The following is a 144179-nucleotide window of genomic DNA, read 5'->3' as shown; positions in this document are numbered from 1 at the left end:
TAATGTTATTCTTGTTGCTCCCAACCTTTGCAGCCTGAACATTTTGCAAGCACTCACAGTGCATTCTGTCCTGGAGACACATAATTCTAACCCCGCTTTCCTGCATATTTCTCCTGTCTATTTAATTTGTGTTGAATTTTTTATGATAATATGAAACTAAAAGGAATCATGAATTTTATTTACATATGATGTATTTTATTGATAAATGCAGAACTCAAAGACCAAAATATAGCACAGACCTTTTAAAATGTATGCAATGCCCCTAAAGTTGTATTAATTTACAAAAGTGTCCAACATGCTAAGGGTGATGAATGTAAATAAAATGCGCAGCACACAGGAGAAAAATATAAAACAACAAACAAAATAAACACGCTTGATAGCCAAAATAGCAATTAACTTGTTATAGTTTAATTTTTATATTTTAGTAGTAGCCAGAGAATGCCCGATCAGGACCATGGCCCCATTATATTAGGCATTGTATAAAGACAGATGGAGACAAGATATTTAGAACAGGCAGTCTAAGGCTCCTGTTCAGCAACAGGCACCTCATCCCTACACCCATGCTAAGCCCCATTGATGTCATTGGGACTTCACTGTGTCCAATGGAATTATTCATCTGCATAAAGTTAAGCATGTATATAAATATTTGGAAGATCTGGATGTAAAGACTTGAACAGGGGAGAGCTATATTTATAGTTACATGGGGCCAGATGTGCCTATAAATAGAGATAGGCACTTTTGAAAATCCCACTGTGTGCATATCTGCACCATTAGATGCCTAATACCTTTAAAAAATTGGCCCAGAGACAGGTCTTCCTCAAGGCCCAACCCCTCACATTTTCCTTAGGGTGAGATTCATCATCACACACCCTCCCTTCCACCTAAGTAATCAGGCTTTGTGTGGGCTCCCCGAAGGGGGCTGCAGAATATAGAGGATTTCAGCCATTACCTTTTTTTGCTGAAAATTGTATCTTCCTAATGCTTTCAGAAAACAAAAGCTCCCCTCTTTGTAATACATTCTTGCTCTATAATTTGAACCCATTATTATGCTAATAGAGCTATGCATATTAAAATATTTAAAATGTCGTTGTTGTAATATTAAAAAACTGTGTCTCAGTTAAATTGTTACGTTTTCTTTTTAAAAGATACCGGAAAGTCCGCATCGAGGACTAAAACCCTTTAAAACAGCATTAAAAATGAAGACATTTTGAATTATAACAGCCCAAATGTTTATATACAAAAAAAAAATCAGTAAAAGTCAAATGTATATTTCACTTCCTATGAAATTGGCAGTCTGGATTTAATAAAATAAAATAATAATAATAATAAAAGAATTCTTTAAAAGGAATCACCATCCTCTGTCCTCCTTAACTGAACCAAGTTTAAAATCACAGGAAATCTTCACAATTTAATCATCAGTCCTGGGGGGTCTATAATGGAAATGCTGATGGATGCTTAATGTTCTATTCAACCAAATCCTGCCTCAGAAGCTACGGAGTATGTGGAAACTGTGTGGGCCTCCTGGGCTCTGTAGTCATAGATGCTAATCCCTACTGTAGGGCAATATTACCTTTCTGCCAGTGGATATCTATGTAGCCTGGTCTCTGACTGTCCCCATCCAGTGATGCCCCTCAGTGATCCTCAGCTGGGGAAGAATCTGAGAAGGACTGCACAATCTAAACTCCACTCCCTGGTTGACAGCTCCAAAACAGAGCTCACACAAGCAGAAGCCAGGGGCTCATTCCACACCGGCATTTGAGGAGGTGGAAATATCCACACAATTGTTCATTGCATCTGTGGGTGTATTTTTGAAAGTGCAGTTCCACTATACAAAGTTCCATCTACGAATAACATTGTGATTGTTGTTCTTATTGTTTTTCAGTAACTCTAGCTTAACTGTACTCAGTGTACAAGTAAAAATTCCAGCCCTGCCAAGCTAACCTGAACTTTCAGAGTCAAGTGGGGTTCCTTCCTTCACATGCATCATCATGGTGAATAAAAATGACGTAAGTGGAACTTAATAAGAAATTGTGTCATGATTCGCAAGACAGAATCAAATCCGGCTCACTCTCCCAGGGCTGCGCTGACTCTATTGTATTAATTAATACTGTTTTCAGTATTTCATCTTGTAGCTAAAGTGAATAGATATGACTCTGATCACATGCAGGATAACATTTGCTGAGTCAACTTCTCAAAATGCACCCATACTTTAAAAGAAGAAAAAGAAATCCTGTCAAGATCTGTTCCGCTCCTCACAGCTGGAGTCTCATAAGGAGAGGTTATACCAGGTCTGGAGACTTTTTACATTTACAAATATTTCTCTATGAAGGGACTGGATAACTCAGGGACTTGATAATAGGATGCAGAACCTTTTGCCTCTAGGTCACCAGTCTGTTTGTTAATAACTGAACATTGTTTATTGTTGGCTAGTGGCTTGTATGAAAGGGGTATGTGATCTCAGTTCAGTTTCAAGTGAACAAGTGACCCTTCTACAAAAACCAAACCTCCATCCCTGGCACCTCTGTTACTAATCTCAGCAGAGCATCGAGGGAGCAGACTGAACTGTCCTTTTGGCCCAGAAAGGTGGTTTTGCCAAACAGGACTGAGGCACATTGGCTGCATAGTGTGGGGGACACTTGGTGCTTTTGCTACATGTGCTGGACCTTGAGCAATCTGGCAGTTTCATGAGCAGCAAATTTACTATAAATAAAATAAGTTCTTCTGTGAAAGCTGTTCTGATAATAATATAATAAAGCAAAATTTTTCTGAGGAAGTCTTGTTAGATTTCCTTCATAAAAACTGGAAAGCATTGACTGAACCAAACAGGTATATGTTTAAAGTGCCAAAAACCTTTTGGTGATTTGCTTTCAATTCTCTGATTTTTTTCACATATACACTTATTTCTGTAGATACCTTATCCTGCTTCCACTAATGATTAAAGTCCCAATTCTGCCACCCCTACTCGTGAGTTGCCCCACAGATTAAATGGGACAACTCATGAGTAAAGCACCAGTCACAAAAGGAGATGCATGCAGGTGGATCCCTCTATCACCCAGAGCCTGCTTAGAATCAGTGGGATTCTATGCAGGCTCAGGTGTCTACCTGCCTCTCTCTGTAGCATCAGGGCCTAAGGTACTGAACATGACCAAGGGTGGGAGAATTATGCCCTAAACAAACATGGGGGGAATAGGCAGCTGGAAATAGGTTTGGTCTGAGAATTACTAGGATCACCTGCTTTTGTATTTCAGTATTTTCACTTGAATGTTCCAGGAGTAATGTTAAAATTACTTGTAAATAGCAAGAAAAGGAGGATCCATAATGCACTCATGTCTTCTCTGATGCCTAAGTGATTATAAACATAACAAAACTGCTCTTTTAAAATTCAGAAAGTACATCTTGGAGTGCTTTAAAGACACCGTCTGAGACCTGAAGCAAACCACAAAGACATTAAGAAGGAGCAAAACATGATTTTTTAAATTGCAATTTACAAGAGTACAGCTGAAAGATGGTCTGTAATATTAAATGAACAGTATATACCATTGTTGGCTGTAAACAGAGTGCTTCTTCTAACTCCAACTAAAGCTCCAATTCATTTCTAATTATGGTGTCTCTTGGAAGAGCCTTTCACATTTCTGTATCTCTTAGAGATACACACATTTCTGGTAATTAAACACAAAACAAAAACAGTAGCTTATCTTGTATTTGGACGGTGTGTTTCTACCAGGAAAGTTGAATTCTTATTATATTTCAATCATAATTTATACTGGAGGTAGACGAAGTGACATACATTTTAGTTCCAGGAGAGGATACAGTAAGCATGTTCTAATTACATTACAAACCCTGCATTTAAAGTCCTTCAATAAGAAAAAATGGTTGTATTATTCACCTTCATGATGAACCAGTTACACAATAAAAATCAGCCATAGAAAATGCCAAAACCTCCCCTATGTTTTTTTCCTGCTGAAATACAGTGATTCAGTCTTGTGCAGATTTTATTTCCCCTCAGAAGAAAAGTTGGATTCCCATTCCATTTTAGGGAAAAATCCTAAGCTCCCTACTCACGGCCTGTTTATGCATGTGCCTTATATGCACACACCCCCAAGCACCATGGTGGAGGTAGAGCAGGACAAAGCTAGACATAATAGAAGTCTCTGCATTCAGGAGAGCTGAGGTGGGGAAGGGCAGGGAGAAAGCAGAACACAGCTCGTAGCGTAGGACTGGTGCAGCATCCAAAAGTGGTCTTGCAGCTGTTTCCTCTGGAGCACAGTAGAAGGTGCTCTTTGCATTTATTATTTTCATTCATCATATTTTTAACTTTCTTTTTATTCACATTAAAGTACTTAAAAGTTCTAACAATCAGCCACCACTAAAAAAGGAAAAAGAAAATAGAAGACAATAACTACCTACTACATATCTAATTCTATGGACATGGTGATCAGTCTTTGGAGTTGATTGGCTTAACTTCCCAGTGACTTTATGGTATCAAGCCCTTTGTAACAGTTGGGTTATAATAGCATTATGCCCCCACACAAGTCAGCATACCAGGCTTGCTAGGTCATTCATATCATGCAAGGGTGGATCAATATGGTCAGCCAATGCTCCAGCCAAACTTTGGCATGAAATCCTTGGACTAAAATAGAATGCTATATTGATGTCTAGTATCTCCTGATCACAACTCTTAATTCTTAGGCACCAAGAGATTCAACAAACAGGAAAGAAAAGTAAAATATGCAGTCCAGCTGATGAAATGTGGCTGAATTTTATGGTTCTTAGGGCAATGGTGACTTTCCATCTCCTGACATCTTTGTCTATGTAAAAAGTGTGATGATGTGCTTATGTACTGTAGTCCTTTGAATTTAACTTTCTCATTTTTTTAAATAAATAAGGTACCTGTGATTGACTACACATTCAGATCAACTCATCATCACCTGTACATGCATGTATTTGAACGTGCAATAGGCAAACGATCTCACATTTGAATTTTCTCACATGCAGAGCATATGTGATCTCACAGTCAAATTGTATCACACATGCCAAGTTAGAACATTTCTAATCAAGAAAATTGGAGTTATCTAGGAGAACAGCAGTGTTTGAACAATTTTGCTAATGCATGAAAAAAACTCCCACTTTTATGCTGCATTATGACAAAAAGCCCAAATGGATTTTTTTCCAATTTTCCAAAACAATTATTTTTATATTTGTTTTTTTACCCAAAAGTTACCAGATAAAAGGCTAAATTTCTTGAAAAATTACAGGTGTTTTTGATGAAAATGCTTTCTCAACTGTAACTGCAGCATTGCAATCATGGCTAACACAAAGGGTCAAAATTCTTCCCACTTTACTCACACAAAACTCCCATTTACATCAATGAGAGTTAGGTAAGTTACATAAGAAGGATTTGGTCCTAACACAAGAAGATTGTTTTTATAAAGCATGACACCATGGCTCAGGTGCTCAGATATGCTATGGGATGAGAGACATACATACGTTCAAAGACATTTTTCCTCCAAGTATTCCTCAAACATTTGAGTTATATAGCAGATAGAGTAAATGACAAATATGTGTAGCCTGGAACAAATGAATGTGGAGTGTTCAGAGTGGTCTTTAGAAACATGTTAACTACCTTGAGTTAACTGACAAATAACTCCAGGTAAAACCTTTAGGTGCATTCATGTTAGGATTTTTTTTTTAAACCACCTGTTAACTAACACATGGTAACTAATATGTGATAAACTCCAAGTGTTTAGTTTTCACATATGTGAGCAGGGTGACTATGGGAAATCCAGGGTCTCACCTTCATTACCTAACATGTGAACACTGAAGTGCCTTGTCCACACTAGGATTTTACTACATAACACATACTAAACAAATACCTCTTTTCCTAGTTTTAGAGTAACAGCCGTGTTAGTCTGTATTCGCAAAAAGAAAAGGAGTACTTGTGGCACCTTAGAGACTAACCAATTTATTTGAGCATGAGCTTTCGTGAGCTACAGAAGTGAGCTGTAGCTCACGAAAGCTCATGCTCAAATAAATTGGTTAGTCTCTAAGGTGCCACAAGTACTCCTTTTCTTTTCCTAGTGAGGACAAAGTCTTAGTGTAGATACAGTTATAGGATCTTTCAAGAAAGAAAGAGTAGACAAGAGCTGAATTTCTAATGTAAAACAAACAAAAAAAGTTGATAAAAACAATCATATCAGGTCTTCTTCAAACAGGACAAAAACAATAAAGGGCAGAAACCCCATTTCCCCCTCTTTTGCAGTCTACCTTTAAAATAAATGTTTAGAAGAGTAGAGAAAAACAGAAGGAGGAAGAGAAAGAATTTTGAAAGCTAAATACAGCCTGCATGATGGCTACTTGGATTTCCTTCAATTATACAGACTACAGCTGTGATACAGTGTTTGAGTTGCAATACAACTCATAAGGAAGAAGCAAAAGGTCTAATCCTGTATTCCTTAAGGATTCAGTCAAAACTCCCATTGAAGCCAGGCAGTTTTTCTAGAGTAACAACCACAGGCAAAAAAATTTTTAAAGCGACTGAGTGACTAGGATCCTAACGCCCTATTCACTGATATTTAGGCTCCTAGGTCACTTAAGTACTTTAAAAAATTTACTTAATAGGATCAGTTCTCAAGTTTTTCACAGTGTTATTTTTCTTCCCTTTTAATAACTTCTCAAAAAACAGGTTGCTTAAAAGGGAGTTTTATACACTTTGGGCCCAATCCTACAATGTGGCTAATGTTTCTAGCAAGGTGTTTAGCAATCCCTAGTCCCGCTGATTATAATTGGATGCACTCAGTCCCCTTTGTTGGATTGGGCTCCCTTACACAACAACAACAAATAAACAATTTATGAGGAATTTATTATAAACATTTTGTAAAAATAAAACCTTTTTTTAGGGAAGACTATGTAACTTTCACTTTCAGGAAGCTTATTGGCTGACAGAGAATCCACTGCATATTCTAAGGCACTGAAACACCAACATGTTCATAATAGTTCTGTACTGCACTATATTTTGTATTAAATAATCTGGTTCCATGAAAAGTACGTTTTAATATGGTAGCACTTATTTCCCACTATGCTTCTAGCGCAGAACAATTGTGATCCAACACCATCAATCCCTGCCACCTGTATAGACTACATAATGAATATTTTATAAGAAAAATTTACTTAGGAGTTAAAACCCTGAATAGTAAATATTCATGAGGCACTTAAATTGTTGTTTTAAAATAGCTTTTGTGATGTGGAGGGCATGTTTTTTTTGTCAGCTGCTCAATATTTATTTTAAACGTATTAAACCACCACAGAAATATTCATTGCACGAAAACCTTTTTACGTTTGAGTGGATTAAATTTACAAGCCCAAATTAATGCTATAAATTATATTTACATAATTCATTCTCCACAAAGCAGAATTTGTTTTGCATGTGTAGTTGCTAATATATACGCTGAAGAAGAAAACACAGCACAGTATTGTTGTCCACACTGCTAATTTGGCCTAAGCAGAGTTTATGAACCATTTCCGCACCACTCTGGTTGTAGGATTTTTCTTTCAGTAGCTATATTTCACAATTAAGCATCAGGTACATGTGTTCTCAAACAACAAGGACCTTGCTAAGTAAACTCAAGCAGCTCTCTCTCTGGCTCTTAGGAACATAATAATGCTTAAAAAGCAATTATTAGCATTTTGCTTATTACTGTAAACAAGAAAAGGCAACTGGGGAGAAGTGAAGTAATTGAACAGAAGGTTAGACACTAATGTCTTTCCTTGTTGATCTGAAACATCCACAAGAAAAAACAAGCTGAGCTCAAATTCTTGTGAATATTAAACTTTTTTTTTTAAAGTTGAGATTTTCAAAGCCTACTAGGAGATGTAGCCACACAACTCCACTGAAATTAATGGGAGCTGTGTGGCTAAATCCAAGTCAGCTTTGGAAATATCCACCAAAAGTCCCATAGTAACTCCCAGTGGCTGAAAACCAAGTTGATGTGGTACCTGTGATCAAGTATGTGTGATGTGGTAAAGCTGGTAAATTGTTCTGCAAAAATTCAGTGAAACACTTCTATTCATACATTTTCTGGTCTAGAAAGCATGACCTACGAGGAAAGATTGAAAAAAATTGGATTTGTTTAGTCTGGAGAAGAGAAGACTGAGAGGAGACTTTATAACAATTTTCAAGTACATGAAAGGTGGTTACAAGGAGGAGAGTGAAAAATTGTTCTCATTAACCTCTGAGGATAGGACAAGAAGCAATGGGCTTAAATTGCAGCAAGGGAGGTTTAGGTTAGACATTAGGAAAAACTTCCTAACTGTCAAGGGTAGTGAAGCACTGAAACAAATTGCCTAGGGAGGTTGTGGAATCTCCATCATTGGAGGTTTTTAAGAACAGGTTAGACAAACACCAGCCAGGAGTAGTCTAGTTATTACTTAGTCCTGGCTTGAGTGCAGGGGACTGGGCTAGATGGCCTACTGAGGTCCCTTCCAGTCCTACACGTCTATGACAACAATCTAGGGCCACTAGTTCTCCAATGCTTTCCCACAATCCGCCAGAACACCTCTTCCCTCTGGCCTTTTCTTGCCATCTTCTCTAATCACTATTTCCTGACCAGAAGCCACCCACCACTGCAAACAGACCTGCTCAGCATTCTTCCCACCTGAGGCACACGCAGCTTCTGGTAGCAGGAATTGCACACACTGCTGGCACAGACCATTGTATTTTGAAAATAGCCTCCAACCAGACATCATCTCAGTGTGCTGTCAACTAGACAGAGGCTGGTACCCAGGCAGGTACTGGTGGATTTCTGGTGAGAGGATAGCAAGACCCACAATATTGAAAGCAAGAACCAAAATGCAAAGTTTTACTATTAAATTTCTAAGAAGTTATGGGATAACAGTTTAGGGAGGAAATCAAAGGCATTAAGATGCAGTACAGAATAGCAAAGGACCATAATTCCCAGGCGAGGAATTCCATGATGATGTGCCCGTATTATGAGATGGATTATGTCATTAGCAACACCCCAGCCATGGACCCCCATTTTAGACTGGGCTGTTTAAAGGCACCAGGCAGATCAGTGGGTTAGGTGGACAGGGGGAGCATACAGAGCCAGAGGATGGTGAACTGGAGCAGTTGGAGTAGGCCCAGAGTTCAAAGACCTATTCACAGAGGAGTCCAAAGTGGCGAGAAGACTTGAGATGGATGTGACAGAAGATCTGGCGACATAGCCTGTTAAGATGTGTGCTGCCATTCTGGGGGGAGAGGGTTCACCTGCTAAAGGCCAATCTCTATTACTGTTAGGAGAGATATTACAAAATGGAGTGTGGGTTTTTGCTATAACCAATCCAGTGACATCTGCAAAGAACCTGGAATCACAGCTCTGAGAGGTCTGAACTGTTCTGTTAATCTCAGTCAGGCATTAACTCAGACACCCCATAATGATAATATAGATATCAACTGTGTGACTATGTCACTACTGAGCAATCATGTAAAAAGAGAGAGAGGCCCACTGATCTGTCCAATCTACTTACTGTTCCTGACATTTCATTTTAGGATCATAAGAGGATGGTGCTTGGGCAAGTCTTGCTACTTTTTTTTCTTTTTTTCTCTCTTCTCAATATGACCTATGGAATCAAAAGGCCAAAGGGGAGCAGAGACAAGATGGGTACCTGAGACCCACTAAAGAAGCCAACACTGCAGAGCTCATTGGGGCATCCAAGCCCTCTTCCAATAGCCTCCCCGCCCAGTAGTGTGCTCTGGTAATGATGTGGATACCAGCTGCTCCTCTCTCTCCTGGAAGCTGCCTGCAGCCTCAGGAAGACAGCACTGCATTGGTTACACTCAGTTCCCATTTTCGAACTTCCCGTTGCAAAGATGAGAGCTAGAAACATTTATAGTAAATGAAAGTTTAGATTTTCACATCACATGGGCGGAACCCTATGCCTTTATCTGGGCCTGCCCAAGGTTGTAGCCACACCTCACAAATGGAAAGCCAAGCCTAGAGGAGCCCAGCTGAGCCTATGTGATCATATTTTGAATATCTGCACAATCTACTGTGAGCGACATCTCAGTTGGTATCTCAGGTGGGCGTAGCTTGGCTTGTGGGACAAGCATTACTACCATTTTGCCCTCTCAATTTGAGACCCTCTGCTTTGTTAGTTTGTTTCATCAACCTGTTGTGTCATGTCTTTTAGAGTATAAGTTCTTTGTCCATGGACTGTCGGTGACCATATGTTGGGACAGTTTTTGCCACAGTTGTAATTTTTCATTGTCCCTGGTACCATATTTAATCATTCTTTGTTCTCAATGCTTCATGGATATTTAACCAGATCTACTTATTTCCTATGGATAGTGGTTCCTAGATCATGGTCTCCCTCGTCGGGGATGCCGTCACTGGAGACTTAACTTGGGCTTCTACTCAGGTGTTGCTCCTAACTTCCCTCTCATTTACACACAACCCCGCCCTCATCAGAGTATGGTGGTGCTTTAAACCCAAGCTAGCTGGCTCATCTGGGGGCATGGGCTAAAAGCTGGTAGCCTGTCCACTTTCCAAGGAAGATGCAGGCTAAACTACTTGAATGCTGATAGTCCTCCCATGCCTTCTGATAATTAATTCCTACTGGGTGCTCAGAAGGACAGACAAACTCTCCCACAATTTACTGGGAAAGAATCCTGGAGTGGTTCAGCTTACTGCAGCACAAAGAGCTGTGGGATGTGCCCTGAGTCGTCCTGGAGAGAGAGACAGGAGAGAACACAATAACTCAGATGTGATCTTTTCAGTGTGGCTGCTCAAACCCAGGCTAGGCTAATCCAGCTGCTTAGACCCCAGTGCCAATCACTAACATTAACTGCAGTGAAAACATACAATTTGAAATGAATATCTGGAGTTCCTAAGGTAAAATCCTCTGAAGGCTTAGGAACTTCCACAAACACTTTTGGTATGTTCAGAAGCAGTGAGTTATCTGTTCCATTTATACAATTCCTAACTCTGTACACTTAGAACTTTAACAGAATAATTATTTCGGAAAAAGTGTCTCCATATGGAGGCTAACATCAAAATAATTATTCTAGTATAGCTATTTTGCTACATTTCCAAGTGTAGACAAGTTCTTAGTGAGACCATTAGGGAGTAGCTTGAAACCACTGTTGTAGCCAGAGATGACTTTTTAACTAGTGTAATCAGAATAATTAAAATCTCTGAATACAACATGATACTCAAATACGCTTATGTTGCCACGACACTTTGGGTCAAGTTAGCAGTTGCATGCATACATTTAAGAACTTAATTTGGCCATTCCTGTATAATTCACAGGAAAAAAAGGAATATTTAAGCAAAGTTACTCAAAGTGACCAAAGACAGATAATTCACAATTAAGCTCCCCCATAACTTGTGTTGTTAGCAGTACACTTAACTCAGCAATAACACATTTCACAGCTCTTTAATAGTGTGTGTTAGCAGTGGTGGATTAGTCACTGGGCCAACTGGGCCTGTGCTCAGGGGCCCTGGCCGAGTGGGGGGCCCTCAGAAAAATGGACGCCCCTGTGCCCTGACCTACTCTGTCCCCCGGCACTCCTGCAGGCAGAAGGGGTGGGGAGGGGCCCCCACCTGTTCTGACCCAGGGTCTCACAAATGCCTAATCCACCTTTGTGTTTCTTACCTTAGTATAATTAACACTTTTGTGTGTGATTAATAGTAGGGTGTTTCATGGATGGTAGCACTGTACTTATTTTGAAACACTGTTTATCACTCATTTCTAGATAAACAAGAATGGATTTCAATATAACAGCCTGCTCTTGCTCCCATGGAAGTCAATGTCAAAACTCAAATTGACTTTAATAGGAATAAGATCGAGTCCTTAAACTGTAAGGTTTATATCATGAAGAGTTCATGGCAAATTCTGGGTGGGAGGAGGATAGGAGTACTTAAAGATAAACAAAATGTATTTTTTGAACTAACCCAGAGCAAACATTTTGAAACACTGCATTTCTTATGAGTCAAAATCTGATAAGCTCAGAACATGTATTGCTTTCCCATTGTACAAAGTACTTCTCCTTAGAATGTTCCTCAACAAAAAGTTCCCTGAGATTCCCTTATTTCCCACCCTTTTCTGTGCAGGACAATTCGACTCAAGTCGGTCCTTATTAAAATGAGTGCTTGACAACCTCTGGGCAATAACTATATCCATTCCCTGCTTATTCTCCCCTCTTGATGCCTATTGGGAAGCACTCAACACCTTGGATTCCTCTTACAATAGTTTTATCCAGACAATTTGGGCAAAAGCTGTTTATCAAACAAAACATGCTTTGTATGAGTTGTGTTATCCCTAAGCATACAGAAAATCATTTAATCTAGCTGGTTTCATGATACCATTCAGCTTCTCTGATCTCCTGCTTCAACTTTGCTCCTGTTGATGATGTCTCTCTCTTCTCTCACTGAAATATATCTGATGGCTCCCCCTCCCAGTAAGACTCCCGGCAGCTGGCCACTAGGAATAGACAGTAGGCATGACAAACAACTGGAGTTTTCCCCAGCTTGTCTGATGAATGGTTTACACTCTACAAGAGGTGGTGAGAAGCTGGAATTTTCCTGGAGGAGTTGATAGTTGAAAGGTTATGCCTTTCCCCTTGCCTCTTCAGTACAGCTTAATTTTCTTTATCCCAACTCACTTTGCCACATTTTGTTAAACAGAGTTGCCTTGTGTACCTTGATTGCTTCCGAACATTTTAGTGTCACTTGAACCAAACTGTTCTTGCTGTTTTATGTATGAACACATAATGAACGAACCATGAGCCTTGCATTTCTCATGCTACAGAATCCACCAAGGCTATTATCTCTGTCACCTTTGGCACCTGCGGCTGCTTAGAGCGGTATATGGAGGAGCAGGAAACTGTGTGGGCCTGCATACGGGGGAGCCCTCAGAAAACAGTTGGATCTTTGTTTCTTAAACCCTTTGGAGGCACAGCGTAGCCTTTCTGCAGAAGCACATCAATATAAAATGCAGGTAGATTTAAGAGAAATTCACCAGGAAAATCCAAGTTCAACATACAAACTTCTGAAAATTCTCTCCTAAAAAGTTTCAACTACATGAGTTCTGAAAAAGGTTTATTTTGGTGCTGGGGAAACTGTTCAGGTGCAAACAGGAGGCTGCCCTCTTCCAGCCAAGATTGGCATGTTTTAGTCTGCTGAAACATGATCCAGAAAGTGCAACTTGCATTCAGCAGATGCTTGTGTGACATTTATATTGTGAATTTGTGTGGTGACATAAAAGGAAGCTTTTCCAATGGCTGTCCTAGAAGAGCTCTGCATTCTGGGAGTCCAGCCCAAAAGCAAAGGGAGGAAGAGAGTTTGGATTCCCATTCCATTTTGCTGAAATTGTAGTCAACAGATAACCCACAAATGTGCACTTCTCCTGATTTCTTGCTCACACCTCAGATGTCTTGACATGTGAGGATGGCAAACTCATGAGAGTTATGGTGGAGACCAGCTTTCTATTACAAGTCCAATTTTTTTGAGTGCTTTTCACTTCAGGCTTTGCATGTGTGGTCTGTGGCCAGAAAAGATTTTTTCCCTTGATTCTCAGGTGATTTGGAGAGCATTGTGAAATCTGGGACTCGGAAAAAAAAATGCATGGAACATTCTTCTAATGCTTTTTTGCTACATCTCATTCCCAAAACAACTTGTCTTAGAAACTTGACATGAACTTCATTTGAAAGATCCTGATGAGATCCCTTGCCATGATGAGGAAAGGCATAAGAAACTTAGAAAGTTAGAATAATCTTGTAGGTTCTAGAGAACCAGATGAACCACACCAAATGACTGCTGGAGATCTAAGCTTTCTTTACAAAATAACAAAAAAGCAAGTTGGTCTCTTTTTCTTGCAGAGTTAACTTTAAAACCATCATACATATGATTTCAAAATGGAAAGAGATTGTCAGGGAAGTTTATCATAGAGATTTATCTGGGAAAAAATAAAATCAAAACATCACAGACTGACTCCCCCACCATCTTTGCTAACTCTCCTCTTGTTTGATAACCCTCGCGCAGCAGAGCTCCTATCTTCTCATTCCCCCTATGGTCCACCAAAGGGAGTTTTCATTCCCCTTTGTACTCCTCCTAGATTTTTTGCATGTGTTTCCATTGCCACCAGGAGAAACTGTTCTAAATTGTGTTATGCAGTATTTAATAGTGGTTGTGTTGCACCCAAGAACTGGCTATATTATGTGGTGGGAAAAGCAATACCCTACACATAATTATTACAAACGTTGTAGGGTACTGTGAGGCTTAATTTCTGTGGCAAAGTGCTTTTAGCTCCTTGGATGAAAGATGTTACAGAAATACAAGTATTAGTGATCCACCAAAAATTGTGACTCGTGAAAATTAAAATTTAGAAAACATTAATTGTTCTAAAGGAATGAATCCTCTACTTCACAGCACTTACAGAGTAAAAATGATCTCCAGCCCCAGTGTTTATTATATGTTGCATTGCCACTTCAAGGAATGATGCTGGAAAATGGAGAGCAAGCAGGGAAATGTCTGGCATGTAGTTGCCAACCCTCCAGGATTATCCTGGAGTCTCCAGGAATTAAAGGTTACTCTTTAATTAAAGATTATGTCATATGGTAAAACCTCCAGGAATATGTCCAACCAAAACTGGCCACCCTAGTGGCATATTCACTTAAAAACTGCCATTAATATCCAACATAATGGGGAAGTAACATCAAGTAAGTAAGTAGATAAAGTCTGTAGGCTAGTCTCAGCAGATACATACTTTGAAAATGATTATCCTGATGTACATACAAATATTAATGGATTCCTTAACAATCTACAAATTCCCCACATATACACACACACAAAAGGATAACTTAGAAAATGCATTAGATGAGAAGACCATGTTCAGTACTCCATGTGGCCTTTGAATGTGATAAATTGCCCAAGACATTCTGGAGCATTCTTATGTAAAGCTAGAGACATGTTGCCTTTATCTAGCTTATCAGCAAAGTACTTGTAAAAGTATTGCCAAAAACCTGAAATCTATTATTCAGTAAAATGTCAGAATCAGGTTAGCTTGTTAATTTTTTTTTTTTTACAATAAAAATTATCTTTGATAAATGTTAATCAGAATAAATACAACAGGGGGCATTGACTACAGAGAGTTATTTTTTAAGCACTGATAATGTCCTTGCTCTGCTATAGGAGTTGTCCCTATACCAAAGAGTTTACAATCTAAACAGACAGAGAGAAGACGGTATATGCTGGGAGAGACCCAGAGGAGGATTTTTTTTTAAAATCTAAAATGTATTTTTGGGGATTATTTTTCTAAGAAAATGCCAGTTTCTCAGGAACAAGAGAGGGAAAACATAACAGAAGTTAATACTTACCAGCTAGAAGAGAAAGAGATACAGCTAGTTACAAAGCAGCCAAAAAATGAACAAAAATGTGCCATTGCATTTCTGCACTGCAGATCCAGAAGCATCATCACCCTCAGGTCTTATAGCGCTTTTCATCAGTAGATCTCGAAGTGCTTCACAATCTTTAATGTATTTACCCTCACAATACCCCTATGAGGTAAGGAAGTGCTAGTATCCTCATTTTACAATATGGGAACCGGGGCACAGAGAGAATAAGTGATTGGTCCAAGGTCAGGCAGAAAGTCTGTGGTGGAGCAGGGAGCTGAATGCAGGCCTTCCTCATGTCAGGGAATAGATGATTCCCTCTTCACTCTACTGTTGAGCCTGTAGTTAGAGTTATGGGCTCCTCAACCAGAGGAAGACTGCAGCAACAAAATGCTTCATCTCCTTAGAAAACAAGATTAAATGGACTGTTGTAAATATATTAAACTTGATGAAAGGATGGAAGAAAGTGGTAGAAAACAATCAGTGGAAAGGTGGAAACACTTAGGAGGGAGGGGAATGATTTAGTATGGTCCAGGGTGTAGGACTGGTTATAAATCCCCAAAGGACAAGTCTATTAGGCTGAGGAATAGCTTGCTAAGTAACATGGTTGAAGCCCCATTGCTTGAATCATTTACAATAGACTACAGAAAGCACATGCACAACACTTCATCTGGATGCGGGGGAAGTGTTGGTTTGTTCCCCCCCATGGGCCACGAGTCTGAAGACTCACAATGTTGAGCAGGCCCAACCTGCGGGCTGTGTGTCTTACACAGAGCCACAGGTTCTTCCTACCACATACATCTTTAAGTCAGAGCATTGTCCTTAACTCCCTGTTGTCCTCCCTCACTGAAGGACAAGCAGGACATGGAGAATGAATCCTCTCACTATTCTCCTCAGTCTCCTGGCTGGAAAGTTATACTTGGCTTCCTGGGCCAGGTAGGTGGATCGCCAGAGGCCACAGGACCTCATCAGCTGGCTAAGGGTATGGAGCTTCCCACAGCCTGGGTGTGGGTCACAGGCAGGAGATGGCATTGGTATGTAGAGTGAGTGAGAAGGAATGCAGTGTTGTAGGAGGTGAGGGAGCTAGGGTATCCCTACAGGTGTTATTTCTCATTGCGGCCACCAAGCTTAAGGCCAGCTCTGTGCCTGAGCCATAATGAAATAGAAGATTTTCCCTCCACCCTGTCTAGGACAAGGTTGGCCCAAAGATTCACCCTGGGCTTAATCTGGACTGTCTGCCTCTCCCTTCACCTGCACCTTTCTCATGGGAAAATACAACAACAGCAAGAGGATTTATATATAGACAAATTTTAAGTACAGCTGTGCATCTTGTTTTTCCTTTCCTGGTTTCTCTACACCTCTGTTTATCTTGTTACTATATTTTCTCCTCCCACTTTCATGTGCATTTCATCTTCCTTTTTCTTTGCTTCTTTCTTTCTCTTCTGTCTCTCCTTCTATCACTTTCTGTCACCCTTTCTTAGGTCCACTCATCTCCCACTCTCATCTTTTCCAGGTTATCCCTTTACACTCTTGCCTGCCACCTTTTCTAGTAACCCCCTTCTGTCTCCTCCTCCCCAATTTTCTCTTCTTCTGGTTCCCTGATTTCTCTTTTCTACCCTCATTCTTCTCCCTCTCTTCTGGTTCTCCAAATATTTCTTTCCTTCTCCTCTAGCTCCCATATTTTCTCTTACTTCCATACTCTCCCTTCCCTGCTATTTCTGGCTTCCTGTAAGTTATAAAGCTGCAAAGAAGTTGCTGTTTGTCTCTGGGTAGTTAGTGCATTACAACGAGAGCAGACTTAACTGTTCAGGTGACTGTAACTGTGCATTTCATATTTTGTGAATTATTAAATATTAAAGTTAATATTAAAAGAAACCCATTTCCTAGCTTCCTAAATGTTTGTTATTTGATTACCACAACCAGACTCTCACATGTTCCATGAAGCTACATAGGATGTGGCACCTTTATACAGCCCTGGCTGCAGATTAGTGCCCCAGAATCCAAACTTCTATTCAATTTTTTTCTAGCCCTTATGGTAATGAAAAAAAAACATTTAAAACATCAACCATGTATGACCAGTGCAGTAAGTCTGTAGATGGCATGAAACAGCTCAGAAAAGTGAGTTATTCATCTATCTCGGATGACTAATGATGACAGTTTACAATATTAACTACGGTATTTTGCTACTGATCATTTCAGCAGAAACATCCAGATAGTGTACAATCCCCAAATGCCATGCAAATCATACATGAAAGTTTTCTGAAGAGGATCTTACCTAGAGGAGAATGACTTTGTAGCTCACCGACAGTCCCTTGAGCTGTCCAGTCATATATTTTCATCATCCCCTCCCCCTCCCTCTCCCTCCAAAAAGAATAGCAAAACCAAAAACAACAAAACAAAATATAGTAACAAGACTAAATTCTGACTTGGGTTGTGTGCATACAATGTCCTTTGAAGAGATGTGGGACACATTTTTCTTCTTAAAAACATTGGGATAACCTCTTTATATAAACCACAATGCAGATAAACTGTGCTGAAAGCTAGTTACATGCACATACCCCCCTCAAGGTCCTGATAATATTTCAAGCCACTTGAGAGTCGTTCTTCTGGTTACCATGTCATCAGACCCTTGATATGTTTTCACAGAATTATAGCTCACAGCAGTGATTTTTCTCTCCCCACAAAACATACTCAGTTAATGAAAATTTAAATTTGAGAATTTAATCCCTAAATAGTCAGGAAATTCAGAGTCAAGCTTCCCACATTAACTTCAATTCTTCCTTTGCAGCATGGCCCGGTTTTTGGTGGCATGTTGAGCTAGTAGAATAAATCTAGGTGGCAATACATTGATTCACATAGGGCTTGATCCAAAGCATGCTGAAAAGAGGCAACACAGTCTAATGGGTAGAGCACTGTGCAGCTACTCAGGTGAGAGGGGTTTTAGTCCCAGTTTTGATCTTGGGAAAGCCACTTTTCTGTTTTCCTTCTCACCTTTACTCTATTATGGGCCAGACTGAAATCACATTTGTTTGTGAATAGTCTCACCTACTTCACCTGGATTAAGGTATGAATCAATGTGAGTAAAGGTATTAGAATCTGACCTTTAGATTGTAAGCTCATCAGGGCAGGGCCCATTTCTCACTTTGTTTGAAGAGCCTCTGCAGCTCTGATCTCAGTAGGGGTTACTAGTCACTATTGTAGTGCAAATAATAAACAACAACAAATGAAATCAACTGGAATCTTTGGTCTTCAGTGGAGACATCACATACTTTTCTGCTACACTCGCCTCAGTTTAATGTCTCCCAGCAACTCAGAGTCATATACAAGGCTGAATAAAATAGTAATGTATACCCTTTGGGAAACAGCAAAAACAAATAATAAAGCCAACCCATCCAACAGAAACAGTCACTTACCTAAGCCCCTATTGCTTGGCTCTGCAGTCTTTGGTATCATATTCTGAGCCATCACACAGCAGCTGCATGGTACCATTTCAGTAGAACCCTAAACAGAGAAGAAATAGAAGTTTTTAATTGTTTGCATACTGAATGGCCCATTGGCCTGGTTAGTTCAGTACATATTTCTGTAATAAAGTACATGTACCAATTGTATTTTAAGATCCCCTTCCAGAATTCCTATATCAGGCATAACATATATACAGCACATGCAATTTACTAAACCCATTCCTGCATTATATTTCCCTGAAAGCAACATTGGCAGAGTCTATGTGTATTTCTTTTATTGTTCATACTGTATATTTGTATGTGTTACAGAATGCAAGGATAGCTTATGCATACCCTTAACCAATATTTCATGCCCATAAATCTATCTTCTTTATGCCATGTGTACACTGTACACTCTGAGTCTGATTCAAAAACCAACTGAAATCAGTGGGAGCCTGTAATGGAGTTAACAAACTCCATAGTGGGCACATGCAGAAGTGAGGGGAGAGTCTTCCATGTTTACAGGCAATCAGGCTGATCACACCCCTGCACGGCTGCCAGAAGTGCCAATCATGGAGACATGCAACCACAGCTGTGACCAATAAAGAAAACAAGCCCAGCTATAGGGGATGGGGAACAGAGAGGGAAAAGGCGGCAGAAAGGCACCAACCCCATATCATGCTGCCCCTGAGAAACCAGCAAGGAGACAAAATGAGACTATAGCCCTGGAGTTTAAAGGCTGAAAGACTCAATTAAGTTAAGAGTTTATGGACTGATCTAATTGAAAATGAATTAAAGGGGACCAGTTAGGAAACAGCTGGGACCGCTATAGATATTGCACAAAGAACAGAGGACAAAGCCTTTCCATTAACTTCAGTAAGCTTTGGATCAGGCCCTACACTACTTAGACAGTAATGCTGTGTTCCTTTAAAAATACATTGGATTGGAATGCTTTTGAGTACTCTGTATACTCATATTTTAGTCTTTACAGGTTATATAATGCAATAGATACCTAAAACACCTTGTAGAAAATGTAAAGAATTCCCTCCCCAGAAGAACTTATAAATGAAGATTAGAGCAACAGGAAGAGACACCACACAGAGGAGTTGGGAGGGGTCGGATAAGGAAGAGGACAACGTGATAATGCAGTCTCTTGGAAGTTTAGTACATGGCTAAAATATTCTTAGTTATATATACGGATTAAGTTTCAAGTGAAGAAATGGATTTGGAGACGGGATTTAAAAGAGGAGAGGAATGCAGTGTAACTGATGGGATCAAAAAAGCCATTCCAAGATCAGGGCGCTATGTGAAATAAAGTAAAGAAGTGAGGCCTGGTCTAAACTACAAAGTTAGGTTAAAGTAAGTCACCTTGCATCAACCTATTTGTGAGTATCTACTCTAAAACTTGTCTGTGACTGATGTAAGTGCCCTGTTACAGTAGAACAGTCTCACTGAATGGTGTGGCGCTATGGTTGACCTGCTGAGGGAGTGTGACCTGTGTGAACCCTAACTGTTTTCCAGAAGCTGTCCCACAATGCCCCATTCCTTGGAACAGTGACTGCTGTAGTCATAACCGTAAATGCCGCTGCCTGGAGATCATGGAGACTGGAAACCTCCATCCTCTTTAAAGCCCCCTATGTATTTTTGAAATGCCTTTTCTTGATTACCCACGTTGGGAAGCACATCTGGCAGCTCTCCCATATTGTGTGCAACTGCCCATCCAACCATGCAGGCTCCATGCACTAGATGCTCTCCAATGCCAGGAGGCATTGGATCTCCAGGACTTGTGGGAGGAAGAGGCTGTACAAGCAGAGCTGTGGACCAGGTGTAGAAACGTGGACATATATGAAGATTGCATGGGGGATGCAGGCAAAGGAGTTAGGTCAAGGATCATCATCAGTGTCACATGACAGTGAAGGAACTTTGTCAGGAATACAACAAGTTCAGGAAGGGTTATTTTACAAAGAGCTGCATGTCATACTGGGCAGAGAACCCACCAGCTCCCCACAGACCACCATGGGTAGCTTAGAGGAACCCAGGACACAGACCCCTGCCATGAACAGTGAGAAGAAGGAGGAGCAGAAGCGCTGTGGGGGCTCCAGCAATGCCATAAGCCAGGCCCTGAGGCTCCACTGAAGTCTAGCCAGTCCTGGTAGCCAAATACAGATGAGCCCAATGAACAGGAAGGACCTTGGGTAATTGTGTGCATGCATTTTTCCTTACAAAGTTTAAATATAAAGATGTTGCCCAGCCCACCCCAAAGTTGACAAGACCTGGGTATCAACTTTTCATTGTTTTACTTTTATGAGAAGAGGTAGAGGTACAGCAAACAAAGGTAGAGTTGGCATTTGCTTTTCATTCTTCTGTTGGATTAGGTGGGGGCAGGGGGCACACAGAGCAGTTTGTTTATGTACACAGGGATGGCTGCTGTATCCTCCTGAGAGGGCTTGAAACTTTCATGGAGATACTCTGCAATTCTCTCCTGAAGCTTTTTAGGGGTAGCAGCTGTATTTCTCTCTGTGCGATCGGTCACTTTCTCACTCTGCTCCATGATGAGTTCAGCTGGCACCATTGAAGTAAACAGGCTAACAGCATATGGGCCTGGGCAGCTTTGGGACATCAGTAGCAGCTCTCTGTGATTTTATTAACCCCAGAAACGAGTTACCAGATTAAACCATCACTGCCTCTGGAAAATAATTCCAGTATTCAAAACCATTGCCCATGGAATAGGGACCAATTTTTTTTTGTTTCATGCAACTGAAATTCTTTCCCCAACTCACCGTTGGTGGGCCACACTCACAATGGCTGGGGCTGGAGAGTGGTGCTGTGAAGGGGCGTTCCAAAGCTGAAGTGTCAATAAGTATGTCTTATTAAAAGTTATGAGAGTAAGGGAAGGAAGTTTTGAAACTCTTTCCCTTTCCATTGTAACTGTAAATCCAATGACACATCTGTCTGTTTTTATCAGCAGCTGCTGCCATTGTGGCCTTGAGGGGTCCTTCTCCAAACCTGCAGATTGCATGACCCTGATGAGAAGTAGAAAGAAAAGGACTAGGAGGACTTGTTCAGTGAGAGATCCTGCAAGCTAGTGCTGTATTGGATTGTAAGAAAAGGGCCAACATGGCAGATGGCATGGAGAAAGAATGAACAGACAGGAGAAAGGGCCAGGAATTCAAGCAGGAAAAGAGGGAGAGGTATCAGGACATAATGGGTCTTCTCAAGAAGCAAACCCAAATGCTGCAGACCCTAGTTGACCTACAGGTCCAAAAATCCCAAATTCCTCATCCTTTGCAGTCCTTGAAGAACTCCATGATTGCAGCCCCTACACCCAACATACCACATGACATTCCAGGCTGGATCCTTACCCCTATCACTCCACATCAGAGGACAGCAAGGAAAATCACTGTTTCACACACACTGAACTGTGAGAACTATTATTGGTGTATGTATAGCCACAACAGACTACATTTGTGCACTGAAGTTGACAAAAATGTTTGCTGCCTTTTCAATTTCAAAATCCCATTTTGTTAGTTTGTTTAAAGTTTGCATTGTGTTGTCTGTTGGTTTTTGCACATTGTTTTTCTGAACTATTTTTGCCAGTCAATAAAGTTCAAGACACATATTGCAGAATGAATAGCAGTACTTAAAGCACTTGGTACTTGTAAATGTATAGCAAGCATCATGTAACTCATAACTTCAGGGAAACATGGTTATATTTATAAATGTAGAGCACGTACTACACCATTGCTAGCAGCACACAATGCACCAACCCAGAGAACAGTCCAGGACAGAACATTACTGTGGCTGACCATTGAAGTGCTCTTTCAAACCTCCCTTAACCACATAGCTCCATGCTGAGCTCTGGTAATGGCCCCTGTGTCTGGCTGTTTAAAATCATATGCTTCACCTCTGCCAGCCACCCTGGTGGCAGTCTTTCTCCCTTTACCTCACAGATATTATGCAGCTGGCAGCTATAACAACTGGGATATTTTTATCACTGAGATCAAATCTAGTGAGTAAACACCACCAGCATCCCTTCAACCTATTAGAAGCACATTCAACTGTCATTCTGCACCTGCTGAACCAATATTTGAATCTTTCCTTGGTGCTCTCGAGGTGGCTGGTGTACAGTGTTATGAGCTAGGGGAGCAAGGGATAGGCTGGGTCCTGCAGAATCCCGACTGACATTTCAGTATCTCCAATGGTAATCCTCTGGTTGGGAAAGAATGTCTTTAGTTCCAGCTTTCTGAACAGTCCTATGTTCTTAGAGAGACAAGCATCATGCATCTTCCTTCCCTGAGCTGCCCATACTTATATCAGTGAAACATCCCTGGTGATCCACCAACGCTTGTATAACCATAGAAAAACAGCCCTTTCTGTTAATAGGTGGGAATAGAGGAAAGTGGGTTGGTGACAAAATAAGGATATACATGGTGTCTATTGCCCCACTGCAGTTCAGGAATCCCATTGCTGTAAATCTATCCACGACATCAGTGATTTTTCAAACCTTTTTTTCTGGTGACCCAATTGAAAAAAAACTGTTGATGCCAATGACCTAATGGAGCTGGGGATGAGGGGTTTGGGGTGCAGCAGAGGGCTCCAGGTTTGAGGGGGGCTCAGGGTTGGGGCAGAGGGTTGGGGTATGGGAGGGGGTCAGGGCTCTGGACTACGGGTGCAGGCTCTGGGGTGGGGACAGGGATGAGGGGTTTGGGGTGCAGAAAGGGGCTCTGGGTTTGGGGGGGGCTCAGGGCAGGGGATTGGGGTGCAGGGTTGGGGCACGGTCTTAACTTGGACAGCTCCCAGTCAGTGGTGCAGCTGGGGTGCTAAGGCAGGCTTCCTGCCTCTCCTGGCACCATGGACTGCGCTGCACCCAGAAGCAGCCAGCAGCAGGTCTGGCTCTTAGGCAGAGGCATGCAAGCAGCTCTCACCCACAGGCACTGCGCCCCCTGCTCCCATTGGCCAGGAACTGGCCAGTGGGCGTGCAGAGCAAGTGCTTGGGGCAGGGGCAGCGCGCGGTGCCCTGTGGCCCTTCCTGCCTAGGAGCTGGACCCGCTGCTGGCCGCTTCCGGGGCGCAGTGCAGTGTCAGAACAGATAGGGACTAGCCTGCCTTAGCCAGGTCTTTTAACGACCCGGTCGGCAGTGCTGACCAGAGCTGCTGCGACCCAGTGCCTGACATGCTGCGACCCACTACTGGGTTGCAACCTGCAGGTTGAAAACCACTGCACTACATCTTGCACACTGCAGACAGTCACAGTGCTGGAGGGTGGCACATGGCACACTGGGATATCTATCCATGATGCACCACACTTTGCATCTACACAAGCACTCCTAGTGACTATGCCCCCCTGCACCAATGCAAGCAACAAAATGTGCATGCATGAGTGATATACAAACTTCAGCAGTTGTATGCTACTAAACTTTTGTTGACCTCATTTGTCATGTAGACATGGCCTGAGTCAGAGAAGAACATGAATAGGGTAACATTGAAATGTGGCGGAGGGGCAACAAGAGCAGAGAAGTGGGAGGGAGCTAAATTGTGGAAGGAATTTTAGGAAAGGCTGAATATGGCAGCAGCAACTGGCAAGGTAGGTGATTTTTAGCAACAGATTTTTGCATGGACTGGAGAGGGCTAGGGTGATCAGATAGCAAGTGTGAAAAAGCAGGACAGGGAATAGGGGGTAATAAGAGCCTTTATAAGAAAAGGCCCCAAATATCGGGACTGTCCCTATAAAATTGGGACATCTGGTCACCCTAGAGAAGGCTGAGCTGAGTTTCATGAGGCTAGGGAGAAGGTAGCAACAGTTGGGGCATGAGACAATCAAAGCCCGGATAAAGGTCATGATGATGCATGTTTTCTAGTATGTTTGCACAATAGTAGCTCACCTTGGATTCAAGTATTATTAGTCCAGCAAACACATGAGATGGAAAACTAGGGTCTTTGAGTACTCTTAATGTTCTGTCATTTCAGTCCTGAGAATCCTCTTATGCCTAGACTGGATAAAGCCAGATGAGACTATTAACAGTGGAATGCCAGGAAGCTCAAAGTGAGGTCACCATCTCATAGAGTGCCTGGTCTGGGGGATACGTGCAACTCAATCTAAACTATTTCTAGAGCACTCATCACCATAGTATCTAAGCACTAGGTAACTGAAGAGATGTTGTGGCAGCCGAAAAAATGAAACTAAAAGCTTCTCCAAAGTTGAAAAACTTTAAAGAGGGAACATTAATTCCAGTCTTGAAAAATTTCCACAGAAGGCACTGTTAAGTTTTTACTGTAGCAATGACATTTTTGAAACCGGATAAATCTAAGAGCCAGGAGGAAATGTTGCCAGACAACATAATGAATGAACGATAAATGTATGTGTACTTATGAGAGTTTCATGGTGGAGGGTCAGGCTGTAACACTTGTCTGACCCCATATACATTTCATGGGCATAAATCTTGTTAAAATATTTTCAGCAAACTAGGTTTTAAATGCAAACACTATGTGCTTATTATCTCATGAACAAACATAGGTTTAAGCAAGTTGATTTTATCAGTTAGTGTAATTCCCCTAGAGAACCCATTGTATTTCAGACTTACGACATATGTGTATTTCTTAATATTAGATATTCCAAACACAGAACATCGATTAAAGTCAGAATTATAATATTAATTAATGCAAAGCTTCAGTCAATCCAGGTCAGCAAAGCACTCTCCTGTTTCAGAAAATAGCTATAATATGGAAATTCTGCCAACAATTCTAAAATATTTTATACTTTGACTGTTTCCTAATAGTTGATATTTTTAAACTCCACTCATTTTTTTTTAAATAATTCATCCTTTATTTTGGTGTTTATGGGGCCAGTAGTAGGGAGTGTGTGTTTGTGGCAGATTAAACATTTTAACAGACTTGTTTGGAGAAGGACAGTCCTGAGTTTTTGGCCTGTGTTCCAGGTCCTCTTATCTGTCTTGAGAAGTCAGTTCAAAAAGCGACCCAAACATTGTGGTGCAGTGTTGTGTCATACCCTTGACACAATAGTAAATGAGAGGGATTATTCGGCTCAGTGTAGTAGTTCATTAAAATCCAGGGAATATGACATAAAGCTAGTTTAAAGCAATGCTGGATGTTCATTCTCTTGACTGGAAAGAGGCTAGGGGTATATTTGCACTGTACTTCAATATTGTACCATCAGTGGCTGCTTCATTTGTACTATTTTTAATTTAATCAAGAAGGCACCACTATGATTACTAATTTACACAAACACACCTGTCTCTTGTTATCGTGTCCACCACACCTTCTTTAGCTTTTTCTATTCTAACAACTGGATTGAAAGCTCTCTGGGGCCCGGACTGTCTTTGTGTTATTTGTTTGTGCAGTGGGGCCTAGTCCCTATTTGGGGTCCTTAGGAATAAATAATAATAGTGTATTATTTTCATAATGTGTTTTGGGATAAGGTTTGCCTCCAACACTGCTGCTGAACAGAACGGTGTCAAGACCAACACAGACTTATTTTGGCCTGTTCAGGAAGAAAGGTCTCCGTGCAGCATTTTGAGCTGGATACATAACTACATGGGGCTCTTTACCAGATGTAGCTGAATCCCACAGAACCAACAACTGAAATCATAACAATGGTACTGAGTGGATTATTTCTAGTGGGAAAATGTAATAATTTACAATGCCACCAAGATAACCCCAGGGCAGGATTTACACCTTACGTGCCCACAGGCACAGCATCTTCAGTGCCGCGCCCCTGCCTCGTGCCTACAGCTGACCTTTGTGTTGCACACAGTTTTAGAGAGGTAAGGCAGCCCTAGAATGCCAGTGCCCCTAGGCACATGTCTACTGCTCCTAATTGGAAATCTGGTCCTGTATAACCCTCATTTCATTTGTATTCAGGGCTACGGGTTTGCATATATTTGAAATGCTCTAGCAGCACAGCTGTGGAGCTCCCGTTTAGATACTCACTACAGTGATGGGAGTGTTCTCCCATTGGCATAGTTAATCCACCTCCCTGAGAGACGGGAGCTGAGTTGATGGAAGAATTATTCTATCTGTGTAGCACTGTCTACACTGTGGGTTAGGCTGGCTTAACTGCATTGCTCAGGGGTGTGGATTTTTCACACTCCTGAGTGAGATAGCTGGATTGACTTAACTTTTGAGTATAGACCTGGCCTAAGTACTGTCTCCTTTATTCCTCTGAAGTGGGAAAGGTGACCTGCAAAAAAGGGGGAGCTGTGCCTTTCAATAAAATGTAAGTCTCAACATTTCCCCCTCAAAATAAATGAAAATAAAATATTCATTTTATCATTTTTTCCTCTGGTTATTTTTTACATTAGGAATATCAGATCAGGTCTTACTGGTGCACTATTTGGTGATCTTAGATGTTTACATGTAGAAAAAAAGATTTTTCTTCTAACTGCTAGTGCTGCAAACTCAAACAAGGTTTTGAGAATCAAGTTACGTCCTTCCACTCTTGTACATCACCAGTGCCATCCATGTAACTATTATTACCTTAATGGTGTGCACAGAGATGCCTGGAACATTTCTTTTTAATGATGCACAAGGAGGAACAGAATCCAGCTCACTGACTCTTCACTGTGTTGAATCTGTAGTGCTAGCGGGAGTCAAAAAGAGTAAACTATTATTTTTGCCACCTAAATAAGCAGGTGTGACTGAATACACCCAAGAAACAGTTCTGCTGAGTGAGAAGAGACCATTTTTGCCTAGTCCTTTTGTGGACCAGCTAATATTGTTAGGTAGGGATGTAGTGTGCAGCTGCAGAGACCAAAGATCATTGTGATGAGATGCCTGCCCCACACTGGGCTCTAAGGGGTTAATAGAGCCCTAGGGAGGTTGTGCAGGAGGCAGACAATCAGAGGAGGGCTGAAGGAAGCAGCCAATCAGGACCATGCAGGCCCATATAAAAAGGGAGCTGGGTGGCAGAGGAAGGCAGTTTTCTGCTGGGACCTCAAGGAGAAAGGACTATGTTTCTGGAGGACTGAGAGAACCACCAGCACCCTGGACAGAGCAGTGCTGCTAGCGGGGACTGGGGGAGTGAGAGATAGCTCCTGGCTGGCTGCTGGGGTTTTCAGGCTGAGGCAACGGCAAAGTGGATGCTGGGGCCATGAGGATGTGGCCAGACAATTTGCTGCAGTAGCCACTAAGTGAAGTGACTGAACAGTGGACTGTGGGTCCCCTGGAAGGGGTGAGCACAGTGTATGGCATGGCTGGAGGGCTGTGTTGCTGAAGAGGATGCTGTGGTCCTTGGAGAGATGTGGGTTCTAGAGGAGGAATGATGATGGCAAGGCACCACCCGAATAGGGTGCACTAACATACAGTGCTAAGCCCCAAGACAGCCAGCAGAAGGTGCCAGAATGGTGAGTGAACCCTGTTATAGTCATCCTCTATTTTTGAAGAGGGATTCTGGACTGCTGCGTGCTTATAGCTGGCTCTCATTGCTGTACTATGGAAAGTTTAAATAACAATTTAATTCTTAAATGAAAGCTCTCTGTGCCTTAATAAGAACAATACAATCTATTTTCAGAGAACAACACATTTTGTTTATCTTTCAGTACAGCTGTTCTTTGGATACAAATATTGGACTTTAGGTATCAGTAATTTAAAGTAAAGTAGAATGAAGTTCACTACTAGGTAGAAGGCCAGAACAAGGCATATGCAGTTCTGAAGTCCTGCTTACACCCTCAGAACAGGCCTTTTGCACAGTGATTAATTTCACCTATACTGATGAAAATAGCAATGATTAGCTGAAGATTTTTTTTAATTTGCTATTGAGATAGACCTGACCTGGAGGGGGTAGTCTATCTCATTAGCACCAATGTGCAACATACTCTAGAAAGAATTTCTAGCATTATGCTTCTTGGAAGGGAAAGATAGTAATATATTTGATACTGTCTGAAAACAAAAGGAATAGGAAAAAATACTGCAATGACTTAGCATGGTACTCACTCCATTTTATTTTTACTTGATTTTTTTCTTTTAATCTTTATTTGGCAGCTTCTGCACTGAAAGTCTGCAAGCCTGCAGCTCAGAACTGCACCACTTGGAACCAACTGAAAACATCTCTAGAACATATGTTGTCCTGATTAAATAGCTATCTATAGGCAAGCCATAACATTTCTAATCTTATAGGATAGAGAAGCCATTACCAAACGGTGTTTATTGAGTGGATTAGGTACCAGTGTCTCAACTACACCAAGAAGTGGTGGGCACAGCTAAAAAAGGGATTGTATGCAAAAGAGCCCTTTTGAGGCTAAATTGTTTCAATGGGAGATGGTCCAGTAAAGTAGCCATCTTGAGTCACTGCATCTGAAGTAAGTGGAGTGAATTATGTTACATAAACTAGATGCTCAGTTACCATGGTTACTAAAAAATAAAAACAGCTCACTTAAGCAGATCTAATGTGTGTATATATAAGCTTTCTCCAGCAGCTCGAGAAGCTTGTAGGCTTTGTATCTCCGCCATACCACCTCCAGTTTCTAAGCCTTTCCAAGTTTTTAGAGTGCGTTAGGAATGGTTTCAGGTCCACTTTCCATGAAGTAAGAATTAGTTCTCAGAATACTCCTGCCTCCAAGCATGCTTTTTCTTGAAGCTGTAAATAATGCAGCCACAGCTACGAGAGACAAGAACAGCCAAATAAGCAACACTGTGGTTTGTTGTCACACGTTAGAAGGTGGTGTGACAGGTTGGGTCACAGAAACCCGCTGGGAGCTACCACCTGATGTGCCAAGACTACTTCTGCGCCTGCTTTCCCTGCCAGCTTAGGACTCCAGCACCCTGTCTGGCTGAGCCAGACACGCCAGTCTGCTCCAACCCAGACCCAGGGTCTGAACCATGTACCCCAAAGCTGCAAACTTAACTGAAAGCAAGTTAAGAAATGTTCCTGCCTTTAACACTCAGATGCCCCACTCCCAATAGGGTCCAAACCTTAAATAAATCCATTTTACCCTGTATAAAGCTTATACAGGGTAAACTCATAAATTGTTTGCCCTCTATAACATTGACAGAGATATGCACAGCTGTTTGGCCCCTCCTGCAGGTATTAATACATACTCTGGGTTAATTAATAAGTAAAAAGTGATTTTATTAAATACAGAAAGTAGGATTTAAGCAGTTCCAGGTAGTAACAGACAGAACAAAGTGAATTACAAAGCAAAATAAAACAAAACATGCAAGTCTAAGTCTAGTACAGTAATAAAGCTGAATACAGATAAAATCTCACCCTCAGATGTTTCAATAAGTTTCTTTCACAGACTGGATGCCTTCCTAGTCTGGGCACAATCCTTTCCCCTGGTACAGCCCTTGTTCCAGCTCAGGTGGTAGCTAGGGGATTTCTCATGATGGCTGCCTCTCTTTGTTCTATTCCACCCAGTTATATATCTTTTGCATAAGGTGGGAATCCTTTGTCCCTCTGGGCTCCCTCCCCTCCTTCTCAGTGGAAAAGCACCAGATTAAAGATGGATTCCAGTTCAGGTGACATGATCACATAGAATATCAGGGTTGTAAGGGACCTCAGGAGGTCATCTAGTCCAACCCCCTGCTCAAAGCAGGACCAATCCCCAACTAAATCATCCCAGCCAGCGCTTTATCAAGCCTGACCTTAAAAACTTCTAAGGAAGGAGATTCCACCACCTCCCTAGGTAACGCAACTCCTAGTGAAAAAGTTTTTCCTAATATCCAACCTAAACCTCCCCCACTGCAACTTGAGACCATTAGTCTTCGTTCTGTCATCTGCTACCACTGAGAACAGTCTAGATCCATCCTCTTTGGAACCCCCTTTCAGGTAGTTGAAAGCAGCTATCAAATCCCCCCTCATTCTTCTCTTCCGCAGACTAAAAATCCTAGTTCCCTTAGACTCTCCTCATAAGTCATGTGTTCCAGCCCCCTAATCATTTTTGTTGCCTGCCGCTGGACGTTTTCCAATTTTTCCACATCCTCCTTGTAGTGTGGGGCCCAAAACTGGACACAGTACTCCAGATGGGGTCTCACCAATGCAGAATAGAGGGGAACTATCACGTCCCTCAGTCTGCTGGCAATGCCCCTACTTATACATCCCAAAATGCCATTTGCCTTCTTGGCAACAACGGCACACTGACTTATATCCAGCTTCTCGTCCACTGTAACCCCTAGGTCCTTTTCTGCAGAACTGCTGCCTAGCCATTCGGTCCCTAGTCTGTAGCGGTACATGGGATTCTTCTGTCCTAAGTGCAGGACTCTGCACTTGTCCTTGTTGAACCTCATCAGATTTCTTTTGGCCCAATCCTCTAATTTGTCTAGGTCCCTCTGTATCCTATCCCTACCCTCCAGCGTATCTACCTCTCCTCCCAGTTTAGTGTCATCTGTAAACTTGCTGAGGGTGTAATCCACACCATCCTCCAGATCATAATGAAGATATTGAACAAAACCGGCCCCAGGACCGACCCTTGGGGCACTCCACTTGATACTGGCTGCCAACTAGACATGGAGCCATTGATCACTACCCATTGAGCCCGACAATCTAGCCAGCTTTCTATTCACCTTATATTCCATTCATCCAGCCCATACTTCTTTAACTTGCTGGCAAGAATACTGTGGGAGACCGTGTCAAAAGCTTTGCTAAAGTCAAGGAACAACACGTCCACCACTTTCCCCTCATCCACAGAGCCAGTTATCTCGTCATAGAAGGCAATTAGATTAGTCAGGCATGACTTTCCCTTGGTGAATCCATGCTGACTGTTCCTGATCACTTTCCTCTCGTCTAAGTGCTTCAGAACTGATTCCTTGAGGACCTGCTCCATGATTTTTCTAGGGACTGAGGTGAGGCTGACTGGTCTGTAGTTCCCAAGATCCTCCTCCTTCCCTTTTTTAAAGATGGGCACTACATTAGCCTTTTTCCAGTCGTCTGGGACTTCCCCAGATCGCCATGAGTTTTCAAAGATAATGACCAATGGCTCTGCAATCACATCTGCCAACTCCTTTAGCACTCTCAGATGCAGCGCATCCGGCCCCATGGACTTGTGCTCGTCCAGCTTTTCTCAATAGTCCCAAACCACTTCTTTCTCCACAGAGGGCTGGTCACCTCCTCCCATGTCACTGTAAGACTTCATTACTCACTTGCCAGCACACAGGTATTCAAGAAGACTTACAAGTAAAACAGAGCTATCTACAGTTAATTGTCATGGTTAATGGAAGCCATTAAGATTCCAAACCGCCATTAATGGCCCACATTTTGCATAACTACAATAGTTATATTGTACCTCAGAGTTATATTTCATATTTCTAGTTTCAGATACAAGAGTGATACATTTATATAACTAGGATGACCACACTCAGTAGATTAAGCTTTGTAATGATGCCTTACAAGAGACCTTTTGCATGAAGCATATTCCAGTTACATTATATTCACACTCAGCATATTTTTATAAAATCATATAGAGTGCAACGTCACAGGTGGAACATCTCAGTTCTCTCCAAGAGAGAAAAATGAAGGACACCATCTTACTTCTATTCTGAAAAGATTTGATAAGAATTAAAGAGCCTTCTTTGTACTGTACAAGCTCTTGCATCTTACTGCAAACAGGTTACTGTCCCATGAAGTGGATTACTTTTCCATATTTAGCAGTGATAAGTATTTAAGCCCATGAGTAGGGTTTCTAGCATCTTTGGAGGGCAAGGCTATTTGTGTTTCTTTCAGCCTTCTACATAAAAGTTTAGCAGCATTGACAACTAATTCTTTTCAAGAAACATGATCTTTTCCATCTGGACTAAGGTTGAGGTCAATGATCATCCGATTTTCTAAAGTTGCCTTTCGTTACCCCTCCGCAATACTTCCACCTGCCTCTCTTTGCCCAGAGTACTATTTTCTAGCACCACTAGCTTTGCTACCTTTAACATCCTTATTCCAATTCTTAGACGGCTTGACAACATCAGCTTCCCCTTACAATTAGAATCCAGCTGGGGAGAATTTTAACATCACTGGCCAAGATTTTTGAAAAGTGATTAGTGATTGTGGGTGATGAATGAAAGTCATTGTGGAGGGGCATGATTTTCAGAGTGTGGATGCACTTCACTTTAAAAATCAGGCCTTTTAGAAGAGTCGCAAGTTGGGCATCCTAAAAGTGAGGCACCCAGAGTGACTAGTGCCTCTTTAAAATCGTGGTCCAAAATTGATGGTAGTTTTGTATTAAACTGGTATTGGGCTGAGTTAATAAAAATATTTATGCTTTCATTGTAGGCAACAGACATAAACAATTTGCCTGAGTCATACAGCCAACTGGTTTGTTACAGTATACAGGTTTTCTTGTGAAGAACTTTCACTGATGATATTCTGCCATCTAGTGATGTTTATCTGAGAAAGGAAACATTCAAACATTCTACCATGTGGGGATGGTGGGAATCAAAGCAAAAATAACCCAGAACCATGTACTGGCTGCACCGCAGTACATGAAAGTAATACATGTTTCACGAAAAAGGAAAAGATGTTTAGGAGAAAAGAAGCCACAGCCGTAGTAGCAGGAAAGTCACATGGACATAGAGGAAAAGTGCAACCGCAGGTCTCATTCTGGGCTCCACTGTTGACTAATTATGGCAGCTCAGCCATCCTAAAGAGGGCGTAAAGAGCTGCTTGACCATTCTGAGGGGATCCCTCTGGTGCAGGTCAGCATAATTGAGATCAAAATCTAGCACCAGTTATACTGGGGTAAATCCAGAGTAATTCGGTTTTCATAGTAGCATTGCTCTGGACTTCCATTAGAATAACTGCATGGCTATAGAGCTGAATTCTGCTCTCAGACAGTTTGAGCAAAATCCATGGGGAGTTTTTTCAGAATCTATGGGGCTATGTTTCATTCATACAATACTGTACACCTACCACGCTGTCACTGAATCTTTCCAGTGGTCTCCTGGGGTAGTGCATGCAACACAAATATAAATGATTCAAGATACATGGAAGAGATATTGTGGAGTTTATCAACTGTGTAATCAGTGGTAGATTAGGGCAACATTGAATGAGTTGCATGCAAGTGTATATGCAAATGATGGGACCCAGTTTTGAACACTTGGCCCACAGAGCTAATAAACTAGGTAGAATAGGCAGCTGTGGATCACATGCTGGTAAACAGGGACTGCTTGCTACTGCATGAATTTAAATGCATCTCCTGTTATCGTTTCCTGCCTCATTTTCAATCAGATGCTATAGTAATTGGCTGGTGTTTGCATTAGGTAGAAAAATAATACTATTGGTGATATATTAAGGGACTATTTACTTCCTCCTTTTATGGACTAGAGTAATCCTATTCGAAATTGAAGACCCAAGACAACAGTTACCTCTGCTTATACCAAGCCTGAATTTGAGCCTATGACTGGGGGAGGGGCCGAGGTATGTGCTCTGTGGTTTCTAACTCTTAGGTGCAACATCAGACCTGAGGATGTGCCTTTGTATGCTCACATGCCTACAATGATCCTGCTCTCACAATCCATCCATCTAACAATGGCATGGTCCCCATCACTGTACTAGCTGACCACTTCACAACCACGGATGACTGTGCTTTCACAACACTTCTGAGGGACAGGGAATTATTCCCATTTTACAGATGGGAAACTGAAGCACAGAGAGATTAAATAACTTGCCCATGGTTCCACAGGAAGTCTAGAGCAGAGCCAGAAATTGAACCCAACTGTCCTGGAGTCTAAGTCCAGTACTTTTACCACAAGACCATTCTTCCTAAATGGGGAACTCACTTTCCTAATGTTACTAAGTCATTTTGAAGCTGAGTGACAGTCTCCTAGACCTAGAAAAATCCTCAGAAAGAAAAACCTAAGAAAATGTGAAATTTCTTAAAGATTAAATAATTTTATTACATTTTTTTTCTGCACTGTTAGTAAAATTCAGCCTATTTTCTGGTTTTCTCTTGACAAACCCAGGTCTGAGCGCCAGCCCACACTCACAACAACTGAACTCAAACCTACATGCTAACAATTCGATGAAAGGCTATTGTCGCTGCCTTACATTTCTAGCTACCTGCCACCAACGTCATCAGTCAATAAGGAGAAAAAAAAATCCCTGGGTCTGTTTTCACCATGGCAACCCATGCATAGTAATCAATGTCTCTCTGGTTTGTACGCTGGTTGCTATAGTGAGTCCCTATGCTGCAGTATACTATAGCAACAAGAAAATGCCATAATTCTTGTTTGTTTACAAGGCAACAAAGAGCCTGTTTAATCCTGAGCCAAAACTTGGTGCTACTCCCCATTCTGTTGTGTTACATTTACTTAGCTACACAAGGCAAGACAACAGTAGTGTGTATAAATACACAGGACCTGATTCAGACCCCATTTACACTAGCACTGTAATAGCAGGAATAACTCCCCTGGCTTCAATGGAGTGACATGAGTTTTTAACCAGTATGAGATCAGAATCAAGCCCAGGGAGTCAAAGTCTACCCTTCTTTACACTGCTGTAAATGCAGAGTAACTCCAACTACAGTAGAATTTACTCCAAATTTTTACTGGTGTCAATGAGAATAGATTTTAATTAAGGGTCCCTGACCTGAAGAATTTACATTTTGGGCCTGAGTCCATTGTTCACATTCATGCTGCAAGGAGTTCCATTCATCCCATGGGGCTACTTGCAGAGTATGACGTTGTTCCATGTGAATAAAGGTCTGGGTTTCAACCTTATTCACATCAACAGTCCCAACGAATTGAATATGGCATTGTTCATTTAACTACTTTTTTAGCATCAGTAAGATATGCAGAATCAGGCACAGTTAACCTTCCCAACCATGACCTGAAGAAGAGCTCTGTGTAAGCTCAAAAAGCTTGTCTCTCTGACCAACAGAAGCTGGGCCAATAAAAGATATGAGCTCACCCATCTTGTCTCTCTAATATCCTGGGACCAACAGTGCTACAACTCCACTGCATATTTCTCATCCATGGCAGTTCAGATCTCCCTTCCACTTCTTATGAAGAAAAAGTGGCTCATTTTAATTAAAACCCGTGTTCGTTTTTGTTACTTTATATACTACATGCCATTCCCTCTAGTTTCATTATTCCGCTTTCTGCCAGCGTCTTCTGGCAGTCATTTCAACAGCTCCAGTCTTAGATCATAAGAAAACTGTTTGCTTAATAAATGCCCTTGAATCTTATCATTGTTGAAACGTACCTGTTACAGGAGTAGCAACTTCTCTATATTGAACTTTAATATATGCTGTTAAATATACACAAATACAGCTCTTGTACCCTCTAGTGGGTAAGAATGAATTTCTCATACAAGATACTCACTCCCTTTAAAGGGACATCATCAACTTGAAAGCTAGCCAATTTTTTTTTAATTTTAAAAGTAATTTCAGGTACTGCACTTGCCCCTGAGTTCCACCTAAGTGTTCCAACTCCAGCTAAGTGTTGTGGTTTTACAATCATGTTTTTCTACTTTTAAAAATAGAGGGTGGGATAGTCTGGGGGAAAGACAATTAAAAAGTTAGGAAAATGGGATTAGAAAAACCACAAAAATTCACAGGAGGACACAGTGGCAGGTATAGTACCTGAAGCTATCTTTACTTTATTTTTAAATTGACTAGATTTAAAATTGATAGGGGCTATTTAGAATTGCAGGAGTAGGCTGACTTTTTTTAACTCAGGCCAAACTGCCATGCTAATGGCAATAGGAGTCCTTTTAATTTCAATGGAAGTTCTGCCAGAGAACTTACTCCTGGGGGAATTCTGCACCACTAGGTGCATGCATAATTAATACATAGCGTCTACTGGAAAGTTGCTGCAGTTCCACCTTTTTCCCACCAAAGGGTGCCATGGTGCTAGAACAGAACAGCTGCTCCCCGCCAGCTAGGGAAGAGAGAGAGCCTGCAGTCCCTTCTTCACAACATCTCTCAGGCCAGGACAGGGGATATGGAGAGACAGACAGCATGAGGTTGCTGGGGGGTCTGACAGGGGTTCATAAGGGCTAATGGGGGAGGACAGACTGGGGCAGAGGCTGAATGGGAGAGGGAGGTGCAGGGCCACATGGTGGAAGAGGGATGGCAGAGTGGGGGCACAGAGACACATGAGGGGAGGGGATGCAGGGACACATGGGGATGGGGGAGTGGGTGTCTGAGTGGGAGTGAAGGAACACATGTGGACAGAAGGTGCAAGGATACATGGGGGTGCAGGGGCAGATGTGCCTGACTGAATGGGAGAGGCTGGGGGTCAGCCAGGGTCTGCATGGGGGAAGCTCCCGAACAATTTCTCCCCACCCCCCAAAAAACCCCCTGTTCCATACTTTCCCCACCCATACCCAACAGCCCTCCAAGTTCACACCCAGGCTCCTTCCCAACAATTTACTTCCCTCTCCCTCAGCTCCTCCATTACCCCTGACTCCCCCAAGCTTCAGAGGGGTACAGGAAATACAGTTCTGTATTGTAGTTTAAATGAATTATTACTCAGAGTTCTGTATTAATATGCCTAGTAAGGAATCTATTTGTCAAGAAACATTTCCTGAATCTTTTGTTGTTGTCTGTATTGTTACAGACATACTTGCTGACAGGTATATTGAAATAAATTGCCAAAATAATTGAAACTGGTATGATTATATTGTGTTATTTTGACAAATCAAATATGCAGAATTTTAAAATATTGTGTGCAGAATTTTTTATTTTTTGGCACACAATTCCCCCAGGAGCAGGGCTGGCCTTACCATGAGGCAAACTGAGGCGGCCGCCTCAGGTGCCAGACTGTAGGGGTGCGCCACTAGGACCCAGAGTGTAGGAAATTGTGTCTGCTGCTGGTGCATATGTATTCTCTCTGCTCTAGATGCACAGAGATGGTGGAGTGCTGTGTGGAGGAAGGAGGGCACAAGAGACATAACAGGCAGGCAGGAGAAAAGGTAAGAGGGAATAACAGAAAGCAGAAGGAGCTGCAGGGAGAGAGAGGAGGAGAAGCCTCTTAGGTACCTCTCTCTAGTACCCCCAGGAGCCTGGACTGATTAACACCAGCTTCTCAGGGAGCTTCCTGTTTCCTGCTGCTTCCCTGAACACACTTGAGGAGAACAGGCAGTCAACTGAAGTAGTAGGAGCCAGTTAGGTCCTTAAGACGCTGATATCTTCCCTCACTCAGGCCCTGCTACCTAGCAGCCTGCTTATTTGTCCCCTTCAATTGGGTGTTGAGAGCCACTATTGCTTGCTCAGAACAGCAGTCATGAGTGAAAGAAGAAAATGCCCCTCTGGGGCAGCATTCAGAAAAAGAAAGAAAGCAAGGAAGCTTTTCTATCTAAGCAGGAAGGAGCTTAGACACACATGTTCACAGTAAGCCTTCCGGACCCAGTGAGGATGTAAATGGCGAGGAGATGCCTGATCTTCCAGTTAGAGTGTAGGTGACCTGGCAGCTACTGCGGCATCCATATCTCCATCTCAAATGGATGTAACCATGCACATTCCTGAAGAAAAGCGTAGATCAGAGAAGAGTGCGGTGGAGGTGCAAGAAACAGCAGCTGCTGAGTTTAGTTCCTTAAGTCTAGATGACCCAGGACTGTGGACTCACTTGAGCAGTAGCCAAAGAGACTTCTTTGTACTGCATGGGCCACAGCAAGTGAAAAGCTTCATGTTCCCCAAAGACAATGAAAACAGAAGTTTCCATCCAACACATTACTGGCGTGAAACCCCAATGGTGACAAAGTGGAGAGGCCATGGCCTATGTACTCAAAAACCCAGAATGCTGCATGCTGTTTTTGTTGCAAACGCTTCCAGTCTAATGTTCCAGTCCAATTGGGTTCTACAGGAACAAAGGACTGGAAAAATCTGGCTAGAAATCTCGCATGCCATGAGAAGGCAGCAAATCACCAGAGAGCATTCCACAGGTGGAAAGAGCTTGAGATGAGACTCAAGTTAAAGGCCACCATAGATGATCAGCATCAAGAGAAGATTGCATCAGAGTCTCTTTACTGGCAAAATGTTCTGAAAAGGCTCATTGCCATTGTGAGAATGCTTGCTACCCAAAACCTAGCACTGCGTGGCACTTCAGATCAGCTGAACTCAAACAATGGAAACTTCCTTAAAATTGTGGAGCTGATGGCTGAGTTTGATGTTGTACTCCAGGAGCATCTAAGAAGTGAGCTGTAGCTCAAGAAAGCTTATGCTCAAATAAATTTGTTAGTCTCCAAGGTGCCACAAGTACTCCTTTTCTTTTTGCGGATACAGACTAACATGGCTGCTACTCTGACACCCAAGAAATGTACACACACCACTACCTTGGAAAAAACAATTCAAAATGAGATCATACAGTTACTGGCAACAAAAGTCAAACAGACGATTGTGGCAGATCTGAAGTCAGGAAGATATTACTTTGTTATTCTGGACAGCACACCTGACATCAGCCATACGGAACAAATTACTTTAATTGTGCATTTTGTAACAACAACAGAACCTAGTGAAAATTTCCCTGAAATGGTGACTGTCAGAGAGCATTTTCTAGAATTTATTGACATTGATACTACAGGAGCTGGTATGACAAATATGATTCTTAAAAAGCTGGAAGATACGGAATTGCGTTAGCTGACATCAGCGGTCAGGGCTATGATGATGGTGCCAACATGAGAAGAAAGAACAGAGGAGTGCAGACACGGATCTGAGAGTTAAACCCTCGAGCTTTTTTTGTCCCATGCAGTTCTCATTCATTGAACTCGGTGGTCAGTGATGCAGCATCAGCTTCTAATGTGGCTGCTGAATTTTTTAATGTAATTCAAAGCATCTATGTAGTTTTCTCTGCATCAACTCATCGATGGCAAATTTTGAAGCAACATCTGGGAACATCCTTTCTGACACTGAAACCACTGAGTGCCACACGACAGGAAAGTCGAGTGGAGGCGATAAAGCCTATCAAACACCAAATTGGGAAAATAGATGATGCTATGACAGGAATTGTTCATGGGAGAACAATGGCAGATGGAAATGGAATCACCAGAAACATACATAACTTCAAATTTCTGTGTGGCTTAATGTTGTGGCATGACGTACTGTTTGAAATAAATGTTGTGAGCAAGAGACTCCAAGGTGTTGACCTTGATATATCTGAAGCAAAGTCACACCTACAGTCTTACCGGTCAGACGAGGGATTTCAAAACATTCTGAAGAGTGCACAGAAGTTGAGAGAGGAACTTCACACTGAAAATATTTTCACACCCATCCAAGAATACAAGAGTCACCGAAGAAGAAGACATTTTGATTACGAGGCACAGGATAATCCCATAAGAGACCCCAAACAACAATTCAAAGCTGAACCCTTTAACCAGGTGCTAGACTGTGCAATACAGTCAGTTGAAGCACATTTCATGCAGCTCAAGGAACACAGCAGTATATTTGGGATGTTGTTTGAAATTCCAAAACTCCTCACTATACCTGAAGAAGACCTACACCAGCAATGCAGGGCACTAGAGACAGTGTTGACACATGATGACATGCGTGATATTGATGCGAGTGATTTAGGTGATGAACTGAAAGCCCTTTCAAGATACATTTCAGCAGGATCAACTCCAAAGGCTGTTCTAGAATATATGTGCACAAAGAAGATGACCACCCTTTTTCCAAATGCTTTTGTTGCTCTGCACATACTTCTAACACTTTCTGTAACAGTTGCCAGTGGAGAACGCAGCTTCTCCAAGCTGAAGTTAATAAAAACACATTTACGCTCCACAATGACACAGGAGAGGCTGATTGGTCTTGCAACCATCTCAATAGAGCTTGAGCTGGCCCAGACTGTGGACCTTCAGGAGGCAGTTCAAATCTTTGCAACCAAGGCGGCACGGAAAGCATCACTTTGATTATTCAAACAGATAAAAATGCCAGTGTTTACTATGCAGACAAGAAAAGTTACATTTGCTGTTCAGGCATTTGAAAGTTAAGTGTTACTTGAAATTTTTGAATTGGCCCAAGCAAGGTGGCATGGGGGAGACATTTGAGCTCCCCGCCTCAGGTGCCAAAATGTTGTGGGCTGGCCCTGCTCAGGCATAAGAACCGAAGGAGCTGGCCCAAAGTTTTCACAACAAGGATATTTTAAGAGCGTCTGTAGCACACAATACTTATATGATGATACAATATGTTGTTATGGGTTGGATGAAACTTCAATGAATTTAGTGGGTGTAACAGCTGCCTTTCGTTCAGGTTAAATGTAAAAAGCAACTGAGGTTTTGGTTTTTTTTATTGAATCAGAAAACTGAAATACAAAAGAAGCAGCAGAAAGCCAAAGACACAGCCCTATTAGTGTGATCCTGAGGATGGTGGGGGAAGTTAGAGAGAGTGCTTTTGGCTGAAAGATGTTTGGAAATGTAAATGAAGAAACTATTGTGTTGAAGGAAACAGGACTTTATGTACACTCTTTGTAAACAAAAAGGGTTACCTCAGAGAAATACCTGACTCCACCTTGAATCTCTCCTACTAACCAAAACAACCCACCATTTCCCCCCAGATTGACTAACTGCTGAGGTCAAAAAGGGCTAACAATATTCTAACACAAAAAATAAATGTTAGCATTTGTTTTTTTACTCAGATTATTTTCTGTGTAACAATTATCCTGCTAATATGAATTATTTCCTGGTTTTTGATATTCACAGAGGCCTTGATCTAGCAAAATGCTTGAACACATCCATAATTTTAAGGATGTGAATAGTCCTCTTGATTTAAAATGGGATTATTCATGTGCTTAAAGCTACACAGACGCTTAAGTGCGTTGTTAGATTGTGCCCAGAGAGAACTTGTGTTAAAATGAAAGGAATTTCCTTTGATTATATATTCCTTTTGCATTATAAAAAGTATTAATACGTTTGCTGGAATTATAGTCACTCAACTGACTAGCTGAGCTAATTTCGTAACCATACTACATAACAGAACTCCTCAGGGCCTTGGAATACATCCTTGCATCTGGTAGTTAGCAAACATGATATAACTGAGCCTATTTTAACAAAGCACTTGAATTAGATCCAACACTTTATATTCTGGTCTGTCAGTAACACAGAAGGATAAAGTTGCAACCTTCCCTTGTGTGTGGGAACTAAACTGGGGATACTACTACTTAGGTCTCTTTGCATCCTCTGAGATACTTAATTAGATGTCATTTGAAGAGTGCTTTGAGATACTTAATGAACAGTACTATACAAAGTATTATTGGCAATTTGATTTTTTTAAAAAAAATTTATTTATTACCTCTCTGTGCCTCACTTTCTTCATCTGTAAAATGCTTTGAGATCCACTGACGAAAAGTGCTATGTAAGAGTGAGGTATTATTATTTAGCTTTGTGCCTACCAATGCCATAGTTAGTGTGAATTATTCCACAATAATTCATACACTGCCATGGTTTAATAATTAACAACAATCACTGATTTTCACACCAACCATTTAAAAAAGCAGGAACAGTATGGCAATAATCCGGAAATATATACTCTGTGTGTGTGTGTATATATATATTTCCCCCCCCCCCTCTTTCTGTTTTAGAAGATAACCGGCAGACTGATGTTTGCTATGTGACAATGTGCATGCTGAATGACTCAAGAAATGCTATGACCAAAGGAGCCTGAGCTTCTAAACATCCTGGGACTGTGGTTAGGAGACCAGCACCACCTGTTTATGAAATTCCGGACCCTCTGAGGAAAGCAGGACTGTTGGCAGCTATACTGTTAGAAATTTGGCCTGCTCTGGGCTTTTCCAGTTTATTGGGTTAGCCCTAGAATATGTGAGATTTAGAGCTTCCTTAGCACGTTGTGTCACACCACTACCACAGAAAGTTCTGACAGTGGAGATTGTCATTGACAGAAAGTGGTATTTTCAAAGCATGAGGGTCCTTGATAACAAGTTCCTTCTGTTCTCTCTGCATCCCTTGTTCTGTCTTAAAAGCTCTAGAACAGGGGTGGGCTGAATACCTCTCTGTCACTAGATTCCTTTAATTCAATGTACAGGCCAGGTAACTGATCTGTTTGCCTAGAAGCAAGCAGAACAGTAGAAAACTCCTGTAGGAAGGGAACATGCTAAATCAACCAGGTGGTAAAAAGATTACTCCCTCAAGTCATACAGGAGTCATTTTTGACAGTGGGAAGGGACTTACCACTTGTGTACTTTTACTGGAGAGAGTGGTCTTACAAGCCAGGCTTGGAAATGCAGCCACAAGAATGTCAGCCATTTTAGAAGGCTGAAGTGGGGAGGAGCATGCTAGAAAATAACCAGAGGTAGAGAGAGTCCGTGGGTCCTATTAAACAGGATTCCTCTCTCATTGATAGGAAAAGAGGTTCTATATCAGGGAAGTTTGGAGGAATGTTACTTCTGGTCCCAAGTCCCATTGCTACCTAGGAAAGATTTCAGAAGTAGCTCTGATTTTGCTTTTCTGTATAGCTAATGTTTTTGATTTACTGTTTATTAACAGTATATGTTTCTACATTTCAGTAACCCTAAACTTTCAAAAATCACAAGTCAGGCTCCACTAAAAATCATGAGATTGACTAAATCTGGCTAAAATCATTTTTTCCCCTTCCTTTTGGTTTTCGAGCCTTTAGGGTGAGCTTATTTGATGTTTTCAATCTTTCATCTGCAACCTTACTTTAGGCTATAAACCCACCTTAAAAAAGAAAAAGCTGAGATTCTCTTGCAATCTCCTGATTCTAGCAGTTGGGGCTTTAAAAAAAAACAAACAGCAAGTATATGAGCCTTGCAATAAAATGAGAGATGCCAACACTGGCATTTGTTGTTTGTGTTGGGGCTGAGATAATAAACATCCTTCCTTTTATACACACTCTTCCTCCTCAGTTTTACAGAATGTGGACACTTTTCTTAAGGAACCTAGAATCAGAAGTGACTATCATAAATTCAATGAAAATAGCACTAGCAGCAGTGGCCTAAGGTCTTGACATAGCCATGTAAGGATAAAAATTTAATGACCCAATCAGGATTGCCAAAAACAGGTTCTCAGGTGTTTAGATGGAAAAGTGAAGGGTTTGGTAGTTCTTATTTTGGTAGAACTGGTTGACTTATCCCATACCTATATGAGTTAAGGTTGGTGTAGGAATCTCAACCAACAATTTCCTTATTAATTAATATTTAAATTCTTCATTTTAGCTTTGTAGTAACATCTTTGGCATTAATATGGTCTTGTGCTGTGGAAATATATACTACACGCTTTAAAAAAGTAAACTCCATGAAAATGTTTTCAGGCTCAAAAGACCTTGGTGTAACTTATGTAGAAAGAGGACTAAATTATGACACACATACTCTTCATTTTTTTTTTTAAAGAAAACTCTTGACATAGGCTAATCATCATCATTTTCTCTAAATAAGTAAAAAAAACAAACAAACCCAGATCTCTAAAATATAGAATAGCTTTATTATGAAAAGGCACAAAATATTTTAGTCTGCTCTGTCAATTTAATCTCAACACATTTTAATAAAATATATACAGCCAGATGACTAATAAAATGAGCTAGTTCTTCCAAAAGAAGGATTTTTATAATGATGACAGATTATTCTTTTTTCGTGGTTAATTCTGGTGTTCATGACTCACAGATGTTCTCCCCATGTCAGTGCCCTGCAGAGCAGAGGCCAGATTCTGGTGTCATTCACACAGGATTTACATGAACTTAACATTGATTTCAATGGAGTTACTTCTGATTTAGTTTGGTGTGATACCAGAATCAGTTCTCAGAATTGCAGTAACAAAGGAACCAGTAGTGATAATACAATGAATTTCGCCTGGAATCTCATCTGATTTGGAAATTAAGTCACAAGTGGACCTTTCCAATTATATAGTTACCATCTTTCTGCAAGAGCACGAAGAATCCCGCTACAGAGATTTCAAACGGCAAACAAGGTCATTTGTCTTAGCATAGTAAAAAACTTGAGACTCAATATTATAAAAAGAAGAAATACCAATGGCAGTAGATGACAATTTTGAATATAAAGGAAAATTATGACTCAAACCTGAACAGCTACCAATGCACTGGGCCCGATTCTCCCCTCACAGCAGTTTTAGACTAGAGAGGCTCCATCAGATTCAGTGGAGTTTCCTGATTTATACTGGTGCAAGAAAGAGGGGAATCAGATCCAGCAGCTACGCCCATGATGGTAGTTCTCATGTTCTCTTCAGGCTGATTTCATGACTGGAGAACTGATGCGGTTGTCTGGGCCTGGTTGTCAGAGTAATTTAGGAGTCATTCCATTCAAATCAAAGGAGTTGTACTGGTGTGAAAGAAAACTAAGGCTCAAACTTTTGCACGTTCCTTAAGTAGAAAAAGATTTCTCCACTCTTCATTTCTTTCCCCCTGTCCAACAAAGAGATGTGACCTTATTCCAGCCACTTGGTTATAACTAGTCCCAGTTCAAAATAATGGAGTGGTCCAACTGCAATTAAAAGTGGGAGAGTCCAGTATTTGGCAACATCCTCTCAAGGAGCGTAGGCTGTAGTTTCCTCCTAAGAAGATCTCTTGAGAATTGTTTGCACTGGTGCTGGTGAAGGAGGGGAAAAAAAGGAAGTCAGGTCTATTTTCACAATGTACATATTTTGGCTAGGGGGTTTAGAATGTTAAATTATCATACTTGAAATAGGACTTAAAATAGACAGTTCTAAACCCCTGCAATGCTAAAGTGACCATACGTCCTGGTTTTATTGGGGCAGTCCTAAGTTTCCATATGAAATTCCTGTGCCCCAGGAAATTCTTCCAGGACACATGAAACATTCCACTGTTTAATTTTTTTCAATCAGATTTTTTTTTTAATCTTCAGACTGTCTGCTCAATATCATTATACTGAGTAGAACTTGCTCTGTGTTTACCAGGAACAAAGAATCAAGTGGAATGAACATTCAGTGTAATGAACATTGCTTGGAGTATGCCAATGAGGGAGGACCCCAGCAGAGCTGGATTTTTTGCTCTAAGTAAATGTTAGCCACATATGTTTTATAATAAACTCATTCAGAACACTAAGTTACAGGAAAAAGTCATCCTCTCTAAGTAATATGCATTTAGACAGAAGAAGCTGGTGGTAATGGGACCAACATACTAGTTTAAAAAAACGAAACTGTGTACTTTTGCCTATGAGTTTTTGTAACCATAAAAATGTCATCATAAAAGCATACAGGGTTTTGATTTTGAAAATATGGTCATCTTTCCCATTGCATATGCAATATTGAAAGCTACTTCTCATATAAAGTCATCCAAGCTAGAAACATATTTAGAAATCTTAAAATAACAAAAATAGAAAATTAATGTTAGGACTGTGACCTAGGTCTGTATTAGAAAGAGAGAAATTTCAGCTGGAAGTTTAAAATTGCCACAAATCCTGCAGGGCGCTCTGCAAGATCACATTTCCAGATTCTTGCATGGAGGGACAGGAATGAATAGCAGAGGCTGACACGGGGAGGGGGGTGCAGACCCTTTGATGATGTAAATTGTCATAGCTCCATTGAAGTCAGTGGAGTTAGTACAATTTACACCAGCTAAGGATCTGTGCCAGAGAATACAGCCAGGCTACATTACAGCAGCATCTGTACTGTATTTACTTTATAAATTATTTTGGTTTTTTTTGTATATTTGTATAACTTTCCATAAAAGATTTAGAGGGACAAAGTAAATAAAGCTATGAAATAAATAAGGACTATATTAAACCAAGTTTATGGAAGTGTTTCTATGATTTATCCTAAAGTCTGTCTCAGTCATCACTGCAATTATACAAGGGCTACATCCTCCTCCCTCAGAGAAACCTAAAGTGGATGATGAATGGGGGCAGAAAACTCTATAAGGTTCCTTTGATTTACATTTGTGTAAGAGCAAGAAGAATCAGTCCCTTGATCCTTAACAGATAACAGATTTATTGTGGAAGTGAAAGAAAGGCATATTAGAGTGAATAAAATATGTGCCTGCCATAACTCAGAAAACATAGACCTTTGTTGCCTCATGTCACCATCTAAACTTGGTTTAATATACTCCTTATTTATTTAATATCTTTATTTACTTTGTCCCCCTAAATATTTTATAGAAAGTTATAAAATATACAATTTACCTCTAGACCTGATTTGGTTCAAATGTATACAATATTTTCGAAAGAAAAGATGTTCTTTTTTTAACCAGACTCACAGGCTGTTGGAGGAAAAGACCCTGGCCTATCTCAGATATGTGGTTATGGTCATGTACTGTGGTAGATCAAATACTTAAGGTTCTAGTAGTTTTAGAGATGAACCCTAATCATAACACAGGATCCAACAATACTCAGACTTTGGGGATGTGTGCTTCTGGGTCAAAAATATGACTACCAAAACAGTGATTCAAATGAGAGTTCCAGATCTAAAATTCACTTGAAGTTCACATTTTGTTCTGAATTTCTCAGCTGTCCCATCTCAAGCTGATATCTGACAGAGAGGACATACACAGTTACAAGAAAAACAAACTGGGTTAAAATAATTTCTTTGAGGCGTGCAAAAATCACCTGCAGTCAGTGGATGGAAACAGACCCAGATATTCAAAGTAAAATCAGGCTGTTGGATATCCAAATGCACAACTAAAGAGCACAAGTGAGTGAAAAAGTTCCATATGCTCTGGATGGTAACTTTTATATTCCATACTTGTGAAGCACCATGTGCATTGTTCTGGTTATTTACAATGGAAAATGTTATTTTGGCTCCAAAGCAATGTCTGTGGACATGGGTTTTTTTCCTTATATTTCTATTACTTGTGCCTTTATTTACCACAGTTTCCTAAAAGATTGCTGTGAAAATACAGCAGCCTTGGGGAATAACTGACTTCACAGAATGACTGTGAGAGAGAATGACACTCTCCTAAGTACCTGCTAAAGAGATCTTGGCAGCATCCAACTACTTTTGTGGTGTTGCTTGGCAAATTTGTTGCATTGAAGGCATCCCCTAATAATATGTGGCATGGAACCTCCACAACCGGTACAGATAATATTCCTGGAAATTGAATACAGTGGTGTCAGTTTCCTTAAATAATAACAGAAATCTCTAGGTGTGTGTCTTCACTAGGAAAAGAGATGTGTTCTTACCTCATGTTAGCTAACGGGGTAACTAACACGAGGTAAAACCATAGTGACAACAAGGCAAGTTGTAGGTTAAATAGGAAACAGCAGGTCAAGGTAAAGGTTAACTCGTGAAACTACAAACTGCCGTGTCTTCATTAGGATTTTTTACCTCGTGTTAGTTACCACGTGTTACCTAATGCAAGATAAGAATATTCCTTTTTTCCTGAATACAGGGCCTAAGATACCATACTAAATTCAGAGAAGAGTGATGGACAGTTTCTCCCATTTGTATCACATGACACAAAACACCGCTGAAACATGAGAGGACAGATTCTGGGTGAAGCTCATTCATTTCAGACACATCAAATCCTTTGTTCCAGTTCTGAAATAACCTCTCTTTAGTGGACAGCTATCTGCCTTCCTCATGCTTCTTGCTAGACACTGACTGATGTCATTTTCCAAATAAGTTCTTACATATTGGTTGACATTTCAAGAGTTTATCTCCTGCCAACCAGTAAGGGAAAACCTTTTTAGTGATGGTGGTATCAGGTCTGTATGGGTGTGTCTGCACTTGGAGCTAGGGGTGTGATTCCCAGCCTGCATAGACATGCTCACGCTAGTTCTCATTCATCTAATGCACTGCAAATAGTAGTGCAGCTGGGGCAGCGGTGAGTAGCAGCCAGGGCTAGCCATGCAGGGTATAGCCCTTCTTGACCCCCATGGATACATACTCAGCACGGCTAGCCCATGCCATTGCTGCCTGTGCGACCCCTGCTACGCTACTATTTTTAGTGCACTAGCTCAATGAGCGCTAGCTCAAATATGTCTACATGAGCTGGGAGGTATGAGCCCATTTCCAAGTGTAGACATAGCCTCTGAGAGACCAACAGTGACTGGAGTTTGAGCATGGCAGTCAGTGGCCCATGAATTTATAAGGAGCTTGAGCCTAAAGGTAAAATATTTGAAAGTGTCTAAGTGACTTAGGAATCTAATGGGACTTAGGTTCCTAAGGGTCAAATTTTCAAAAGTATTTAGGTGCCTAATTTCAATGGGAGTTAAGTGTTAACCTGCTTAGGCACTTTTGAAAATTCAAAATTCACTACGTGACTATCTGCATCTTTAGGCACCTAAATACCTCTGAAAATTCTAAGTCACTTAATCACTTCTGAAATTTTACCCTAAAATCTCCTCACATATTGGTTTCATGTCAGTGTGACTTTGTTGACTAATATGGAGTCACTCCTGATTTACATCAGCATAAGTAAGCAGAGAATCAGGCCCATTGTTTTGGTAGCTTTGGGCATAAATTTTAAGTTTTGCTAAGCATTTTCCAAATTATAAAATACATTTTCCAAAGTATAAAATGGTCTGAGGAGAACCGCGTTAATTTATGTCTATGGAGTTTCAGGACTTGGTCCCATGTCTATAGATTCTCAGAAAGTGGGTTACCAGAAATTACTGGGGTATCAGAATTTGTTCTCGGCATAAGAAAAGCATTAACTATAGCAGAAGTGTGTAGAATACAATTTTCTTTCCACAGTAGATTTTGGTATATACAGGAGATTTGCCTATGGATGTTCTGAGTTCTTAGTCAACCCAGGACCTTCAAATGACACTATTTGCTAAGATTTTCTAATGCCTCAGTTTTTCCATGTAAGATAAAGTTGTCATTTGTCAAAAACTCAGAGCTGTGGAACTCATGTAATGTCAAGGGTACTAATTTCATAGCTTTCAAAAAATGGAAAGAGCTACATAGGGCCATAGTGAAAAAAACCTGATATACTTAAAAGTGGTCTTTTCTGATCTGGGACATGATCTGGCTGTGCTATTTATGCACCAAGATCCAGTCTAAAAACTAAAAAAGCATCAATTTTCTGATTTTGATAATGACAGTTCTGGATATTACATGCTCAGAAAGGAAACTGCAAGAGGGATAGTTAGGGGAAAAAACTGTTGCACAATTTAATCACAGCTGATTTTTTTTTTTTTTTTGGAAATCTCACTAACTGGCTAATGAATTAACCCCTTCAGTAGTATGATTCCTGATATTACATCCTCTTTTCATTTCCTCTCTGAGATAGTAATTTCTTTGTAAGTCATGACTCAACTTGAGACTTTTACTCACATTTTGATGGGGTTTTGAAAATAAAGGCCTAGTTTCCGATCTCACTTATACTGGAGTAACTTCATTGACTTCCCTGCTGTGACTCCTGATTTACCCCACTCTGAGAATGGAATCAGGCCCATTAAAAAGAAAAGTACTCTATTTCCCCAACCCCTCCCAATCTTGTATTTCTTCTTTGCCTTCTAGTTCTAAATTAAACCAGGATAAAGATGTGGGTAAGGTCCTATAACTCACCTGTAACTGGTAATTATAATTTCTTCTAGATGTATCAGTAATTATACATTGCCTAACAAATTTTAAAATTGATAAATTAGATGTAAAAGACAGACTAGGCAAAGTCTTTTTATATGCCAAATTCCAGGAGCTCTTCCTCACTAACAACTTTTAACCCTCTCAAAGCGAGGAGTACTTACAGGTAGGTCGATAACATGAATGATCTAGTTAGAAAATTAGTGTACTGACACACTGACACCTCGTGGTCAGCCAGAGATATTACAAATTTATACACAGTACCTGCAATACAAGCTGTCATGAAGCAGGCGACAGTACCAGCAATCATCGCCCTAAAGGCAGTATCAGCAATGTCTCTTTTTTTGGAAGGAGCAATAGATGCTGGAAAGAAAATTAGAAAAAAATCAAATAAAGAGGGGATGAAATTCCTAGGAAGCATATCCTCTAGAAAAGCAAATTGCAAGTCACGGTACTGACAAATAGGGGAAAGTAAAATAAATCTGATGTTCTCAGTGACGTATGCAAACACAAAGTATATACACATTTTTCTTCCTATTAAAAGGTGGGCTGCAAATAAAAAATGTAATTTCCATTTACCTCAACAATATGTGCTGAATACCCGACTGAAGCAGGCTAATAGGTACCAACTACAGTCAAACCACTTTTTTCCCTTGTATCAGATTGTCACACCCATTGATTCCTGCTCATCTGTGCTGCCCCAGAACACACCATTCTCTGACAGCAGAGCTGTCACAGAATCCAGTGCAGACAGGAGAGAGCCTATATGGGATCAGGTAAGACTATTTTAAAAAATACATTCTGGTTTTCAAAGTTCATTTTTAATTTTTTGATACTCCTGAAAAACAGGGAAGTTGGAAGTTGTTTATAAACGGATTCACTTATGTGGCGTTCTTACAGAAAGCAAACCAATATTTTCCAAAATACCAGCAAGAACACAACGAACCTAATGAAATGGTTTATTTTGTGCAAAGCGTGAGGGTTTGCTCTGTAGCACTGGCTGTCAATGGCCAAGAAGGGAGGGTACAACAGTAGAGGACGGCCAGGGCGTAGGAATGCCCTGACCACATCCCCAGCCACAGGAGTGGAGCATAGGGACTGCCACAGCAGCTTTACATCACCCAAGGATCCCACTAAAGAAGGCGAGCTCTTCAGTGGCTGATTCATTCAGGTTTAGGGCAGCTTTACACTGGGGAGAGGCAAAAGCTGCCCTAATGCAGCTGAGAATCAGGGCCTTGCTGATGTGTTGCAGTTCATCAAAAATGTATCCCACAGAGTGGTTTTTTTTTAATTATACACACAAAAAATTGTCAAAATGAGAAATAGATATTGTTCTTACTGAGTCCTCCTATCACCAGTCCCAGAGAACCAAAATTTGCAAATCCACAGAGGGCATAGGTGGCAATGGTTTCAGAACGGATCTAAAAACAAACACACACACCCCTCAGACAGAAAATAAATTATTCAGTTGTTTGAAAGTTTGCAGATGATATAAAATTACTCAAGATAGGTTAGGTCCAAAGTGAAGAATTACAAAGGGAACTCACAAAACTGGGTGACTGGGCAACTAAATGGCAGATGAAATCCAGTGTTGATAAATGCAAAGTAATGCAGATTGGAAAACATAATCCCAACTATACATACAAAATGATGGGGTCAAATTAGCTGTTACCACTCAAGAAAGAGATCTTGAAGTCATTGTGGATAGTTCTCTGAAAATACCATTGCAATGTGGAGCTGCTGTTAATGTTAGGAAGCATTAGGAAAGGGATAGATAAAAAACAAAGTATCACAATGACACTATATAAAGCCATGGTACACCCATACCTTGAATACTGAATGCAGTTCTGGTTGCCCCATATCAAATATATATATATATAGAATTGCAAAAGGTACAGAGAAGGGCAACAAAATGATTAGGGAGATGGAACAGCTTCCATATGAGAGACTAAAATAACTGGGACTGTTCAGCTTGGAAAAGAGATGACTAAGGGGGGGATACGATAGAGATCTATAAAATCATGACTGGTGTGGAGAAAGTGAATAAAGAGGTGTTATTTATGCCTTCATACACCACAAGGACCAGGGGTCACCCAATGAAATGAACAGGTAACAGGTTCAAAACAAACAAAAGAAAGCACTTCACACAATGCACAGTCAATCTGTGGAACTCATTTCCAGGGCATGTTGTGAAGGCCAGAGTATAACTGGGTTCAAAAGAATTAGATAAGATCATGGAGGATAGGTCCATCAATGGGTATTAGTCAAGATGGTCAGGGATGCAACCCCATGGCTCTGGGTTTCCCTAAGTGTCTGTTGGCAGCAGCTGGGATTGGACAACAGGGGATGGATCATGCAAAGATTGTCCTGTTCTGTTTATTCCCTCTGAAGCATCTGGCATTGGCACTGTCAGAAGACAGGATATTGGGCTAGATGGACCATTGGTCTGACCCAGTATGGCTGTTCTTATGTTCTTAAAATAATAGAGCCGTGGTTTATGGGCTTTACTTGTCCACTGCTGACTCACATAACAAGTATGTGATGAAAAATGCACCTTGGTCTAGAGGACTAAACACAAGACTTAGAGCTAAGAGCTCCTGCATCCTCTCAGTCCTGCTCTGCCACTAACTCATTCTATGGGCAAAACACTTAATCTCTTTCTCTCTCGGTTAGCTTATCTAGAAATTTGGATACTCACATACCTCAAGAGGTTCTGTGAGGATTCATCAGCTGATGTTTGTTACGCTTGTCGAAGCATTATATCAAATTCTAAGTATCGTTATTGTTTATTAGCAGGTCTCGTTGAACTGAATTCTAGTAATTCATAGATTCTAGGGCCAGAAGGGACCACTCTGATCATCTAGTCTGACCTGTACAGCACAGGACATAGAACTTTCCCAAAATAATTCTTGTTTGAGCTAGATCAGATCTTATAGAAAAACATCCTATCTTGGTTTCAAAGTTATCAGTGATGGAGAATCTACCACAACCCTTGATAAATTGTTCCAATGGCTAATTACCCTGACAGTTAAAAATTTATGTCTCACTTCCAGTCCGAATTTGTCTAGCTTCAAATTCTAGCCATGGGATTGTGCCATACCTCTCCCACCTAGACTGAAGAGGCTATTAATAAATATATGTTCTCCATGTAGGTACTTATAGACCCATGGTTCTCAACCTATTTACCACTGTCGGCTGCATATGCAGCTCTCTGTGTGTTGTGTGGGCCACATCAACACAACATATATACTATCTGTACAACTACCAAAAAAAAAAAAAGTTTAGTATTTGTTATATGACAGCCATACAATTAAAATTGATATAGTACCTTTCATTTCAACACTCGCAAACGTCTATGAAGAGCATTTTAAATTAGCAAAACAAGTCAAAAAATAAACTGTTACATTAATTTACTACAAGGGTTATACCTCTGTATAGTTATAGACTATAATCAAGTCACCCTTTAATCTTATTTTTATTAAGCTAACTAGATGGAGCTCCTTGTGTCTATCACTGTAAGGATTTTCTAATCTTTTAGTCATTTTTGTGGCTTTTCTTTGAACCCTCTCCAATTCATCTTTGAATTGTGGGCACTAGAACTGGACACTGTATCAAGCAGTGGTCACACCAGTGCCAAATACTGAGGTAAAATAACCTCTCTATTTCTCTTGAGATTTCCCTCTTTATGCATCCCAGCTCAAGTTCAGATGATTAAAAGGGGTTGTCTGGATTAGGACTGAAAATCCCAGAGGGTTTGATTATCCAAGCTGGGTTAGGGCCCCTGCACTAGCTGGAAATGCTGCACCTTAGGAGGCATTCACTCTGAGGTAGGACAGGTGGTGGTACTTGCTGAATGCTTCCTTCAGGGGAAAGGAGCACATTTAAATTGTTATTGGGGCTCCTCAGGAACCCAAGGGGCAGAGTTGGGATCAGTGCATTCCCTGGCTGCCTTTGTCCATACCTGCTCCCTGACCAGTGCCATCTTCTTTTGGGGGCAATTCTTGCTCACTGTGGGCCTGAGAGCACAGAGAAGTTTGTATTGCTTTCCATTTCCAGATGCTCACCTCTTTCCTCAATGGACTTTCCACTGACAAGAGCCACTTGCAGGGTATATGATAGCTTCCCGAGGGTGAAACTAGGCTACAGTCCTTAAGAAGCCAACCTAGTTGAAAGCTTTGCTCCCTGCATCCCTTTCCCCACTAACTACATTTTAAGCCCACACTGAAGTCTGATGAGTGCTCTCATAGGTTTCCTGTTGATTAGAAGCTCCTTTGTTCCTGCTCTGGTTTTCCGATAACCAATTTCTAGATATTTGCAGTCATGCGGCACATATGCAGGAGAACGCTCGTCAAGTACTCACTGTATCTGCTTTCCCTAGAAACGGCTTTGTTTCCTATGATTTTTCTGCCTTCACTTGTACTCTCCTAGCTTTGAAAAACAGGAAGCCTTGTTGTTATAGGCTGTGGGGGTGGATCCATCAGAGTGCTCGCTCTCTCTGTGAGCACGTAGATATATTAGAGGGGTCTGAGGTTGAATATAAATTAAATCTGAAATCTGAAAACCCAAAAACTCTCATGTCCAAGTCATCAGGTCACACTTAAAATTGCTACTGGCAATGTCCAACTCCTGCAATAATAAAAGGAGTACTTATAGCACCTTGGAGACTAACAAATTTATTTGAGCATAAGCTTTCGTGAGCTACAGCTCACTTCATCAGATGCATGCAGTGGAAAATACAGTGGGGAGATTTATATACACAGAGAACATGAAACAATGGGTGTTACCATACACACTGTAAGGAGAGTGATCAGGTAAGGTGAGCTATTACCAGCAGGAGAGCGGGAGGGGGCGGGGGACGGGACAAAACAGTCGGAGAACACTTCAATCTCTTTGGTCACTCAATTACAGACCTAAAAGTGGCAATTCTTCAACAAAAAAACTTCAAAAACAGACTCCAACGAGAGACTGCTGAATTTGAATTAATTTGCAAACTGGATACAATTAACTTAGGCTTGAATAAAGATTGGGAGTGGATGGGTCATTACACAAAGTAAAACTATTTCCCCATGTTTATTACCCCCCAGTTCCTCAGATGTTCTTGTCAATTGCTGGAAATGGCCCACCTTGATTATCACTACAAAAGGTTCCCCCCACCCCTGCTGGTAATAGCTCACTTTACCTGATCACTCTTGTTACAGTGTGTATGGTAACACCCATTGTTTCATGTTCTCTGTGTATATAAATCTCCCCACTGTATTTTCCACTGCATGCATCCGATGAAGTGAGCTGTAGCTCACAAAAGCTTATGCTCAAATAAATTTGTTAGTCTCTAGGGTGCCACAAGTCCTCCTTTTCTTTTTGCGGATACAGACTAACACGGCTGCTACTCTGAAACCTGTCATCCTGCAATAATAATAATCCTTTGCACCACAGCATAGGTGCAGCAGGATGAAAGGGATATGTCCCTCTCAATGCAGATGCAAGACTAATGCAGTCCCATTCCTGATTCCCCCCTTCCCTCCAACCTTTGTATGTGGTTGCATCACTAATTCCTGGCTCTGCCACTCCCTCCCTCTGTGATCTTGGGAAAATCTCTTAACCTCTGAGCCTTCCATGTTTCTACATCTGTAAAATGAGTGTGATATTTATTTTACTCAAATCTACCTTCAGTGAGGGGGAAAATGATACTTTGCAAAGTGCTTTGAAACCTATGGATACAAATTCTTATATGAGTGCTTTGCATGATTATTATTTTCTCATGTGAGGATCTCAAGATCTTTACCAAGGAGAGTTAGTTTGACTCCCTCTATGAACCAATAATAGTGAAAGTAGCTCTTCTGTGTCACAGATGATAACAACAAAGTGAGATGTGACCAGATAGCCAACAGCATCCATCTTTCAAAGTTCAGGTTCACCCAGAGATTTAGAGCCACATACTGCTCTTTGCTAGGGTACAATGGGTTAATAACTCTGCTGTTGGAAAATAATCCATGGGATCTTTAATGACCATAAGTGGTTAGGATATCAATTTTAAATTTTATTTGAAGAGAGGGCACCGGCAGTATCACACAACACTGTGTCACAGATTCAATACTGGCTCATAAGGATGGATGGCCAGAAAACAAGGATTCTGTTTTGTTGAAAACATTTTGCGGTTTTGACATATGGTTTTGTTCCCATGAAGGACAAAAATGAGACACTTGAAATTTTTCACATAAAACACATGAGAGAGTCCTCCCTGATTCAGAGCAGGTTCTTGAACCTGGGTGTCCCACATCCCCAGTGAATGCCCTAATCAGCATTGAGGTGCCTGGGGCTCTCTTTCTCTCTCTCATTTTGACCAGAAATTCTATTTGGAAAATTTTTACGGGAAAAAGTTTTCTCTAAATTTATTTGACCAGCGCCACTCAGAAAGAAAACTGCCACCTAACTAGGTCTTGTCTATCTTGGCGATTTGCCCTGATTCCACCAATCAGAACCAAGCCAGGCCCTATTGGTGCAAACCATGAACTTGGGCTTCCAACTAGTGTAGCTACATTTGTGCCTGGCCATTCAGTACTGGAGTCAGGACAAATTCCCAATAGGGACAAGACCTTAGTCTTTAATACCACTTCCTGCAGCACACTGGGCTTTCCTTAGAGTTCTTTAATCCTAGAACTGACCAGGCCTGACCTTGTCTGGCTTGTGGGATCTGACATGCTCTCAGCCCAGGATGGCATGGCTGCAAGAACACAGCAGGGTCTGGAGAAAGCTGAACTTCAGTACTTGAGGTCCATTGGGGAAAGATAAAAAGAGGTTTAACACAAGCAAAAATGTCAAAGTAGTGGGCCATATTCATCCCTGTTGTGATTCCACTAAAATCAGTGGAGTGCCATCAGGTAAGAATTGGGCCCAGTAAATCAGTAGACTAGAAAATGTTACTCACAGTCATATATTGCTTCACGCCATCAATGTACACTGGCCCACCTTTCTCCCGCAAGTGGATCAATGTTGAAAGACGCTCATAAGCCACAAATTCATTGAAGAAAGTCTTGTAACCGAGGAGTCCACCGACAATAAAACTGTCTTCCCAGTCTACCCCCATCATAAAAGAAAATGGCATGAAGACATAAGCGCAAATGATCTGCAAAATATACAAGACAGAGAGGAGGGCCGGGTGCACAAGCCCAAATATTTGCTAATCACAAAAGAAAACGTCAATCAAAGAATGAAGGTATCTGCTAAATTCTTTAAAATAAACTTCTACATATTTTTTTAAAAAGTATATAAAAATAGTTTTTGGCATCTTGCTGCTCTCTCTCTAATAGTCTGGGGATTTTTAATGGTAAGGTCTACCTGAATTATCACAAAAGTAGCAATTTAAGACTCAGATCCAACCAAAGTACTTAAGCATATAGTTTAATTTTATGCCTCAAGTTAAACACATGCTTAAAAGCTTTGTTGGCTTGTGGCCTAAAATGGGGGCTGTGGTTCAGGGAATTGGTAAGAGAGATGGAGGGTTAATTTCTCATCTGACATAATCTGGTAAAGCTACACTGAGAAAATGAGTGTTAAAAAATGTTAACTAACATGTTTTAACTACTATGTTGACCACCACCTAGGGTAGACACAGTGTTTGTCTATATATAAAAGATGTACAGCTTTAGCTATATTGGTATAGTTAAGCCATATACTCCCTCCTTGTATTCTTCTTATTCTTGTATGGGAAGAGGAATAAGCTAGACTAGTACAAGGCAACTTTATACCAGTATAATTGTGCACTTTTAGGCTGATAATATTTTGGTAAAAAATATCACCCCCACGACCAAAATAGCTATACCTGTTCAAAAACTGCACGTAGACCAGGCCAGAGACAATCTGGTTTAAAAAGACTCTTAGCCCAGCAAAAAAGATATAGGTATGTCTTACAATAAAAATCTACAAACTCAGCTAACACAAGTTTGTCTAAACTAGGAACTAAGTGCAGTTTCCGATACACCTGATTTTCCCCGTGGAAGGGCTGGTCTAAACTGGAAAGTTAGGTCACCTTAACTACACCACTATGGGCTGTGAAAAATTTCACCCCCTGTCCGATGTAATTAAGTTGACCTAAGCCCTGATGTAGACACTGCTAGGTCGACAGAAGAATTCTTCCATTGACCTAGCTCTCAAAGAGGTGGATTTATTACAGTGACGGAAGAACCCCTTCCATCACTGTAGTAAATGTCTACACTACAATGCTATCACTGTGCTGCTGTGCCAGTTCTTGTGTAACATAGCCCTCACAAGCTTTGCCTAGGTAAGGATAAAAGATTCAGTGCAGTGGTCTGAAGCGAAAGCATTGTGGGTGTTTAGTGAAGTGTTAATTGTGTGGCTGGTGCATGCAAATAGCTCTTCTGGTTTTTCTATTCATTGAAGGTAGCTCTGGCACAGACTAGAGCTAAAGCAAACTCACTCTGCACAAAATGGCAGTCTCTTTGGGGTGAAGTCATAGACATTTATGGCTACAGAATGTTTACATTGCAACAGGTATTTTTCACAGATTATCTTGTTATACAGGGATTTAAAGGAGTTCTTTTAAAAAGAAATATATATTTAAATATACAATGTTTGATTAAAAAAATCACTGGCATTTTTCTTTAAGAAAGACAAATCATGAAAAAAAAGTTATGAGGACAATACCTCAAAGTTCAGCTGTGGATAGTTAAACATATTCCCCAACCAAGACAGTGCTGAATCAACGAAAGAGAGCAAAGCAAGGAAGGCGATCAGGTTCACAGCAATGTTTGCCACCAATGGGATGGAGGCAGAGGCACCCTGACTAGCAGCTTCCAGTAGGTTTTTTGAGTCTCTTTATCAAAGAAAACAAAAAGAGACATTTTCCAGTTCACGGACAAGTTGAGAAACAGTAAAGGTTACACTGCAGTTGATTATAAACTAGCTATTTACATCATTGGACACCCACCTGGCGCTCTCAGGTGTACTGGAGGGGTTGCAGAGGGGCCACCATGTGAATGAAGCCTCTAAGAGAAATTCTGGCAGACTCAGAATTCCTCCCAAGAGATCCTAGAAAGTGACCTTGAGGATGGCCTCAAGCTTTGCCATCCTTGGAAAGAGTGGAACATGCTCCTCATTCTTCCCTGGCTCTTTGGGGCTTTGATCCAAGGCCTTCTACAGTCAGTTGCGGCACTCTTTCTATTGACTTCAGTGAACTTTGGATCAGGCCTGGGCACTGCTCATGCCTGCAGGAATGAAGGTGTAGGCACTATGCTCACCACAGGGTTAAGGTCAGGCCTTACACAAAGGTGCAAGCTGATGAAGAGAGGCTCCTTGCATTTTCTGCCTCTTTGCACTCCTCCACAGAGATTTTCTTGATCAAAAATTACATGCACTGAATGCTCTGATTTTTGTATGCAAAATAATCCACCCACCTTCGCTTTTGCTTACAGACATTTAGTAAGTGCTTCTGAGTAAAGCAAAGGCAACAATAAACAAATAGAAAAACATCCTGTAGAATTGTATTGGACTTTTGCAGTTCTGTCTCTGTGAAAATGCCAGTGGGACAGCTAAACCTCTGTACAGCTCAGGGTGTAATTAGTGTAATGTGTGCAAAAGCAGTGTACAGCTCTCATCAATATAATATTTGAGCACCTATGTATATTGCTGTTTCTAGGCATAGATCTACTTACCCTTTCTCCATTTTTATACCACTCTTCAGAGTTATTTGGGGTATTTTAGTCTCAGGCCAGAATAGTTTGGAGATAGCCAGTGATGCTGGTGCTGACATCACAGAAGCAGTTAGTAAATGGGACGCTGAAACCTGGAATTCCAGATGCCAGAAAATAAGCTTTGGTCAATTCTTCTCAACAGCACATAGAAACAACAACAAAAATTCCAGAGAAAGGCAATGAAAATCATTAGACGCCTGGACGATTTTTCATACAAAAAGAGCTTGAAAGAACCAGCATTGTTTATCCGGGAGAAGAGTAAGCAGCCGTATGATACAGGGATACAAAATAGTGAATAGTATGGAGAAGGCCACCTGTTTACCTCTGGTGATAACACCCATCCCAATCTGGTGGCACCAAGTCCCAAATACCGAGGTGGGCTAGGGAGAGGAAGAGTAGCACTCCTGAGGGTGAAGCCAGCTTTCAGGAGCAGTGACTCCCACTGGCAGAAGCTGTGGCAAAATCAGCAATGGGGGAGTGAGAATCAGACCACGTAGCCTCAAAGCCCCTGGACAGCAGTGATGTCAGCAGACTGCATTCCTCAGCTGGAACTCTGGACATTCTTTCCTTCTTGATTGTTTGGCCTGACCTCCTCCTGCCTATATTCTTTCCACCTTCTCCCACAAAGCCCCACCTGCATCTTTTCATCCCTCACCTCCTGCAGTGTCTTGAATCCCCTCCTTCCTTTTCCTATTCCCTTAGTCCTATTGAACAATTCCCCTCACACTGCCCTTATAATGTATATTTTTAATGGGTTGACAAACATCAAGTTAGTTCCATAGTCAGCCTGATCATTCTGCGTGTATGTTGTATCCCTTTCCCTCATCTGTCTGTCTTGTCAGTTTAGACTGTAAGCAATCTGGGGTGGGAAGTGTCTTTTTATATGATTGCCTAGCACAAAGGGGCCCCAATCCTGAATGGGACCTTTAGGTGCTACCATCATGTAACTAAATAATAATAAATCTCCGAAATATCTGATTGAGGTCACTGCCAGGATCCTGGAGCAGTTGAACCGTGGGTATATTCCACTATGCCAGTTCCTACTGCATGTAAACTATAAATATAAATACATCCATTATTCCCTCTGCACTGGAGCTGGATGAATCTCTATATTACCGAGGTAAACATTTCTGCTACTGAATGCTGCACTAAACGTCAAATCAATGGGTTTAGTCTTCCATACACATATGAAAATAGAGAATTCCTTGTTGTCATAATGGGAATTACACATATAAACCTTGGACACATTGATGGAAGCATTAAACCCACGATTGGTCAGGAATCTCAGCTACAGACACCTTTCTGATTCAAAATGCTGTTTGAATTTGAATCCATAATACCCTGAAGGGAATTAGGAGTGCTACAGGTGCAACATGTATAGGGGATTTGAACACGCACTATATTTTCATGATTTATTTTCCCCTCCTTACCCCAAAAGAAATGTATGCTCCTAAGACACTGCCAGCGATGGTTGCGAACCCTGAAGTCATGATCGAGTGGAGTTCAGACTTGGTGACATACGGTAAATAGGGCCTTACTAGAAGAGGAGATTCTGTCTGAAAATGAGAAGCAACTGTCAAATGAATAATTTTGGTATAAACTCTCATAGAGTGACAAGTTATTTTATGAATTAATGCAATACACAGTTCTATCAGAGTGTCTTTGGTGTTATCAGACAGTTAATGTTTGTGCTGATGAATACTCTGAATATGCATGGGGCTTTCTCAAAGCTAAGTGCTGTTTTTCAGGTAGTGCAATTGTGCTGGACATCCACCTCGCCTGGCTGAAAGTCATTTCTTGGTTGCTGTAATGTAGTGGTTCCTAATCTGTTTTTTTTTTTTCTTTTTTTACTGGAATCTCCATTGTCCTGTATGCCTTTGGGCCATGTCCTCACAGTTAACCCCTTATCTTATTTTTCTGCCATTCTCTCTCCTGCCCTTTTCTGTTTCTGTTCACTTCCCCCCCCTTCTTATCCTATTTTCATTTTCTACCAGTTTTTTATTTTTTTGCTTTCTTCCTATTTTTAGACTAGTCTACTGCCCTCTTGAAGGGGGTCTGTCTCCCAGCTTCATGCCAGAGCTTCATCTGTGAACATGGTATAACCTTCAGCACTTACCTGATTGTGTGTCATTGCTGATTTATAAACTGATGGAATTCTGGCTTCCAAAAAACCAAGCACCTGGTGCATTAGAGTCCTAACTTCACAGAGAAGGGATGTTTGTTGGAAACAGAAGCTCATTAAATGGTGGTATTTCACTTTCCACTGTCCAGGATTTCTGTCTTTTAATAGGTGGGTGATTACGGATACTAGGCTATTTTTCTATTTCATAACTCACCTGTCCCACAAATATATTGCCAGCTGCTACTAGGGACTCAACAGGAGATGTCCCCAAGGTAACTTGCATTATCCAACCAACCTAAAAATGATAAATATTACATTAAAAAAATGCCACAATTTGACTCTATGGTTGCAACAGCTGTGTAATACTTGAATATCTCAAATAAAAAGCATTAACAAAATTCCACGCCATGGTACCTTTTTAATGAGCCATTGCATGAATCCAACATGGTAAAGCATAGACATGACTGTGCTGAAGAAAATCACTATTGGCAGGACCTAATTTGGAAACACAAAATAAAGTAACTTACAATTTTAAAGAGTTTTTATTTTCTCTCTGTCTGAAAGAAAAGGCCAATGTCTTTGAGATACATTCTGGTTTTGAAATCTTTTAAAGATCTTGCAAGCTCAATCATTTAACCTCAACTATTCAGTTCAGAAATTGTTTTACTCTGGAACTCCTAGTATTGTTTTCTATGTAGAGGTGTTGAGTTTGGATGAATTGCTTTTCATAGATTTGGATACTTTCCAGCTCAAACTGTGATAGTTTTGTAATGGTTTCATAACAATATATTGCAGGTTGGATGTAGCCATGTTTAAAGCAGCTCAGTAGTCAGCCACTCAGATACCTACTGGACGTTAGCATCTGCAAATATCTAGATCAAAATTCTGTAAACTTTGTGCATGTTTCAGATGTGAGGTTTGGTGGACCTGCATTGCAAAGTTCAGATCTGGAACTACTTACCTACTGTGTGACAGGATGCTAAGCAGAAAACTGCTTAGCCAACCCTGTGTTACTCCAGCTCCAATTACGGGAGGTAAATTGGAGCTGGGTAGATCACCTGGCTCTGATTGGGGAAGCTGGAACAGCTGCTGCCTCATCAGGCTGGGGCTGGATAAGAGCCCCAGGGGAAGGAAGCAGAAAGAGGGAAGCTGCAGTAGAGGAAAGGCAATGAGGGGAGGGGGAGAGAGAGAGAGAGAGCGAGCGAGAGCGAGCATGCGCGGTGCCCCCCCCCCACAGTGGACTGTAAGAAGGGGACTATGTGTACGGTGGGAGCATAGCTTGTAAATAAAAGCACCAGGTGTAAATCACTGCACCAAGGTCTTTGTGTGACTTTTGCAGTCCAGCGGCGGTAGGAACCAGGAAGGCCCTGCAGGGACCCCGTTACGCATTTTTATATGAGAACATAAGAATGGCCGTACTGGATCAGACCAATAGTCCATCAAGCCCAGTATTCTGTCTCAGACAGTAGCTAGTGCTAGATGCTTCTGGCACTTAAAGGTTTAGGGGCACCCAGAGCATGGGTTTGTGTCCCTGACCATCTTGGCTAATAGCCACTGATAGAACTATCTTCCACAGTTACCTAATTCTTTTTTGAACCCATTTATACTTTTTAGCCTTCACAAAATCCCCTGGCAATGAGTTACATGGGTTGACTGTGCGTTGTGAGAAGCAGTCCTTTGTTATTTTTGTTATAAATCTGCTGCTCATTAATTTAAGTGGGTGACCCCTCATTCTTGTGTTAGGTGAAGGGGTAATTAACACACCCTTATGCACTTTTTCCACACCATTCATGATTTTATAGAGCTCTATCATATCCCCCCTTAGTCATCTCTTTTCTAAACTGAACAGTCCCAGCCATTTTAATCCCTCCTCCTATGGAAGCTATTCCATTCCCCTAATAATTTTCAATGCCCTTCTCTGCATCTTTTTGAATTCTAATATCTTTTTTTGAGATGGGGTGACCAGAACTGTGTGTAGTATTCAAGGTGTGGGTGTAACATGGGTTTATATCGTGGCATTATGATATTTTCTGTTTTATTTTCTATCCCTTTCTTAATGGTTCCTAACATTCTGTTCGCTTTGTTGACTGCTGCTGCACATTGAGTGGATGATTTCAGAGAACTATCCACAATGACTCCAAGATCTCTTTCTTGAGCGGTAACTGCTAATTTAGACCCCACAACTTTGTATGTATAGTTGTGATTATTTTTTCCAATGTGCATTACTTTGCTCTTATCAACACTGAATTTCATCTGCCATTTTGTTGCCCAGTCACCCAGTTTTGTGAGATCCCTTTGTAACTCTTCGCAGTCAGCTCTGGACTTAACTATCTTGAGTAATTTTGTATTTTTGGCAAATTTTGCCACCTCACTGTTCACTCCCTTTTCCAGAACATTTATGAATATGTTAGAACAGCACAGATCCCAGTACAGACCCTTGGGGGACCCTGCTATTTATCTCTCTTTTGTGAAAACTGACCATTTATTTTTACCCTTTGTTTCCTATCTTTTAAGCAGTTACTGATCCATGAGAGGACCTTCCCTCTTATTCCATGACTGCTTAGTATGCTCTAGAGCCTTTGGTGATGGACCTTGTCAAAGGCTTTCTGAAAGTCCAAGTATACTGTATCAACTGGATCACTTTGTCCACATGCTTGTTGACCTCCTCCAAGAATTCTAATAGATTGGTGAGGCATGATTTCCCTTTACAAAAGCCATGTTGCCTCTCTTGTTCTGTATGTATGAATGAAAGGGAAGTTTTAATCTGGATCTTTATAGATTTATGGAACAGACAAAAGGTTCAGGTCCAGATCTGGATCCAAGTTTCCCAGAAGTTTGAGAGGGTTTGGATCAAAGGTTTTGGTTTGGACCCACGTTGACCGGACATTCACAAGGTCAAGGGCAACTTGCTTATCACGCTCCAGTCTAGTTTAGCTGTAGAATAACAACATATACAGTATTAACAAACTCCTCTTCTTGTCATAAGGGGAGCAGAGCTCACCACAATAATAACACCAATTATGTCCGTCTTGGATGTTTGAGCTTTGCAGTAGTGAGCAAAGTCACTAAGTTCCTTAAAAGTAACTCCACGGGGATCTATTCATTGTATGGCAGTGAAACTGAAGGAAAATAACTTTCTTTAAACATACGGTTTAAAAGAATCACAAATGGAGTAACACATGCATGGCCCACAGTCTGGCAGGTAATTAGCTGCTTTTTGTTTTTCATCCTGAATTAAAATTGGATCATTTGGTATGTATATATCTTAAACATACAGGAACTCAACATTTCTATGCTAATATGTAATAGGGAAAAAATCTTTCAGTAGAGGTTCATGATAAGCCAGAGAGATTAGTAATGTTTAAACTACTACCTCTAAAGCCAGAAAGCATTTTAATTGTGCAACTGAAGGAGTCACATGTCATAAATAATGAACATGAACAGATTTAAAAAAAAGTATAAAAAATCAAATGCATCAGTACTAAAGTATTTGTCAATAAATTCAATTCTTAATTCTCCAGAGGAAAGTTACTACCATAACTTACACTGATGAAGTTTGGAAAAAAAACCCCTCTCAAAATATATTAATGTGGCTCATAGCCATAACTGCCTCTGTCCTTCAAAAGAGTTAATATTGGGATACTTCTAGCTTGACTCTGTTCCTCTAATGCATTTAATCTTTTAAATTGATACTAGCTGACAGACAGGGGAACCTTTAGCATTATCTTGTGATAATGGAATTAGATCAGGAATTAGAAGTATCACAAAAGTGAGATTAAATAAACCATCAAATAGCCACCACTCTCTTTTTCTAGGCATAATCCTTACAATAGGTCCCATCCTTCTTCTTATCCCATATCCTATACTTCAACTTGTATCCCTACAAGAGATGCAGCTAAATGGAAATTCCTCAGATTCTTGGAACATGGTTATCCAGCAGGAAAGTACTGCAGGGAGAGGAAGAAGACTGGTGGCCACCAACCTCAAGTAGCAAATGATCAAAATTACAAGCAAATATCCTTTCCTTTCTCACAGCCCAACTGGAGGCAGAAGGTTTCAGTGTAGCTGGGGGAGTGTGTGACAAGTTGGAGAGGGAAAGAAAGAATGTGCCATTTAAGATCCGTCACTTGCTACCCCTCTGTCATTTGCACTACACATGTCAGTGGCCAATGCTGTTACAGGCTTGTCCCTGATAAAATCACTTTACAAACTGTCTTTAAGAAACTGAATTTTTAAAAGTGGTTTCCTGTTGTGCACCTGAAGACAATTACAGGTGCAGTTTTTGTTCCTACAAGTCAGGATGTTCCAATTGTGATCATCTGCACCCTTGCCTGGGTATGGAACATAGGGTGTTTGTTTTTTAAAAGTCAGTCCCTGATTATTTAATATGATAGCAACTTGTGTCAATGGCTTCAACAGAAAGTGGCACACAACCAATTACCATGTATCTAATTACTGAGATGACCTGTCATACCTAGGCTAGCTTTTATCTAGAGCATGGAGGAGTCAATTTGGAAATGTCAGACTTTCCTTCCCTAGTGTGACCCAGAAGAACTGAACTACATGCAGCATGCGATTAAACTATTTTTACACGTTGCGCCCACCCTGATTTCTCAGTTGTGCTGTGCTCACTGGCCCATATTAGACAAACACAAAGAAAAAGCCCTTAAGGTAACATTAGGGGGGCTGCAAAAGCAGAGCTGTTTTGAATGAAGGAACAACAGCCTTAATTCTCACAATATGCCTAGGTCTTGCAGGGTTCTCTAAATAGGGGGCAGTCACACACATTGTAGATATAGAAAAATCTATGCACAGCAGGCCAAATTAAGGGTACAGCATCAGCCTTTCCTTTTCTTTGTTGGGTTAGTTTTATTGTCAAGTACATTTCACAGTCTAAGGTTAAACGCTCCCCTCTGTTCTTCACCAGGGAGCAAACATGCACTGATTGCTTGAAACTGGGCTAGAAAAAGCCGGAGTAGGGTGGACACGAAATGTTGTGCTTCTCAGGCCCCCAGGTAGTTCTTCTTCCCGTGCACCACTCATTTGTAATTCTTCAGGTGTATGGCTACCTGAATCAGAAATAAAAGGGAGATTTTTCCTGTATGCCGCCGCCTCCTCCCCCACCTTACTTTCAAGGCTGTGACCATGCGTGAAAAATGTCAGCCCAAAGAGAATACGTAAAAGACAATTAAGAGTAAGGCTATGATTTAGTCACGGTATTTTTAGTAAGTCATGGACAGGTTGTGGGCAATAACCAAAAAGTCACGGCCCATGACCTGCCCAGGACTTTTACTAAAAATACCCCTAACTAAATCTTAGGTGCTGGGTACGGGGATGCTCCAACAGATGCTGCTGCTCTGGAGGGGGGAGGTTCAGGGGGATGCTGCTGCTCCTGGAGGGGAGGTACTCTGGGGCCCCGCTGCTGCTGGGGGGCGGGGTGGCCCTGTTGCCGCTGCTGCTTTGGGTGGGGGGCGGCCCTGGGCTCTGCCCCCACTGCTGCTCCAGGTGGGGGCAGCCTGGGGCCCCGCCGCTGTTGCTCCTGGACTGCTGTGCTGGGGCAGTGCCCGGCACCAGCTGCCTGGGGCCCACCCGAGCAGCATCCAATGTGGCTGGACATGGGGCTGCTCGGGCAGCCATGGGGTCGGCCGCACTGGCCGCTGCAGGAGTCCTGGAGGTCCCAGAAAACCACTGAATACCTTATTCCGGGACCTCCATGAAAGACACTCAGCCTTGCTTATGAGCAAATGTAAGAAGGTCAGAACAGAAGCTGGAACTCAGCCACAACTACGCCCTGTTCTACCTGTGCCCAATATGCTATGCTAATGCCCATGAAGGTGAGTAAGGGCTTGTTTCTGTGGGAAAGTTTCATCAGTTATACCAGTATAATTATACTGGTGTCGTTAAACCATTATAATTATACCAATATAACTCACTGCGTGGACATTCATCTACCAGAATACAAGAGTCCTCATAGGGAGTTATGTTGGTATAAATATAGCACTTTAAATTCACATTCTACCATATACCAGAATTATTTCCTTGTGCAGACAAGTCCTAAACCAGGAATAAATTAAATAAAAGTGAACATCTAAATGGAAAAAGTAAGTATCAAAAAGCTTTTTATGATTTCATGTCTGTCAGCTACAAATGTTACATTAATTGCTATTAGTGTAATAACCCCCCAAAGAAAATAGAACTCTCTCGTTGTTGTGGCCTTTATAATGTGTTTTTGATTAGCCACACTGTTACATCCACTACTAATTCTGATAAATATGGGAAATCACCTTTGGACCTATAAAAGTGTCATTTGACTTCTCAGCCATGTCACCTAATGTGTATGCAGCGCATGGCTCTGAGATGCTGAGTACTCAGAACTCCCATGGAAGCCTAGCATTGTGGGTGCTCAGCAGCTTGCACAATAAGACCCCAAATAAGAAGCAGGCGGCAGATGATGCATAGGTGCATTCTAGGTTTGAAATCTTTGGCAGATTCTCCAACCTCAACCATTCAAACTAGACCCTTATATTTAATGAACCAGAAACCTCTGGCATAAATAAAGAACAAGCAGTCAAAATAACAAAAATCCAATAACATTTCATCTCTAAAGAAGTATAAAAGATTTAATTCTGACAGGTAAGTTTTAGCTGATCTATTTTTACTTATGTCAAGGCAATTTGGTGTGATCTTACTTTATGGATCTGGGAAAAGGGTAGCATCACCTGCCTACAGAAATAATATTTATAATATCTCTGTTAGTGAGAATAAATATTTAAAATAATGGGTTTAATCTTGACTATCTGGGCTATATTTTCAAAAATAGGTCTACATTGGGCCTGAAAAATATGCATGTGCACACACAAACATGCAACAGTATGTGTTTAAAATTGACCATTTTCTGCATGTATATACATATTTTGCATGGGTAATTACTGCTTTTGCCTGTGCCTGTCTATTTTATGGGCACAGCTTGGGTACCTGCTTTTGAAAATGTTGCTCTGTGTGTATTTAGTGAATATGATTGCAGAGGATAAATCCTAGTCCACGTTTTCAAAGACACTTGCTCATGTATATCGGGATGTGCTCTTCTGTGTGCACGGGAGGATGGCTATGTACAAAATTTTATGCATGCACTTACTCTAAGTATCATTCTGATTAGAACTGTGTGCAGCCAAAGTTGGGATGTGGACATTAAGTCTCATTGCAGGCACTGGATTATTGCAAAGGGGCAATCCAATTATCCTGCCCATTCCCCCGTCTCCTGGGCCAACAAAGTTTTGGGTGGTACCTCATTATTTCTTTGAAGCTACTGCAAAATCCACTTGCAAAGAATGGAAGATAGTAATATCACTTTTGACCAGCTTGATACCCACGCACTGGAAAAAGTATTGCAAGAGTTGGAATATGCAGGAGGTAAATGGACTGGCTGCGTCTGTCTCCTTAAATGTATCTTTTACTCAAATTGGAGGAAGTCAAAATCCAAGATAAACCATATTGATGATCAGCCAGAGGGAGGATAAGAAGCTATTTATGCACCAATGTGTCCCAACTGCTGCTTTTTTTTGGCCTACAGTAGGTGGCCCATAGGTCAATGGAGACTGATGAGAGAGACAATCACCTTCAGGCTGGCACCAGCTTGACACATGATTAGCATGCATATTCCTAAACTGAGCCATGCGCAATTCTGAAAATAAGCAGCATATGCACAGTTTTGAGGCCCACATCAACCATGCAGCCCATTCTGACTTGCCTGTCCTTCAGTGTGAACATATTCTGCTAGTATCCAATCCCACTTTAAAATTTCCATGTGTGTCTTTCTCCAGTTTATCTCATAGAAAAAGGCACATATGGATGTTTGAACACATGCAAACTTCTGAAAATGTAGCCCTAGCTAACATATCAGTGCACAACATGTCTTTGTCACTGCTGGAGCATTTTTTAAAAAACAGGCTATAGGTCCATTGGAATCAAGCTCTTATTCGTGCAATGCACTCACCATGCTTTCACAAAACATAGTGACTGAGCATAGAAATGGTCACTTAGGTGCCTGACTGTGTAAAAGTGAGAGATGGTTGGAAAACAGAAAAATTTACCACCAAAAAAAAAAAAAAACCAAAACCAAAAAAAAAAAAAAAATCAGCAAAAGAACCCCAAAATTTCAACAAAAATCAGAAGGGAAAATATGGTTTTTTTTCTTTCAAATATTTCTTTTCTAACTATCCTTAGTAACAGCCCACTATAAATGCACAATCATGGGAATTGTGCATGGAAGCAGAGGCATAGAATTTCTCATGAATTGTGTACTACGTGGATCTTGGGCCTTCAGGGTGGCAGAGTGATTCAGCAGGTGAAGTATGAAAACACAGTGTTCCCCTGACTGGATTTTATCACTCAGTGTTGTGTTCAAAGTGCACTATTTTCTACAAAAGAAACAAACCAGGTTGGTCTTATATAGCTAGAAAGCTAAATGAGAATAATTCCAGTCTGGGCTATCACCTCAGTCTATGGGAGAGAGAAGGTATAAGAGCTTGGATAGAGAGACATTTCAGCTTCTTATCTCCTGGAACAATGGGATCAGTGACAGCCCATTTCCCAACCTATCTTCAGGAAGGGAGAGGAAAGATAACTTGCCTGTCGGCTCTTTCAAAGAAAGGAAGTACTGTTGATCTGTGCAGAGAAAGCCTTGGGTAAATAAATGCTTAATTCAAAACATCTCCTCATTTTGTCCCCTAAACAGCTATTTTTATGGAGTTTCTTGCCTTCCTACTAGTGAACCTTATTGGCCTGCAGCCTCCAGCCCTGCCTCTTCTTAATTCTTTCCACCTATCCATGGTATTTATGAGACAGCTATTTCCATGATATCTCAGTACTGTCATCTTTCCCTGAGTACTTGTGGGAAGGAGGATAAGATAAGAAGATAAGATAAGATAAGAAGTTAACCCTCTGGTTACCACTGACCAGTTAAGACCCCTGTATCTTGTCATGCCTCCATTTTGAAAATGTCTGCTAATAATGTCATCGTGTCAAAAATGTAAATTAGTGCAGCTCTGTTAAATGCATTTAAAGCAAACAAATACATAACATTAAATGGCAAGTTTAATCCCCAGTTCCCCAACTTTTTCATAGTGTAGGTCACGTCTTAATGCGGAGATTGTCCCCTGGACATTTCCTCTCCCATTGGTAATTGCATACATGTTGTAAATCGTACATGGAACATGTTTTCCAATGAGACTCTTTTTGTGGTCAACTATATGTAAAATACAACATATATAATAGCTGTTTACCTTAAAGGCAAAGAAATGATCTGTATATTTTTCACCAAACACAAATTTAGCACCATTATCAGAGTATTCCAGGAAAATCTAAAGAGAAAAAACAAACAAACAAAGCATCTGTTTTAAGCAGAGGGTCACTGCTAAATAATAAGCAAACATTGCACAGATTTAAAAAAATTAGAAAGGGTGAGACTGGCTGTTGGCCCTATTGCAGGTGCTCGTGGGGAGGTGAGGCGACTTCCTTCTGCTCTGCATCTTGTCCAATGAACAAGTACAATTGTAGTTCAGGATCTGCTCTCTAGGACCAGTGGTGAACAGTGCTTCAAAGGGAGCAGATGAGAGACATAGCCATAAGTCACACTTGCCCATCTGTGCCAGACTACTGAGCTGACCAGCTGTAGAAAGGGGAGTAGTGTGCACCATCCTAAACCTTCCTTTGGGGTGGGGCAGAACCACCCAGCCACCTGCTCATTATTAATTAATATTATTTAGTATTTGTGTTACAGAAGTGGCTAGTGGTCCCAGCTGAGATTGGGGACCCATTAAGTACAGTTCAACGTGTAGTAAGAGACAGTTCCTGCCCCAGGACAGTGGCGAAATGCTAGTCCAAAGGAAGTGTTTACTTTTCACTCTGCACAGATGCCATTGAGGTGCATTTGCAAATTCTACATAAACCTCTTCCTGTTGGCAGAATTTCACAGAGCAATTATGAGCAATAAGTTAACCATTTTCAAATTGAAGCCTGAGGGTAAAAAGAAGATATTGTCAAAAGAATGGCCATGTGCCAGGTAGGATCAATGTTTGAGCGGCCCAGCCCCCTCTGAGTCAGAATGGCAAGGAAAGGATGATATTTGAGGTTGAAAACACCAGGGACACTTGTTTCCTGGAGATTAGTGGACATACTTCAGGGTTAATTTCTGAATGGGGGTAATTATATTTTAATAAAATTTTTATGTGGGAATAGTGCCCCATTATTTGTCTACATTGGATTATTCAACTGTACCTTTTAAGAGCTATCAGAGAGGGACGCAGTATGTTTTTGTGCCAAAAGTTTGAATTCCCCTCACTGTATAACACTTTGTCCACCTTTTCCACTGTTACTCTCCAGCAATGGATGATTATTTTACATCAGTTGTCTTGCAGGTTGGCCACATGTAGGAGCTCAGACTGGATGCAGCATCCACTCCAGCAATGCTACAAAGTCACGCTAGTCTCAATGAGCAGCTCTTTATGCAGAATTCTATCTCCATCTCCACTTGTGTTTCTGCCACCAATGCTTGAATTTGATTCCTTCTGTTTCTTCTATCGCAGGTGGTCTGAGAACCATGGGGTCGGTGGGGACAAGGAGTGCAGGCTTTGGTGCTAGAGTGACAGTGGCTGTGGTGACAGTGTCTCATTAGCTCTTCTATTCCATGGCATTTCAGTGGACAGAGTTTCTTGCAAGGATGTTTCAGAATTGGACCATGAGCTTCTGTGAGTGGACCAGTATGATACTCTTGCCTGGTGCTTGGGTGGGTTCTGATTTCAGCCCAAATGAGGTGATGGTCAATCAAGAATGGGGCGTGTTCTAATTGTTGTTTATTAGGCCTGGTCTACATTACAGGGCTAGTTGACGTAAGCAGCCTTGTGTCAACGTCTTCACTTAAATTTGGCTCCCAGCAATGTAAGTGCCTCTCTACACCGATTTAGTAACACCACCTCCCTGCGTGGCGTAGCCTTATGGTTGCTGTAATAAGGTTGACCCAGTGTCAGTGTAGACACTGTGTAGCTTATGTTGACTGTTACTGGCTTTCAGGAGCCATCCCACAATGCCCCACACTGACAATACAAATAATACAAGTGCTTTTGGTAAGGACGTGCACAACCAACACAAGAAGCCAAGTGTGCACATACACAAGTGATTTGATAATGGTGGTGGCTGTATGACAAGGTAAGTTAGGTAGACATAATTTTGTAGTGTAGGCATAGCCTTAGGCCTGACAATTAGGCATAAGAATAACATGCTCATTTGAAGACAGTATGCAGAGAGAAATGAGGTGACTGGATCTGATCACTGGGCAGGTTACCGCACAGAGGACCCTATTTCTCCCAGGAAGTCAAAACAGTAAGGATCTGATTCTGCTCCCTTTGACTTCTATGGCAAAACTCCAATCGACTTTATGGAACACCAGGTGCATTAGTCTGGGAACAAAGCCACATATCATCCCAAGAGGAAAAGAGGGTAACAGTTGTGTTCAAGAAACAAACGTTTGACTCTGATAATCTGGCTAATTGACTGTTTCTAGTGCTGTATTCATGTGTAACAGAATGCAGCTCTTCTGAATAATAGGTGACTGCAGACTTATACTGCGCAGAACATATAAAACTTTCTCTTATTAGTGTCTTATTTACTTTTGCAGTCAACATGCCCCGATTCAAATATAAATACCCTAATAATGAAAATGTTAAAAAGAAAAGAACTCTTTTTTTTGGCTAATGCCTTACCTGTATCTGCCTACCCAGCCAATTAAATACATCAAATCCTGCTTTAGTCCTCAGAGTAACAAGTCCAAGAATAAACTGCAGTCCAATTCCCCAAAATACTGGTCTCCAGGCAACCTAGCCATACAGAAAATGAAAATATAGAAATCACTTGATATGAAAAGAAATATATTAGTTTAACATACATCTAATTAATGATACATTTAGCTACACTGTAGTGTTTTGGGGCTGCCAAAAAGGAGCATACAGAGATTTCATCTCTTTGGGTTACCACAGCTGCCCTCCTCTTTACTATGGAGTGATGGACTAATGCCAAATCCCTCAATGTGATGCTCCCTTTTGATCCAAGTTAGAATTGCTCAGATAAAGATGGAGCAGTGCATGCTGAGCCCTGAAGAGCACAAACCATGAACAATAATAAGAAAAGAACAAGAGACACATTCCTCCCTGTGTATAGTACAGAGGTGAAATAATTGTTATGTGACTGCAACAGACAATGAAAATGTTAGCACATGATTCTTCTATCATCATAGCAGTGAACATATCACTAGATGCTAATATAACATCATGATGTTGCTCATATAACTGGATAAAGCATTGGGCTGAGAAATAGGAGACTACTATTGTCTCACTATGTGATCTGGGTAAGTCATTGCACTTGACTATGCCAGTTTCCCCATTTGTAAAATAGGGAGAATGATGCTTCCCCAACTTTGTAAAGTGCTTGAACATCTATGAATAAAAAGGGCTTATAAGAACCTGTGGGCTCTAGGGTGCTGATGCTTCTGCATAGGAAGTTTAGGCTGGGTTTTTGTTAGAGGAGCCCCTGAAGCTAGATACTGCAGGAAGTACCACCCAGCAGGGCCTGAGTGGCTGCCCTGCAGCCCACTGATAAACTAGGAAGCCAACACAGGGAGCTGTCTGAGCAACAATGCTTGCTTGCTCATGCTCTAGGCCTTGCCTTGCTGTGGACCCTAGACTCTGACTTCTGACTCTGGTTCATCCCTGACTGCTACTTGCCTGCTGCCTCTAACTAGGTGCCTAACTCTGACTTCCTGGTATCCTGACCCAGCTTGATGCTGACTTTGCTACTTCCTTCCTGCCTGCAAGTTGTTCCTGAGCCTAACTTTGTGGTATCTGGCTTGCCCCTGACCCTACTACTTGTCTTCTGACTGCAACTAGCTAACTGACTGGTGTATACAGGCTGCCCACGGCCTGCCCCTGACAGGGCTACATGTGTGTTAAATGTTATGATTATAATAATATACATGCATTCATTATTGGGTTATTCCATCTGGAAATGTGAATTGGTGACTATAACCCTATACTTCAGGCTTTCTGCTCTGCTATCACAGTTTGTATATTGTAAATCTGATCAATTTACAAGGACTGAAGTAAGGTTCAGCCTTGCTGATTTGCTCCCACTTTAATAAAATAGGCCAATTAGATGTAATGAAGACCCATGGGAGAACACCAGATTTGGCACTTATTAATTCTCACTTCAGTTGCTGGTAGTAATGCTTTGCAAAGGATTATGGGCAGTGATGGGCTGCCAAAATCTTAACAACCAGTTCCCTATAAAAAGTTCTGATTTAAGGGATGTGCCACAGTATGTATTTTTTGCACCTTTCTCCATAAGTGGCAGCAATGCATTGAGACATTGGGAGTCATACTTAACAATAAAAAAAACCAAACATTTTTACATGTTTATTACAATAGAAACAAAGTATTGCTTTATTAAACACATATCAACATAACGAACGAGGCAAGTGCGACCCCTGTTAATAAAATAATAAACTAGACCGGGGTGGGCAAACTTTTTGGCCAAAGGGCCACATCGGGGTTGCAAAATTGTATTGGGGGCCGGGTAAGGAAGGCTGTGCCTCCCAAAATAGCCTGTCCCTGCCCCCTATCTGACGCCCACCCATTTCCTGCCCCCGACTACCCCCCTCAGAACCCGCAACCCATCAACCCCCACCCCCGCTCCTTGTCTCCTGACAACCCCCTCCCAAGACCCACCACCCTAACTGCCCCCCCAGGACTCCACCCCTTACCCAACTTGCCCCGTTCCCTGTCCCCTGACTGCCCTGACCTCATCCACCACCACCCTGACAGACCCCCGGAACTCCCATGCCTACCCAACCCCTGCCGTTCCCCATCTCCTGACCACCCGCCCAGAACCTCCGCCCCCTCCAAGCGCTCCCTGCCCCTTATCCAACCCCTCCTCCCAGCCCCGGCCCAGCCCCCTTACCATGCTGCTCAGGGCAGCATATATGGATGCCACGCAGCCCGCTGGAGCTCGCAGCCCCACCCCCTTACCATGCCACTCAAAGCGGCAAGAGCTGCAGAGCTGCCCAGGAGCAGTCCAGAGCACTGGCGCCAGCGGTGAGGCACACTGTGGCTCTGTGAGGGGGGGAAGGTTGGGGAGGGGCCGGGGGAGCTCCCCGGCCAGGAGCTCAGGGAGCCCTAACAATTTTTAACAACCAGTTCTAAAACTGCTTCAAAATTTAACAACCGGTTCCAGCTCACCACTGATTATGGGGTAAAAGCCAAACAGTCATTATTCAGGAATAGAAGGGGCTATCAGGAGGACAGACTGAAAAAATAAGCATCCTCATAGAGTCCTGTGTGTTGCTCTTTCCCTTGGCTATGGAAAGCTTCAGCATAGATACAGAAGTGTTACAGGAGGCTTTGTGAAATCTAATGAACCAGACAGTGGATTAATGTATGACTCAGATGAAAAACACTAATGTTATGCATAAAAACAGCAAGTAAAAATTGAACAGGGATTTGTGGCAATCAAAGCACAACCTTTACAAAAATCTCTCCAGTGCAGAGTACTGAAGCGGCTATCACATTTCCTTGGAAAACAAAGATAAATAAACCAACAGGCATATTTAGAAAATATAGTGAAGGGGTAAATAGAGTGAATTAGAGCAGAAGCCTTGCACGTCTGAGGGCTTTGAATGAATACTTTGCATCCTACATGCTTCCTATCTCTTTCCATGTAGTTATACCCTACCTAATGCTCTAATAGGCCTGGCCATTGCTACTAGAGAAAACAACATCTCTAAAGTACAGATTCATTTTGTACTCAGTCCTTAAAAATAGGCAAAACTCCCATTGTGGCAAATCCTGAAATTAACAGGAGTTTCATCTGATTAAGGACACAACGTAAAATGAATAAGGACTGTAAGATCTGGCCCATTGTTTTTTAAAGTTTTAGGAGATACTGAAGTGTACTTCATTCCATTTTTCCATTGATGCTACCCTTCTCTCTTTTACTGGATACTACTAAAACAGATTCATGCTGATATCCTTCTAGCAAATGTGTCTTCATTGTCAATAGGATTATTTGAACATACGTAGAAAGGGACTTAGACCATTGAAGCCTGAGTGCCAGCCAAACAACAAAGATAATTTTCACCAATTGACCCTGAATTATTTAATGTAACATGTACTGTGGTTTTTACATGAAGTCAGAGTGAAATGGTTTCTTTTCTTACTATAGAGAAATGGTGAAAATGTACTGTATAGACTTGTATTTTAATTTTACAGAACATAGAAAATGTTATAGTCAGAGTCTAAATCTAGAGAATCCTGGATTTTCTATTGCTCTTATTGGGCACAATTTTGCAACTCCCACTTGCATTTTCTTATTCAAATTGAGTAGTGTTGTATGTAAACAGTTCCACTGACTTCACAAAAATACATCGTGACTTCAGTGGAACTCTTAACATGAAGTACCACTCAGCGTTAGTAAGGATTTCAGAGTCAGGCCCACTGTGACTGCTGGATATCAGAACAATGATTAAGATTTTTGTAAGTGTACAAGTATTTGACCAAATGCATCCATGCATATGACCATATAGGTACCTCTCAATACTACATTAAAAAATAAAGTTGCAAAGTCCAGCACTCAAGTTAGGAAATGCCGGAATTCAGGTTGCCTGTGCAGTACAGTAAATATCGTAACTACAGTTAGGTTTGTAGATAATTTATATAGTTACGTGTAAATTGCAGTTGGCGGGGTGGAACTGGTCAGTCCTAGTGAGTACATTCTTAAGACCTAGTCAAAATGAAGGAAAAGATCAAGAGTTAGCCAAATACTTACTTTGGTTGGGTATTTGGAAAAAATCAACGTCAAGAGAAGATACATCACAAGCCCACCAAAGGAGATGAGCTGATTGGTTCCCTGTCTGGCAGTGTCAAAGATGAGCCAGCAAATGATAGCTGCAATTAGAGCTATCCACACCACCCTATCAAAAGGGAAACAAATATAATATCATAAACAATATCTTAATAAAAAGAAGAGATATCAATTACTCCAATTTCTATTTTATTTTTAGTTTTTTCAGACCAGTACTGCTACATCAAATACCACCCATCCCAGCCTCTGAGCACCCATGGCAAATTCTTAAAAATACATCTCTACATAAATAGGCAATTACCCAGAGATAATATTACCCCAGCAGCAATATGAATATCATAAAAATCTGTCACTCACATAGGGTGACTGGATAGTAAGTGTGAAAAGTGAGGATGTGGGGGGTGCCTGTATAGGACAAAGCCTGCCTGCAGAGGGGGGAGGGACTGAGGAATCTGTTTGTTAGCCCATTTTAAACAACAACATCTTCTCATACCTATAACCAAAGAAGGAAGCAACAAACAAGCTGCACTTGGTTGTCATGAAAAAATGTGCAGGGACGGAGCCTCAGCTACTGTAAATCAACAATCTATTTTATATGGCCCTCACTATTGTATTATCTGAACACCTCACAAACATTCATGTATTTACCCTAGTAAAACCTGTCTGTGGGAGGGCTTTACTGTTATCCCCATTGTATCAATGGGGAACTGAAGCACGCAGACCAAATAACTTGTCAGTGGTCAAGCTGAAAGTCCCACACCAGCACAGAATTGAACCTAGGTTTGTCAGGTGCCAAGCTAGTACCCTAACCACTAGACTAGCCTTCTTTTGTACTATTAATCAGCATGTTTATTATGCTAGGACGTAATATGGTCCCTGCCCTTAAGCACTTACAATCTAAACAGATGAGACACAGGGTGGGGGAAGCGGTAGAATGCACAAGCAGAGTGATCAATGTGATGGCAGAAAATGGCCTATTACTTTTGGGGTAGGTTTACTTAGGAGGGGATCAGGAAGGGAAGTGGGTTAGGAGGATAGGGAAGGGGAGAAGATGGTAAGAGGGGCAGGTGTGGTGTGAACCTGAGGTAAAGAAATAGGGTGAGGGGTGGGTTGTAGCAAGTGCCAGTTAGCACAGAGCAGAGAAAGTCTAGTTAAAACTGTAGAACATTCTCTGAATGTCCAGAGGTCCTGGCTTTGGCTGCTTCTGTCTCTTCTGGCTAGAGTGTCTGACTGGCTCCTCTCTGCAGTTTTCTACCACATGCACCATCTGCATCCTACTGCCCCCAGAATGTGTGTGGGGCAGTAGGAATGTGTTCTGGGTCCAGGAATGTGTGTGGGGCAGTAGGAATGTGTTCTGGGTCCAGGACAGCGCTGGGCAGAGGGGGTGTTCCCAGCTTGTTCCCATTTTGCCCTCTCTCTCCCAGTGAACATGCCCCCACTATGACTACTTCTGTTCTTACTGCCTGGAGACAATATAATGTTCAACTTTTATAATTAGATTGAGTGGTGTGTGTGAAGACCACAGGATGGATACACTGGTGTCAATCAGGATTAACTCCAGTGAAGCACTGGATTTACATCAGTATATGTGAGAGAAGAATCAGGCCCTTTATGAGCACACAGTCATTTTCCACAGAAAAACACGTGAAAATCCCTGCTATTAAGTGCAAACAGATCCCTCCCAAAGACAAAAAAAAAAAAAAATTGCTCTTCAGAAATATTTTTGAGCCCTAGAATAACTGAGAAAGGGGTGTGAACTGCATCAGAGGCAGACATTTTGGCCAATTTCCTTTCCCTTTTGTGTCGGGATTTTAACAGGATGGGAACCTTTAAGATTCCCCTCCGGCACATCACTCTAATGTAATATTCCTTTTGCTGCCAGGTATTAGTTGATTCTAATTGCTCCAAATAACCAACCACTTTGTTAATAACATGTTATTTTGCATAGTAGACATGTTTGTCTCCTGAGGGGTAAATTATGCTCAGATACCACAGTGATGGGGCCATATAAGTACCTAGACAGATTAGATATAGATATAATACATTTCAGACTTCAGCAATTTGTTCATCTTAGATATGTATAAAGCCCTGAGAATTATGCTTTATAATGGGGAACCTGACACAACTTGAGTGCTAAGTAATGGTTTGAATAGCAGTGATCTAATATTGGAGAAGGAATCATTCAAGGTGCTTGCATTCACATTCACTTTCCAATGAAAACAGTAAATGGTTTTTAAAAAATGGTCCAGTGAAATCCTAAATTTATAAACAGTTAAAAGGCTAAATTAACTTAATGGCATTATGTCCCTCTGCATAAAGTAAGAAGCCAGTTTCATTTACCATTTTAGCCAAAACCATTGTTGTTTCAGAAATCTTTCACAAGGGGAAAAGAACTCAGCAATTTTGTCTTCATGTCTGGCCATTAAAGAATCCCAGCAGATGAAGAAGATGGCTAGAAGAGTGAGTACAAAAAGAGCCAGGGCTCTCTGAAAATTCAGGACACATGCTGCAATGACTATCACCAGGTAAACTGTCAAGGAAACAAGCATACGTATGTCAATTACATCTGTCCTGTAAAAAAAGCAACCAAGCCAAACACACAACAGATGTCTATTTACTTACTTGAGCTTTAATTAGGAAATAGGAAAGTAAAGCCCTAATTCAGGAAAGCACTTGAACATGTACTTAAGTTCCACTTGATTTCAATGAGATTTAATGATGAGCTTGAAGCTAAGCATGTGCTTCAGTGTTGTCCTGAAGGATAGCTTCGTGATTCCTGGCTTAAATATGGACAGTGCTATTACATACAACATATTCAATCACTATCAAATCCCATCACTGGGAAGTAGGGAAAGAAAGGGGTTCTGATGTATGTCCAAAGCAAAGTCCATTTTTAAGGTAGCAGCAAGGTAATAATAATAAACCAAACTCATAAATAGCACTATTCATCCTTAAATCTCAAAGAACTTTACAAAGGAAGTAAGCACCACTAGCAATGTTACATATGGTAGTAATGTCCACAGTTTCATTAAAAACAAAACCAGTGAATGTTCATTCAGATTACAGGCCTGGTGCCAGAAGTATGGGGTGATGTGATGCAAATAGTTGTAAAAAGTAGACACGGAATTTGGATAATGCCCTGTGGTTGGATTAAGGGAGTTTTGAAGGCCGAGAACCAGTAAGCGGGCAGGAAGTATTTCTAGGAGAGAGAGAGAGAACTAGGCTTTGCGGCAACAGTAGATAACAAAGCTACTACATTGATGTGCGCGCTATAAACACTTCAGGGATAAACAGTTATGAGGAAGGGGAAAGCAAAGCAGTTAAATAAGAATGGTTGGAACCTATAGCTAGCAGATGGGATAGGCGGAGAGATGAGATGAGACCTGGCTCATGGACATGGGGCAGGGATGAGGAATAGATAAGTAAAAAAACCAGCAGAGAAGAACTAATAACAACTGATTTAAGGTGTACATTAAACAATAATCCCCAGATTAAACAAGAAATAATTCTGTTTCTGTGTTAAAGTAATCTAAATAAAAATTCGCTTTTAGGGGCTTCAATGTTGTACTTTTGGCTGAATAAAGCCTACCATATATTAGAAGAAGGCAGTTTCTTTGATCACTGGGGCAAAGTGAAACATACTATGGAGCAGCATGTGTTCTGTGAACAAACCTCAGCTGTACACTCAACGCCATCCACAGCCTCACAAACAACTCTGACATTATAATCAAAGGGGCTGATAAAGAAGGTACTGTAGTCATAATGAACACGTCGGATTATGAACAGGAGGCTGCCAGGCAACTCTCCAATACCACATTCTACAGGCCACTATCCTCTGACCCCACTGAGGAGTACCAAAAGAAACTACACCATCTGCTCAAGAAACTCCCTGCTACAGCATGGGAACAAATCTACATGGACAAACCCCCAGAGCCCCGACCAGGGGTATTCTATCTGCTACCCAAGATCCATAAACCTGGAAACCCTGGTCGCCCCATCATCTCAGGCATCGGCACTCTTACAGCAGGATTATCTGGCTATTTGGATTCTCTCCTCAGGCCATACACTACCAGCATTCCTAGCTCTCTTCGAGACATCACCGACTTTTTGAGGAAACTACAATGCATTGGTGATCTTCCTGAAAACACCATCCTGGCCACCATGGATGTAGAAGCTCTTTATACTAATATTCCACATGAGGATGGGCTACAAGCTGTCAAGAACAGTATCCCTGATGAGGCCACGGCACACCTGGTGGCTGAGCTTTGTGACTTTGTCCTCACCCACAACCATTTCAGATTTGGGGACAACTTCTACCTTCAAGTCAGTGGCACTGCTGTGAGTACCCTTATGGCCCTACAGTATGCCAACATTTTTATGGCTGATTTAGAACAATGCTTCCTCAGCTCTCATCCCCTAGCGTCCCTCCTCTACTTGCGCTACATTAATAACATCATCATCATACGGACCCACGGGAGGGAGGCCCTTGAAGAATTCCACCTGGATTTCAACAATTTCCACCCCACCATCTACCTCAGCCTGGACCAGTCCACACAAGAGATCCACTTCCTGCACACTACAGTGCAAATAAGTGATGGTCATATAAACACCACCCTATACCGGAAACCTACTGACCGCTACATTTACCTACATGCCTCCAGGTTCCATCCAGGACACATCACACGATCCATTGTCTAAGCCAAGCCCTAAAATACAACCAAATTTGCTCCAATCCCTCAGACAGAGACAAACACCTACAAGATCTTTATCAAGCATTCTTAAAACTACAATACCCACCTGGGGATGTGAGGAAACAGATTGACATAGCGAGACGCGTACCCAGAAATCACCTACTACAGGACAAGCCCAACAAGGAAAATAACAACACCACTGGCCATCACGTACAGCCCCAGCTAAAACCTCTCCAGCACATTATCAACGATCTACAACCAATCCTGGAAAACAATCCCTCACTCTCCCAGACCTTGGGAGGCAGGCCAGTCCTTGCTTACAGACAGCCCCCCCAACCTGAAACAAATACTCACCAGCAACTACACACCACACCACAGAAACACTAACCTAGGAACCAATCCCTGTAGCAAACCTCATTGCCTACTCTGTCCCCATATCTACTCTAGTGACACCATCAGAGGACCCAACCACATCAGCCACACCATCAGGGGCTCATTCAGCTGCATGTCTACTAATGTTATATATGCCATCATGTGCCACCAATGCCTCTCTGCCATGTACATTGGCCAAACCGGACAGTCCCTACGTAAAAGAATAAATGGACACAAATCGGACATCAGGAATGATAACATATAAAAGCCAGTAGGAGAACACTTCTATCTTCCTGGACATTCTATAACAGATTTGAAAGTAGCTATCCTTGAACAAAAGAACTTAAGAAACAGACTTCAAAGAGAAACAGCAGAACTAAAATTCATCTGCAAATTTAACAGCATTAATTTGGGCTTAAATAGGGACTGGGAGTGGCTGGCTCATTACAAAAGCAGCTTTGCCTCTCCTGGAATTGACACCTCCTCATCTATTATTGGGAGTGGACTACATCCACCCTGATCAAATTGGCCTTGTCAGCACTGGTTCTTCACTTGTGAGGTAACTCCCTTTTCTTCATGTGCCAGTATATTTATGTCTGCATCTGTAATTTTCACTCCATGTATCTGAAGAAGTGAGTTTTTTACCCATGAAAGCTTATGCTCAAATAAATCTGTTAGTCTTTAAGGTGCCACCTTGTTGTTTTTGTGGATACAGACTAACACAACTACCCCCTGATACTTGTGAACAAACTGAGTGATTTAAAAATAATGGTGCCTATTCCATCTTCCACGATATGCATGAAAGTGGAGAATATTAGTGGAAATAAGGAGAAGCATTCAGAGATTTGCCTTTGTAAACTGGACTATGCAACAAGGGCCTGACTCACAGCCTGCTGAAATCAATGGGAGTCTTTCCAATGACTTAAATGGGCTTTGGATTAGGCCCCAAATTTGTTGCCTGCAGTAACTAGCTACAAATGGATTTGACACATGACAGCTTCCTGGATAAAATGTGGGGCAACAGAATACTTAATATACATAAATAATTACCTGCTTTTGCTTGCTTATAACAATGAAACAGTATTTTGTAAGGCAAGTTGTTACTTGTAGAATTGATACATTAAACATTGACTTGTTCTTGGGAAGCCTCTCTCTTGAGTTATTCTGCTAGTTATTCTAAGAGTTTAGGTAGGAGGACCTCAAAAGGAAGCTCATAAAAGGACAGAATGGAACAACCCAATTTACTGCACAATCAGGAGAGGGACAAACAGGACCATTTGAATGAGTTCTCTACGTATGCTGGAATGCCGAGGCTTTGTGGCATGACCTTTCCATAATGAAACACTCTGGCGTGGGCACTAAATGGCTCAGAGAACGTTAATAGGACAAGGAGCCTTTCACTTCTAGAACACTGATTTGAATCCAGTCTAAGTTGGTACTAACTAAAAGTCATTAGTATCTGATTGCTGTTTAGTGGTGTATAGTACATGAATTTGTAGTCTCCAGCAAACTCCTAGAAGATATAATTTAAGATAACTGACCCCACTGTCTTAGTCGAGAAGCTGATCACTGAATGGACATGGTAACTGAACTACCCTTTCCATCCCTAAATGTACTCTGTCCAGGTCAGAGATGAAGCATATTGGCACAGCATAGGGAAGCTTCCACTATTATTGCTCTTGCTGTACTTGTCTGGTGAATAAATGGAGAATTTCAGTCTGGAACTATTATCCAGGAGTAGAATTCACTTTTATCTCCTATATCTTCTCAAATACATTCAGAAAGATTTGATGGACTCTTATCTGTAGAAATGTCTGATAGTTTTCGAGAATGTTATGTCAATTAAATTCCACTTCACACTATTTAATTCAAACATTGAATGCAAAATATGCACAGCCTGAAATCAAAGTAAAACTGAAATAGGGTACAGTTATTTCCTATGGTTTTAAAAAATAAAGTACCTGCTATTAAAATTCCATATATCACAGATCGAATTCTGGTTTTGTATTTCTTGCAAAAGTCACAGACTTCATCGTATTTCCTTTCCAGATACCTAGAAGTAAACACAAGCAACCAAAGCAAACAGAACAAAGAAATAAATTCCACCAAAGCAGAAAGAAGAGTAATTCATACAGGAACATTGCATTAGATCTATCAAAGCTCCTGGACTGCCAGAGAGTTAATTTTGCATTCCAAAGTGTAAAATAAAACTCCTTTGAAAATCTTGGATATCTTTTTGGAACTATTTTAGTATTAGTTATTTGACTTTGGACTAGTAGAGTGAAAATGGATTTGGGAGACCCTTAAAGGGCCACAATTTTGAAAGACTAAGATGTGGGTCTGTCCACACAAAATTCACATGTAAATGTACAACTGCAATGTGTCTGCAATTACTGTAATTGTGTGGAAATTAGATTATAGAATTAACATAAACTAGTTAGGCTCTTAACTAGTCATTAGTGTACTCATTACCAGATTTGTGTGCACATCTGCAATAATCATGATCTTTATTGCAAAGGTGTAGTTTTTTGTGCATGCCAAGGTCCATGCACAAAATCATTGTAGTAATTCTGGATCTCTTGAAAATATAGCCCATCATTACAGGCACTCAACATTTATCAAACTTTAGATTATATGGAAGCTAAAATTATCTAGTGTATCCAAATACTATAAGTGTATCTTAGCATCTGCCCTCCCCAGGTGTTAAGTGAACCATTTTTGGTTCTTTTTTTGTGTCTGTAGTGAATGTCATGGGATTTTACCATGGTGCACTAAGATGTAAGGGAAGAACAGTGTAAGGGAATTAATTCACCCCAGATTTTCATTAATATGATATATGGTGGTACAAAGTGTGTGTCTAGGCCAGTGGTGCAGCTCTCTCTGTGTTATGTGGGCCACCAAAGAACATATATACTACCTGTATGGCCCTGAGGATGTCATAGGGCCACAGATGTGTGCTGATTGGTCTGCAAGCAGCCTGTGGGCCGCGGGTTGAGAATCACTGAGCTAGACAATCACCTAAGCTTTGTGTAAGCTTGAAAAGAATTCACAGCTACAGATATGACCCTCTAAGTCAGTTCCTGACAACCTTTAGACTAGAAAAGCAAAGATATATTTAAGGATAATAATTATCCAAACTGACAGGTTTCAGAATAGCAGCCGTGTTAGTCTGTATTCGCAAAAAGAAAAGGAGTACTTGTGGTACCTTAGAGACTAACATCCGATGCATCCGAGAAGTGAGCTGTAGCTCACGAAAGCTTATGCTCAAATAAATTTGTTAGTCTCTAAGGTGCCACAAGTACTCCTTTTCTTTTTGCGGAATGCATCCGATGAAGTGAGCTGTAACTCACGAAAGCTTATGCTCAAATAAATTTGTTAGTCTCTAAGGTGCCACAAGTACTCCTTTTCTTTTTGCAAATTATCCAAACTATATTCATGTGGTAAACAGATGCAGCTGGAGATAAATACGCAGTGAAATTTAGCATGAGCTTCCTCCTTATGCTGTGGTAAATAATGATTAATTTTAAAGAAACAGGCAATGTCACATGCCACTGTAATGTGATTCATTTTTATTTAGTTCAGATTAGCACTCAAACAACAGACTAGGAATAAGTTTGATTACCAGGTCAAACAGTAACAGATCTTTGATAAATGTTGTTTGCTTCTGACATGTCAATTTTTGTTACTGGAATTTCTATTGCCATACAAATTATAGCTCTTATTTGATAGGACATTAAGTTACCCACTAAGCCTCTGCAAAGAGATTAGGTACAAGGAAAAGGAAAGAAAGCTGAAGGAAAAGATATATAAATAAGACAGAACAGCCTTATCAATTTTCATTGTTGGTGAATGAATTAAAGATTATTAGCGATTACTTGCTGTGGTGTACTCTTACAGTGATATAGTAATGGACAGATTTTTTTACAACTTAGTAATAGATAGCTAAGATAGGGTATGGGCATGAAAGGATACAGTCAACCTGTGGAACACTTTGCCAGATGATGTTGTGAAGGCCAAGACTACAAGCGGGTTCAAAAAAGAACTAGATAAATTCATGGAGGATAGTAGCCAGGTTGGGCAGGGATAGTCTCCCTAGTTTCTGTTTGCCAGAAGCTGAGAATGGGCGACAGGGGATGGATATTTACCTGATGATTACCTGTTCTGTTCATTCCCTCTGGGGCACCTGGCATTGGCCACTGTTGGAAGACAGGATACTGGGCTAGATGGACCATTGGTCTGACCCAGTATGGCTGCTCTTATGCTTCTTCATTTATTGAATAGTGGAACACAAGCTGCTTGGTTACAGTATATTCTAAAGGTATTTTGTATAATTCTACAAATCATCCTTATTGTTGATTCTAACTCTGAGATCTTAAAATTGAATTGTATTTTCTTACAATCTCTTTTGCCCTTACATCATTTGCATAATGGGTTGGGTTTGATTATTTATTTATTTAAGTGCCTGTCATGTTAGCTCCTTAAAACCAGGCTCCTTAAAACCATTCAATATTAAACAAATACACACATAATAAATGGATAATTTTACTCTGAGATGTGCCATTGGAAGAATAGCACCTTGAGGTTCTAGTTCGTTATCTCTCAAAGAACTGAAAGCCCATCTGGTTGTATGGGTGTAATGTGTAAAGTGTAAAAAAGCCAAAATGACTGAGAAATTAAAAATGTAATAGTAATAGACTATCATGAATCCCACTGGTGCCTGAACCTGGTGATATTCTGAACAAAAAGAGCTCCCAATCATACTAGTAGCTGTTTCCATTGCTTCACATTGACACTCGGAGTGATAATCTTAGAATCACATTATATAAATGATTCCTTATCAAGTCTGCTCACTTTATAAGTACAAAAGTCATTTTCTGAATACTATTCCTGTAAACTTTATCTTAAAAGTTAAGCATGTAAGAACATAAGAACGGCCATAATGGGTCAGACCAAAGGTTCATCAAGCCCAGTATCCTGTCCTCTGACAGTGGCCAATGGCAGGTGCGCCAAGGGAATGAACAGACAAGTTATCATCAAGTGATCCTGCCTGGTCACCCAATCCCAGCTTCTGGCAAACAGAGGCTAGGGACACCATTCCTGCATATCCTGGCTAATAGCCATTGATGGACCTATCTTCCATGAATCTAACTAGCTCCCTTTTGATCCCCATTATAGTATTGGCTTTCACAACACCCTCTGGTAAGGAGTTCCAGAGGTTGACAGTGCGTTGCGTGAAAAAATACTTTCTTGTGTTTGTTTTAAACCTGCTACCCATTATTTTCATTTGGTCCCCCCTTGTGCTTGTATTATGAGAAGGAGTAGATAACACAGCCAGGGCACAAGGAGAGCATAAAGGTGATTTGATTGTGTTACTTCCTTATTTACTTTCTCTATACCACTCGTAATTTTATAAACCTTTACCATATCTCCCCTTAGTTGGCTCTTTTCCAAGCTGAAAAGTCCCAGTCTTATTACTCTCTCCTCATACGGAAGCCGTTCTATATCCCTAATCCATTTATTGCCCTTTTCTGAACCTTTTCCAATTCCAATATAACTTTTTTGAGATTGGGAGACCACGCAGTATTCAAGGTGTGGGTGTGCCATGGATTTATATAGAGGCAATATGATATTTTCTGTCTTATTATCTATCCCTTTCTTGATGATTCACAACATTCTGTTCGCTTTTTTGACTGCCGCTGCACATTGAGGGGATGATTTCAGAGAACTATCCACAATGACTCCAAGATCTCTTTCTTGAGTTGTAACAGCTAATTTAGACCACATCATTGTATACGTATAGTTAGGATTATGTTTTCTAATGTGCATTACTTTGCATTTATCAACATGTGCTTAAATACTTTACTTATTTCAAGCAGGGAGCAGATCTATTGAATAAGAATTGTCATTTTTAAAAAGGCACTTTTAGAACATAGAGTTAGTTAAAATTAAGGTTATCAGTAGCTATACAAATCACTATTCTTACTAGCATTAATCTCCTAGAAGATGCACCTCAATACTGTCCTGCTGGTACATAATTCATAAAATGCCTAACTGATGGAATATACCTTATACAGTCTATGAAATCATAGAATCATATAACTGGAAGGGACCTCGAGAGGTCATTTAGTCCAGTCTCCTGCGCTCGTGGCAGGACTAATTATCTAGACCATTCCTGACAGGTATTTGTCTAACCTTCTCTTAAAAATCTCCAATGATGGAGATTCCACAACCTCCCTCGGCAATTTATTCCTGTGCTTAACCAACCTGAGAGTTAGGAAGTTTTTCCTAATGTCCAACCTAAACCTCCCTTGCTGCAATTTACGCCCATTGTTTCTTGTCCTATCCTCAGAGGTTAAGAAAAGTAATTTTTCTTCCTCCTCCTTGTATATGTTGTTATTAATGGATTGATCTGTTTCAAGGCTTGTGACACAGGAATGCTAGGCTACTGGGAGTGATTTTTATTTTTAAATATATCAATGAGGCATTTGTCTTCAAAATAAAGGACACATAATGAATGGACTTTACAAGAACACAGGAAAAAATAGTTAGGTTAAATGTTAGGTCCATCTTGAAGATTCAATTCATGAATAAAAATTTTATAGACATACCACTGCCCCCACCATATGCCTGATATTCTACTCCCACTCCATTTTCAGTGACATCAAAAGCTGGCCTTAGAGTAATTCAAGTGAAGCAAAGTGCTCTTTGGATTACTGTGTAAATAGAGATTTCGTTACTGTGAGTAATTATATTGAGCTGCTGATGGAAGAACAAAATGACCTGGGGAACAATAATAAAGCACTGTGAATAAACCTTAATTATTTTGGAACTCTCAATGGTATTATAAATAAATCAGAATTAATAACTTCCTATCACGTGCCCTTCATCTTCTTTGCCCTAACCCATCTTTCCAGTCCTATCTATTATAATTTCATTACTATTCTTTGTTTTGGTTTTCACCAAGAAGGTTGGTGGTGATTGGACGTCTAACGTAGTGAATGCCAGTGAAAAAGAGGTAGGATCAGAAGAGGCTAAAATAGGGAAAGAACAAGTTAAAAATTACTTGGACAAATTAGATGTCTTCAAGTCACCAGGGCCTGATGAAATGCATCCTAGAATACTCAAGGAGCTGACTGAGGAGATATATTAGCTATTAGCGATTATCTTTGAGCAGTAATGGAAGACAGGAGAGATTCCAGAAGACTGGAAAAGGGCAAATATAGTGCCCATATATGAAAAGGGAAAAAAGGACAACCCAGGGAATTACAGACCAGTCAGCTTAACTTCTGCACCCGGAAAGATAATGGAGCCAATAATTAAGCAATCAATTTCCAAACATCTAGAAGACAATAAGGTGATAAGTAACAGTCAGCATGGATTTGTCAAAAACAAATCATGTCAAACTAGCCTGATAGAAAAGGAGGACTTGTGGCACCTTAGAGACTAACAAATTTATTTGAGCATAAGCTTCTGTGAGCTACAGCTCACTTCATTGGATGCATTCAGTGGAAAATACAGTGGGGAGATTTATATACACAGAGAACATGAAACAATGGGTGTTACCATACACACTGTAACGAAAGTGATCAGGTAAGGTGAGCTATTACCAGCAGGAGAGCGGGGCGAATGGGGGGGAACCTTTTGTAGTGATAATCAAGGTGGGCCATTTCCAGCAGTTGACAAGAACATCTGAGGAACAGTGTGTGTGTGTGTGTGGGGGAATAAACATGGGGAAATAGTTTTACTTTGTGTAATGACCCATCTACTCCCAGTCTTTATTCAAGCCTAAGTTAATTGTATCCAGTTTGCAAATTAATTCCAATTCAGCACTCTCTCGTTGGAGTCTATTTTTGAAGTTTTTTTGTTGAAGTATTGCCACTTTTAGGTCTGTAATCGAGTAACCAAAGAGATTGAAGTGTTCTCCGACTGGTTTTTGAATGTTATAATTCTTGACGTCTGATTTGTGTCCATTTATTCTTTTACACAGAGACTGTCCAGTTTGGCAAATGGCAGAGGGGCAGTACATGGCAGAGGGGCATTGCTGGCACATGATGGCATATATCACATTGGTAGATGTGGAGGTGAACAAGCCACTGATAGTGTGGCTGATGTGATTAGGCCCTTTGATGGTGTCCCCTGAATAGATATATGGACAGAGTTGGCAACGGGCTTTGTTGCAAGGATAGGTTCCTGGGTTAGTGGTTCTGTTGTGTGGTGTGTGGTTGCTGGTGAGTATTTGCTTCAGGTTCGGGGACTGTCTGTAAGCAAGGCCTGTCTCCCAAGATCTGTGAGAGTGATGGGTTGTCCTTCAGGATAGGTTGTAGATCTTTGATGATGCGTTGGAGAGGTTTTAATTGGGGGTTGAAGGTGATGGCTAGTGGCGTCCACCCTATCCTGAAGGACGACCATCACTCTCACAGATCTTGGGAGACAGGCCAGTCCTTGCTTACAGACAGCCCCCGAACCTGAAGCAAATACTCACCAGCAACCACACACCACACAACAGAACCACTAACCCAGGAACCTATCCTTACAACAAAGCCTGTTGCCAACTCTGTCCACATATCTATTCAGGGATACCTTCATAGGGCCTAATCACATCAGCCACACTATCAGAGGCTCATTCATCTGCACATCTACCAATGTGATATATGCCATCATGTGCCAGCAATACCCCTCTGCCGTGTACATTGGCCAAACTGGACAGTCTCTACGTAAAAGAATAAATGGACACAAATCAGACGTCAAGAATTATAACGTTCAAAAAACAGTCGGAGAACACTTAGATTCATAGGTATTTAGGTCAGAAGGGACCATTATGATCATCTAGTCTGACCTCCTGCACAACACAGGCCACAGAATTTCACCCACCACTCCTGCAAAAAACCTCACACCTACATCTGTGCTACTGAAGTCCTCAAATCGTGGTTCAAAGACTTCAAGGAGCAGAGAATCCTCCAGCAAGTGACCCGTGCCCACTTCAATCTCTTTGGTCACTCGATTACAGAACTAAAAGTGGCAATACTTCAACAAAAAAACTTCAGAAACAGACTCCAACGAGAGACTGCTGAATTGGAATTAATTTGCAAACTGGATACAATTAACTTAGGCTTGAATAAAGATTGGGAGTGGATAGGTCATTACACAATGTAAAACTATTTCCCCATGTTTATTCTCCCTCCTCCCCCCCCCCCCCCCGTCTCCCCGCTGTTCCTCAGATGTTCTTGTCAACTGCTGGAAATGGCCCACCTTGATTATCACTACAAAAGGTTCCCCCCCATTTCCCCCGCTCTCCTGCTGGTAATAGCTCACCTTACCTGATCACTTTCGTTACAGTGCGTATGATAACATCCATTGTTTCATGTTCTCTGTGTATATAAATCTCCACACTGTATTTTCCACTGAATGCATCCGATGAAGTGAGCTGTAGCTCACGAAAGCTTATGCTCAAATAAATTTGTTAGTCTCTAAGGTGCCACAAGTCCTCCTGTTCTTTTTGTGGATACAGACTAACGCGGCTGCTACTCTGTAACCTGATAGCTTTCTTTGACAGGGTAACAAGCCTTATGGATAGCGGGGAAGCGGTAGACATGGTATAGCTTGACTTTAGTCAAGTTTTCGATACTGTCTCACATGACCTTCTCATAAACAAACTAGGGAAATGCAACCTAGATGGAGCTACTATAAAGTGGGTGCAAAACTAGTCGGAAAACTGTTCCCACAGAGTAATCAGTGGTTCACAGTCATGCTGGAAGGGCACAACGAGTGGGGACCCACAGGGATCAGTTCTGAGTCCGGTTCTGTTTAATATCTTCATCAGTGATTTCGATAATAGCATAGAGAGTGCACTTATAAAGTTTGTGTACGATACCAAGCTGGGAGGGGTTGCAAGTGCTTTGGATGATAGGATTAAAATTCAAAATGATCTGGATGAGAAATGGTCTGAAATAAATACTGTAGGATTAAATTCAATAAGGACAAATGCAAAGTACTCCATTTAGGAAGGAATAATCAGTTGCACACATAAAAAAAGGGAAGTGATTGCCTAGGAAGGAGTACTGCAGAAAGGGATCTGGAGATCATAGTGGATCAGAGGCTAAATATGAATCAACAGTGTAATGCTGTTGCAAAAAAAGCGAACATCATTCTGGGATGTATTAGCAGGAGTGTTGTGAGCAAGACACGAGAAATAATTCTTCCGCTCTACTCTGCTCTGATTAGGCCTCAACTGGAATATTGTGGCCAGTTCTGGACGCCACATTTCAGGAAGGATGTGGAGCAAACTGGAGAGAGTTCAGAGAAGAGCAAGAAAAATTATTAAAGGTCTATAAAACATGACTTATGAGGGAAGATTGAAAAAATTGGGTTTGTTTAGTCTGGAGAAGAGAAGACTGAGAGGGGACATAATAACAGTTTTCAAGTACATAAAAGGTTGTTACAAGGAGGAGGGGGGGAAATTGTTCTCATTAACTTCTGAAAATAGGACAAGAAGCAATGGGCTTAAATTGCAGCAAGGGAGGTTTAGGTTGTACATTAGGAAAAACTTCCTAACTGTCAGGGTGGTTAAGTACTGGAATAAATTGCCGAGGGAGGTTGTGGAATCTCCATCATTGGAGATTTTTAAGAACAGGTTAGACAAACACCCGTCAGGGATGGTCAGATAATTAGTCTTGCCATGAATGCAGGGGACTGGATTAGATGACCTCTTGAGGTCCCTTCCAGTTCTATGATACTAACACTCTAAACTTTAAGGGCCCCATTCTGAGAATGGGAGTCTCTGCTCAAAAATGTGCACACAACTGCGTGTTTGCAGATGCTTAGTTTGTGCACACAACTATGGTAATTGCAAATGGTTATTTAGACACTCAAATGCTTAATTTGCACTCACAATTACAGCAATTTCCGCCCTATTTTTTTAACATGGCCCTAAAAGTTTAAAATGGGAAATTGTTTCATAAATGCTAGTAAAACCACAAATTTCCAAAGAGCAGGGAGGAGTGACTAGAGAAGAATAGCTCATTTGGTTATGTAAAAATAGTTAATTACTTTACAAGTTGTGTGGCATAAAAACTAATGCTAACTATTTAAGATAAATATTTTAATTTTATGACTGCTTGTGAAACTGACCAAATTATGGGCTTGGTTTTCCAAGTTAAGTGTTCAGAGTAACAGCCGTGTTAGTCTGTATTCGCAAAAAGAAAAGGAGTACTTGTGGCACCTTAGAGACTAACCAATTTATTTGAGCATAAGCTTTTCTTTTTCCACAGTATGCATCCGATGAAGTGAGCTGTAGCTCACGAAAGCTTATGCTCAAATAGATTGGTTAGTCTCTAAGGTGCCACAAGTACTCCTTTTCTTTTTGCAAGTTGAGTGTAATGCATATTTTATGCATATACTTAATTTATGGCTCCAAATTCCCAACTTGTGTATATAAATTGGGTAATTTTACATGCACATGGCCAGGTCAAGTAACCCAGTTTGAATGAGATAAATTCAAAGTACCTGGCTACCCAGCAGCTGAGTTGCTAGAGTTTGCTGAACTATAAAACAGGAAGACTGTGCTTATATGAAATCTTCTCCCATCCCAATATGACAGAAACATGTTAATTCAGAAGTCAGTATTTTATCTCAAACTCAGGAACCTCTTTTATGGAGATTGGATACACACACACACAGGGACTATCAGCTCAGTTCATTGTGTAATCACTGACACCTGTGCAAAGTAGTGTAAAACACTACCAAATCAGGATGGTGGTGGTTTATATCTACTTTGCACTGGTGTGAATTACTATACAGTATGCATGGCAATGATGAATCTTGAATTTCCAGCAGGAATCCATTAACAGGCTCAACTATTATTTAAGCTACTATGCAAAAGTGGTGCTGTTGGATCAAATGGGCAAATCTAGTCTATGTAAAAATATTAGCTTCTCTAATTTGCAAAGATTCCTGATCATAATCACATGCTCAGTTCCATGATCATATACGTCAGTTGCAAGGCATAATAATTTTAAATATAATGTAGTTTTTTCAATACACAAATTACTAGGAGATACAAAGGACTGCCTGGCTTAGTAATATGGCAGCTGAATTTTGGCCTGTCATTCAGGAGGCTGAGACATTGGCAAATTTTTGCTTGGAGTGGGGGCGAAATGGGTGGAAAAGTTGCTCATTCAAAAAAAAAATTACCCTTGTAAGAATGTTTTCTCAGCTACTGAGTCATGTTTGTTTTTATGCTGATCACTCTCGATATTGATGTGTGTATCCTCCTGGAAAACAGATACACAAAAATATAGTGAATATGACATATTTCTCTTAAGGACAGCTGAGGTGGTTTCACAGGGCAAAATTTGGTTTCATTCTGTAGCTGAATCACAATCAGCATGCAGTCTCAACAGGAACTCTCAAGAGTAACATCTCATTCCACTTATTCTATTCATGACACACATTCTCTCTCATTTTGCATACAGCTCTGATTCAGCTTTGCGGTACCAACACTGTTATTAACTCAAGCACACTCAGTAGTTATATAGCGTAGCTGTCAAGTGATGAGCTTTTTGAATTTTGAACCTTCTCAAAGCCCACAAAATTTGAAAGGGGGAGGTAAAGAAAGAGACTAGCCTGGCCCCTCTATGTCACTAGATGAGGAAAAGAGTCAAGAACAGAACAGCTTTGTATAGCTGATCAAAAGTGAATTTTATATTCTAGGTGGATCTTGTAGCACTGCCTGTTAAGGTTACCTGACTTTTCATTATAAGACTCTGTTTTCAGTTAATTATAACTTTTGCCAAACTTTAACCACTTAGGCTGAAATTTTCCATGCCAGGTGTCTGCTCAGCACTCAGTGTTTTTTGGCTAGTGTCAGTCAAAGTAGTCCAGTTGCTTCCAAGAAGGTGGCTAGGGAAGAATATGTTGTTTTGCCCATGTTTAAAAAATTCTGGAAACATTTTATTTGAAAATCTCTAGCACCCCCTTGCTTTAGAACAGGGACTTGAAGTTTGGCAGGGAGGTAGCCTTTTTGTCAGGGATATCCTTTTAGGCAGATTTTCATAGAAACAATTAATCTGGCCAAGTTATAAGCCTTTGAAATTTTGTAGTTTACATGTGACAGCTTTTAATTTTAACAGCTAAAATCTCTAAAGATTTTATCCACCCTGACCATGCTTGAGCCTCTCACGGCTCCTAGTGCTGACCAGACTGCATGTACAATTCACACTGAGCAACTGAGCATGCTCCATCCCGTCACAACTTCTACAGGTAAACAAACTGGACATGCCCAGTCCCCAAAGAGTGACTGAGCATGCTCCAGACTGGTGATATGGTGGCTCAGAAGGACTTTCCCTGTAAGAGCAGTTCCCAGTAACTCAAGGCTGGGGTGGGGCCAGGTACTGGAACTGAGAGCAAGGAGCCTGTCTCTCCTGTGTTCTCTGTGACCCTACCCCCTGCTGGCACCCTGACAGTGGGAAGGAGGAAACCATCTGATTTGATTGCAGAGGGACAAAAGGCAGAGTGGGGGGAGGGAAAGAAATAGACTGAGACAGTTACTTGTAGGAGGAGAAACTGACTAGAAGTTGGGGGGTGGGGGGACATGTTCCTTCATAAACCATATTTCTCTGAGGTATAAAGTATGCATCAAACATAACCAGAACACTTTCACACTTTCTTTGTGTTGGACTTCAGTAGAGTTAAAGGATTTGATCTGCTTGCTCCTTCAGAGCATAAATTAAAGAAGATACCTATGTATCTCTAGTTTCTTTGTGGTGCTTGGTAGCAATGTAAAATCTTTCAAAATATTGTTTCTAGTTTGTCCATTCTGAAGGTTTGTCACAGCCAAAATTCTCTGGGGACACTGAAGAGTGGCATGTTGATGAGATCCTGCAAGCTTTGTTATAGCTTTCCTTTTGTTTGTGTTCTTAGTTTACTCCTGACACCATGTCATGTACTTCTGTCCCAGATAAGGACTGGTCACAGAGCTTGCTTATACACAGCAGATATGTCCATTATAAGATCCTTTAATGCTCGGCCAGGTATGACTAAGGTTTGCTTTAAATAAGGTATTTTACACACAGTGCCAATTAGTAGCTGAATAGTATAATACAGTTTAGTTTCCATTACAATGGGATTTCCTCCAAAACACCACTTATATCCGGGACTGGTTCCTCTCTACCAATTTCAACTCGTTACCTTCCAGTCATTTTTGTGCTTTTTGCCCCTTCTACTCAAATTCCTAATGTCATCTGCTTTCATATTTTATATATATATATATATATATATATAAAACAGATTCTTTGCAGTACATCACAACATAAAGCATTCTTCTTTGTCCCTTATAAATTAAAATGTTAAAAATAAAAATTAACCAAAATAAATATGTACAAACAATATCACAATTTTGTCTTAATATATCAATGCTAAATTTATTTGTGAAGTTCAGCTACAATTCTTGAGCCTGATTTGCATTTATACTACTGCCCTTTAAACCATTCTGGCAGAGTATTACACTTACATTTCCTGTAAGATCCTTTTACACTGTCAGAATAGTGAAAAGAGGCCTTAGTGTAAATTCTGTTCTTTCTTTGTCAGCTGAAAACTGTAAAGTAACTGAAGGTTTTCACCTAATTAACTGAATTTTCTGTAATACAAGGAAAGCAGTCCCCATATGTTGTTTTTGTTCTTATCTCCTTTCAATGTGTTATTTTAGCATGTGACGAAAGAGACTGTAATAATCAATTGTACACTACTTGGTATGGGGCTGGAAATATTACAGTGTGCAATTATATTGTGAAGCAGGACAATGTTGTCTTAAAAATATGTACTGATGCAACCATACTATGGACTATACACTAGCCTCCAAAGAGGAAGTTTTATTCAGTTTGGCTGGTAGTTTGGAGCAATTGTGTGTTGAGTAATTTTAGACTTTGTATGCCATAAATATTTATGCTACTTAACGTTCACAAAACTAGTTTATAAATCAAGACCTGTCACTATTTTTCTCCTGTTCAGTCTATTTTTTTCTGCTGCATATTATACACTCTGTTGAAAGCTCTGAAATGCCCTAAGTTCATTTCCAGGGAGACCATTTGAAGCAAACTAGCTCAATGGGAAAACTAACAAAATAACTAAAGTGGCACGTAGGGAAAAAAAAATTTGCTCAGAAGCTACCACTCATTTTCCTATGTGATAGTCCAAAGCTACATGGATAGAGGTCTGTTTGTAGCCTTCGTGATTCAAATTTCCATGAGAGGGCCCTGAAAGCCTTTCAGCTCTGTGGAGCTAGACTATTGTATATTATCTGCTCTATTCTACTTAACTTTGATTACTTTCTTTTTGATATTCACTGGGAAATAAAATGAAGATCAAACGTGAATCAAGCCACTCGTACTGTAGGTAGTATTTGCCAGCCAAGGGGTTCTTTCCGCTATACATCTGTAGCAGGGTTCTATCCTGATGGATCTAAAGTGATGAGGCTATCAGAGTGCCATTTTCTCTATAGTTAAATTAGGGTTATACTGCATCTGTTCATTTTGGATAGGTGGAATCAAGAGACTCAAACCTAAATTACAGCTGATCACATAGAATGAAAAATGGGCTCATTTACTTGGCTCTATCTTCCCAAGTCAGACCTCCTAACTCTCAATTTTGCCATGATACAGTCATGCTTAAAATGCTTGAGCCATACTACCCAAAACAGTGGGGGCTAAAATATGATTCTGAGTGTCCTGGAAAGGGAGCACTCTTGGGAGTCATAAGTAAGGCTATGGTTTTGTCATGGAGGTCGCAGAAGTCACAGAATCCGTGACTTCCGAAGACCTCCATGACTTCAGCCTCAGTGGCTGGGACCTGCAGGGTTCCGCCACCTCCCTCAGTAGCAGGGAGCTGTAAGGTACTCCCTGCCACTGAGGTAGCAGTCTCCCAAGCTCTCAGCTGCCATGGGCAGCAGAGGTACCCCGCAGCTCCCAGCCACCACAGGCAGGGCGGGGTACCCTGCAGCTCCCTGGCCACCACCGTGGGGCAGAGGAACCCCCACAGCTCCCCAGCTGCCACCGCAGGGCAGGGACACCCTGGCAGCTCCCCGCCATCGCCTCAGGGCAGGGGGAGCCTGCAGCTCCTGGCCACCGCCACAGGGCTGGGAACAGCGAACCATGGCCACGGGGAGCTGCGGGGGGCTGTGCCTGTGGACAGTCAACGTCAGCAAAATGTCTCGCAGCCTGCAATCAGATTACCCTGATGGGATGCATGCGGCCGGAGGGCCACAGGTTGCCCACCACTGTACTAGAAACTTACAGGATGTTCATTCTCATGCTACTCTGCTAGCATTTGCTGGTGCTATATAATGGTCAGGTGTCTTGTGAGGTCAGAGATCCACCAAGGGCCTGGTCCTACAAAAGCTTATGGCTGTGAGTAACTTTACTCACACAAGCAGTGCCCTAGAAATCAACAGGGCCCTAAATGCAGTGAAACCTGGGTTTTCAGCCATTTGTTTGTGGTAGATCATAAAAGGCAGATCTCTTGCCAATAGTTCTTCTACCAGAAGTGATTGCAATTCACTTCACAGAGATTAAGGGTTTGTCTTCACAGCACCGCAATCCAGAGTACGGAGTCTGATTTGTAAAGCGCTTTGAAGCATTGTGCTCTATTTGCCTCATGTAGACCCTGCTGGCAGAAACTAAAAGGTACCTAGTTTGCATTAAAGTAGTTTGTCCCAGCAGAATCTCCATGGGACAGGTAGAGCACAACACTTAGTGTGCTCTACAAATCACACTCCCATACTCCAGACTGTGGTGCAATTTAGACAAGCACTAAGTACAATAGATGTACTTAGCTCTTCCTAGAGTCTGAAGCCCCTGTTGTGAAAGACACATAAAAAGTTGAGAGGTATTTCCAGAACACATGTACAATTCTAAACACATCTAAAAACATAATGTGGTGACTGCATAAATGGTGCAATAAATAGGATAATACTCTACACAGAACACCCAAGGCTACGATGTTCCAGGCATAACTTCCCTGCCCTTTGAACTGTATAATACATAGGTAGGCTAATATACTCAGGAACTGAGGGGAAAAAAATAATTTGAAATGGTTATATATCAGGGATTTAGCCAAACTTCTTTCTTTTGGGTTTTCAGAATAACAAAGAGAACCTATTTGCACCATTGAAAATGTTTAAAATACAATATTATGATACTAATTTACGATACCTTTGTCAATCTGCCTTCCTAGAACAGCATGAAAAATAGAGATACACGAAACAAAAGTTAAAGGCTACGTTGTGTCTGGCCCTGTGCAGGTCTAGAAGCATCTGAGGGAAGTGGGGGTAAGAAACTTACTTCCTTTCTTTCCTGTGAGAAGGCCAGGCACAATCCCAGAGCTGGGACTGAGAGATTGTCTACATGGAAAGTTACTGTGCACCAAGCCAGGGTGTGAATTTACAGTGCACTACCTAATCTGCATTAACTTCCTGTGCGGACACTTACTGTCCACGATAGTGCTTTTGTGCAGTTTAGCTTAGTATAGGGCACTGCCTGATGGCTCCTTTAATGTGTAGTAAGAGTATCCACGTGGGGAGTTAGTGCTGAGAAACTAGCGTGCTGTAAATTCACACTCTATCTCGCTGCTGCACACGACTTCTCCATTTAGACAAGTTCTCAGGGGGCATTAGAACTTCTGGAGATTAGGCCTGATGGACATGTGACCTCACAGGCCAGTATGGGGAGAGCACATACTGAATTCTGTGAAAGGGCCTACATTCTTCTGAAGTCCCCAGAATAATGGTTCCTGCCTCAGGCACACACCACTTCCGAGAATCTGCAATGTGTCTATCTGCATTGCTATCTTATATGTACATGTAAGAAGGGCTAGCTGAAAATTTTCAGTGAAAACTTTTTTTTTTTTTTAACAGATAATTGGGTTTTGACTAAACAAAAAAATGTTATGGAATGTGCCTCATTTCCTCAGTTTTTTCATTTTCAACAAAAATACAAAACTGACAAATGTTGGTTTTCGGCTGAAAATCTGTTGTTTTTGTTGAAATTTTCTGTGGAAAATCCCTCATTTTCTGACCACCTTTTCTAAAATACTCCTCATCTTCCTTGAATCTTAGTGCCTCACAATCATTAATGGATTTTATCCTCATAGCACTCTTGTGAGGTAGGGCAGCACTATCCCCATTTCCTTAGAGAGGGAACTAAGGAAAAGGGTAGATTAAGTGACTTGCATCAAATCATGCAGGAACTCTGTGGGTGAGCCACGAATCAAACCCAGCTCTCCGAAGCCCAGTGCCCATCTTTCTTCCCTCTAGCCTGGGCCATGGGCTGGGTCTTAAGGGCACAATCTTACATTACCAGTACTCTTTCTAACTGAAGAATTTCATTGATGGCGCTTTAGATTAATTTGTCGTTCCACTTTAAAAAACAGATTTTTATTTATCTCTAATACATAACACCCTTATAAAGAAAGAAGGGCTGTTTGTAAAGTGGGTTTCTTTTGTCCCACTCTCGTATTTAAAGTAGACTATAACAAATATACTGAATCGTTAAGATTTTCAAAATAATTATAATTTGCCTCAGAAGCAGTTGGAATTGTCTCATGTGACACCAGCCCTCTTGGCTGACACACCAGAGACTGAATGTGTCGGGTGACCTCCAGAATTAAAAGCATGAACTACTGCAGTTTGAGCTATACCTCTGTAGCTGGGGTCTGTAACAACTCATATCTTCAAGGGATCAGCACAGAGGGGGAATGGTAACACCCTCCCGCACCCCCACTGGGTTATACAATGTTAGCAATTTCTTTAAATATCCCTGAATCTACATCTATTGTGTTCAAATGTTTAAAAAACATGAACTTGGAATAGAATTTGATTTTTTTGGCTTTCAGACTCATTGTGTCTGAAAGCATTTGTTAGGGGTCCCATACTGCTGTGCCCTTTTAAGTCTACAATATTTTAACCTGAGTTGTCCCCCCGAGCACTGCTGGAAATTAGTGTAGCACATGAGCTGCTGAAGTGTGGTACAGACTGTTGGAGTTCTGCTAGTGAGCATTTACCCCATATTTCTCCAAGTGTTTGGATTTACTTCCAAAAAACAGTACTGTAGGGCCCACCACAAACACAGTGGGCCAGATTCTGATCTCATCTTGACCCATGTATCTCAGGAGTAACTAGAAGGATTCCAGATTTGCAGTGGTGCAACAAAGATCAGAACCTGGTGTAACATGTCACCAGTGGAAGGTTTTAGTATAGGAATAGGTTTTAGTGCCATTATAGGCAATCGGAGTAGCTAGTGGTGAATTAACTCTTTTTGTTGCCCTGGATGAAGTCTAAAAATGTTGGCCTTGCACACTCACTCCTTTCTCCTTGCATTTAAGGGCAGCAAATGAAAAACTTGTTACCACTGCTTTTAGGCCTCTTGCCACCAAACTCAGTCACTGGACAAGACTTCAAATCAGGCAAATGTATTAACTAAAGCATCTAATGGAGCTGCTTGAAATATGGAGATTTTTTTGTGAAAATATTGATGAAATCTTTGCTGTGCACTAACTTCACCATGCAGACAAGCCCTAAGTTCAAGTTCTAGAATTGTGTCTGACCTTTTGAAGGTAAAGGAAGGAAAGAAAAGTTTTGATTTTCAAAATTTTTTGACTATCTCTAGTAAATCTAAGTGATTAGTGACTCACCACATGGGCCAAGTCATACAGCCAAAGGAAATGAAATAGAAACATTTGATGTAAAACCATCTGTATAGCATTTCTGTCACCCTTTGACCATTGGATGTTACCTCTTATTTACTGTTGCCCTGGGATTTGGGCCATCTAGTGGATGTGTAATTACAGCACAAAACCAAGTATGTGCTCAATTCGGGGAGATAGGGTATAATTTTTTGTCCTGTCTGAAAAATAGCCTCACTAAAAGTGTTGGAGAGCCAGACCAACATTTTCAACTGTGAACCCTCCAAAAACCAGCAAAATCTAAGAGGAAGAAAATACTTCTTTCAGTGTCAGTGGATTCTGGAAAGTGGAATTCCATTTTGCTTATGGTCAAAAATGTTTACAGTGTAGAATCTGCCCATGAGGTTTTAGATTAATAAGTTAAATAAAACCCATAAAAACTCTTTTGATAAAGACAGAGGGAAAAAAATCAGGGGCTTCATGGAAGCACAGAATTTACTATAAAGGACCACGTTCTACTCTCAGTTACATAGATTTGACTCTGGAAGAGCTCCATTGAATTAAAAGCTTTAGACTATTTATAATACTTTCTATAGAAAACTGTCACCACACCCTCTACAGGTACAGTTGTACACTGAGCTGGAGGTGTAATTTCCAGATTGAAAATGTATGCCCCCTGCTAGGTCTGATTGAGCTAGGAAGCTAAAAAACAGCAGTGTAGACAGAGAGGTGCAAGAGCAGCAGGAGGGCTACCTGAGTATGTACCCATCCAAACCACCTGAGTATGTACCCATCCAAGAAGCTAGACATATACTCAACATGGCTAGCCTGTCCCACTGCTATGGTTACACTGCTGTTTTTAGCTTCCTAGCTCATTCAGAGCTAGCAATGTCTCCTCAAGCTGGAAATTACATTTACAACTCAAAGTGCAGACATACCATATTTCAGCTCTCTGCCTTTAGTACTCATCATGACCAGCATTGCTATGCCTCATGTACGTTTTGGACAGAGTTGTTATGAAACTATGAAACATTTTCAGGAATCCTGGTAGTGATATCAATGTATCCATGTCTTTTTGATGGATTTCTGAGAACAGGACTGGCTCACCTCTCAGTTTACTGATTTCAGTTCTAATTCAGTTATTCATTTTATTCCTGGATGTACTATCACAAGTGCATATTCATTTTCTGTCTTGACAGTATTACTAACCCTACTGTGTTTCTGGTTCGTTCTGACTATAAACATGGTTACTCTAGTGACTGGATATTATTTTCATCTGAAGAAAAACAAAAAACCTTACCGGGTCACTCTGCACAGCATCACTATTTTGTAAATTCCTGCTTCTTAATGAATTGTTTCTTAGCCCCTCCTCATTTATAACTTCATCTTCAGAGTTGTTCTGAGAAATATCAAAATTGTAAACAAGATGTGAGTTCAAAACCAGAATCAAACATCTTTCTTTAATGTAGGAATAGTTGACTCTAGTTGCGACAATCATGCTTCTGTGCTTTACTTTAGCAAGACAGCAAAAGTACAGAGTTGCTCTGTGCTCCAATACTGATCTGCATGCAACGCTCAAAGGAAGAATGGAGGAGAAAGGGGTGCTTTAAGATGCTGAGTGCCGAGTCATTTTATCCCTCAAATTACTAAAATAGTCATACCCTAGAGAAACAAGAAATGGTAGATGCAAAATCTTAATAATTGTCCTAATAATAATGCCAATTCAGGGATGTGACTTCCACTGTTTTAGTCATACGAGGTTCTTACCAAGCCTTATGAGTATTTTATTAATAAAGAAAGGCAAAGAAAGAAAAAGTAAAGCTAAAACAAAACAAACAAGAGGAAAATAATGGTTACTTCAGTATGTCTCTTTACGGAGAGCTTTGAACAAAGATTACACCTCAGAGAGCAGCTCCATCCTGATGGGGATGCCGTTCGCTCAATAGGTTAAGACCAAAGTATATTATTCCCCCTATCAGTAGTGAGTCCAATCTAAGTGTATGAGAGATAATAAAAACAGTTTGTAGATGGGTAAGGGAATTTCATTTAAGGGTTTGTGAATCATGGATGGACAGAGGTAAGTTGTCTTAACTAAGGCCTTGTCTTCACTACAGGGAAAAGTCGATCTAAACTATGAAATTTGAGTTACGTGAATAGCGTAACTCAAGTCGATGTAGCTTAGAACTACAGTAACTCCTTGCTTAATGTTGTAGTTATGTTCCTGAAAAATTCTATTTTAAGCGAAATGATACTAAGCGAATCCAATTTCCCCAAAAGAATAATGTAAATGGGGTGGTTAGGTTCCAAGGAAATATATATATATATATATACACAGTATAAGTTTTAAACAAACAATTTAATACTGTACACAGCAATGATGATTGTGAAGCTTGGTTGAGGTGGTGGAGTCAGAGGATGGAAGAGGGTAGGATATTTCCCAGGGAATGCCTTGCTGCTAATGATGAACTAGCAGTCGGCCAAGTCCTCAAGAGTTAACACATTGTTGTTAATATAGCCTCACACTCTACAAGGCAACACAAACGGAGGGAGGAGACACAATAGACCAGTGATTCTCAAACTTTTGTACTCGTGCCCCCTTTCACATAGCAAGCCCCCCCCTTATAAATTAAAAACAAACACTTTTTTATATATTTAATACCATTATAAATGCTGGAGGCAAAGCGGGGTTTGGGGCGGAGGCTGACAGCTCGCGACGCCCCACATAATAACCTCACGACCCCCTGAGGGGTCCCGACCCCCAGTTTGAGAACCCCAGCAATAGACGCATGGCAGTGGCTGCAAACATTCCCTGTGGAAACTGAATGTGATGATGAACCCACGCTATCCCACTGGATTGTACTACTCCCTCCATTTTCCAAAGTGCCGGGAGGTGCACGTGTGCACGAGACAGACTCACACACCATGTGTGTGTGTGAGAGAGAGAGACACAGACACACACCGTGTGTGTGTGTGTGTATGTGTGTGTGTGTGAGAGAGAGAGAGAGAGAGAGACGCGCATTGCCCCTTTAAGTATGCTGACCCCACTCTAAGTACATTGCCTTTTTAAGTAGATCAGCAAGCTGAGACACCAGCTGCTGCCAGCAAGCTCCATCCATCCTGAGCCCTGTAGTGTCCCCTCCCTGCTTTGTGGAGATGGGGTACAGAAGCGGGGGCCACGAGCAGGGGGAGGAGGACACCCTGACATCAGCACCCCTCCCCCACCCCCGCACAGCAAGCAGGAGGCTCCGGGAAGCAGCTCCAAGGCAGAGGGCAGGAACAGCACATGCAGTTGGGGGAGGGACACCTGAACAGCCTGGCAACTGATAGCCTGCTGGGCGGCTGCCGCACAGGGAACTTGGGGAGCTGATGGGGGGCTGCTGGCCCACCCTGGTTCCAAACTCCCACCAGCTAGCTCCAACGGGCTGCTCTTCCTGCAAGCAGTGGACAAAGCATGTGGCTGCCAAACAACGTTATAAGGGAGCGTTACGCAACTTTAAAAGGGGAATGTTCTCTAATAGATCAGCGATGTAAACAATGAAACGTTTACCAGGATGATGTTAAGTGAGGAGTTACTATACTTACCGGGGGGTCCATGCTACGTGATGTCGACGGGAGACGCTGTCCTGTCAATTCCCCTTACTCTTCTCAATTCGGTGGAGTACAGGAGTCGACGGGAGAGCGATCTGCAGTCGATTTAGCAGGTCTGCACTAGACCTGCTAAATTGACTGCCGATGCATTGATCACCATGTGTTAATCACCCAGTAAGTGTAGACAAGCCCCAAGTCCCATAACCTGAAGTAAATATTTCACTCAGTTACTTAAAAGAAGCCATTTAAGAGTTACTCAACTGAACTAGCAATATTTCTTATGAACTCATCCAATTGCTTTAAAGATCTTGACACAGGCAAATAAATGAATGCTAAGAATCTTAAATTTAAATAAGTCCCAATATTTCTCTCTTTTCCCTGAGGTTACTTTATATCTCTTCTTCAGGAGTACATAGTCTAAACAATCTGATGTTTAACAGAAGTTGTTGGTACTTTAAATTACAATAGCATTTCAATATCTCATTAAATCATTACAGGAACTATTTAAGTCTAGTCTATTGGCAGTGCTTTTGGAAACATTAAGTCATCAGTGATGTTGATGTTGATGTCATTGCAGAAGCAGTGCTGGACTGGAAGGTTGCTTCTTAACAATGCTGTGTTGTGGCTTGTTTGTTCTTTGTCATCTTGATTCTGTTTATTTGCATGGCTGAGAAGAGATGAACAGGCTGAACTGAGAGTGCTGAGTGGTATCTCAGTTCAGATAGATTTATATCCTTCTCTTTCCATAGTCTCACTAAAGGTGGCAGCCACACTGTGCTACAGAGTAAGTCTTCCAGAAAACATAGAGATGCCACACCGTGTGTACTCTAGATGCAGTCTTGGGTTTCCTGAGATGCACTTCCTGCTGGGGCAGAAACAAAAGCAGCCCAGTTGCAGGCTGCAGCTACACAAAGCAGTAGGAAGTTTGTTTCTTCACTGTTGTTCATGGTTCTGCCAAAAAAAAGATTTATCTTGAGGCGTCAGTAAGATACTATACACACATTTTTCAGAGGCTTGGCTGGATCCAAATACCTGTTGCTATCACCTCTTCACAGGCTCAACACCTTTATGGGATGGTCAGCTCCTGAATATGTAATCTGCTAAAGCATATGCAGCAAAGTTGTACATTTTCTTCAACTCATATTACTTTTGTCTTTGTGGTATGACATTTTCGGAACATACTTACAATAGAGTTTAACTTTCTTTTATTCAACTCATTTTTGGAGATGCCCCTTTAGTTCCATCAGGGTTTAATACACGTTGAAATTCCCTTTCAAATGAGTCCAAAAGCTTCTATTTACTACACAGAAGTATTTGAACTTTCAAAATATGTCTTTTTAAATTTAAATGATTCTTAGAGAGAGTCTTTAAACTTATGTGGTCATCAAAGAAGGTATTACCTCTTCTTTACAATCTTTGGAAAGGTGGTTCGCATCTGAGCATCAAGGTCCACGGGTCTCAACTGCCAGCCCAGGACTCTCTAGGAGTCAGTATGTTCTGACCTACCTCCCAGTGATCTGTTAACAGTCACCAGAACTCAAAGCTCAGCTCAGCAGAGGATGCCAGTCCTGGGGTCTGACTGGAAAGGCTCTAAGGATCGCTCTGCTTCTATTTAAACCAAGCAGAGGAACAGGAAGTCATTTGTGGAACTGGATTGTTCCCTGCTTAGGATTTCCTCCGCTGCACTACCTGATCCTGCTGCCTGACTTTGACTTCCTGGTATCCTGACCCAGCCTGCCACTTGGCCCTGACTTCCAGTCTGCCCTCTGTCTTGTCTCAGACTCTGATCACCTGGTAACCTGACTCTGCCTGGCTGCTGACACCCAGGGGTGAAAGTAAAGCCGAAGACTTACCGGTACGGGGGCTGGCTCCACGGTCTGGCCCTTCCACGCTGGCTGGCCCATGCCGCCTGGGGTTCCAGTGGCAATTTAAAGGGCCCAGAGCTCCGGCTGCTGCCGTGGCAGCAGTGGCGATGGCCAGAGCCCCAGGCCCTTTTAAATCACCATCCCCGGGACAGCTGCTTCGTTTGCCCCCACATCCCTCCATTAGCGGCTGGGGGGTGGGGAAGGGGCAACGACATTAAAGCACTGCCACAGCAGCGCTTTAAGCAGTGTCCTTTGCCGCGGCAGCACTTAAAAGTCAGCTGGATACGGGCTGGTACTGGCGGCCATTTTTTATCAGTACGCTGTACTGGCCAGTACCAGCTTACTTTCACCCCTGCTGACACCCGACTTCAGGTATGGCCTTTGGCCTTTCTCAGATTCTTGTCTATTGGTATCCAGACCCAACCTGTCTCCTGGCTCCTGACTTCTCTGACCACTAAGTCAGATCACTCACGTCCCAGCAGCGAAACTGAGTTTGGTCAGGAAGTTGCTTAACCATTGCCTGAAAACTAATTAATTCCCCAAATAATATAAATATTTGATAATCAAGTGGCTTCTTATATTAGTAACCATTTATAAGATTACTTTATTCCATATCAGTAAATAAAAGATATTACTACTCACATAGCAGTGGTATCAATGTCTTATATGGTTGAATTTAGATACAAACCATTTGCAAGTGAACATCACAAAAAAGGAGGTTATACCATCTTAAGCATTTAAGGAACAATCAATCAAAGGTTTCCACCTTTTAAGTGGAACTGGGAGCTTAGATATAACCAAAATATTTCTCAACTATACATATTTTCCTTAAAGTTAAACAAAGGAATATTTTAGGCTGTATAAAAATCCGTGTCCCAAAGAATATTTCCAGAATTCTTTGTATGGGTTTCAAACTGAGGTTTTTCTCCTTGAAGAGAGGAGGTGGGAAAGAAGTAATGACAAGAGACTCCTGGTTCAGCTTTTATGGCCTTGATATATCCAGAGTGAAACATCATTTTTCTTTCAGATACTAGGAAAAGTCTATCTTCAGATCCCAGTCGAAGGGGGAAAAAAACCAGTGTTGTGTGTTCAAACTGACAGCTGCCTGTGCAATAGCGTGTTCACATTTGCGGCACTTGCAGCGCTATTCAGAGCGGTGCACTCTGGGCGGCTATCCCACAGAGCACCTCTTTCTCTTTTGCCGCTAAGACTTGTGGTAAGGTGAAGGGGGTTGCGGGGCATCCTGGGTCCAGTCCCAATGCCCCGTGATGCATTGTTTCGCATCCCAGCAATCCCTGTGCTTCCATTCGCATTTGGCGTCATCTTTCAACGGTTTGTGTACTGCGCACCCTGCCTCATTCAGGCTGCAGGAATGGATCTCGAACTGCTGAGATACTGCTCACTCTGACCAACACATCACGAGTGGCACTGAAGTTATTCCTTAATTTACAAAGTCAAGAGGAGTGCAACATTGATCTCACCATGCGTAGGAGCTACAACCCGAGATTGCTTGTGTGTTTCACGGAGGGGCTAACCAGAGTGGAACACCGCTTTTGGGCTCGGGAAACAAGCACTCAATGGTGGGATCACATTGTGATGCACATCTGGGATGACGAGCTGCGGCTGCAGAACTTTCGCATGAGGAAAGCCACATTCATGGGACTGTGTGATGAGCTTGCCCCAGCCCTGCAGCGCAAGGACATGAGAATGAGAGCTGCCCTGTCGTTGGAGTAGCACATGCCATTGGAGCAGCTGGCTTCTCCAGACTGCTACCAATTGGTCGCTAACCAGTTCGGAGTGGGAAAGTTGACTGTTGGACTCATGTTGACAGAAGTCTGCAGGGCCATTAATCGCATCCTACTTTGAAAGACCGTGACTCTGGGCAATGTGCATGACTTTGTGGATGGCTTTGCACAAATGGGCTTCCCTAACTGTGGAGGGGCGATAGATGGCATGCACATTCCAATTCTGGCACCAGACCACCTAGCCACTGAGTACATTAATCACAAGGGGTATTTCTCAATGTTTCTCCAGGTGCTTGTGGATCACCGTCGATATTTCCCAGACATTAATGCAGGCTGGTCTGGAAAGGTTCATGACGCATGCATCTTTCGGAACACTGGCCTGTTCAAGAAGCTGCAATCAGGGGCTTTCTTACCAGACAAGAAGATCACCGTAAGGGAAGTCGAAATGCCCATTGTGATCCTGGGAGACGCCACCTACCCCTTAATGCCATGGCTTATGAAGCCATACACAGGGCAACTAGACAGCAGCAAGGAGTAGTTCAACAACAGGCTGAGCAAGTGCAGAATGACTGTTGAGTATGCATTTGGCCGTTTAAAACCCATTGGCAATGCCTGTATGGGAAGCTGGACATGGCTGATGATAATATTCCTACGCTTATAGCCATGTGCTGTATGCTCCATAATATTTGTGAAGGCAAGGGTGAAAGCTTCACTCAGGGCTGGAGCGCAGAGGCTCTGCGCCTAGAGGCTGAGTTTGAACAGCCAGAGACCAGGGCTATTAGAGGGGCACAGTGAGGGGCCATAAGGATCAGGGATGCCTTGAGGCAGCAAGTTGAGGCTGAAAGCCGCTAATATTTGTTGCTATGCTTGGGATTGCAGTGCTTGTAATGCTAGGAGGTGACTGATGCACATGATGCCAGAAGGGGGCTTAACATAATTGTATGTTGCTTTGCAGTGCTCCTTTTGCTTTTACTTAATAGAATAAAGATTGCTTTCAAACCAACACAATTCTTTTATTAAAAGACAACAACCAGAGGAGAGAGTCAAACAACAAAAATACATCAGCAGGGAGGGGGATGGGTAAGGGAAGGTCTCCAGAGGAGGAAGGGTCCCAGGATGGCTACAGATTTGTGTATGTCCATGGATCATACCCAGCCTTCTCCTTTGGAGTACAATGTAGCTGGTGCTCTACTTCAGCAGGGCCAAACTGCAGAGGGATGGGTGCTGAGTGCAGTGCGTAGAGGGAGTCCACAGTGCTGGACTGTGAGGAGGGAGGAGTGGAATGCTGCGGGTAGAGCCAGGAGGTTGATAAGAGTGTGTTGGCGGGGGTGGGGGCACATGGGAAAGAGTTTTGTGATAGTGGCTGCAGGGGAGGGCCTGCGCAGAGCTGCTCATTTTGAAGAGCTAGTATTGCTTGGAGCCTGTCCACTTGGCGCTCCACAAAGTTTAAGAGACGCTCCATGGCTTCATTCTGGTGTGCCGCATTCTCCTTTCGGTCCCTCTTCTCACTGTCCCGCCACTCTTTCAATTCCTGTTTCTCAGCAGTGGAGTGCATTATAACCTCATGGAGAAAGTCCCCCTTAGTTCTTCTTGATGGCTTTCTCATTCTGCGCAACCGTTCTGCTGCAGATAAGGGAGGCTGGCCTCCCAAGGTCATCTCTGTGAAGTTTAACGCAACATTTTACAGAAGCAGTATTGTTTGCAACACAGACAACACTGATTCAGTGCTTTAAAACACAGCCGGTACTCACACACGTGTCACTAACTGGCTGCCCCCAGACAAGCACACATGAGCCACAAGACCCCCAAAATGGCGCGTAACTGCAGGGGCAGGGTGAATCACTCTTCTCGGACCCTACTGTATACTGGGCATGTGGCTCTTGGGGAGAGCCAGCACTATATGTGGGGCTTGATAATCATTCCTGTCCCCACACTTTCCACAGGATGTGATCATTATGGAGGATATCTCACTGCTGAGGGAATCAAGGAATCAAGGGAGGGTCTTCTTCAAATCTGCGGCTTCTGCCCTTGCCCCTATGTGGCTCCCCTGTGTGCAGCAATGGTCCCCCTCCCCCGCCATGATGGCAGAGTGGAACAGGAAAGTTACCATTAATGGGGCAAGAAACAAAGCAGCTCCACCGAGGAACCTGTGGCAGCAGATTGCCCAGTATCTCCACAAGAGCTTCCTGGAGATCTCTTTGGGAGATTCCTGTGAAGTGAGGGAGTGTAGCAGGTGGTCACCCACTCTGGCCCTGAGGGGGTTAAAACAGACCTGGGAAAGGGCTGCCCCCGGAAGCCAATAGGCTAGGCTGATTGGGGAAGCAGCCACAGTGGGGGCCACGCCCCAAGCAGGCCACAGCTGGCCCTATAAAAGGGCTGTGAGCCAGGAGCTCAAAAGGACACTCTCTCTAGCTATAGAGAGAGAAGGACCTGGCTGCCTGGGAGCTGAGCCGGGCACCTGACTGGAGCAGGGCTGGGAAAGGCCAGAGGAGCTGAGGAGCTCCAGCCTGGAGAACCCGCAGGCTGCAGGCCCGAAGCAGGTACCGGGATTGCAGAGGTGGGGCCCAGGGTTCGGCAAAGGGTCCACTCTTGACTGGCATGTGAGTCAACGAAGTATCCAGAGGGGCTTCACAGGGGTCTTCACAGTGGAGGTGGGGTCGCCACTGAGTATTGCATCCAGCTCTTTGTAGAACCAGCAGCTTGTGGGCGCAGCACTGGAGCGGCGGTTTGCCTCCCACGCCATGTGGTAGGCAGTCTGCAGCTCCTTCACTTTTACCCTACACTGCAATGTGTCCCAGTCATGGCCCCTTTCAGTCATGCATCATGAAATCTGTCCATAGGTATCATAATTCCTACGGCTGGAGCGCAGCTGGGACTGCACAGCTTCCTCTCCCCAAATGCCAATGAGGTCCAGCAGTTCAGCAGTGCTCCAAGCAGAGGATCATCTGGTGTCTGGAGCAGGCATGGCCACCTGAAAAGATGCACTGAGACTACTGCACGCATCACCGGGGACACAAGAAGGGGACTTTCAAATTTGCAAAGGAATGTAAGGGGTGGGGATGACAGTTGGTCACCTGAGGGCAGGAAAGTAGAGTTCAAACCGATGACCAGAGAGGTGAGAACAGGCAGTGTGGGACACCTCCTGGAGGCCAATCGCAGCGCTGCAGTCGCCACGGTGTCCACATTGGCACCGCAGCGCTGTAGCCCTGGTGCAAAAAGCTGTACGCCTGTCAGTTTCTGCACACTAAGTGGCTTGGCAGTGTGTATACCTCAGGAGTTACAGTGCAGAAAGCTGATTTACTGCGCAGAAACTTGCCAGTGTAGACGGGGCCTAGATGACATCCTCTTAGTCTCAGAAGACGGGTCTATTTGCCATAGCCTTTCTACATAACCATGTCCTTTGAATTTGGAACCATTTGGTTCACTTCTTTTGTACTTCCTCCACTTCTATCATACCAGTTTTGAATAAGAATATTCTAGATGTGACTCCACAGCAATCTGTTAAACAAAGTCAGCATAGTTTCCATTATCAGTGTTTAGTATTCTGTCTAGACATAGTGCACACCCAAGAATTTTTCCAGATGATGATGAAAGATGGGCTGACATCACAGCACTGCAGTAACTGCTTAGAGGTTACAGATTGTTTTGGAAGGAACTGTTATATTGTTAGAGATTAGTCAGGATGACTTTGAACCCCAATGCATATCCGGTGTCTACTGATGCAAATGACACTTAGTTGCTTTTAGTGTGTGGAAATATTTGATTTGCTTGCACAATCAGAATAGCTGCATGTTCAAATATAAGTACATAATTGCTCATGCTTTTTTCTGTCTGGACATCCAGAGCTTTCTGTTTTTAATTGACCTGTAAAGTCCATCTCTTCAAAGTTTCGGACATTCATTCATTCAGCCAGTTGCAAATGAAGATGTCTTCTATGTGATTCACCAAATCTCATTTTCCCCCCTAGCACATTGTTCATCCTGGCTTCGTTCTTCATCCTGCCTCCTCTGTTAACTAGCATGTCACTATCATTTATAAAGGTATCAATATGCAGGTTCTATCGTGAGACAGAATTTTCCAGATCAGTAATGCTGAGGTCCAGGAATAGTGACTTTGGGACTTTTAAATCAATTGTTGCCAGCATATGCTGAAAGATATCAAAGCTACTGAACAAGAGAGAGAAACATGGATTATTTATATATTGAATTCTAGCAAATGGCTCTTCCATGTACAGCACAGAGAGATGGAAGATGAGCTAGCAGATTTAAATTCAGTGGGTCCAAAGTGAAGGTGCACAAATAGTGTAAATTAAGCCCACTTGTGTACATTTTATATTTTTAAAGGTTTAAATCAGCTGTGGAGAACTAGGCAGCTGTAAATCTATGACACAGTGGGTGGACAAGTAAGAATGATGTGACACACAGGCTAAGCATGTTGCACAACTGGCTTATAGAAACCAATAGAAAGCTGCTCACTATCACAGCAGACAACACTTTTGGCAGGCAGAGAAATAAAACCAGAGGAACTGAAGCGGAAAGAGGAGAAGTGACTTTTGAAGCTGCTCATAAAAAAAATAGTCAGAGTCATAAATATGGTCCTGACTCCCTGGTCTGCCCTCTGGCTTGTCTCAGGCTCTTATCTCCTAGCAGTCTGACTCTGCCTACCTCCTGACATCCCCATTGCTGTGGCATTCACAACCTATTTGTGTTTAACTCAATTTATACTTTATGTTTGTTGGTTACTTTAAAAGTCAGGTGGTTTTGAGTGTATTGGAGTCCTTCTCACAACTCCTCAGTATGTGCCACCTCCCGTAGATCTGTGGAGGAGGTGGTGAAACTTTTGGATTAGCAGCAGTTTTAATGAGAGCCCAGAGTTTTAGCACTGACTTAGAGCAATCTTCAGATAACAACCCAATTAGGGTGTTTGAGAGATGAACCAAGTTAGCCCCAGGGCTATACAGTGGGACCTGAATTTTGTTACTGACTAGATTGTGGCTTTAATGCCACAGCCTTGAGTTGGCGACAGCATGGCACAGATGTCCAGAAGATCAAATCAGTGAGGTGTTCTCAAGCGTGACATTAAGAGTATTCAAAGCTAGATGACACAATATTGCATAACCTCTGTACCACACTACTTATGTATATTGTAGATACATATTGTGACAGGGTCAGGCCAGATGGCTGCAGGAGAGTGACAGAAGGCAGACATATTAGCTCCAGGTTAAGTAGGTCCCTTTCCCCTGGGTAAGGTAACAGGAAAGGTTCCAGAAAAATCAGGAACTTTTTGGAAACAATTAAGGCAGACAGGCTGATTAGAACACCTGCAGCCAATCAAGAAGCTGCTAGAATCAATTAAGGCAGATTAATCAGGGCACCTGGGTTTAAAAAGGAGCTCGCTTCAGTTTGTGGTGTGAGGAGCTGGGAGCAAGAGGTGCAAGAAGCTGAGAGTGAGAAGGCATACTACTGGAAGACTGAGAAGTACAAGCATTATCAGACATCAGCAGGGAGATCCTGTGGTGAAAATAAAGAAGGTGTTGGGAGGAGGCCATGGGGAAGTAGCCCAGGGAGTTGTAGCTGTCATGCAGCTGTTACAGGAGCCACTGTAGACAGCTGCAATCCACAGGGCCCTGGGTTGGAACCTGGAGTAGAGGGCAGGTTCCCTCCATCCCCACAACTCCCTACTTGATACTGGAGGAGTTGAACTGGACTGTGGGTTCCACCAGAGGGGAAGGTCTCTGGCCTGTTCCCCGATCCACTAGGTGGATCAGCAGAGACTGCGGGGATTGTTCTTCTTCCTTTCCCCATGCTGGCCAGTGATGAGGCTAACTGAGTGAACGGCAGATTTGAGCCACGAAAATGGCCAAACTGAGGGCTGCTGTGAACCTCTGATGTGAGAAAATCCACCAATAAGCACAGGACCCACCAAGGCAGAGGAGGAACTTTGTCACAATATATATATACAGAGAGAGACAGATATTTCAACATCTAACACTGATGTTCTCTTCAATAAATACATGACAGCTCTCTATGCTTAAACCTACACAATAACGATTTATGTTCCTTAAATTATGTGACATTTTCCAACGAATACATCTGTTAAAAGCCTGAAGACATTGACAAATATGATTTGTGTTAATTCTTGAGTTGTAGCTGCAAGGTATCTTGGAAACAAGGAATTTAGCATGTAGGTTTTATAGTTGCAGTGATGCTATCTTGTGTTATACTGCAGGGGTAAGAGTGTGCTATGGGGGATGGATAAGATTCAGTGCAGGAGGAGCTACATATGTTGTGAGCCATACATGTAAGCAGCTGATGCTTATGAATCTCCATCACTTCATTTTGCTACTTCAAAATGATTTTTATACACTAAATGGTGCCAGTTTCCTGGTATCGTTTTAACTGTAGTTGCATTTGCAGGGGTGCAGTGGCTGCTGTACAAGCTGCAGGCATTCCTCTTGTTCTTTAGTGACATTTCTTGGAAGCTGAAGCTGCAAATGGTGAGGGGAAAGTGCTTATATGACAAAGACTGCAGTTTCTTAGACATATGTATGATCACAAAGCAGTTGGGAGGGGAGGTGCATTGGGGCCATTACTACAACTAGCTCCAGTGGGATCCATGTAACACAAATGAGAAGAAGTTGATTCTAAGGAGGGCTTAAAGCAGGAACCTCTAACATCAAATGTACTATAGAAAAGGTTATACTCATGTGGTACAGTGAGAATACTGTTATATTATCTAGGGCTATGTAAATTGTTTAAGTAACTTAGCCAAATGGAAACTGAAAAAAGCTCAAATATTTATACAAATAATAAGTAAAATAAATTGATCTCTTTGCTTGTGTTCTAGCCTGTCTGTCAAAGTACAATCTCTCCACATTGTGAGGCAAATAGTCTCTCATGCCTGATGAAGGGAAATACAGATATGACCCTTTGACCACAAACCAGTTACCAGTCAGGTCCAATGAGCACTGTTGAAAGTTGTCTTATTTACTTTCTAAAACAAACTCACTGCTGCAGATTTACTTTGTTCCTGTCTTATTTTCTGTTATTTTGTGGTTTAATCATTAAACAGTTTATACATATCTGAGAGTTTGTTTATGGGACAGTACCGCAAATTCAAAGGGGCTTAAATTAAATTAATCACTTTCCTCAATACCCTTATGTTTATGGCCTGGAGAATTGCTGACTACTTTGACGTTTCTATTGTATAGCAGGGAAATTATTGGTTGTTTAATACAATACAACCAGACATCATGTCTTTGAAGACAATAAGGGCCTACTCTATGCTTAAGAAAAACAGACAGAAGGAAATAGGGGGAGCTGATCATCCTATTTTGCTCCTTGGCCTCTGTCAGGTGATTCATTTTTGGGCACAGGAAGCTAAACATTATCTTCTGACTTTTGTCCTTTGAGGAAATGAGTAACATGTTACAAATAGAATCCCTATATAATTAAATCTTTTTGTTTTCTTCCAGCAAAAACTTCATTCTGGTCAAATTCAGATGTGATAATCTGGAGTATGGACCACTGAAGTCACTTGGATCAGGTCCTAAGTGCATGCCACTTCATTGAGTTCCTAGAATTTGAACCCTCTCACCGAGTCTGAATTTGTTCTATGATTTAGCTGTAACACCAGAATTGCAATGTGCACTTTGTGTTTTGAGGTAATTTGGGACTCTGATTTCACTTCACTTATGACTGGGGTTTCTCTCTCTCTGAGCTCACTGTAAGACACTGCACTAGTAATAACTACATACCATTGCTGGGTTTAGTTCAGTTAGCAAAAACATTTATTTGGAAAAAAAACTCTACAGACAATATCTGGTTGGTGTGAATGTTCCCATTAGCATGCAGAATATAAAAGGTGTCACATATTATTCTGAATGCTCTGTAATACGAACTTGATGTTCCTATGTGAATCATGACTGGCTTATCTGCATGGGCCACAACAGTAAAAGCCAAATACTGTCCTTCCTGCTGATCTCCCTCGCTGAGCTTTGAACAAGGTGGGTTTGGTGGTTGTGGGAGGAGAGGAAGGAGTCCGTCCTGCACAGAGCAGCTTCAGTACCATAGTCTCTCCCACACCTGTGCCCCAGTACTCTCGGTGACAATGCTGCCAGATGGTGGATCCATTGGCCTCTCTGCTCCTTCTTCTCGTGTCCCTGCCCTGCTACTCATGTCTTGCTGTGCATGGATACGCTGGGAACCTTTGCTAAGCTGGGCTCCATGTTGTGCACAGCATGCGGGCCCTGTGAGTGGGTTCCCTAAATCCTATCTGCTCCTTGTCCCTCCCTGTAGCAGAATGTGCTCTTGCAGCCACTGCACTGAGTGAAGGAGCAAGATTTGCCCTGAGTGATTATGTATGTGACTGTTTGTCTTAAGGCAAGACCAGCTCTTTGATTAGAAGTTAAGGTTTGGGGGTCTAATACTTTCCTCTTATTAATTTTCCTTGCTTTGATGGGGCAGTTGTTTGCACCACAGCGATGACTAATTCCAACACCCCCAGCTGCAATCAAAGCAGGCACACTGTACATTAACAATCCTAATAACAACCAAATATGATTTTAGTCTGAGATGCTCTGCACAGAGAAGATAGTGGGGAAAAGTCAGTGGTGAGATCTGTGAGCACAGGTGACCCTCTGAATTCAAGAGGCTGAATGTGAACAAGGGACTTTTCAGCTATCCCAGCACACTGGGTAACAAAGGACGGAAGTAAATGGAGCCTCTGTAAGTGTGCCAGTTCTGGTTAGTCCCTTTATTTAAAAGCCTTTCACACTGGCAGGATATGTCTGCAAGTGTGCTGTAAAATATTTGTATGTGCAGAGCAGAAACTGTTCTCTCCATGCAGATTCCTAGTAATTACTTTCCAACCCCCTACAAAAATCAGGCTTACCTGAAATGAAGCATTATAGAATCCATCTGCTCCAGAAAGAGCATGGCTATTTTCTTTCAGCTCCATGTGTATAACTTGCACAGGGATTTCTACCTGTCTGTTCAAAAAGGCAGGCGGTCAGCAGCAGCACTTAGTTAATCCATCTAGTATTCTGTTTCTATTGCTTAAAGTTTACCTGGCTGTGACCACTCCCATCCTGTTTCCTCATGGCCCCACCTTCTAGCTCTTTTGAAACATTCCCCTGCACATAAAGGCAGGGTGAAGCAGAATTCCAAGACTATTAAAATGACAGAAGGATTCATGCATGCAACAACAACAAAAAAAAAAGCCTTCCTGAGTGATCCAAAAGCAAAATGTATTTTTACATAGCCTTCATTCACTCACACACACAAAGCATGTAGTGCACAGAAAATCTTCCTCACCCAGATCTTTGAGAGGTAGCACTCATTTAATCTTTTGTGATGCTTATCTTAAAATGACAATCAAAATATATGAAATATCCATTGGCATCTATTTTAACAAATGACTAATAAAAATAGTCAAACTAGCCAGAGACCTAGGATATTAAAAGGCTTGTTTTTCAAAAGATCAGGCCCTGAGATAATGTACAAGTGTATGCAATTGCACGTTTAAGTGGCATGCACTGTGAATGTAGTTGTACCTGCAAATAGATATGACAACTTACACCAGCTGAGTCTCTGCCTCCCAGAGTGTAGTGTAAAGGGGCCTTTGTGTACATAAGAATAGATCCCAGGTGTTTCTACAGTCAAAGCAAGCAATCAGCCTCCACCCTCACCCCCACCAGCCCCTTCAGCTCTTCTTTATCAAGTATAAAGACACTAAAAGTCAAAAGCATTTTTTTTCTTCTCTGCAGATCACCTTTAAATGGGACTGTCTCAAAAACAATGATTGATTTCCTAGTCATTTTGGGAACTGGAAGGATTACTGAACTGAAGGGCCCATTGTCTCTTCCATATACAGAAGTAACTTCCATTAGTGTTCCTGTGAGTTAGCCCTATTTATACCCATTGTGGAGAGAACTGACTACAGAATCAAATAATTTTACCTTTACAAAGACTGATACATAATTAAATCCAATGAATAGAAAACAATATAAAAAAGAGATCCTACAGCATTTTATTTGTAGTGTTTCCTTATCAAGCTTTGTACAGGAATGGAGATACACTTTAAAATACCAGCATTATTTGAGAAATTCATACTCCTTGCATAGTCAGCTTTCTTATGGCTGGGATAATCTCAATTCAGTGGAGTTACATGGGTGTAAATCTGCTATCAGTGAGCTCCGATTCAGATCTATGGTCCAGGAATTTCAGATGAGGATTGACAATTTGCATGCCTCCCTTTCTCCTTGAGAAAAGCTGCACCACTGAGCTCCATTCCCTTTTCTTGTTCAGCCCAGTACTTTCATACCACATGGGTGTAGCTAACATTTCAGCATCTCCTTTTCTTAAACAAAATGAGCAAATGAAATCCTGTATGTGTTTACAGTATTGCAGGGAGTCGGATGCTGTTACATTACACAATGGATAGCCACCACTTCACAGCAGTTACAAGAGAAAACATAAGAGATTAATGCTCTAGAGAAAACAAAAATTGTTGAAAAGCATGCATTTAACATCTTCCCTTGTAGCCATTTCCAAAAACAGATGGGAGGTTTTTTCAGTGCTCTCTGAGAAAGATATCAAGCTATTTGAAAGGACTGACAGCAAAAAACTAACTTTCTTTGTGAGTCCTGATAGACATATAGACAATTGTAAAGAAAAACACAAGTCCTACTAAATGGATAAACCTTCTGCCTGAGCTTTGTGCTTATATACACTTTTACTTTTGAATAGGAGAAAAGGATGGCAGTTGATATAAATGGGCAGCCTACAGCTATTGGAGGTGGAACTGATAGCCATCTTCAATGCTTCTTGGGCAACAGATACAGAAAGGTAAATAGTAAAAGATGGACAATTCTGGCAAGCAAATAAAGGTCCCAATCTTCAAAGCAAGGCTGCTGCCACAATGGGACTAAACTACATTAACCACACAACTCTAACCACAAGGAACAGCAAACAAAACACTGTAGGACTCTGGAGTGTTGAGTAATGGGGCAGCATTCAATTTGCTCTTCCAAGTCTGCTTTGAAAGTCAGTCATTCAGCCTTGCTAGACCATATTATGCAAATCAAATTGTTTCTACACATTTCCAGTAGCTGAGGAGATTAGAATTTTTACAGAACCCAAAGGCCTCAGGCCACACGAGGGCCTCATTGGTGTAGGCACTGTGCCAACACATAGGCCTTGTCTACACTAGCAAGTTTCTGTGCAGTTAAGCAGCTTTGTATTGCATTGTAACTCCCAAGGTGTACACACTGCCAAGCCACTTAGTGCGCAGGAACTGCACAGTTGTAGTGATCTAAAAAAACCACCCCGATGAGAGGGGTAGAGCTTTCTGCACCAGGGCTACAGCACCACGGTACCAGTGTAGACACCGTGGCAATTACAGCGCTGCGATTGGCCTGCAGGAGGTGTTCCACAATGCTTGTTCTCACCTCTCTGGTCATCGGTTTGAACTCTACTGCCCCTACCCTCTACTGCCAACCGTCATCCCCATCCTGTACATTCCTTGCAAATTTGAAAGTTCCCTTCTGGTTTGCTGGGTGATGTATGCAGTGATCTCAGCGCATCTTTCCAGGTGATCATGCCTGCTCCACTCACCAGGCGATCCCCCACTTGGTGCAATGCCGAGCTGCTGAACCTCATTAGCATTTGGGGAGAGGAAGCTGTCCAGTCCAAGCTGCACTCCAGCGGTAGGAATTACGATAGCCACGGACAGATTTCATGATGCATGACTGAAAGGGGCCATGACTGGGACACATTGGAGTGCGGGTCAAAGTGAAGGAGCTGCGGAACGCCTACCACAAGGCGTGGGAGGCAAACCACTGCTCTGGTGCTGCATCCATGAGCTGCTGGTTCTACAAAGAGCTAGACACGATACTCGGTGGCGACCGGACCTCCACTGCGAAGGCCCCTGTGGATACTTCATTGGCTCACGTGCCAGTCGAGATTGGACCGAGCCAGGAGGAGGAAATCTTGGACGAAGAGAGGGAGGGGGACCCAGAGGCAGAGGATGACTCGGAGGCCAGAAATGCATGCAGTCAGGAGCTCTTTTCTACCGCAGAGGAGCCTAGCCAGTCACAGCAGGCGGATCTTGGCAAAACGCAATCAGGAGAGGAGGCCCCTGGCAAATGGATCTAATTTTGGGAATTGCTGAAGTGAGTTGTTGGGGGCAGGAGGGTTGCAGAAAGCTGGCTTGTCTCCCACCACATGCCTAGTCTGAGAAGTGGAACAGGCTGTTGATAGACTCCCTCGCTTCATAGGAATCTCCCTCAGAGATCTCCAGGAAACTCTCATGGAGAAACTGGGCAATCCGCTGCTGCAGGTTCCTCAGCAGAGCTGCTTTGTTTCTTGCCCCATTAACGGTAACTTTCCTGAGCCACTTTGCCATCACAGTGGGAACCACTGCTGCACACAGACAAGCCGCATAGGGGCCAGCGCAGAAGCCTGATCACCCTCAGCAGCGAGGATATCTTCCATGATCACATCCTGTGGAAAGTGTGGGGACAGGAATGATTATCAGGCTTCCCCTACAGTGCTGGCTCTTTCCAAGAGCCACGTGCCCAGTGTACAGCAGGGTCCGGGAAGAGTAATTTCCCCTTCCCCTGTGGCTACTCACCATTTTGGGGGTCTTGTGGCTCATGTGTGCTTGCCTGGAGCCAGCCAATTAGTGACAGGTGTGTGAGTACTGGCTGTGTTTTAAATAACTGAATCAGTGTTGTCTCTGTTGCAGACAATACTGCTTCTGTAAAATGTTGCATTTAAACTTCACAGAGATGATCTTGGGAGCCCAGCCCCCGTCTTTGTTATCAGCGACAGAATGGCTGCGCAGAATTAGAAAGCGGCCAAGAAGAACTAAGGAGGACTTTCTCCGTGAGGTTATGATGCACTCTGCCACAGAGAAACAGGAACTGAAGGAATGGTGGGACAGTGAGAGGAAGGACTGAAGGAGAATGCGGCACACCAGAAAGAAGCCACGGAGCGGCTCTTAAACGTTATGGAGTGCCAAGTGGACATGCTTCACGCGATACAAGCTCTTCAAACCGAGCCCTCCCCTGCAGCCACTGTCGCAAAACTCTTTCCCATGCGCTCCTCTCCCCCACACTGCCAACACACTCTTATCAACCTCCTGGTTCCACTCTCTACCCATCGCATTCCACTCCTCCCTCCTCACAGTCCAGCACTGTGGACTCCCACTACTCAACACCCATCCATCTGCAGTTTGGTCATGCTGAAGTACAGCACCCGCTGCATTGTACTCCAAAGGAGAGGGTTGGGTATGATCCATGGACATACACAAATCTGTAGCTGTCCGGGACCCCTCCTCCGCTTGAGACCTTCCCTTCCCCTATCCCCCTCCCTGCTGATGAATTTTTTCGTTTGTCTCTCTCCTCCGGCTGTTGTGTTTTTAATAAAAAATTGTGTTGGTTTGAAAGCAATCTTTATTAAGTGAAAGCAAAAAAAGCACTGCAAAGCAACATACAATTATGTTAAGCCCCCTTCTGGCATCATGTGCACCAGTCACCTTCTAGCATTACAAGCACTGCAAGCCCGAGCATAGCAACAAATATTAGTGGCTTTCAGCCTCAAATTGCTGCCTCAAGGCACCCCTGATCCTTATGGCACTGCACTGTGCCCCTCTAATAGCCCTGGTCTCTGGTTGTTCAAACTCAGCCTCCAGGCGCTGAGCCTCTGCGCTCCAGCCCTGCGTGAAGCTTTCACTCTTCCCTTCACAAATATTATGGTGTGTACAGCATGTGGCTATAAGCATAGGAATATTGTCATCGGCAAGGTCCAGCTTCCCATTCAGACATCACCAGAGAGGCTTTTAAATGGCCAAATGCACACTCCACAGTCATTCTGCACTTGCTCAGCCTGTTGTTGACGTGCTCCTTGCTGATGTCAAGTTGCCCTGTGTATGGCTTCATAAGCCACAGCATTAAAGGGTAGGCGGGGTCTCCCAGGATCACAATGGGCATTTCGACTTCCCCTACAGTGATCTTCTTGTCTGGGAAGAAAGTCCCTGCTTGCAGCTTCTTGAACAGGCCACTGTTCTGAAAGATGCGTGCGTCATGCACCTTTCCGGACCAGCCTGCGTTAATGTCCGTGAAATGCCCATGGTGATCCACAAGCACCTGGAGAACCATTGAGAAATACCCCTTGAGATTAATGTACTCAGTGGCTAGGTGGTCTGGTGCCAGAATTGGAATGTGTGTGCCATCTCTTGCCCCTCCACAGTTAGGGAAGCCCATTTGTGCAAAGCCATCCAGGTCTTTCGGAGCAGGATGCGATTAATGGCCCTGCACACTTCCATCAACACGACTCCAACCGTCGACTTTCCCACTCCGAATCGGTAGCGGTCTGGAGTAGCCAGCTTCAACAGTGCAATCGCCACACGCTTCTCCAATGGCAAGACTGTTCTCATTCTCATGTCCTTGCGCTGCAGGGCTGGGGTGAGCTCATCACACAGTCCCATGAATGTGGCTTTTCTAGTGCAGAAGTTTTGCAGCCTCTGCTTGTCATCCCAGATGTGCATCGCAATGTGATTCCACCACTCAGTTCTTGTTTCCCAAGCCCAAAAGCGGCGTTCCAATGTGGTCAGCACCTCCGTGAATGCCACAAGCAATCTATTGTTGTAGCTAGTACACGCGGTGAGATCAATGTTGCAGTTCTCTTGCCTTTGTAGTTTAAGGAATAACTCCGCGGCCACTCGTGATGTGTTGGTCAGAGCGAGCAGCATACTGCTCAGCAGTTTGGGATGCATTCCTGTAGTCCGAAAGAGGCAGGGCAGGGTGTGCTGTACACAAACCGTTGAAAGAAGGTGATGTCTCACAACCCCCCCACCTTCCCAAAAGTCTTAGCGGCAAAAGAGAAAGAGGTGCTCTGTGGGATAGCTTCCCAGAGTGCACCGCTCTGAATAGCTCTGCAAGTGCTGCAAGTGTGAACACGCTATTGCGCAGGCAGCTGTTAGTGTGAACACACAACAGTGGTTTCCCTTCTGCGCTCTCTGAGTGGTGCTGTAACTGCCGGCACTGTAACTTTGCCAGTGTAGATGTGCCCATAGGAAGATCTAGTCCCAGCCCCAAAGAGTTTACAATCTATACAGAGAAGACAGACAAAGGTTTGAGGAGAGGAATGCAATATATAAACAGAGTAAGGGTTGATGAATATTTTTTTTGAAATCATGAAGGTGCTGGTAGCAACTTCATATTTAAGGGCACTTTGAACTTTTTAACTTAAAACAGCGCTAAAATTCCTCTGCTGCTGTGGTTCTTGACCTTTTCAGACTCCTGCACCCCTTTCAGGAGTCTGATTTGTCTTGCGAACGCCCAAGTTTCACCTCACTTAAAACCTACTTGCTTACAAAATCAGACATAAAAATTCAAAAAAGTGTCACAACACACTGAAAAATTGCTTACTTTCTCATTTTTACCACGTAATTATAAAATAAATTGATTAGAATATAAATATTGTACTTCTATTTCAGTGCGATACGTAAGCCTATATTTCACTTGTGAGCCTTGTCATTCTGGGAGGCAGTAAAGTGACAGCAACAATTAAGAAAAGTAGTACTTGTGGCACCTTAGAGACTAACCAATTTATTTGAGCATGAGCTTTCGTGAGCTACAGCTCACTTCATCAGATGCATACCGTGGAAACTGCAGCAGACTTTATATATACACAGAGAATATGAAACAATACCTCCTCCCACCCCACTGTCCTGCTGGTAATAGCTTATCTAAAGTAATCATCAGGTTAGGTTAGGTTAGGATTACTTTAGATAAGCTATTCCAGCAGGACAGTGGGGTGAGAGGAGGTATTGTTTCATATTCTCTGTGTATATATAAAGTCTGCTGCAGTTTCCACGGTATGCATCTGATGAAGTGAGCTGTAGCTCACGAAAGCTCATGCTCAAATAAATTGGTTAGTCTCTAAGGTGCCACAAGTACTCCTTTTCTTTTTGCGAATACAGACTAACACGGCTGTTACTCTGAAACCAGCAACAATTAAGTTTTTCTCCACATTGAGTCTATTCCTACTCTTGATGGCAATCATAGCAGAAAATAATAGCACAGAAAGATATGTTGACCGAAAAGGTAACAGAACATCCAAATCATGGTTCTCAAGGTCAGTGTATTTTTTTGTACTCAACACTAGAACTGGTTGGTATGGAGCCTTAAACTTCATTTGCAGACCACGGTCTGAGGATAGCTCAAAATGATTTTCTTGCTGACTAGTAGAGAGGTTACTGCTGCTTACATCTGACAAAATGAATGTGTTTGTGACCCAGTCGAGTTAAGCTAAGTTGTGCTGAATGTTGGGAAATATGACTTGAGCTCAGATGTCAAATGGGCCAAATGATCTACTATTATTTCTTTAATTTTGCTCTGCTCAATTTCTCCTGTTCAGACATCAGTGACATATGCATGAAGCAGTGGAAAACAAGTAAAGTCTTTGTCTCCACATTTGCGCTCTGGAATTCAGTTTTTCTTGATAAAAGCATTCACTTGGTCATAGAGAGTCAGAATGTTAGTCTCACGGCCTCGCATGTACAAATTTAGATCATTCAGCTTGCTAAATATATCTACAAGGTAGGCAAGTTGAGTTAACCACACAATACTGTCAAACACAGAGACAAGAGGGGATGAATAATCAGAAATGTGTGAACTTCTGTGCATAATTCAAAATCTGTCATGTACTTGTGACCTTATAGATCATTGTTGCAACCATGCTCCTATGGTTGCACCAGGTCTTGTACAGAGAAGGTCAAGTGGGGTGTTTATGGAAAGGCTGTAGTTTGCTGGTTTTGATTATGCTGTCTGTAAGTGTGTATCATTTGTGTATTTGAGGTTATGAATATTGGCTATGTACTTGTATCCCAAAGTGTTTGATTCTAAGTAGCCTCAGTGAAGCATTTGGTCAGCTTCTTGAGAAAGGACTATTCTCAGTAAGTGCCCAGTCAAGAAACACTTAACTGACAACGGACTTTGCGAGACGCCAATCCACATCTGAGCTTTCCTGGGAACATTCAAACTAATTTGTAAACAATGGCGTCGGCCTGCAAAATGTTGAATCATTCATAGATATTTGACTTGCCCAGGTGGCTACAGACTCCATCTTATTGCTGTGACTTTGCACAGGAGAACAAAGGGGTTTCCACCCACAAGAGAGAGAATATAAAAGGCCCTGGAAGCCTCTCCATTTGGTGCCAACCCGTCACAATAGAGAGTCAGAATGTTAGTGTCACAGCCTTGCATGTACAAATTTAGATTATTCAGCTTGCTAAATATATCTACAAGGGGGGCAAGTTGAGTTAACCACACAATACTGTCAAACACAGAGGCAAGAGGGGATGATAATCAGAAACGTGTGAACTTCTGTGCATAATTCAAAGTTTGTCAAAGTTTCCCTCTTTGGAGCCACTAAATCTGTGCGTGAAGCAACAGTTGCTGATATTCTGATCCCATCCCTTCACAAAGAATGCAAAACAGGTGAGCATTGAGTGGCTTGAACTTGATAAAGTTGAGAATTTTGAAAGACTCATTTAAAATTTCATGCAGGCCAGTCCTCGCTTACAGACAGCCCCCCCAACCTGAAGCAAATACTCACCAGCAACTACAGACCACACAACAAAAACACTAACCCAGGAACCTATCCTTGTAACAAACTCTGTCCACATATCTATTCAAGGGACACCATCATAGGACTTAATCACATCAGTCATCAGGGGCTCGTTCACCTGCACATCTACAAATGTGATATATGCCATCATGTGCCAGCAATGCACCTCTGCCATGTATATTGGCCAAATCGGACAGTCTCAACACAAAAGAATAAATGGACACAAATTGTCAAGAATTATAACATTCAAAAACCAGTCAGAGAACACTTCAGCCTCCCTGGACACTCAATTACAGACGTAAAAGTGGCAATTCTTCAACAAAAAAAGAGACTCCAACGAGAAACTGCAGAACTGGAATTAATTTGCAAACTGGACACAAGCAAATTAGGCCTGAATAAAGCCTGGGAGTGGATGGGTCATTACACAAAGTAAAAACTATTTCCCCATGCTAATGTTTCCCCTTACTGTTACTCACACCTTCTTGTCAACTGTTTGAAATGGGCCACCCTGATTACCACTATAAAAGTGATTTTTCCTCCTGCTAATAATAGCCCACTTTAATTGAATTGTCGCCTTAGAATTGGTAAGGCAAACCCCATCTTTTCTTGTACTCTGTATATATATCTTCCTACTGTATTTTCTACTCCAGGCATCTGATGAAGTGGGTTTTAGCCCACAAAAGCTTACACCCAAATAAATTTGGTAGTCTCTAAGGTGCCACAAGTACTTCTTGTTGTTTTCGTAGAAATAGTTGAAGATTTTTTTTCATTTTAAGCTGGCAAGTCTGGGACTCAGAAAGCTTTCTTTGAAAAAGTTCTACTGGCCTACCCACATGCACAGGGTGTTTTGTCTTCAAATGTAGTTGCAATTGTGCCAGCTTCATACTGTTGTTTGATAGTTTCTCTGAAAAGGAAACACAAAGCTTAAGGTGGATTGCTATTTGTAGATGTGAATCCAAAAGCAATATATTCTTGCAGAACTGACTATGGTTTTTTCCCCCACTCATTTTCAATTCCTTAAAAATTTCTCTGTCACCACCACCACCACCACTTCCAGGTCCTTTATTTAAAAATCTATTTTTACATTGCAACCTCATATACATCATGACAACTTCAACTTCATTAATATGCTTTCAAGCATCAGTATATAACATAAAACGCATGTCTAATACAGTACATATACACATGTTATGTTACCATATAACATATAGAGAGCAGTATAAAAAGGTCATTGTATGAAATTTTAGTTTGTATTGACTTCACTAGTAGTTTTTATGTAGCCCGTTGTAAAACTAGGCAAATATCTAGCAGGGTTGATGTGCCCCCTGCAAGATCTCTGCATAGTCTCCAAATTTACCAGCTACAATTTTATTTTCTAGAATATTTGGGTAAAATTTGCAAAAGTATCGAATCCATCAACTTCCTATGAGACCTAGGTTTTTCATTTTTGAAAATGGGACTTGGCACTTTTGAAAAAATTTACCCGTTCTGAATAAAATATTTGTTATCTTTGCTATAGAAAGCCATTATAGTATAGTCTGTCAAAGTGCTCAGTGGGATAAGAATTAACTCAAAAAATTCTTGGGAATCTTTTTTTGAGCCACATATGCTGCCTAACTTGTTATGATCTCTGCACCACCCAGCACACCTACTGCAGTTGCTAAAAATATGACTCTGATTAGGTTTAGGACAGAGAGGAATATCAACCAAATTACTCTTTGCCTCTGTCTCATGTCTTTCACTGGAAACATTTCTTTCTTTTATCTTACTCCACAAAACTGTAATTTGTCTGTTCTGTAAAACTGAAACAGACCAGGAGCCATTACCCTCTCTGAGATTTAGATTCTTTAGGAAAAGTGGAATTTTTAACCCCAAAGACTAACTGTTCCTTGGGAGTTGGCCATCATATCCATTCTTAAAAGACCGAGTCACTGTTGCCCTGCACATAAGCAGTTACCTACATTAGTGCCAAATGGGTATAAAATAATACCATTCTGAATTGGAAGCATCTTATACCCAATTTGTACTAATTTTGAATAGAAATTGGGTAGAAAATGTAAATGGGCACAGTTTGCAGGTCATAGACCTGTTAGACTAATTATTATGATACAATTACAGCTGCTTACACTCTGCTGTACTAATATTGGCTTGTGTGCTAGAACGTTTGAGGGCACCTTCACTTAAAAAAATAAAAGTAACAGATGCCTGGCCAGAAAGCCATTTATTGGGTTTGAACCACTTAGTGTGACTGATCCACAAAGTTTTTAAGGTATCTTCTAAGGTCTATGCTATAGAATTTTAAAGTGTTTGAACATGGTTGTGAAGATACATAGTTAACTGGGATGGTGCTGAATGTGAGTTAGTAGTCAATGTGACCCAGAAAAAGTATGTACAGCATCTTGTCTGCTGGGTGTAAACATGATTGGCTGACATAATGCTGAACAAAAGTTGTCTTAGCCTACTCTATTATTCCTAAGAAACCTCCGAAACTGACTCGAGTCTGTGGCATCCCTTGGGATAAAACAATAAAAAAGGTATGTCACCATAATAGGAATACAGAAACCTTGACTTCAAACCCAAGGAGATGAAGGTTAGGCCATGACATAGATATATCATCTCCAAACCCAATCCAATAGCAATACTCCTCTGCTCGGAGAACTCATGGGTTGCTAGAATTAAAGAATCAGTAGAAAATCCAATCAGTGCCCACTATTTTCTGTCTGAGTCCCTGCTGGTCAGTGTTTTTGACAGTGCAGCTGACAACTCCACAGCAATGGCCAATAGCAAAAAAGTGAGCTTTTGAAAGAGCCAGGGAAGAACTGTACATGGACAAACATATTTACTATTGTGTGTTATAGTTTAGCATTCATCTCAAAAGAAAGGTGAGAAACTAAACATGGCCACTGTTTTCAGTGGCCTCATTTGGTTAAGAAAAATATTTGCTCTGAAAACGAAGCACCTGATCCTGCACACATTGTCATTAGCAATCCTGCACTAGTCTTGACCTCAATAGGTGCAGGATCAGGCCTGTACAGTTTTTGAAAACTTGGACCGGTGAGAAATGCCTCATTAATCCTTATAACGGCTCATGACTCTCACCATTTTACCATATACACAGTTTTTCATAACCACTTTCTCCAGTGAAAAATTGTACATGGTCATGAAAATGGAAAGGATGACGGGAAGGAGTGAAGCTACTTTTCAATACAGGGGGATATACAAAATAATTCCAGGTAGGTAACTAGGAATTTGGTCACTTTTCTTGGCAAAAGCCCAACTTTTCACTCTGTTTTACTAAAGGAAAACATTTTTGTGGGTGTACTTCTCTGCTATTGCTCTTGAAGTATGGGTCTTTCAGCAGCAATACAGATGTTATTAAGATTAATATACTTAATATATTAAGTATTTTATCCTAACCTATATTAATATACCTATATATTAATATAGGTTAAGATAAAATACTTCCAAGAATATTTACAACATTGATTACAGAACGAGCCACATCTCATGGGAGAGATCAGGGCGACTGCCCTATAAAGAGCAGCGGGAGGCTGCAATAAAGTGGGAAAATCAGGAAATGGTAGGGAGACCACAGAGGGTGTGAAAGGCTCTGGCAGGGAAGACTTAGGGCATGTGTATATTGCAAAACACAGAAAAACAAAACACCCCACCCACTCAGACCCCTGCGGCAGTGAGTCTCAGAGCTGGATCTATAGACTCAGGCTCATGCTATGATGCTAAAAATAACTGTGTAAACATTCTTCCTTGGGCTCTGACTAACATTCCCACTGAAATTGTTTCAGAGTCCGAGCATGAGCCCTGAGTCTATAGACACAGGCTCTGAGACTCGCTACCATGGGCATGTGTTGTTGTTTTTTCTCAGTATAGACATAACTTCTGAGGTCCAAGGAGCTGTGAGAGAGGAGCTGAAGTGAGCAGGAGGCTTCTGCTAGAGACCCTGACTGTCAGAAGGATTCAGGCCTTGAAGCCAGAACCACAGGGCGAAAAAGGCTGAGGTTCAACCTCAGGTCTGAGACTACTGGAAGAGACCCTGACTGGGAGGCACCTGGAAGCCAGAGGGCTGAGCTCCAGACAGATAAAGCCTGAGGGCTGACCTACACTAGAACTTTAGGTTGGCTTAACTATATCACTCAGGGCTGTGAAAAATTTTACACCCTGTGAAATGTAAATAAGCTGACCTAACTTCAGTGTAGACAACACTATGTGGACAGAAGAATTTTTCCATTTGACCTAGCTACTGCCACTCACAGAGGAGGATTTACTACAGCGCTGGAAGGGATTCCAACCCTTCCACCACTGTAATAAGTATCTATACTACAGTGCTAGAGCAGCTCTGACTCTGAGCTGCCCCACTGTCGTGTTTCTAGTGTAGACGTACTCAAAGAGACTTAGAATTGGGACCTAGATCTGGGAAGAAGGGCTAGGGACTCCCTACCTAAAGGGAGAGTGATTGAACTGGGGTTGGAGCCTGGAGGGCTGGTATGTAAAGACTCAATAAGTGGAACCCCAGTAGTGGAATGCTTTAATTACTTGTGGACTGTGAGTTAAGGGACCTGAAGAGGGGAGAGATTGGTAACAGATCACTGCAGAGGCTCCTCTGGCCATGAGGGGGTGCTCAGGAGATGACCTGAACCTTGTATGGTCATTTACATTCATACAAAGTGGTGGTAAAATGCTACCAAATTAGAATGGCAAATGACCATACGAGGTGCAAAGTGGTGAAGAAACTGTAATTCTAATGGGCAAAGTTGAAGAATAAACCAAAGAAAGCTGTTGCTTCAGGAAACAAACACTCAAATGGGATTCCTGTGGAATTAACACTTTCTGGAAAACAACACACATCTGTTAGCCACAAAATGAGGAATAGGCTGTTTAGGTCAGAACTGTCCAGAACATCTGAGTTCAGGGGCCTGAGCACTCGAACCACTCATGGGCCTGACCTCTTTACTTGAAGATCTCAGAGAAGATGTTTGCTTTGTGAGTAGTTGGGGGATCATCAGTGCTCCCAGAATAACTTTGCCATCCCAAGATCAACTTGCTGAACATCATTTTTGTGGTTTTACCATCATACAGCTTCACCCTGTGCAGCCATAAAACGTGTAGTCCACAATTGTGTGGAAAGGAACAAAGAGGATGCAGGAAGCAATCCCATGAAGAAAACTGGAAATATAAAATATATTTTCTTTCTGTAATTTTGAAAGTGTTTCAAAATCTCTTTAGTGAGTTAATTCCACCTACATAGTTTCTGAGAAATGGAGCACAAAGGGATGGGCACACAAGAAGAGAACCTGGCTACATTCCAGTAGAACAATACCACAAAAGGTATGAATCAAAGGTAAAGGACAGTGGTTCACATATGATCATCTTTATCTGACAACTGATCAGTCCCAGTTGTCATAAAAAATAAAGATAAGATCAAAAGGTCATTTGTTAGGGTAACCCTTTGAATGGACACATGTTTCTCTCCTCCTTTCACTGGCTAAGATAAGTCTCCAGTATCTTGGTGGGAATCCCTGGTCAAAATCAAAGTAACATAACATTGTGAGACAACTGTCTCAACGTGCTTCATGAAAGCTATGTGTAGGACTAGGCATGAGTGCAGGCTGGCGGTTACTTGATGTTTGGTTGATAATGGAATTCCTGCTTCCTGCTCAATAAAAGTGAAACTCATGCCTCTGCAAAGGGACAACACGACATCCAAGTGTAACTGAAGTACCACTTAAATCCTCAAGACAGACCTGAAATGGTACTTCAGTGATGCCTGAGTCTAATGCTGGCCCTCTGCAGATGTGTGAGTTTCTCCCTAAGTCAATAGCTTTGCTATAAATTATACAAATTCATTAATATTGCTTCAATGGGAGGTGCAGGATATGATCTGTATTAAAAATCTCAATTTCCCAGTATGAGTTATTACCACTCAATCTTAATATGCATAAACCAACAATGTTTTTTAAGTCTTTTTAAATAGCAGGCAATTCAGTCATCAGTGCAATACAATCTCACACAAAACCAGCAGTTAGGTAATATTGATCCTCTGGGTCTGGCAGTATAAAGAGGAAATGTTTCTCTTAAGGTTAAGTATTTGCAAGGAGAGCTATTGATTTAGCACAAAAGAAGAGCCTTTATGCAAGGAAACTTGAAGAACTGGAAAGTCCTGAAAGCAGTTAAATACGAATGTACCAGGAACAGAGGTACAAATACAGTACTTTGCAGGTAATTCCCCTTCTTTATGATTATCATTTCCTTGACATGTTTAACAATAATTCTGAGCGAGGGACTTCACAAATACATTAGGAACTGCTGGATCTAAGTTACCCGGAAAGCACTTGTGACGGGTTGGATCACAGAAACCCCCTTGGGACTGCCACCTGATGTGCCAAGACTACTTCTGCTCCTGCTTTCCTGCCCTGTCAGCTTAGGACATCAGTGCCCTGCCTGGTTTGAGCCAGACCTGTTAGCCTGCTGCAAACCCAGACCCAGATCTGAACCATGTCCCCTAACAGCTGTAGGCTTAATTGAAAACAATTTAAGAAGTGTTCCTGTCTTTGACACTCAGATGCTCAACTCCCAACAGGGTCTGTTTTACCCTGTATAAATAAATAAATCCGTTTTACCCTGTATAAAGTATATACAGGGTAAACTCATAAATTGTTCGCTCTCTATAACACTGATAGAGAGATATGCACAGCTGTTTTCCCCCGCAGGTATTAATAAATACTCTGGGTTAATTAATAAGTAAAAAGTGATTTTATTAAATACAGAACATAGGTAATAACAGACAGAACAAAGTGAATTACCAAGCAAAATAAAATAAAACACACAAGTCTATGTCTAGTACAGTAATAAAACTGAATACAGATAAAATCCTCACCCAGTAAGCTTCCTTTTACAGATTAGTCTCCTTCTAGTCTGCGTCCAGCAATGACTCTCACCCTCTGTAGTTATTATCCTTTGTTCCAGTTTCTTTCAGGTATCATTGCGGGGGAGCGGCTCTCTCTTTAGCCAGCTGAAGACAAAATGGAGAGGTCTACCAGGGGTTTAAATAGACTTTCTCTTGTGGGTGGAGACCCCCTCCTCTCTCCTATGCAAAGTCCAGGTACAAAATGGAGTTTTGGAGTCACCTGGGCAATTCACATGTCCATGCATGACTGAGTTCCTTACCAGCCAAGCCACATTCCTGGGAAAGCCCAGATGTGGATTGGCATCTCCAGGTTCATTGTTGGCTTAAGGGCTTCTTGACTGGGCATTTACTGAGAATAGTATTTTCTCAGGAAGCTGACCAACTGCTTCACTAAAACCTACTCAGAATCAAACAAGTATGCAGCCAATATTCATAACTTCAAATACAAAAATGATACATGCCTACAAATAGGATTAATAGATTCAGTAGATCATAACCTTTACAGAGATATGTTACATGGCATATGTAGCATAAAACGTTCTAGTTATGTCATATATACATTCATAAGTATATTTCCATAAAGCCTTCTGCGGGGCACCGTCGCAGCACTTAAATACTCTGGTGATAAGCATTACAAAAAATCCTAAAATAAGTAGAACAGTCTCTGAATTGCTCTTCCTCCCTAATCTTTCAATAGTTCATCATGTTTACATTAGCTTCCATTAGTCTTGGAGGATCCCATCCTAGAACTCAGCTTCTGATAGGAAACATTGTGGTGCTTCTTTTGAATGCCATGCATTCTGGCCTGTATTAAATTCCTGGGCATAATGATGGAGAACTACTGGACAAAAAGGGAGATGGACCCTTTAGAGCGTCAGAGAAGAAATAGGGTGTTAAAAGGAAATTGAAAGGGAAACTCTTGCGAAACTCATTCTGATCCTGAATGTTAGGCTCCAAGTACATTTTGATAAAGTGGTACATGAGCAGCTGGTAGTAGCAAGACATCATTTAGAAAAAGCATCTAGTTAAACTGAATAATTCCAGGAAGGCTGAATAAAAACAAAACAAAAAAATCAGTAAAAGGCAGGATTGCATAACCACATTAATGAACAGGATGTTCTTATAAAGATAGACCCTGGTGTAGAACACATGACAGATGCAATATACTAGCAAATGCTGCAGAGCATAATTCAAAAACTAGACAATTTCACGTGTAGGTCACCAAGTAAATAAACTAACTTTTTTTTTTTTAACTAGGCCAGGCAAGGCTACGTACTCCTGAATTCCTTGTCCAATCTTATTGTTGTGGCCTCTCCTGGCATGAACAAAGTCTCCGTTCACATGGCTTAGAGCTACTGACTGCAATTCATGCAGGACTCATCTAACTGAGGAAGTTGACTCTTCCTGTCATATACAGACACACACAACCAGTTAGCTAAATGCATCTTTGTTTCTGACTTATGATCTAAGGGTATGTCTACACTGGCAGATTTACAGCACCGGGAGTTACAGCGCTGCTCAGAGAGCGCTGAAGGGAAACAGCTCTTGTGTGTTCACACTATCAGCTGCCTGCGCAATAGCGTGTTCACACTTGTGGCACTTGCAATGGTATTCAGAGCAGTGCACGATGGGCAGCTATCCCACAGAGCACCTCTTCCTCTTATGCCGCTAAGAGTTGTGGGAAGATGGAGGAGGTCGTGGGGCATCCTGGGTCCTGTCCCAATGCCCTATGATGCATTGCTTCGCATCCCAGAAATCCCTGTGCTTCTGTCTGCATTTGGCGCCATCTTTCAATGGTTTGTGTACTGCACGCCCTGCCTCTTCAGTCTGCAGGACTGGATCCCAAACTGTTGACCAGTATGCTGCTCGCTCTGACCAACACGTCATGCGTGGCAGTGGAGTTATTCCTTAAACTACAAAGGCAAGAGGAGTGCGACATTGATCTCGCCATGCATACTAGCTACGACACGAGATTGCTTGTGGCATTCACGGAGGTACTGACCACAGCAGAACAGCGCTTTGGGGCTTGGGAAACAAGCACTGAGTGGTGGGATCACATCATCATGCATGTCTGGGATGACGAGCAGTGGCTGCAGAACTTTCGGATGAGGAAAACCACATTCATGGGACTGTGTGATGAGCTCACCCCAGCCCTGCAAGGACACGAGATTGAGAGCTGCCCTGTCACTGGAGAAGCATGTAGTGATTGCACTGTGGAAGCTGGCTACTCCAGACTGCTATCAGTCGGTCGCTCATGAGTTCGGAATGGGTAAGCTGAGTGTTGCAGTCGTGTTGATGGAAGTGTGCCGGGCCATTAATTGTATCCTGCTCTGAAAGACTGTGACTTCGGGCAACGTGCGTGACATTGTGGATGGCTTTGCACAAATGGGTTTCCCTAACTGCGGAGGGGTGATAGATGGCACACATATTCCAATTCTGGCACCAGACTACCTGGCCACTGAGTACATTAATCGGAAGGGGTATTTCTCAATGGTTCTCCAGGTGCTTGTGGATCACTGTGGGCGTTTCACAGACATTAATGCAGGCTGGTCCAGAAAAGTGCATGACACACGCATCTTTTGGAACACTGGCCTGCTCAAGAAGCTGCAAGCAGGGACTTTCTTCCCCGACCGGAAGATCATCGTAGGGGAAATCGAAATGCCCATTGTCACCCTGGGAGACCCTGCCTACCCCTTAGTGCCATGGCTTATGAAGCCATACACGAGGCAACTTGACAGCAGCAAGAAGCGGTTCAACAACTGGTGGAGCAAGTGCAGAATGACTGTTGAGTGTGCTTTTGGCCATTTAAAGTCCTGCTGGCACTGCCTATATGGGAGGCTTGACCTTGCCATTGACAATATTCCTATGCTTATAGCCACATGCTGTACGCTCCATAATATTTGTGAAGGGAAGGGTGAAAGCTTCACTCAGAACTGGACCGCAGAGGCTCAGTGCCTGGAGGCTGAGTTTGAACAGCCAGAGACCAGGGCTATTAGAGGGGCACAGCGCAGGGCCATAAGGATCAGGGGTGCCTTGAGGCAGCAATTTGAAGCTGAAAGCCGCTAATATTTGTTTTTATGCTCTGGAGTGCAGTGCTTGTACGGCTAGGAGGTGATTGTGATTGGTGCAGATGATGCAATGTGAAGGTTTAACATAATTGTCTGTTGCTTTGCAGGGATCTGTTTGCGTTCAGTTAGTAGAATAAAGATTGCTTTCAAACCAACACAATTCTTTTATTAAAAAACAACAACTGGAGGAGAGAGTCAAACAAAAAAAAAAACCAACACATCAGCACTGAGGGGGATGGGAAGATCCCCAGAGGAGGTGGGGTCCCGGGACAGCTAAAGATTTGTGTATGTCCAGGGATCATACCCAACCTTTTCCTTTGGAGTACAATGCAGCAGGTACTCTACTTTAGCAGGGCCAAATTGCTGAGGGATGGGTGTTGAGTGCCGTGGGTAGTAGGAGTCCACACTGCTGGACTGTGACGGGGGAGGAGTGGAAAACCGCGGGTACAGACTGGAGCTATGAGGTTGCCAAGAGGGTGTGTCCCATCACTCCTTCAATTCCTGTTTCTCAGCCATGGACTGCATCCTAATGTCACGCAGAAAGTCCTCTTTAGTTCTTCATGGCTGCTTTCTAAGTCTGTGCAGGCATTCAGCTGCCAATAACAAAGAGGGAGGCTGGGCTCCCAAAGTCATCTCTGTGAAGTTTAAACGCAACATTTTACAGAAGCAGTATTATTTGCAACACACAGAACACTGATTTAAAACACAGCCAGTACTCACACACCTGACACTAACTGGCTGACCCCAGGCAAGCACACATGAGCCACAAGACCTCCAAAATGGTGAGTAGCCGCGGGGAAGGGGAAAATCAGTGTTCCTGGACCTTGCTGTACACTGGGCACATGGCTCTTGCAGAGAGCCAGCACTGTAGGGGGGCCTGATAATCATTCCTGTCTCCACATTTTCCACAGGATGTGATCGTTATGGAAGATATCTCACTGCTGAGGGTGAGCAGGGAATCAAGGGAGGGTCTTCTCCAAGCCTGCGGCTTCCGCCCTGGCTCTTGTGTGGCTCGCCTGTGTGCAGCAATGGTTCCCCCTCAGTGATGGCACAGTGGCATGGGAAAGTTACTGTTATTGGGGCAAGAAACAAAGCAGCTCTGCAAAAGAACCTGAGGCAGCAGATTGTCCAGTATTTCCATGAGAGTTTCCTGGAGATCTCTGCGGCAGATTCCCGTGAAGCAAGGGAGTCAATCAACAGCCTGTTCTGCCACTCAAACTAGGCATGTGGTGGTACGTGCATCATACAGAGACAGGCCTGCTTTCTATAACCCTCCTGCCCCCAACAACTAGCCTCAGCAATTCCCAAAATCAAATCCACTTTCCAGGGGCCTCCTCTCCTGTTTGTGCTTTGCCAACATCCGACTGCTGTGACTGGCTAGCCTCCTCTGGGGTAGAAAAGAGCTCCTGGCTGCATTCATCTCTGACCTCCTGTGATGGGTTTGATCACAGAGACCCCCTTGGGACTGTCACCTGGTGTACTGAGACTACCTCTGAGCCCATTTTCTCTGCCAGTCTGGGCCTCCAGAACCCTGCCTTGTTGAGCCAGACACGCCAGTCTGCTCCAACACAGACCCAGGGTCTGAACCATGCCCCAAAGCTGCAGACGTAACTGAAAACCACGTAAGAAGTGCTCCTGTCTCCAGCAGCCAGACACCCAGCTCACAATGGGATCCAAACACCAAATAAATCTGTTTTACTCTGTAGAAAGCTTACACAGGGTAAACTCATAAATTGTGCACCCTCTATAACACTGATAGAGAGACATGCACAGCTGTTTGCTCCCCCAGGTATTAATAACTCTGGGTTAATTAATAAGCAAAAAGTGATTTTATTAAATATAAAAAATAGGATTTAAGTGGTTCCAAGTAATAACAGACAGAACAAAGTAAGTTACCAAGTAAAATAAAGCAAAACATGCAAGTCTAAGCCTAATACATTTAAGAAACTGATTACAGATGAAATCTCACCCCCACAGATGTTCCAATAAGCTTCTTTCACAGACTAGACTCCTTCCTAGTCTGGGTCCAGCAATCACTCACAGCCCTGTAGTTACTGTCCTTTGTTCCAGTATCTTTCAGGCATCTCTTTGGGGTACAAAGGCTATCTTCTGAGCCAGCTGAAGATCAAATGGAGAGGCTTCCAGGGCCTTTTATATTCTCTCTCTTGTGAGCGGAAACCCCTTTGTTCTCCTGTGCAAAGTCACAGCAACAAGATGAAGTTTGTAGCCACCAGGCGAGTCACATGTCCATGAATGATTCAGCTTTTTGCAGGCCGATGCCATTGTTTACATGTTAGTTTAAACGTTCCCAGGAAAGCTCAGATGTGGATTGGCATCTCCCAAAGTCCATTGTCAGTTAAATGTTTCTTGACTGGGCACTTACTGAGAATAGTCCCTTCTCAAGAAGCTGACCAGATGCTTCACTGAGGCTACTTAGAATCAAACATGTTGGGATACAAGTACATAGCCAATATTCATAACCTCAAATACAAAAATGATACGCACATACAGACAGCAAAATCATTACCAGCAAACTACAACCTTTCCATAGACACCCCACTTGACCTCCTCTTTACAAGGCCTGGTGCAACCATAGGACCCTGGTTGCAACAATGATCTATACGGTCACAGTTTATGTCAATAACGTCACACCCTCCTCCTGAACCTACTGCCAGAGTCTTGGACACTGTTCAGGGTAAAGGCAGTATATGTAAAATCCCTGTTTGTCTCTGGTCACACACCCTTCCAGTACCTTTAAACCCTATGATGTCATTCATAGGTGTCCTAGCAAGATTCTGGGTTCCTGGTCTCTGGGTGCCTGAAAACATCTTGGGGTGCAGTATTGTTAACCGTATGCAGACAGCAACATTGGTTAAACATTGGTAGGTGTCTTGGCATTTAGCCACCAATGCCATGAGGTGGCGTGCCTCAGTTTCCCTTCCACACAGCAGTGTAGGCCCGTTATGCTTTTGCTGCTGTGCAAGCTTATAGCCTGTTTACAGGCATAAGCTGAAAAGCAATATGCTTGTGGGACTGTTTCGTCACCATCCCTAGCATGTACAAAAGTTTTTTCCACAAATCAGGTGTGTCACACATCTTTAAAGGGTTTACCATTAGCATTAACTCCTTTGTCTTGACCCATAGATGAAGGAGCAAAAGACACAGGATCAACAGCCAACTTATGACAGACAGATTCCATTCACACAGCCTAGCTTGTTTAGTGCATTTCCCAAACCCTTTGTGTACCGTGGTAGGTGCTCAGATACAGATTCTTCTGCCTCTCTGGAGAAGGCTCTCAATTCAGGCATGTGTTTGAGGTTTTGGTAAGGAAAGAGTGCACCATAACCATGCCTGCCCTCAGCCTCTCCCTTTGGAATTTCTTTGCATTGAGCCCCCCCTTGTGAAGCTTTCCAAATGCAAAGTTGTTCTTCCCCCAGCCTTGAAGAGAGAGTGTTATCGTTTACAAGGGTAGCAGGAATAACATTCTTTAATGGAGTGCTGTGGATTGGTAAGGTCCCCTCAGCTACCCCACTCTCTGTTCCCAACAGGTCAGCTGGGTGGACTCTCCCCTCCAGGAAATCTGACCCCCAGTCTTCCCTTAAAACCTGATCCACGAGGGAGGGGTCTGGCATTTTAGATGCAGAATCTTCACCCTCCTTCTGGGGAAAAGCCTCCCTACAAAAGGTGGGCAGACCCTCCTGTCACCCCTCAGGTTCCATCTGGACTTTCCTCTCTGGACTCCCCTCTGGGTCAGAGACTCCTGTGTCCCCCAAAAGGGAAGGTGACCCTGGTCCAGCTGTGGGCTCACAGCTACCAGCTATGACAGACCCTTCACTGGCCAGTAAAAATGCCCCCTCCTCCTCCTTTCCACTCAGGTTGGGCTTGCTTCCAGCTGTAGAGTCCTTGGGGTTTGTTCCCACTGCAGCGGTCACCAGGACCCCAACTTCCATCTTTGGGATACATGTCTCTGAGCACCCCAGGGCAGGACCTGTCCCCTCCTGACCTGCAACTTCCTGGCAGTCAGCAACTTGGACGGCCTCCCTGTTACAAGGTGGAACATTCCCCTCCCCCAGGGAGATAACAGGACAGGAGCTGACTCTATCCAGCCCCTCCCACAGGGACTTGCCTTGAGCCCTGGGGCTACAGGAACTGCTTTCGACTGCCCCTTCCCCCAAAGCTGCATTTGCACTTACAGAGGAATTAAAGAGACACTCTCTTATTATGTGTCACTGCTGCAACAGTCAGTTCAGCCTGCAAATCATCAGTTTCCATGTGTACTTTAGCTAAAGGTGCAAAGACTTTGTAATCTCCCACCAGTTCTAATTCTGCCATTTTCCCTGGTAACAAATCCTTCTTCTGGATTAGGTCCCTCCTGACAACAGAAATCTCTGCACCAGCATCTCTCCATCCTTGGAGTACTTTGCCATTAAGTTTAACATCATGCATATTCTCACTGCTTGGTTGTGTAGAAGCAACCTTTACAAATCCTGTGCGGAAAAAGGCAGCACTCTGGGAGACCCCTGTGCTCTGAGAAACAGCAGCTTCATGTGTTACCTGCTGCCTGTTACCACTCAGCCAAGGACATTTATTTCTCAGGTGCTCAGTGGACTTAACAATGATAGCACCTCTTGGGCTCCTCCGCTTGTACAGGAGGTCTGGGACGAGTAACAGGGGAACGGGGAGGTGAATGCCCAGCCTCTTTTCCCCAGGAGTAAAACAGTGATTCAGCTTTCCCGCAACCCTGTACCCCTCTGCCAGTGGTTTGTGTTTAATTGCAGCTTGTGACTGCTCGGAAGAGTCTGCAAACCCAGCGAACTCTGCTTTCCCTCAACCTTGGGTAGTAAAATGAGGCCCTGAAACATAAATCCTTATATCAGAGGCCCGGTATGAGGCCTAAGGCCTGAACTAAAGTAATGGTCAAGACTTTGTTAACATAAAGCAAAGTTAAGCTGTGAGCCAGAGGTAGGCCCTGCTCACAGAAGCTGGCAAGGAAAGGGCTGATGTTGCAAAAATATACATACTGAAAAGGTACTGGACACTCGAGATATAAACATATTCTAGGATGGTACCAGAACACTCCGATACTCGCACATTCCACGCAGACAACAAGGAACAGGTTGACTCATTCTAAAGACAGGGGCAAAAGGGTACTATGATGGATAGAGTTGTTTTGTTCGAACTAACATGTACAGGGTGAGAAGCGGCACGTTACTGCGTAGAGAGGTTGTACCTCAATGCGTCAGGAGTGATGTGTAACTTGTTTGTACCCGTGTATAAGAATGCATCCCTGAGTGGATGTCTTTGTCCAGCCTAGGGGGCAGTGGAGAGTCCCACCACTGACTGAACTGTGTCCATTGTCAGGGAGCACATATTCGTAGTATTTCCTGTAGAGTCTGTGGGAAACTATTACTGTGCTTCGTTTGACAATAAACCTGGCCGGGTGCCTTTGTACCTTATTGGAGTCTGTGGTCATTGGGGGTTCTCTTGCGGTCTGTTGTGTCAGCTATCTGTGTAGAGCCGGGGCAGCACACAGAGGGAACACACGCACACAGCTGACTGTTACCAACACTGAACAGAGCAGAGCACCACACCGGTGATGTCTGACAACACCCTGTACCCCTCTGCCAATGGTTTATGTTTAATTGCAGCTTGTGCCTGCTCATAAGAGTCTGCAAACTCAGCCAATCCACCCACTGCATCCACCTTTTTGTCCCACAAATACTGTTTTACATCATCACTGCACATATTCAGGAATTGTTCCTGATCACACATTCCTTCAAAACTTGTAATGCCTTTTCCCCTCACCCACTTGTCTAACAAATCTCTCATTTCATTTACATAAGCCACATTACTCAATCTAGATCCCCTTTTAAGACTCCTGAATTTAACCCTGTAGGTTTCAGGTGTAATCTGAAACTGTTTTAAAACCAGTTCCTTAAATTTAAATTTACCATAGTTTGAAGCATCATCCATTGGCATCTTATTGAATATGTCCAGAGCTCTCCCAGTCAATTTTGCTACTAATGTGGTCATCTTTTGATCTTCAGGAATTGCACGGAGGGTGCACAGTCTCTCAAAGGTGATGAAATATTCAGCAATATCACTGGATTCATCATACTGTGGACATAACTGTTCCCATTTGTGGATTTTTGGGAAATGGAGCCAGCTGCTGAAGGGTTTTGTCCCTTCCACACCATAACAGTCAGTTCATGCTTCTGGGCCTCAATCTGGGCCTGTATTTCTCTGTCTTTTAACTCCAGGGCTAGCCACCTCTCTCTTTTCTTCTCCTGCTGAGCATCTTGCTGTGCTAGCCTCTGGGCTTCAATCTCTTTGTCTTTTAACTCCAGGGCTAACCTCTGGGTTTCCATGGCTCTTTTGTGAGCAGCGTCCTCCCTGGTTGCCACTGCTTCTTTGAGCTTCATTTGAAACTCACTGTTCTTTGCCTTCTCTTTTGCTTCAGTATGGCCAGCTATAGTTTTGTAGTTGCCTCACTGGTAATCATTTTCCTGCTTTGTTGTGTTAATTCCCTCACCCGAAATAAACAAACAGAAAATAACAAACCAGTAACCACTTTGTTTGTTCTCCAGCCACCACACTTAAAACTCACTACCAGTGTCTCAAAGCAATCAGCTGTGCACAGATCCTGCTCGACTAAGGCACTGTGACGGGTTTGGTAACAGAGACCCCCTTACTGTCACCTGGTGCGCTGAGACTACCAATGAGCCCATT

At 42.0% G+C, this 144179-nt stretch overlaps 1 protein-coding gene across 1 annotated transcript; it reads right to left on the bottom strand.

Annotated features, from left to right (window-relative positions):
- Positions 1-45139: 45139 nt before the first annotated feature.
- On the bottom strand, positions 45140-118782 carry SLC28A3 (solute carrier family 28 member 3). The gene is made up of 18 exons (XM_077816388.1): positions 118717-118782; positions 103927-104025; positions 95148-95227; positions 84920-85011; positions 80236-80425; positions 77860-78004; positions 73749-73862; positions 71274-71351; positions 62407-62487; positions 62207-62287; positions 61301-61426; positions 59832-59962; positions 58825-58993; positions 57089-57286; positions 51503-51584; positions 50428-50526; positions 47598-47721; positions 45140-45266 (listed from the first exon to the last, which is right to left on the bottom strand). The coding sequence occupies exons 1-18, from the start codon at positions 118780-118782 to the stop codon at positions 45140-45142; spliced, it is 2082 nt and encodes a 693-aa protein (XP_077672514.1).
- Between the last annotated feature and the right edge of the window lie 25397 nt (positions 118783-144179).

The sequence above is a fragment of the Eretmochelys imbricata genome, chromosome 5 (assembly GCF_965152235.1).
Source record: "Eretmochelys imbricata isolate rEreImb1 chromosome 5, rEreImb1.hap1, whole genome shotgun sequence".
In the NCBI taxonomy this organism is placed as follows: Eukaryota; Metazoa; Chordata; order Testudines; family Cheloniidae; genus Eretmochelys; species Eretmochelys imbricata.
This window is presented reverse-complemented; position numbering and strand designations above follow the sequence as displayed.

What these genes read in the sequence shown, in the direction of transcription:
- SLC28A3 (XM_077816388.1), bottom strand. Translation starts at nt 118,782, where the DNA reads ATGGAGCTGAAAGAAAATAGCCATGCTCTTTCTGGAGCAGATGGATTC. An exon ending in CAATGGTTTTGGCTAAAATG is followed by an intron (nt 78,005 to 80,235) that starts GTAAATGAAACT and finishes CCCTTTTGATAG; the next exon opens with GGTGGTGTGGATAGCTCTAA. An exon ending in GGCTGGGTAGGCAGATACAG is followed by an intron (nt 71,352 to 73,748) that starts GTAAGGCATTAG and finishes TTTTCTCTTTAG; the next exon opens with ATTTTCCTGGAATACTCTGA.